At 38.8% G+C, this 144,179-nt stretch overlaps 3 protein-coding genes across 3 annotated transcripts; all 3 read right to left on the bottom strand.

Moving 5' to 3' along the window:
- Nucleotides 1–28,588: 28,588 nt before the first annotated feature.
- On the bottom strand, nucleotides 28,589–64,041 carry LOC141470802 (macrophage mannose receptor 1-like). Its single transcript, XM_074157053.1, has 30 exons — nucleotides 63,972–64,041; nucleotides 60,546–60,944; nucleotides 59,543–59,716; nucleotides 56,738–56,896; nucleotides 55,858–55,971; nucleotides 53,422–53,568; nucleotides 52,718–52,900; nucleotides 52,018–52,175; nucleotides 51,513–51,623; nucleotides 50,230–50,345; nucleotides 49,643–49,791; nucleotides 48,410–48,609; nucleotides 47,977–48,104; nucleotides 47,278–47,365; nucleotides 46,636–46,771; nucleotides 44,160–44,195; nucleotides 43,890–44,053; nucleotides 42,678–42,745; nucleotides 42,137–42,237; nucleotides 41,337–41,479; nucleotides 40,065–40,170; nucleotides 39,068–39,264; nucleotides 37,106–37,208; nucleotides 36,206–36,438; nucleotides 34,113–34,278; nucleotides 32,395–32,547; nucleotides 30,785–30,901; nucleotides 30,356–30,523; nucleotides 29,148–29,183; nucleotides 28,589–28,788 (listed from the first exon to the last, which is right to left on the bottom strand). Exons 1-30 carry the CDS (start codon nucleotides 64,039–64,041, stop codon nucleotides 28,589–28,591), a joined length of 4,323 nt encoding a protein of 1,440 aa, XP_074013154.1.
- A 2,531-nt stretch (nucleotides 64,042–66,572) lies between these two features.
- Nucleotides 66,573–104,717, bottom strand: LOC141470803 (macrophage mannose receptor 1-like). The gene is made up of 28 exons (XM_074157054.1): nucleotides 104,657–104,717; nucleotides 100,153–100,314; nucleotides 99,108–99,221; nucleotides 97,859–98,005; nucleotides 96,427–96,609; nucleotides 93,476–93,630; nucleotides 92,129–92,242; nucleotides 91,477–91,592; nucleotides 90,448–90,596; nucleotides 88,584–88,783; nucleotides 87,181–87,308; nucleotides 85,820–85,907; nucleotides 85,100–85,244; nucleotides 82,917–82,952; nucleotides 82,652–82,815; nucleotides 82,070–82,137; nucleotides 81,069–81,169; nucleotides 80,581–80,720; nucleotides 78,892–79,006; nucleotides 78,070–78,251; nucleotides 77,329–77,431; nucleotides 75,571–75,800; nucleotides 73,453–73,618; nucleotides 71,904–72,050; nucleotides 70,705–70,821; nucleotides 69,200–69,367; nucleotides 67,368–67,397; nucleotides 66,573–66,817 (listed from the first exon to the last, which is right to left on the bottom strand). The coding sequence occupies exons 1-28, from the start codon at nucleotides 104,715–104,717 to the stop codon at nucleotides 66,573–66,575; spliced, it is 3,774 nt and encodes a 1,257-aa protein (XP_074013155.1).
- Nucleotides 104,718–107,046: 2,329 nt separating this feature from the next.
- LOC141471264 (macrophage mannose receptor 1-like) lies at nucleotides 107,047–141,502 on the bottom strand. The gene is made up of 30 exons (XM_074157698.1): nucleotides 141,442–141,502; nucleotides 138,895–139,296; nucleotides 137,578–137,751; nucleotides 136,078–136,236; nucleotides 135,047–135,160; nucleotides 134,388–134,522; nucleotides 133,332–133,514; nucleotides 130,329–130,486; nucleotides 129,568–129,681; nucleotides 129,122–129,237; nucleotides 128,674–128,822; nucleotides 127,312–127,511; nucleotides 125,803–125,930; nucleotides 125,069–125,156; nucleotides 123,838–123,982; nucleotides 122,283–122,318; nucleotides 121,988–122,163; nucleotides 121,405–121,472; nucleotides 119,669–119,769; nucleotides 117,518–117,654; nucleotides 116,376–116,490; nucleotides 115,596–115,792; nucleotides 114,468–114,558; nucleotides 113,071–113,303; nucleotides 112,096–112,261; nucleotides 110,775–110,927; nucleotides 110,218–110,334; nucleotides 109,844–110,005; nucleotides 108,255–108,287; nucleotides 107,047–107,560 (listed from the first exon to the last, which is right to left on the bottom strand). The coding sequence occupies exons 1-30, from the start codon at nucleotides 141,500–141,502 to the stop codon at nucleotides 107,391–107,393; spliced, it is 4,281 nt and encodes a 1,426-aa protein (XP_074013799.1). The 3' UTR covers nucleotides 107,047–107,390.
- Nucleotides 141,503–144,179: the final 2,677 nt, after the last annotated feature.

Below are 144,179 nucleotides of genomic sequence, written 5' to 3'. Positions count from 1 at the left end.
TGAGAGGGGAGTTTGTTATCATAAAAAATGCTCATACTTTATGAAAGGAAGTTTTTTACTTTTAAAAGTTGTTTATCTACAATAACCACAGATAACCTAAATGCCAGTATTCACAATGAATGCAAATACGTAACACTTGAATTATAAAATAAATGCTTGCTTTTTCCTAGCCTATGAGAATACATACAGAAAATAAAAAAATCAACTACTATTTAAACTTTGCAAATATAGTTTTAGTTAATACACCATACATTCTTGTAGCATTGTTCTACCCAAATTAGGAACAGTTCTTATTTTCTCATCAAGAAGACACACTGCTCATTCTGCTCAGTGTTGGCCACAGAATTTTTTGTATCACTAGTTCCTGGAACAGAACTGCTGTATTTTAATAATACTTCAGTGAATTCAGCATCTGTTTGCCATTGGTTATGTGGTTTGTGTTGTTTAGTTGTAGAAGAAAGAAAGTTTGCACCAGAATAACTCACTGTACTGAGGTGAGAAATTGGCTCTTCCTTGGTTCACTCTCCTGTAAATGAAGATTCAAAGCATTTTATAAAGTGTATAGGAGATTTTCTCATGATGGGCAACAGCATCGCTCATCTATATAAGTAGCTTATTATTCATGTTCTCTGTACACCAGGAGCATGAAACAAATCCAAAGAACATGAAAGAACAACAAAATAGGTCTAATTCAATATGATTATTCTGTTTCTTATGTCAACACAGCAGGTTTTTCTCCGCTTACTGAATTCACTCGATGGGTACATGCGATTATAACCATAAACATTGTTCCCAATAAAATATCTTTACAGTAATATTAGAATTTTCACATCTTTTCTCAAAATATCTGGCTACATATAGCAACCTCATGCCAGGTCAATCAATCCCTTTTCAAAACAACCTACAGCCTTCTAGATTTTTACCCGCTCTCAATTTTTCCATCTGCTTGTCTGAATTTCCTACTTGGTACCGCAACAAATAGTTATACACAATCGTTATAGTGAAATTCTGACAGATCTATCTACTGTATCTGCTTTATGCAGAAGATCAGTGTCATGGTTTCAGTTGGGATAGAGTTAACTTTCTTACTAGCAGCTGGCATAGTGCTACATTTTGGATTTGGGATGGGAATAGTGTGAGAGCACACTGGGGTTTTTGATTGTTGCTAAGCTCTCAAGGCCTTTTCTGCTCTTCACAACTCCCTGCCAGTGTTTGTCTTCCCAATTAACCATTACGCGGGATGGAGGCCTGCCTTCCCGGAGATGGCTGAACACCTGCCTGCAGTGAATGACCTTCTGGTTTTTCTTTGCTTGCGTGCATGGCTTTTGCTCTACCAATTTAACTGTCTTTATCTCAACCCATGAGCTTTCTCACTTTTACTCTTCCAACTCTCCCCTGCATCCAGGGGGGACAGTGAGAAAGTGGCTGCGTGGTCCTAGCTGCTGGCTGGGGTTAAACCATAACAATCAGTCATTTAAAAACAAACAAACAAAAAATGTACCTTCCTAGTAGTTTAATAATTAGTTCCTCTTTACCCGCTTTTGAATGGAAACAATGGCTTATTTTTATCTATAAACATTTATTTTTCATAGAAGTAGAAATACAGAATTACTCCTCTCTAGGTGTATAGATGCATTGAATAAATTACAATATTGAAAATATTTAAATACTGAATGTTGAAAATATTGAACATACTGAAAATAAAACCAATATAGATGTAGACTATAAGAAAAGTGTTTTGTTTGATGCAATGATACTGCATCAAAACACTTGGCAGTAGAAACACTTTCTCAGATTTTTTTGATCATCTTTTATTGTACTCAGACTGTTTCTAGGTAGGTAAATATTTGTATTTGCTCTGGCAAAATCAGCTGGAAGTTACTAAAAATATATACATAATCAGCCAAGTCAGAAATTCACGTTTGCTCCAATCCAAAACAAAAGCATTGAGTAGATAGGCTAATTATAAAGACGGTTTTACTCCTAATTGCTACTAGACTGCTCTTTCTTAAGAACTAAAAATCTGTTAATCTTGTGTCCTTCAGCTTTTGATGTTAACAGCACTGGCATAACTAGGGTTCCATCCCATTCCCAAGTGTCTTTTATGGTTTCTACTTGTTTTATCTAAGTTATATTCAATGCTCATTCTCCATACTTACATAGATGGTTTCAGTTAATATCAATGCGAACACCATGGAGGACTGTGAGTTGGAAAGCAGACTTCAAGCATGGACCTTGGACTCCTCCTTTGTTATCATCTCAAAACCTCAGCTTATTGCCTGAACACTTTCGGATATCTCCAGAAAATGAATGAAGCTACAGTACAGGTTTTTTTACATACAGGCTATTCTTATATCACAAACAATAACGGACGGCTCCCTTCACCTACTAGTGAAGACACATGTAGGGATCCTAGCCACGATGACAATAAGTAGGACTAAACAAAATAAATAGTGATAATACATTTTGGAACTAATACAAAGTGCTAGGTTTCAGGGCTGAAGCTTGTCTCTCTCAGGTACCAGAAGAGAACTTCCTCCAAAGCAGCTGGTAGTGGGATAGGTATCACACCAGTGGGCCCTGAATTTCATCAAGCATCAAAAGCCTTCTAATAGTCAGCTGCAAATGATCAAGCCCAAGTCTTTGTAACAACATCACTCATTGTGATGTTGGTTGGTATTTTAAGCTTTAATTACTGATTTTGAACTGTTACCACCCAGACAATCTACGACTAATCAGTACCTGTAGCCTCCCACACACTGTTCCAAGAACCGCCTGCTTGAATTTTCTATTTAGTTCTAATTATAACCTCCTATACAGGAAACAGTAACAGTCTGTGTTAAAGTTGCCTTTTCATCAAGACAGCAATTGAAGATTTAAAGTAAACAACTCTTCCAATTTTTGAACATTTGTGCCCACAAAATACTGGTTTATCTTCAAGATGCTCCATACTGTACGACTTCCACTCTTCACTTACTGAAAACTGCTCTTTGAAAACATGATTTACTGAAAATAATATGTCTTTTAGGAAACTCAAGATAAACTAGAAGTTTCCTTCAGAGAGTTCCAATAAGAAATTAATTCCTTCTTTGCACATATATAACTTTTATTCTGTTAGATAGAAGGATTTCAAAATAAGTTTCCAGTTCAGTTTTTAAGGACAGAAAGGATCATTTAGGATCATTACACAGTTTTGCATTAAAGCAGGACAAAAAGCTATACCCAGGAATTTATGAAATAAGCCCAATGTGTGTTTGCATTCTAAGATACGTTTATGTACAAAATTCAGGTCCTATCAAAAGCTTCATTGAGATCTAACTCATCACTCAGCAAAGTTGTTTCAGAGCTTCATTAATCCTCAGCTTTGACATTATGTGTCTTATTCCTAGTGTGGATTTCTTTAGCTTCAGGTATTACGTTTTTTCACTTTAACTTCAGCATGACTAAACATCCAATACAGTAGAAGAACTGTTACCAACATAAGCATATGCTGACCGTTATCATGTCAACTTGTAACCGTAAGCTGACCATTATATGTCAACATTTTTTTAGATTAAGGAAGGAGATTAATTTTAAATCTCATCATAAGACATATTTCTAAGGTGCTAAGTGACTTTCATAGCCTTTTCTGAATATTATCACAATTTCTCCATACATCTTATTGGAACTTCGAGTTTTTATACATTATTCCAGTGATGGTTTACACTGAGATTATTTATAAAGAAAATAGAATTTCCTACTTAGTACATCTCAGCCTTTTTATGTAAAATTGTGTTCACCATCTCACCCACAGTACTACTCTGGGCACTAACTTTCAGCCAAATATCCACTATGTTATCAGATCCGTGTTCCAGGCCACCGTCCCTCATCTTGTCAGTGTGACCCCAACATTTTTTTTTTGAGTTTGGGAGCCTCCCTTAGATTGCTAAAATTCTCACTGGTCAAGTCATACCTCTCATGTTTCCACCATTTTTTCTGGCAGAATTTCTACCTTCTCAATAAATTTTGGACTTAGTAGTTTCTTATTTTTTTTTTGTGCTGAGAGAAATGTTGAATGGTATTTGATCCAAAAACCCCTCCTGAAAGCCTATTCTCCTAATTTAAGGTGACAAGTCATTTTCAAGTCCTTATATCTTTACTAACTTGCCATTCATGATTCATTTAATCGAATCAACATGGTTTTATGGGATCCCACAAAGTAATTTTTTTTTTTTAAATTGCAGAGTCATTCAGGAATCAGGTGAAAGCTTCATGGAACCCTAGGCTTCTGCACTGCTACCTCTCCTGGACAAGTTTATAGTCTCATGAAAAACCTGTCACAGTTGGTTTGTTCAGATCTGTTTCCCATATAATCATAATGATTAGTATTAACTATGCTACTGTCTTTTAACTCTTCACTGACTGCATTCTACAGTGCCTCTCCCTGCTGCTGGCTAGGATTAATGTCTGGTGAAATGCCATGCTAACTCTCTGCCGAGCAAGTGCTTGTACTTTGATTTAGCAGCTGAGCAAGCTCTCATGTGCGCTGGGGATTTATCCTGAAGTGCTCAGCCTGAGTAGCCTGTGAGCACCAGAGGCAGAAACTTTCCTGGAACTGAGGGTCTGCTACAAGCAAATTATCTGCTTAGTATGATGCTAATCAAGCCTACTGCAGCTCTGCTCTTGCTGTGGTTCTTGCTCTTGCTCTGCCTTCTACATACTTGGAAATGGACTTTGAGATATGCAAGAAGAACGTTTATCCTAATCCCCCTTTTCCCCACTGCCCTTTTTAAAAACACACACCTACACATACAGAGAGGAATTTGGAAAATCATAAATGTAAAGTGTAATCTTAGTTTTCACAATTTACTTAGCTGAACTTAAAGTGAGTATTTATTAACAATTAGACACGCTTGCTTACAATTAACAACATACAATTTGCAGCCCAGTGTAAGGCACAAAGTAGCCAAGTAGAACCAGTCAATGGCTGGCATTCATAAATTTGAAAAAGAAAGCCTAAGTGGATTAGTATGCAGAGCATTAGTGCACTGAGGTATTTTTTTTAATTAACTCTCTACAAGGAATTGTATGGGTTTTTTAACTAAAATTTTATTTCAAAATTCTTTTTTGCAGAAATCGTGAGAAGAACTAAAGAGGAGGCTGAGACAAATTTATATAAGAGGAAGAAAACAAGGATTCTTCATAAACCGGTGGCAAAGTGAAAAAAAGGGAAGTGTGAGTCTGTCTGGAGAATAGTACATTGAACGTATTGGATTTCCTCCCCATTTTCTGATGGATGACTCTCATTGCATTGTTTCTATGCCTCCTTTTGAGTGACACGGAACTCTTCTAGAAGCAAATCTTGTCAATTAAAGGATATATACAACACAGGCATATTGACTGTCTGCACACTATGCTCACTGGGCATGTATTAACTCCAGTTTTCTCTCACTGCATAAAAAAATCTGAGAGACACCTGCCAAAGACTACCTTTCCTGTCATTTTCAAAGAGGGAAGTATATACACGAGAGAGGGAAAAATACACCCTGCTCCCTTTTGGCATGTTGCTTTATATTATCTATTCTTTAACACATATATAAAGCTGAATTACATCTTTCAGAATGCAAATGTGTAGCTCTATGTTGATAAATTATTTAAAAAACTACAAACTTTACAGTAAAGCTGACACCCTTGACCTGCCTACAACTCTTTGGTCTTTGATCTGAATATTTGCCATAAAAGCTAATACATAGTTCCACAGCGGCTTTTTAACATATGCATGAAGCCCACTAATTCTCTTTCACTTACCTTTTTTTCTAAAAAACCCCAACTTTCATACCTTTATTATACATATATGAGCATAGTCTCAATTATTTACCTTTTCTTTTTATTTTTCCCCTCATTTAGAGAGGGTTTGTTTTGCTTTTTTTCAGTGTGTTCTCCTGAGGAAGTGAAGATTAAACAGTCAAGTTCTGTGTGTAGTCAGAATTGATCTTACCTAAATTTGGTGTATGTGGAAGTCTACATCTGGGCGAGTCATCCCGGGCTCCCTGTATAGTCACTGGAGAGAAAGGCATTTTAAGAGGCAGTTGTCTGGCCTGTTCTAGAATAAACTTTTGGATGAGAGGACTTGCCCTCCAGCCTCTTTGATTACACTTATGAATATATTTATTCCTTGACAGTTAAGACAGCCTGGAGAGATCGTTTTTGTTGTAGACATCCGTACTATCAACTACATTTTGCCAATTAAATCCGCCCCCTGTCTCTGTGTGAACTCCCCCATTCCTTTCCATTCCAGTAAGTCTTTAACAATTTTGCCACTTTCAAATATATTTGACAGAGGACCAAAAATCTCAAAGATATTTAATTCCGGCAAGTTCTGTGCAAAACAAAGGCTCGAAGGAGCATTCTGGTAGTATCTACATGCAGGAAAGCTGCAGACATAAGACTCTGCTACACACACGAAAGAAACTCTAAGAGAAACATTATCAATGCCATAAACCATCTTATTCAAAATGAAGAATCCAAAGAAAAGATGCAAAGCCATTGGACACAATCAGTTTTCATTACATCTGCTACTTGTTTAATTTATAAAGGCTTTCCAACAGTTTTTATACTCATGAAAAAGAATTCACTGATGGAGAGGCAGTATTACAGGATATTGACTGCTAGAATGTAATGAAGCAATCCCTAATAAAATGAATCTGTGGGACTAGCAATTTATGATCTCAGGAAAAAATATGTCCATTTGCTAGTCCAGAACCAGATTTTATCTCATTTGTTCAAAGAAAAAAACAAAGTTAATAGGGTAGGAGGTTCAGTGACTTTTCTATGAAGTGGAAACCACAGTAATTCTAGCCCTGAATTTAGAAACTACGTATGAGAATAATTTTCTCTCATTAATGAAAGTAAATGCTGACATGGTCATCAAGAAAACTGAAATAAAAGATTAACCCTGGGTTTATTTAATAGTTTTTATTTTTACTGTTTGAGGTACATTACATTAAAGATGATAAAAGCAGACATACCGTAATCACCTACTTAATAGGCCATTTTACCACTGCTGCCCTCTGCTGTATGGAACAGTTCCCAAGTATTAGTATTTCATACTAAGCTGGTGAAAGATAAGTTTTAGAGAGATATTCAAGTGCATATGCCAGATTGCTTTTGTTTATCCCTTTAACTTTCAGTGAAGTTCATTTGGGAACGGAGGAATGTGACTTTTCAGTATGACTGAAAATTAACAAAGTAAATAAATGATTATCAAAGATGATATATGACATATGATATAGAGAAGAAATGTACTCCCAAATTTGTTTTGTAAAGTAGAATGAACTACTTCAAGAGACATTTTGACTCAGTTAAACATGCTGCAATATCCCTGGTGTTAATGTTAATGTCTTGTTAAATGTCATCTCTCAATGAACATTATAAATGAGGAGGCAGTAAGAACAGAAGAAAATCCAACATGAGCAGTCTATGAATTCATATCCTTCTTTCAGTACAGTTTGTCTCCGATATTTCTCACGTTCTCTCATTTTTTAAAATCCATCCATCCATCCATCTGTCCATCTCTCCATCTCAGGAGAAAGTCTAATCTTAGGTGCTGTACTCCCAACAATAATAAACCTGCAGTGCAGGGTAGCCTAGTTATATTACCATGAGGGAATATGCCTTTGCAGGTACACCCGCAAATGGGTACACATAAAACTACCCATGTATTTAGCTAATGAAAGGCATAGGCAACTATGTAGAGCTTGTCACAGAATCTTAATAGGACCCAAAAACCTCAGTTTAGGCTTATCAGAAATTTAGCCATAATTCACAAACATGAGGCACTTTTTGAGGAAATTCTCTTTCTTCCCATGGATTTTCTGATGACTAATGGTTTTGTTGAAAACCCTGCAAGAGCCCGTGGCTTTACTTAGTTAATTTTATTCTGTTTAATAAAGCTCAGTATTTGTCATTACTTTTTGACTGAACTGAGCATCAAACTGCAAGGCAAACCTTATGAAGAGAAGGATGGGAAATGAAACGAATAATCAAAAAGATACCAAGAGCAGAGGACCATAAGGGCTCAGAAATACCCCACTGGCTCTGAGCAATGTTTTACTTAGCTCAGCATTCTGTTGCAACAACAGAAAACGCTATTTAAACAGTGCACAAAAGCCTGCCGCTGTCTGTGGTCTGTTCTCCTCGCATTCCCAGCATGTGTAGTCATTAGAATCAGCTGTTTGAAAGTACACCCATGACTGTTGCCTTTACTATATGCTTATAAACCACAAATTTGCCTAAACTCTTTTGGCACTGCCAGCCACAGAAGACCCTGTGCTAAAAATTTTCAGAAATTCACTACCCACTGTATAAAAGAACATTTTCTTCCCCCACTTTTAAGCCATTCTCCTATTAGTTTCAGTTAGTGCACTGTAAAATTTGATCAATAACAGTTATGTATCCATTTTATCCACAACCTTCATGATTTTGTAACCATCACAAACATCTCTCATCAGCTTTCCCCAGTCCAGATTTAAGCATTTTCCTTCTAGTTTCTCTCTCATAAAGCAGTTGTTCTATCCCTAAATCATTTTACTTGCCTTTGTACCTGTTCTAACCCTATGTCCTTCCCAAGATGTGGACACCCCAACTTCAAACAATACTCAAGATGTGGGTAGTACTCCACACTCTTGCATAGCTGAAACCGAATGTACCTTTTCTGTTTATTTTAGCAGAACTAGCAGAACCCTTTCCTCATGTATTTCTGAGCAAGTACTGGTAGCAGGCATTTGATTTAGTTAGCCACCTTAATATAACACTGCTTCTGGAATCATTACACTGTTTTGTAGGTCATCTTAACTTTGGTGTGATGCATACAGACAGTAATCTGCAATGTTTTTTGCCCTTCTCCCACATGCTGTGTAAGGTGCTTGTCTCCAAAAATCAACAAAAGGAAAATGTGTGCTGAGTTGGTGGGTGGTAGATAAATAGAGCATGCCATACAGTAAAGTTTGTAACTCCTGAAGCCTAGGTCAGGAAAAAACGTACCGTTATTTCTGAGAGTCCTGTCCTACAGCATGTTCATTGCAACCAGAAGTTAAAAGGAGATGCCTCTTGTGGCTGACATGACAGTAAGCTCTAAATACTGTTTCACCCAGTGACTAGTTAAGCATTTTAAAGGCATTTACTCAAACTACAAATAAATGTTGCTTGGATTTACCACAGTTGCAGACGAACAATGCATCCTGTGTTCTTGTTGAAAATCTTGTTTCTTACCATTTTCTTGGTGTCTCGAGGAACATTCTCTGTGAGCCATCATTAATTTCATGCAGCACTGAGCTCAGAAAAGTCAGAGTTGCTATTGCTTCTTGTTGAGCGCACCTTAAGAAAATTACCAGAAGGCTTTTGTAAAAATAATTATTTATAATCCAGGTATTTTCCACTTTTCCGCAGAACTTCACGATTTTTAACAAACCAAAATATGACCTGGGGCTGAGTATGAACAGAATTAGTTCGAAAGAATAAAGTTTAGAGTTGATGACTGACAAGTTTTACTTAGCAGCACTCTCTCCAGTTTTCCTGAAGAAATGATGCTTGTTCAAATTACTTTCTCTCTCTCTCCCCCCGCCCCCTTCCTGAAACTCCTGTTTTTCCAAATGCTCCTTCTCAATATGTATCTAACCCACTAAATGCAATCCTTGGTGCACTTAAGAAAATATCATGTCCCTAAACTGGAATTGTTAAATTAAATTGCTTACTTTCAAGCTGTTTACAGAGAAGCAATTTTCCTTTTAAGTTGTCTTTCAGGTTTCAGCTAGCTCTATATAAACACTGAATACAGTCTGCTTTTGTTTTCTTCTGGCTTGTTCAGCAATATAGCACATTTTCAACATACAAGTCACTTGGAATAGTGATACCAAGAGGTAGTATTACCCAAAACTACAAATCTCAAACTGATGCATAAAGCATCTTCAGAAGCAGCTAGTTTAATAAAGAATCCATTTAATTTGGTAAGAATAGAGCTCTTACATCATGTTTCATAGAGGAAAATACAGAAAACATTAAGGATGACAACAGCATAATTAAAAAATATTATCAAGACAAAGAATTCATTTAGAGTTTGATTACATACTATTGTACAAATATGGAAGACAGCTGCAACACTATCACTAAAACCTACCAAGCTTTCATTTTAATTTTCATTTTAAGCCAACGAATATTCATGATATCAAACTTGTAGCAATTCTGCAGTTAATTTCTCTGCTATTTGATTTGCAACATTGCCATAAAAATCCAGATTAGTAGAAAATGTCAAAGAAAACTAGCAGACTGTGCAAATTTTCCTTTTTCACACATTGCTTCTTACTCCCTATGCAATAATATAACACTATAGTGAAGACCCTGCTCACACTTAAATTCATGTTCTTTTGAACAGGGAAGCAACTGACCACAAAAGATGTTTATTATTTAGAGGTCTATAGTAATTGTATCTTTCTCTGTTTCACCACAGTTGAGAGAGCTGGCTTTATATTTTTTCCTTAAGAAGATGGCACTGGCAGTTGCCCACTATTTTTCTACTAGAAACATGAACCAAAGATAAAATACTAAAACTACTAAACACACCAAGTACTGTACTGTGTAATAATTGCTTAAGGTTGGCAATAATTCTAGTTTACTTTCTTAATGGTTTGGATTAATGTTTAGTATAAAAAAACCCCTTGTAATAAAAATAAAGATGCATAACTAAATAATGATTGCTTCAAACTGTGTAATTTCAAAAGATTTCTTTGTCCATATGTTATTTATCTGACAAATTAAACATTATACTTATTTGATACAAAAGCTTTTTAACCATGTTTGTTTTGTTTAATAATACATTGTGGGACGCACCCAAAAGATGGAATTACTGAAACCTCTGTGAATTTGTAAAACTGTGATGAATTTCACTGACAAAACCAATTTAAATAGAGAAAATAACCCACTGGTTGGGACCGACATTTGCTGTGCAAAATTCATCACAACAGATGTCTCAATTCCCTGAGACATTTTCTGAAGGAAAGACAGATGAAGTACATCAGCTATATACTTACAAATTATTAGACTTGAATTCATCAATACACTTCATCTATTGTATTTTTATAAGGCTCCAGTCCTGCCAGTCACTGCAGGGTGTGCAGCACAGAGCACTTGACTAGAGTGAGCAGAGTCTACACAAGAGCACAAATAAACCCAGCTTACATTAAGTAAACCTCCATTTTAACAGCAGTGAATTTCAAATAAATTTCTCAGGGAGTGGCTGTTACAGGCTTGTTTACATGTAGCCTTCCTATTTCACTTTTGAATGTGATATTTAAACTGTTTTTGCCAAACTGGAAAAAAAGAATGGTTAAAGTGTCGTTTATTGTGACATGAAGAAACTTTGCATTTTTCATTTTAAACTAAAAGTCAAGTACATTTCAATGAATATGAGGACATCAATGCAGTAGATCAAATCAAGGTAATGACCGGTTCCATTTTGTGTACAAACAAGGGTAAAACCTGAATCCAATTATGACTAGAAATTGTCATTGTTCCTTGACTTTTTTAGTTTCCAGGCAGAAAAAAATATAGCAACCAAAGAGCAAGAGATGATACCACTACATTTTTGTTTGGTCCAAAGTTATTCTTTCTTTTGCATTTACAGACACAAAAGCAAAACAAAACAAAACAAACCTTCCACCCTCCCAAAAAAACCCCACAAACCAACCCACAAAAAAATGTCAATGGCTAGAAAGCTCTTAAAAATATAAAAAAATATACACCCATAAAAATATATTCACATCAAACAGAATCCTAAAATCTTGCCCTGTGGGTTACTAGTATATTAACGTACAAACAACATTTTCTTCAGCAATTTAACAACTGGACTCAACTGTCTTTTAAGTTGCATCATGACTTGGGTTTCACAGCCATACAGTTAATAGCACATCAGGAAACCAGCAATTATGGAAGCTGCCTTACAGCTCTCTCCAACACTCCTGTTATTCTTAAACTTCTCTCTCTTCCTGCAAAATCCTTCCTCCAGCTACTGTAATTACCTCCACAAGTCCAGCTGCCAATTTCTTCTCCGTCTCCTAAAGTTTATCTACTTCACATCTAACGGCTGTCACAGATCAAACTGTTGTGCAATACAGCCAGTATTAAACATTTTGGACAATTTAACTACCTGACAATGAGAAATCCTGTAGTGCTGCCCCTGTGACATGCATAGTCCCACTGACACATCAAATCCCTGATTCTGTCTTTCCTCCCCGCAACCCTTTCCGCTAACTGCTTTACTATTCCTATTTTCCTTAGATACAACTCTTATTTCTTTTGATGGCCACCACCCAAGATACTCCAAGATAATCCAAGATACTTTTGGATTGCTCAGTCCTTTGTAGCTTCCTTTTACTTGCCCTTTACTTACGGCACAGTATATAGATTCAAAGTGGATACGCAAAAATATAGGAACAGGTTACAAATAAGAAAATAGCCCAGGGGTGGTGGCGGTTTAGTTTTCATAAAGACAAACATATCTGTCAGCAAGCTGTAACTTTAGTTCTGACTGCCTCAACACAGGCAATCTTTTGGGATAACGCCCAGCTGAGAATTTTTTAGGTCCTGATTATTTCAGAAAAAAAGACACTCGATCTTGGACAAGATTCGACAAGATGAAATTTTCAGCAGATTTATTGTTTCTCTGAAATAGAAGGATTAGAAGACCTTTGAAGGGGAAAAAAATTACCTTATGAAGTCAGTTTCTTCTCTCTGAAGATTTTTTCCTGTTATTGTTAAAATGGATGCTCTGGGGGGATTGTCTTGATTGAAGAGCTATTGCATAATACTGGGAGACCTGGACTCAGATCAGAAGGTCCTGCATTCTTAGGATACAAGCAACACTGGAAATCATTCTTCTCTACTTCTTTCCATTTGAAATAACTTTCCCTGTGTAAACTACTTATCTCATATTTTCCTTTTAAAACACGTTTTAATTTCACACAAAAGAGAAAAAATGTTCTTTAGAAAATTCAAAATATCGTGAAATGATGGAGAATTTGCAACAGATGTATAAGAAAGCTTGATTCTGATTCTAAAAAAGGAACTTAGCTATAGTGTGTTTCCCCTGCAAAATCTCCCTGAAAGCAAGTATGCTAGACTTTCTATTATGCAATTGAAAAGAAAATGGTTATTTCTTTACATAATCTTTTGATTACTCAACATGAAACACATATGACCTGATCCTTCTTTGTAGTTTGGACAAAAGTAACATGAAAACACTACATTAATTTAAAAGTTCCTATTATTACAATAAAATAGTCTTTAGTAAGAATTGTAGTGTTTCCCATTCATTTGCAATTATTTGAATTGAGTAACAAATAAACATGTAAAGCACTAATGAGATGAGAGAAAATTATAGTCTACCTTTAATAGATGATTTGCCTCAAAATTCCTATTTTTGTCTTGAACGTTTTGTCTGTGATAAAGCCAGTTTTGCTAATATTTATTCAAACCTGTTCAGTAAACATGTTTCAGTCAAATGAAGGAATAGAATCTTCAGTAGAATTTGTTTAAACAGTCTTAGCTGCTCACAAAACCCAATCATTTCAGTATGACTCAGGAGTGCCCAGTAATTTCTTCAATGTAGTTATTTCATCTACTTTCATGAGCCTCTTTTTATTCATTTTCCTTTTTTTTTTTTGTCTCCTATAGTATACACATGTTGAAGCATGCAGAAGCCTTTTCAGAGGAGTTGAATTCTACAGTGGTTTTATTTGCCTGTCAGTTCTGAGATGTCAAGAACCTTGACAGGCTTGAGATCAGTACAAGCTTCAGCTGCATGAAGGAGATGTATAAACTATATAAATTCAGGTATATTTCATTCGTTTATTTTACTACAGCACGCAGGTGGTTTAAAGTATTGGTTCTAGAGGCAAAGCTTCACTTAACGAAAAGGCCTCTCAGCTGTTTGAACTGATTTTCAGTATAGGTGCATGTACGTGCACACACTTCCACAGTGGTGCTGCCAAGCCTTTTAAGATAGATTCCTCAGCGTTCAGTTTGGCTCGGAATCATTTCCAGCCACCTGTTCTTCATTCCTATATTGGTACAATTCAGTATCTGAGATTTTTTGAATGTAGAGGTGTGATCATATAGATACCAGCTGAGCAGATGAGCATTTTTCAGACTAGCATTTTTCAAACCAAGTCTTTCTTAGGATAGTTAAAAACATACTGAACTCCAGGAACATTTGTCAGTGGTGGTGACTGGCAAGGTGTACCCAAATTGCTTGGAAAGCTGTTCTGATAGCACATTATGTACCCAGTGAAATAACTGTATAGTCACATTAGTAACTATAAAATGCATTTCCTAATGTATGCTTTAGAGGATAAAACCCACAAACATTTCTGGGAGGAATGAGAAGAAAAAATACTGTGTGAAATAATGGGTTTGTTCCAATTCCACGAGAACCTTTAGATGCAATATTGTACTTTCCACTTTGTATTATTCAGTAAGAGTAGCGAATTATTTCTTCAGCTGCCCACTGCCCTGTCACTGCAGTTATGGGGAAAAACCAGAAGTGCTGACAGAGAAATCAATGTTTCTGATGATACAAACAGCTCTCTCATTTCCACAACAGCTGAAGGACAGCATTTGTAGTCACAAAACTAGAGAGTATATTGTTTATTTCAGGAGGCTGTAAGTTTATCAGTTAAAAGAAAGCTGAGGTTGACTTCCTTCTGAAAAGGCTGTTAATTTAGGAGGACAGCTGGCTTCCTTCTGCAAAGTCTGAATATAACAAAGATGACAGAACAGCAGAAAACCAGGGGGGGTGTGTGTGTGTGTGGTGTGGTGGTGTTGAAATGAGCACATCACCTAATCAGAAGACGCGCATGTCTGAATAAATCATAAGGTGGTTTAATGGATGGTGGTTAGAAGGTTGCTACGCTGAAAAGCATCATTGGTTGCCCTATCCTTAACCCTATAGGTTAAGCAATCAGCATTCTAAGCATCCTTAGATTTGAAGGACAAATTAGCCTGTTCTGTATTTCCAGCATGGTGCACAAGTAAAGACAGGGCTGAAGGTTCATGACTTAGTCCCAAAGAAAAAGATTAAAGGATGCTTTAAGGTAAGTGAGAAGGGATAAAAGGCCCAGAAAGGAAATCTTGCATATTTCTGAAACAAAGCTGATGCTACAAAAACAAAGCTGGAAGATTAATGTTTATTTCTGCTATTGATGGTACTGGGAAAATAGCAATCCCTTTATAAAATAATCAAGAGATATTGTAGAAGAATAGTTTGACAAGACTTGATTCAGGTAAGTCTTACAATCTCTGGTCTCTGATTAAGGAGGTAATTACCATGCTGTTTTCTGGCCTTATAATCTATGAATCACTTGTGCTATATACATATTTATTTGAATGCAAGCAATTCCACATGTCCCTACATACTTGCTAAGCACCTGAATCAATGGGAAAGCAGTATCTTAAAGTATAATGAAGCATTTTTCAAAACAGTGAACATGGTTTCTACTCGTGTTCTGAGCTCCTATTAAAGCACTAGTATGGAAGTCCTCAAGATAATCTCACAGTAAACAGAGCTAGAGTCCACTCCTGATGAAGTATATTTGTGCCTTTTAGTGTTACAGAAAGCGTCTTCTGGTTAGTCAGTAAAATCTGTCTCCATGAATAATTCCATACAAATAAACAGATCATATTTCAAGTTTGTGCTTCAAATGCTGGAAAACCATTACGTAAGCAAGCATGGAACCTGAGCGCACATTTTCTTCATGGCAATGAATATTTTCTTCACATGGCAACGTCTTATGAAAAGCTACATTTTCTTTTCTAAGATAAAATTAAACATTTCTATAAACTGTCAGAATTCCTGAGTGGCAGACAAAGGAAAATGGGCTGAGTATTTTAGACAGTAAAAGAAACACATTGAAGGAATCACACCAGTGACACGTGCGAGAGAAGTACATTTTATAGCCCTCTGAGATACTCAGTGTAAGGTGTTTATTCTTTTCATTTGTCTGAAAGGACACTGCCTTTGTGAAAGCAGTGAGGAAGACGACAGTCTGTTACACAGACATCAATGTTTCCAAAAACAACAGGGTACATATGCAATAGCTGAGAGTCATGTACCTTTTGGAAGTATTTCAGGCACCCCACGTTTTTATTTAAAAGATATGTCATAGAGCCATATTCAAGATACTGAAGAATTTGAAGCTTATTCTTTAGCTGAGCGAAGCTCATTTCTGTTCAACTTTGTCACTAATAACAACAAGAATTAGTAGAACAAGTAGTACTGCAGTGGCTCAGACCAGAAGTCCATCTAATGAATTGTCTTCTGTCTTACAGAGTCTAACAATGGACACTTAAAGAAGTGTACAAATAAGCATATACTGAAAAAATTCTTCCTTGCTACATCATCCTGTTTTCTTTGAATTAAAGGTTTAGGAACCTCCTGAGCCAGAGGACACATTTGGATTACAGTATGCAACAGCCCCTGTGGACCTATCCTCCAGAAATGTGGTAAATCCATTTTTGACAATACGCCATCCTATGGCAATTAAAAATCTCATTATTTTATAGGCTTCCATTAATATTTAACCTTAATCACCTTATTATTGAAAGCTCTTAGTGCACTTAACCTCGTTGGGTCTAGTAACCCCGTAAGAACATTGATCATTTTGTTAACTGTCACTGCACATGTATTTTTAGGGTTAATTTTGCCAAGTACGTTACTTTGACTTTCATAACACTAAATTTAGTTTCCATTTCATTATCTCTTAGCTCAGCAGTGGACAAATCTTCTGTAGATGTCCACAGTAAAGCTCTAATTTTGATAACCATGAATAATTATGAATAATCAGTAAACGCCATCATTAGCTCTTTCTTCCAGGTGACTCAGGAGTTTTTGAATAGCACATGACCTGTATTTTCCACGTTTATTGAGTCCTTCTAGTAGAGTTGTTAGGCCTGATTTTGCAATACAAAACCCACATTTACCCTTCTATAAACTACCACAGACATTTCTTAAGTCTTTCCCTATTACTGTTTTTACCGGTTTACCTTGGAGAAAATTAGATTATCTGTCTTGCAGTGTTCAGGAAACACAGAGATTGTTTTACAGACAGATGTGGTATTTGCGACTTGCTATTCCTTTGGCACTGGAGCTGTTTTCAAGAACAGGTTATGTACTAGAGCAAATAGCAATTTTGAGCTCTTTTAGAACAACTTCAAAGTACGTAGAATTTGAGGAGAATGCTATCAGTATTACAGTGACTTTCACCCAGAATATCACAAACAAGGCCTTGCGTTCTTGGGATGGATTAACCTTCTGAGTTTTTGCTCCAAAAATCAGTGATGTATGTGTACATGTACACGTGCTGTCTGCGTGACAGCCCACGTGACAAATACAAGCCTATGTGCAAGTAACTGAACTTCTCCATTATTACTGCTTTCTCTATTTGAAGTTTCTCAATCTGTTGTAGTCAATAGCATCTTAGTGAGCAGTTAAAAATACAACAAAAACCAGAGGAAAGAAGTACTGTTAGCAATTACAGCGATGTCCTCTGATGTGTCATATTGCTTCTGAGTGCAATTCCATTTCACTGCTTGAAAAATCTGTAAAGAAATAAATGTACCTCATTACAGTCCAGAAAAACGTAAAATCAACCAAAAGGGTATTTGCTGAAAGATGGTAAATGAGCATTTACAAAAAGACTAGTGATGCTGAGAGATATCTTCATCCTGACAGTAAGAAAAAAAAGTTGGAAATAAAAGTGGCTGCATTTGTATCCCCAAGAGGGGCAAGTCTGGTGTGTAAACAAGTTTCTGTAATTGAGCCAGGAGAATTCCTGTCAGTTCTGTGTCACTAATGATAAGCTAATGTTCTTTGCATTTCTGTAGACTTTTCAGTTTTGAGATTTAAAAGCAATTAAGTGATCTTGAGAGTGCCTCTGCGAGATAAACACACATTATTATCTCTTTATTAGTGAGGGAGGTGCCGAGGCACACAGTTTTTGATTTTTCACATAATAAACTGATTACCAGAACCAACAGTGAATCACCCACACATCCTCTGTTGCTAATATCGTACAAACTGACCCTAACAGCGTATATGGTGACAAATGCCTACCTGGAACATTAAAGTGATGGTCCCACAAGACTTGTGAGAAGAAAAAAAAAAAGAAACAAAAGAGAAACAGAAGGAAATTATCAGCATTTTACTAGTTCTGCTTCACTTACAAATCAAACATAAGAATGGTGAGAAAAATATTGTACACACCACAACAGACTAGAAAAAACAGACAATTCTAGCCAGAGAGAGAAAACCAGGTCATTATCTCATTCATCATCTAAATAATTAATCATGAAATCTGAATCACTTCCCTCTCATGTCCACTGTAATTCGTTTACTTCCAGATTCTGCCTCTCAGGGTCTTACATACTTCACCTGGAGCAAACCCTGCGCCTGGCGGGTTGGCAGTCTCTCACAGGAGAGCACAACCCGCCTTTCTCCGGACAACCCCCGCTGAGGTAATTCACATGGCGCTTCGTTGCCCTGCCGAGAAACTAGTTTCCTGTCATGCCACAGATCTCATCTTTGGCTCCAGAGCTTCTCCCAGCGTCTACTACGTCTAAAACCAAACCAAACCAAACCAAACCAAACCAAACCAAAGGAGGGGAGCCCGCCCCGAGCTCGCTGCCCGCCCGCAGCCTGCCGCTGCCTCGCTAGATGGCGCCGCTGCCCTCCGCGAAAGATGGCGCCTCTCACTCCGGCCGCTATCTCGGGGGCGAAGGCGCATGCGGTCCCGCGCAGCAGTCGTAAACCCACGGCGGCGGCTCCCCTGCTCGGCCGTTTTACCAGCACTTGCTGTAATCGCCCTCATCTGCCCCCCAACCCCGGCCCATGAAAGAAAAGAGACCCGCAGCCCCACTGAGCCTGACTGGCCCCGTCAGCTCCCATGGAGGCGGCAGGGGAGGCTTCCCCGTTCCCCTCTCCCTGCCAGTGTGCGTAGGGCAGCCCGGCCGCGGTACCCGTGCTGGCGATGCGAGTGGGGGGGGAAGCGAGAGAGAGCGACGGGCGGGAGGAGTGCGGGCCGTGGAGCCCCCGGGCTGGGGCCCAGGGCGCTGTTCTTCCCGGCAGTGGGGAAGACTGTGTATCTCAGCTCAGGGCTGCCATTAACAAGGTGCAGGGCGACAGGCAGCTGTGGGCAATGGAGGGGCGTGCAGGGCAGAAGAGGGGTTTGTGAAGTCTCCCTTCACTTTGGGGCACACTCGCTTTGTGAGGCTTGGCTCGCCATATCGGGCACCAGTGCGGCTGCCCGTGCAGCAGGGACGATGGCCAAGTCGTGGAGTCACTGCAGTGTTGAGGTTGGGAGGGAAATCACTGGGTTGAGGCCCTGGCACTCAGCTGGGCTGTGTCTTCAAGCCTAGAGGCTCCACAAACTCTCTGGGCAGCCTGTGCCAGTCTTCGAGGCGCACACCAAATTTGGGCTCTTTTTCTGTGCAGAAGATAGAATCATAGAATGGTTAGAGTTAGAAGGGACCTTAAAGATCATCGAGTTCCAACCCCCCTGACACAGGCAGGGACACCTCCACCAGAGCAGGTTGCTCAAAACCCCATCCAGCCTGGCCTTGAACACTTCCAGGGATGGGGCATCCACAACTTCCCTGGGCAACCTGTTCCAGTGCTTCACCACCCTCACAGTAAAGAATTTCCTCCTAATATCTAATCTAAATCTCCCCTCTTCCAATTTAAAACCATTACCCCTTGTCCTGTCACTACATTTCCTGACAAAGAGTCCCTCTCCGGCTCTCCTGTAGGCTCCCTTCAGAGCTCCCTTCAGATACATTCTCCGACGGTCATTTCTCAGGCCAGTGGCCATCTAGAAGGCGGCCCAGGGTAGAGAGAACCCTTCCCCAAGGCACCCAGTTGCTTTGCGGTTCCAGGAGGTAGAAATAAAAGTGTAATTGTCAGCTGTGGCTGGTTGGATGAAGCCCTGTCTACAGTCCCTGGCTCATGGCATGCAGGGATGCCACAGCAGACCTGTCAGCTCAATGTCTGTGTGATCTTGCAAGAAAAACACTTCTCCGTTTTGCAGCTTCTGCAAAAATGCCCAGAACCTGACTCGGCCAAAGTTCAGAATAATGTAAACCATGCAAGTTCTGTTTCTACTAAAGAAGGAATCAAATCAGGAAGTTGAACAGTTTCCTCTAGATGTATAGCAGCCTTATGAACAAGGAATTATGAAGTTAGGAACAGCTGGGAACTGCTGAAACCAGCTGAATTAGAGAAAACTAATGCTCAGTTAGGGAAAAAACCATTTTTTTTCATTGTGCTTGTGAGCAAATGAACATAAAACTGTATCATTTGTTTTAGTTCAAATAATCTTTCTCGACGTAATAATTTGCAAAAGAATTTTAAGTATTTTAGAAAAGTACCGAGATTATTACATCAAGAACTTACATTTAAGTAGCTCTCCATATGTCTCTTCCAAAACTGTATATGGTAGGTAGTCTTGGGAAATGGATTGAGTTTTCTCTAGAGAATCCTACAAATATATAACCATTTAGGTAACTGTAGTAACCATTTAGGTAACTGTAGTAACTCTTTAGGTAGCTGTAGATTATGTCTCATTGACAAAATCTCTTGATAGAGCATTCAGTGCAAAACTGTGATGTAATACTTTGATCATCTTCTAACATTTAAATTTGGAACTTAATACTAAAATCACAACAGAGAAAGAAAATGAGGAAGAGTGCTTCTTAAGAGAATAGCTCAAAGTTGTGCCGGGGGACGTTTAGACTGGACATTAGGAAGCATTCCTTTACCGAGAGGGGGGTCAAACACTGGAACTGGCTTCCTAGAGAGGTGGTCAATGCCCTGAGCCTGTCAGTGTTTAAGAGGCATTTGGACAATCCCCTAAATAACATCCTTTAACTTTTGGTCAGCCCTGAATTGGTCAGGCAATTGGACTAGTTGATCACTGTAGGTCCCTTCCAACTGAAATCCTATTCTATTCTATTCTATTCTATTCTATTCTATCCTTGAGAGAGGAAATAACCTATATATTGGTGGTTCTCACCTCTGCCAATAACTGGAAGCAGTTAGCTTCTAAAAGTTAATTTGTGCATGAGGACGGTGAGAAGTGAATGGCCATCGTTCCTATTACAATGTTTGACAAAAATAATTGTTGAGACAGAGTTTATAAAAATGGCACTGATTTTCCTTAATTAGGGAAAGTAGATGATTCTCCAGTTTACTGAATTGAGCTGAAGACTTACTGTTTTGTTCTCTTTTCTCACTTTCCTTGTTCAGCTGAACTGACATGGACAGTATCTCCCTCAGACTGCAACTGAGTGGCTTTGTGGCTTCCACATAAGACTTTTTAGAAGTATCTGGAAGAAGAGGAGAGAAAGATGACAATTTTTTTGTTGTTGTTGGGATCAGTGACATGAGAAAATGATACTGCCCAAGTGTTGGTAAGCCAGGTTATCAGTCATTTGGGAGTCTCTGAATAGCTGGTGCCAATTGCACAGCAAGAACCTGACTTACTCAGTGAGCAGTCAGAGGGCACCCTGTTGTGTTAGGAGGCACATTTGTGAAGCATACTGCCTTCAAAAGTCTCCGCCAAACTCTTGCAACAATCTCATGTATAGGGCATGCATAAAAGGCAAAATGAAAACCAAAGATTCAGGGGAGCGAAGCCATAGAGCAGGGGAAAAAGGAGGATGATGTAACGATGCAAAATCAGTTCATTTGGAAATAATTTATTAATCCAGTTCAAGTAATGAGCCATTTCTAATCACTTTTTGACCAGTGGAACAGGACATTATTTGAAACAATTAGGAGAATAATGCCACATCATTCAGGAGTGTTTCATACATTGTATGAGGACAGTGTTGGGTGGAGTGGCTGAGATATGCAAGATCTTAATGTGTAATGATGATTAAGTGATATTTAAGATTTATCTGTGATATTTAAGATTTATCTATGACTAAAGCTATGATGCTGTAAACATAAATTGGGCCTACAGAAATAAAAAATAATTTCAGTCCAGATTTAGCTGAACTAAAAATTGAAAAAGTCTTAGTAAACAGAGACTATCAGCCTGATAACCAAAAATACTAGTCTTCTATTCTACTTTAGCATTAAGATCATGAAGAACGTAGAAAATAGATGGGAGAAATGTAAAGAGAATGCAACCAGCGTGGGTGCAGTGGTTTCATGGCAGTCTACACAGCAGAGGAGAGGGAACTTTTAGCAGCAGCGGTTGGTATGAGACTGAACAGGACTTTTATGCTCAGTTTTTCTTCCTCAACTATATGCATCAGTGATGGAGGTCGAAGCAGCCGGGCCCTCATTTCTGATGCTTGGAACAACTTTACCTTCTCAAGGGTTCAGTGGTGCACTGAACACATCAGCTGCTGCTCAGGGAAACAGAATTGGGCACACTTTAAGTACAGAGATTGTATCAGAAGTATAAGCAGACACACGTCACTGATTTCTCGCCCATCCTGGCACTGGGATAGGAAGTGTTCATGAGAGTACAAAGGCAGATGGTTGCCTTGAGAGTTTATTTCAGATGTAGTTCCTTTGTAGTTAGGGTCAATGATTTGTGCTTTCATAGGAACTGTCATTGATCTTAACGCTTTCTGAAGAAATGCTACATGCTCCGTTTCCATTCTGAATTAGTGCGAAAAATAAAATCAACAGAATTTAACAAGCTTTGTTTCCAAAAGTAGTGTTTTTCAAGCAGGGGAAAAAAAATCTATTGGAACTGGTTTTGCTAGCTGTTTTCTGAAATAGCCTGGAGCTATTGATGATAAATGTAATCAACAAAAAACAGTGCGTGCTGTGCCACATTGCATAAGATATCAATTAAGAATTGGATTCTGCAGAACTCAGTTACTGGGGGATAATTGGTTTGCGCTTTCTCTGTGTCAGTGAGAGTCCAGAGGTTCTCATCAGTCACCAGGTGAAGTCTGGTCTCGGATGTATCCATTTTTCTCTGCTGTCCACAATGAAGACCTTTGGGTGAGTAGTTTAGCTAGATTTGTCTGCAATTTAGATACCTACATTATGTGAGATGAATTCCATCCCCTTCAGGTGTCTTAGATAGCTGAACCTATAGAGCTAGCTGAACATAAAGAGATTACGTTGTCATTGCAAATTATTAGGGTAAAAAATAAGGAAACGAGTATGTGAAAATGTGTCCAGAATTTTTCTTCCTGTGACTGTTGAAACTAGCCCGAAACCATTTCCACAAATCTTGTTTGTCTTCTTAAGATACAGTACGGTTATTTGTAGAAATGTGAAGTTTACAAGTTTATTGTAGTAAGCAATTTAGCATCTGGATTCAGCCTTTATGCTTTGTCCAAGTGTCAAGCTTTAAAATATGTAAGTAATGAAAAAACCCTTAGAGGTTTTCAGGGTACACTTAACTTCTGTTTCCCTAAATGTTTAAAGTGTCTAAAATACTCAAAAGGCTGAAAATTATTTTTATAATTGTAAAGAATTCATTTGCATGTTACAAATTTCCTGTAATTCATAAAGGGAACGTGTAAACCACATGGCCCAGATCTGGTCCGGCCTGTTACATACAGCAGTTTATAAAGGTCAACACAGAGAAAAATAGGCCTGATTCCTTCTAAAGGTAGCAGAATGAATCAAAATTAGTGCATACATAATTAATGGACAGCAGCAACAAGATGAATTGTTTCATGACTCCTTTTGGGATCCATTGTTTGACAGATACCAGAAGGCTTGAGAGAGAGGACTAAGTTTTATCATGCTGGGTACTGTATTTACTGTCTCATGATTCCCTGCAACACTACTGCAGGTCTTTCTCTTGCAACGTCAATGCAACAAGGAAAGTTTACAGGTAAAACCAGCCCTGGCCAGCAGTGCTAGTCCTGTTGCCAATACTAAAATTTTACATTCTGTCGGCAGTTCAGTACATTGTGCAGCAGGAGTATCAGATACAAAATGTTCTAACAGATGCAAAAGCAAAACTAAGCACAGAAAGCTGAAAAGATTAATTCTCGGAGAGTTGACTTCATAATTTTAAGACAAGTTAGTTGCAATTCCATAGATTCCCATGTTTTAACTCTGATATTTCAAATGCGGTATCATACCAACTCCTCTGTGGCCACAGTTGAAAAATGAAACTTTTCCTTTGGCTGCAAGGTGACTAAGGGTTCTCTATTTCTATAACTGAATTATGTTTTTCTGTCACAAAATGATCACAGTCTAGTTACAGAGGAGTTTATGTGTCCTTCAGAAACTGGTAATGAAAATCAGGCAGAATTCATTTATGAAAATGAGAGGAAGAATCCTACACAAATACACATGCACACATCAGTATAAACACATTTGACAACAGTGCTGACATGTCTTCTTCACTCTGAAGCTAATTTAAACAGAGACATTCATAATAAGCGGTGGTTTTCTTATCCCAAGCACTGAACTGACAGAGGTTTTAAGTGTACAGGACTTTTGAAGAGAAAAAAGAAACATTCAGACTTGTGCACAAACACTGGGATTTGGAATTAAGCATTGAAAGGGGTAAGGGTCTCCTCTGCTCTGGGTAGTTTAACCAAGTGCAAGTCTCCTGTGTCTGAGCAGCGCTTGAGGTGTGTGGCCAATGGCGTAGTCATATCCCGTATCAAGTCAAAAAAGACAAACACAGAGGAGTCAGAGTGTTCAGACGCATTGATCTCCGCCACGTGGCTGTTCAGTTGTTTGAGACTCAGTGGACTGAATGACCCATCCTTGCTATGGCCATGCTGTTCCACACTGCAAGCAGCGGGTGACAATGGCAGTGCCTGCCTGACACCAGCAGGTCACAGAATCACAGAATCACAGAATCTTCTAGGTTGGAAGGGACCTTCAAGATCATTTTGTCCAACCATCAACCTAACTGACAAAAATAAACACCCACAAAACAACAAAATGCAACACCATCACTAAACCATGTCTCCCAGCACCACGTCAACCTGTCTTTTGAACACTTCCAGGGATGGTGCCTCAGCCACCTCCCTGGGCAGCCCATTCCAATGTCTGATAACCCTTTCGGTGAAAAATTTTTTCCTAATATCCAGCCTGAACCTCCCCTGGCGCAACTTGAGGCCGTTTCCTCTAGTCCTGTTGCCCATGACTTGGGAGAAGAGATGACCCCCACCTCTCTACACCCTCCTTTCAGGTAGTTGTAGAGAGCGAGAAGGTCTCCCCTCAGCTTCCTTTTCTCCAGGCTGAATAACCCTAGTTCCCTCAGCCTCTCCTCATAAGACTTGTGTTCCAGACCCCTCACCAGCCTTGTTGCTCTTCTCTGGACCCGCTCCAGCCCCTCAATGCCTTTTTTGTGGTAGGGGGCCCAAAACTGGTCACAGTACTCGAGGTGGGGCCTCACCAGTGCCGAGTACAGGGGGACAGTCACCTCCCGAGTCCTACTCGCCACACTGTTCCTGATACAGGCCAGGATGCTGTTGGCCTTCTTGGCCACCTGGGCACACTGCTGGCTCATGTTCAGCTGGCTGTCCACCAACACCCCCAGGTCCTTTTCTGCCAGGCAGGTCTCCAGCCACTCTGCCCCAAGCCTGTAGTGCTGCAGGGGGTTGGTGTGACCCAAGTGGAGGACCCAGCACTTCGCCTTGTTGAACCTCATCCCGTTGGTCTCAGCCCATGGATCCAGCCTGTCCAGATCCCTCTGCAAAGCCTTTCTACCCTCCAGCAGATCAACACAACCAACCAACTTGGTGTCCTCTGCGAACTTACTGAGGGTGCACTCAATCCCCTCGTCCAGATCATTGATAAAGATGTTAAAGAGAACGGGTCCCAGTACCAAGCCCTGGGGGACACCACTCGTGACCGGATGCCAACTGGGTTTAACTCCATTCACCACCACTCTCTGGGCCTGGCCCTCCAGCCAGTTTTTAACCCAGCGGAGGGTACTCCCATCCAAGCCATGGGCAGCCAGTTTCTCCAGGAGGATACTGTAGGAGACTCTATCAAAGGCTTTACTAAAGTCCACGTAAACAACAGCCACAGCCTTTCCCTCATCCACCAAGCGGGTCACTTTGTCTGAGGTCTGGCCAGGACTGTGGCTCTCCTCTCAGCCCTTTCCCCAGCTACGAGCACCACTGCACTGGCTCACTCTGCCCTCACATATTTTCACTGCTGTTGTCACCACAGTGCTCTCTGTCTTTCCTGTTCCTGTAAGAGGCGCTTTAGATCAGCCTTTGCAGTGTCTCAGTCTCTTGCAGCCTTGTATGACACTTACATGCCTCATGTAACGCATAAGGTATGCTGCTCTGGCATGGTGTTCAGTCAACTGTAAAATAGCTGTACATAAAAATATATGTATAAAAGTGTATACCCTTATATGTCCTTATATATGCCTTTCTTTATTTTCTTACTGCAGGAGGAGCAGCGTACCTTATGCCCAGCCTGGGATCCGGTCCGTTTCTTGTTCAGGCATGATGTGCAGTCTAACTACAAAATAGCTGTACATAAAAAAGTATGTCAAAAGATTTTCATATGGTATCACAGATAGCTGGCAGGCAGAGCAGGCTGGTGGGAGCACCACCGTACTCCCCACATGGTGATACCAGCCAGGCTCCTCCTCTGGAGGTCTTAGGCTGTGCTGAATTTGTTCACCAGAATACCTCTGTCATGAGCTCCCAGTTTTTACAGTTGGCTTACAAGTAACTTTTCTATCATATTTTTCCTTTTTTTCTTTTGGGAAAGGTAATTTTAATTTATCAGATTCACTAAGATGGGCATAGATGTGGCAGGATCCAGCAGCCTGTACTCTTTGTAAGTATAGAACAGGAACAGCACTTCCACTATTTACTCATCCAAAAGGCAAGCATAACGATGTATTCCCAGATTTCTGTAGCACATACCAGGAAACAACTTTATCTCTAGTCATCTCCATGGGAAGCAGGTGGTGTTTTTCTCATTTGCACGGTTTTGTGCAAAGTTCTCTCAGCTATTTCCTATTTCCTCCTGAAAATAGCGGTGACTTTGTTTATCACAGGAGTTGGTATTACAGGACTTACTATAGAAACTTAAGGAATTTCTTTTTATCTAAGGGCTGTTATCTCTGGGGTTTACAAAGTGTTCAAAGGACATTAATTGTAAAATTTACTTTTGGTTTACTTAAATTTTAACTCTATTTTAAAGAACATACAGGGTTTTTTTGTTGGTTTTTATTTTTTTTACCAGGTCTCTTGGTTAAGTAATAACGTCACACAGATGTACCAGAAAGGGAAAAGCCATACAATCTTTAGGCATCTTTCTATATCTGTGACTGGTGAAACTTCTTAGCCAAAGCTATAGAATGATGTGTGTCCATCCAGCAAAGGAGTGCAGGGGAAAAAAATTGGAAGCTTGGGAGGAAACATGTTAGCAGTGGTGCCCCATGTTTTAAGATAGCCTTTGATAAACCAACTGAAGTAGGTGTTCCTAAAGGAAGGGGGTACTTCCATTCTAGTGCCAGGCTTATTCACTGGGGCCTGGCAGTGCCAGGTGCCCTCCTGTGATTTGGAGAAAGGTGTTTTCATAATGCAGGAGGGATGATGTGTGTCTCAAAATACACAGAATGGTAAACTGCCTGTCTGAGGCAAACTCTGCTGTTGTGTACAATTGAAGAAAAGCTGAAAGGGAATCTAAGGCAGTACATTATCAAATGAAATTATAACAAAAAAATTGAAGGATTTATTTTCAAAAAGTACATTGGTGATTTTATTTCTCTAAACCGAAGAGTTATATAAAGCAATATAAAATAGCCATTTATTATACATGCTTGGACTTAAAAAGGGGCATCTCTGCATACTGAAAGCATCATTACTGAAATAAAACCCAATGGAAGGATCACGTACTGTTTTATTTTTATTATTAATTTGAACCTGGCAGAAAAATGTTGGTATTTGCAGAATAATAAAAAAGTGCAAGGCTGTAGGAAATTACGTAATTATTCTCCAAATTCAGACTAGAAGTAGAAATAAAGGAGTCTCTTCAATTTTTTTCCATCTTTCCATCTATTTTCTGGTAAGGAAATAATATTTAATTTGCAGATACAGGTATTATAACAGGTTTTACAGGAAAAAAAGATAGCATCATAAACTGTGAAGCTGAAAATCTGAAATGACCAGTGTTTCCCGTCATAGTCTAGGTAACACTGAAGTAATACAGCGGGAAAAAATAATATAAAGATATGAGTAATGATTTCCCTTGTGTGCAAAAAGGAGAATTTCAACATTGAGTTTAATAGAATAGTTTCACATAGTAAATATCTGTGAGAGTTTTCCCATAACAACTCTGGACCCAGCTTTTCAGCCATGCTCATTTATGTGAAAAATGTACGTGTACTCCCCAAACTAAATAAAAGAAACTGTAACAGTTTGTAGGGAATTTTGAAGGGAGCATATATGTGTGTTTATTTATATAAATCTATGAACTTTATTTTTGTGACAGGAGGAGACTATTATCTGGGTAGGAAAATGTGAAGCTGGTGTAAGATTTCACTGATTCATAGGCTGGTTTTTGTTAGTTGGAATATACAGGCATTTTGTCAGACTACATGTCAGTATGTGCATCTTTTTCTTGGATGTCCACAGTTGCTTCTGATCCAGTCATTCTGGCTGAAATATGTAGCAGGTTTTGTCTTTTCCTCCTCAAGTAGGAATAAATTATAATTCCGGCTCCAACTATAGAAAGGGCTAGAAGAACAAGCAGCCAAATGATGCCGGCGGAAAGTACTTTTTCCATTTTCCCTTCTGTAAGTGAATGAAATGGAATCAACAGTTTTGCTCTTAGGAGATTTGAGAATCTAATGATTAATGGAATTTCTTTAACCAGAAGGCAGACGAATGCAACACGCACGTAGATTTTTAGTGCAACAAGTGGTTTTGTTATTTTTTTTACTAACAAAACCAAACAAAATATAATTAAATCTGATTAAAAACCAATTTACTTCCTATATCTAGATACAGATATATTCCTATACCTAGAAACAGACGAAGTTTATGGACTTTTTATTTTTAAACACTCTCAAAATTAATACCTAGAAACTATGTAATTATATTCTTGTACTTGAGCATCTCCTTATAATTCTACTTAAAAGGAATACGCTTACCTGTATTTTCTGTTGACATCTCTGTGTTTTCAGGCACTTTTGAAAGGAAAAGAAAATGTTTACTCTGAATGCTTTAAAAACAACTGAGGCATTTTAAACTTCCGAAGTACAGATGCTCCTGACAATTCCCCCTAAATCCAACTTGTTGGTGGCAATTGTTCTTCCAGAGGGATGGAGCTAAGCATATGTAAACCTCTAGTAGGATGATTAGCTCTTTCATTTCAAGAGCATCTGACCTCCTCAGTAGATATACCCAACAAGACATGAACTTAAAGTCAGATTTCTGTTATTTCTAAAGGTGTTTTCGACTATATTAGTTTCTGAGAAACAGCCCACAGGAGCCTTAATCATTTTAAGCTGTTTTCTGAAACACACAAAAAAGTTCCTGAATGGAGGTCTCAAGTGATAGAGATGTATTGTGAGCATTTTATTTGTGCTGAAAAGGATTTTCTGTGAGTTTAGCCCCTTCTGTCAGAGGCAACCATTCCATGTGGATGTGGTTCCTATGGTAATTGCACTTCCTAAATTTAGGAGATAAGGGAAAGGTGAACAGAAATATGAAGTTTAACCAAACAAAATGTCCATATTCTGGATCAGTTTCATTTAATGTCAGTTGGTAATTGAACTCATGCATTTTCGTGCAGATGATAATTTTGCTATGAGGATAGTACCAGCATTTTATTAAACATCATTCTATCATACTGCAGATAAGGAGTACCACAAGAATGTATGTTATCATATTCCTCTAATCCATCAGCTCATTGCTAGGAGAATAATGAAAGAAATCACCAATTTCAGCCTTTCTACAGGACAGAATTTTCATTGCACTCATCAGAACGAGTGTTTTTTGAGAATATATTCAGGTGAAATTAAATGGAATGTTGCTTTTGAGCTTATATTATGTGATATTTGAGGGGAAATTCTACTGAAGATGGGCTTTTTATTAAAAGTGAATGGTCTTTGACCATTCTTTTGCTTAAACATCTGAAGCATTCATGATGGTTGCATGGGGGTGATGGTAATTTTACAGAACTTCTGTAACCTCCTGAGGAGGCAGTTGGAAGCTGCCATTATTTAGTTAGCCGAATCCTGCTATTAGGGTCTATTGGTTTTGTACATAAACCTGTCGTGTTTTGCATTTTTGCGTTATACAATGAAAATACATTATCAGGCATTGTTAACCTTAATGTATTAGAAATATTACTTACTTTTTGGTTTTTTACAGATATATCCTTTTTTGAAAGAGCAGACGTTGGTGTTCCAGTAGCCAGACAATGCAAATACTTCTCCACAGTCTTTATGCCTTGTGTTTGAAGGTTCTCCCATTTCCCAGTAGACAAAATCCATTGCAGATTTGTCTGTCCATACCCACTGTCCTAATATTTAAAATGAGCATATATGTATAAAATCCATAGGGTTAGACAAATAAATAAGTTGTGATGGGGAAAACAAACAATGATACACATAGGTAGTTAAAAGTTTCAGTTACATTTGTAAGCATATGCAAGCATGCTTTAAAATAACTTTGCCTTTTTTTATATATATGGTACTTTCAAGTATACAAAGTTGCTTTCTTTTTAATATACATATCATTTTGTATGATTTGATATTGTATGATTAAATATTGAAGATATTACCTCTGTCATTTCTCTTTAGCCCTATCCAAAAGTTTGGTGATTTTCCGTGGAGTATCTTAATGGTGTCTGACAGAAAGTGTGTTTCGGTATAGTCTCCTACTGATACCAAATCAGCAGCTGAAAAAATAGTAATGAACACATCACAATGTCTCATTTTCTTACAGCTTAGGTCAATAACCACATAAAAGATATGCAAAAAGATATAAGACAATGATTCTTGCACATAATATTCACTAGTCTCATATGGTTATTATAGCGCTATGTTGTGTTTTGAGCATGACTGTGAGCTGTAAAGGTGCAAATCAGCAGGAATACTTGGATTTTTGTTTAGTCTTTGGTATTTCCGAGAAGAAAAATTGCTCTCGTGCAATACTTGTTGGACAGGTCCAACCACACCCCAGAATGTGGTGCAAGTAGGCTGCAAGTGGTACATATGATGTAGTCAGCACCATGCCTCTTGGCACTACAGCTCTGTCACCCACCAGTGGCTGGGCAGCATTTTTGGCAGTGCCTGATGCTAGGTACTGCAAGGGTAGATAGGGTGTGTAAGCAGCTAGACATTGCGGTCCAGAAGACATCCAGAAGTTGACTGTATGCCTTGGCATTACAAATGCACAAAGCTGTGTCATCAGGAAATGACCACCTTCCTGGCCTGGCATGTAGGCAAAAGTGTAGGAATTTAGAATATGGACCAATGTCCAAATACGAACTTTTATTCTGGTTATTATTGTAGTGTTTACTTTTTCTAGTAATTATGTGATTTGACTTTCTACAAAACCATTTCAGGAATTCTGTTGTCACACAGCTGTAAAGTAAAATGCCTTTGCAAAGCTACTTTTTCTGTTTACTTGGTCATATTTCAATGTTTTCATACATACAAGGAAGCGCTGCTAGAAATTCTTGTATTCTCTTGTAATTAGAAGGCTATCAATCACTGAGGCATATAGTGCTAATATATAAGGTGTCACACTGAAATACATGCTGCATCACAGCAATTCCCCGTGAACAGTCAGGAGAAATCAGAAATGTAGAGTGATGTGTCTTTTCCTCTCCCTTGATCCACATATGGGTCTTCTCTCCAGATCATAGTCAGCAGTGGGGGCTGTTCCAGAGCAGGAGCTGGGTGTGTTTTGCTGGTTCATGAAAGCTAAATGACTCCTCCATCTCATTTCTTGTCCAGGCAGTGAGATCCAATTAATAAACTGTGCCCTAGAACTAACAAAGACAACTTTCCCATGAGTTTGTGTCTCCTAGTTTACAACGTGTGTGGATTCCTTCTTGTTTGGGGAAGGGAAGGCTAACCCTGCAGTCTCTGCCTTTTATAGTGGGACTATAAAAGTGTTTATCTCCCTACCCAATTACTGACTTCCATAAAACTAGTAGGAATTTCATATTTTTGAGACATTTGTATTTCATCTGGTATTTGAGATATCAGGTGCGTTTGTCTCTTAACAACATTTACTTTTATTGTGAAAAAGCATGCTTAGAAAAGCAGGCTAAAAAGCATTAAGTTTGAAGATTTAAAGTAATTTAAGATTTGCTTAACAGTATCAGACATTATTTTATGTGTTTAATTACATCCTCAATCTTTCTAAAACAAAAACACTCACCTAGTCGGGCACATTCCTGATGAGCTTGAGACCAGCTTCTTTTCCTTGAGGCATCAAAGTAATAGCAGTGGCCGTGGAAAGGTATCCAAGATTTGTGTCCTCTTGATTCAGGGCATTTCCCAGGAAGTTGTGGGGGCTCAGTAGGAGCCAGTACTGATAAGAGATCAGGTAGCTGGATTTGTTTTTTATACAATTTGGTTTTCCTGTCATACTAGTCAAACAAAACTAAACAGACTATATTGTCTGTCACCATAGAAGAAATGAAGCATGTTCTAAAAAGAGCTTGAATATGGGGTTGATTTTATGTTTGAGAGCATATTTTGCTTCATATTCATTTATCGAGGTGATTAGGAAGATGCATTAGTCTTATTAGAAGTATAGATTCTATCTAATGGTTATTTTTGTAATTACTGTAGTCAATAAAATATCCAGCTGGTTTTCTGGCATACACGTCTGCCTAATTAGTTAAAACTGCTATTTTTAAAATATACTCTGACACTTCAGCCCCATTTTTTGACAGGATCAAAACGTTATAGAAGAAACTGTGATTGTGAATGAAAGTGTTGGTATAACTAAACGTGGCTTGCAGGAGTTTTTATTAAACTACATCCTGATTCCATAGTGATTGATATAATAGGAAGATTTTGGATGATAAGATAAATGCAGATGGAATGAAAATTAAATGTTCTGCCAAATTACATTTTCTTCCTGTGAGTCTTCCACAGTCTATTTCTTTCCCTATTAAGGAACATTCAGATCTCAAATTAGATGCCAGAGTATTAAAGTGGAAAAGGCATTATATATCAAATGTGAAGACTTTTGTCAAATTACAGCATCTTTGAATGTAATTTGGTATGCAATTTAAAATTTTATAACTATTCAAAATCTTCCATAATGTTGACAAAAAAGAGAATATAGCTAAATTGTGAATTATATTTATATAAATATAATTTCCACAGAAATTATAGAAGCTTGTGCTTGGGAGGCTCCTCAAGGGGTTATTTACTTCAACCTTGTGCTCACAGGTGACATGAAGTTGATACGTAATTATATAATTTCTAACAGATATTTGTCCTGTCTGTTCTTAGCAAGCTGTAGTGGTGGAGATACCCTGACTTGTCCAAAGTATTTAGTAAAGGCTTCTGTACTGATAAAACTAGAAGGTTTTCCTTGCCATATTTAGTTCTATTACTCTTTTCCAACTCATGTCAGACATTAGGGAAGAATTTAATTTCATTCCTTAGGGCTTGTTTTTAATATTTAAAATTTATAATCTGGTTTCTCTTAGTCTTTTGTTTCTTAGCCTTTTTTCCAACTCCAATTATAATTTTTCTTTTTAATTCTTGCTTCCTGGCCATCTGAAAACCCTAGATGACTGAGAACCTTTTCAAACTTTGGTTCCCCAAACTGGGTACAGAATTTCATCTGATGCCTAATCAAAACAGATCTCACAGCAAGTTAATGACTTTTCCTATTAGAATGAATAGTTAAGAAATTAATGAGTATTTAATCCTTTGTTTCTTAGGCTTTTGGTAATTATTATTATGAAGTAATTTACTTCTGGGAAGAATTCATGTCAGTATTTAGAGCTAGTTAGTTAGCCAGTCGTGTCTTCCTGTATACTAGTGTATAATCATTTTTCTAGTGGTTTATTATATTTAGCCCAGTTGATAAATCTACATACCCTCCAATTAAAACACTCATATTCAATTGCTTACCATTTGATTTTTTACAGACAGAAAAGAGTTTTTCCTTGCAAGAAGCTGTCTTCCAGGTGCCATCAGTGTCTAGGTAGACGCATGCTAGTGTCTGGCTTGGTTCCCCGCTGGACCACTTGCTGTAAACTAATCTCCATCTGTCAATCCATTGATACTTGCCATTGGTCTGGAAGCAAAATCGATATGGTCATTTCAAGGTTGCTGAGAGTGACATAGCTACTACACAGGATCCTCAAGAGGACTGTCACGTAACCAGTATGGAATCCTATGCTTACTATTGCCCCCTTTTTGTACTTGTAAATACTAAATGAGCCAGCAATGTGTCCTTGTCGCCAAGAGGGCCGATGGAACCCTGGGCTCCATAGGGAAGAGTGTGACCAGTAGGTCAAGGGAGGTCATTCTCCCCCTCTACTCTGCACTGGTGAGGCCACAACTGGAATTTTGTGTCTAGTTCTGGGCTCCCCAGTTCAAGAGAGACAAGGAACTACTGGAAAGAGTCCAGCGTAGGGCAACTAAGATGATTGAGGGATTGGAGCATCTCCCTGATGAGGAAAGGCTGAGAGACCTGGGACTCTAGCCTGGAGAAGAGAAGGCTGAGGGGAGACCTTATTAATGCTTATAAGTATCTAAAGGGTGGGTTGAGGGAGGATGGAGCCGGACTCTTTTCAGTGGTTCCCAGTGACAGGACGAGGGGCAACAGGCACAAGCTGGAACATGGGAAGTTCCATTCAAATATGAGGAAGAACTTCTTTCCGGTGAGGGTGCCAGAGCCCTGGAACAGGCTGCCCAGGGAGGTCGTGGAGTCCCCTTCTCTGGAGACCTTCAAGACCCGCCTGGATGCAGTCCTGAGTGATGTGCTCTGGGCAACCCTGTTTTGGCAGGGGAGTTGGACTAGATGATCCCTAGAGGTCCCTTCCAACTCCAGCAATTCTGTGATTCTGTGATAACTGCAACAAGATGTACGGTGTCTGTTATCCACAAATGTGAATACAGAATGATTTTTTTTCTGCCCTCCAAAAGGTATCTAACATCAATTCAGAGCATTTTTCAAGCACTGGGAAATGGAAGGGAAAAAAGGAAGGGGGCATGAGAGAAGGCATAAAACTGGGAGTCAGATAAGACATCATGTTGGTACGACCACCCAAAGGTCTGCATGGAAAATGGGAGTGTGGATGGGAGTGTTCTTGAAAAGCAGCACTGATTGCCATCGCTTTTGTTGTAGTTATGACTGTGAATCATGGGGAAAAGTGTAGCATGTCAAAACACACCTACCATCCAAATGTTAGCTCTCCCCTGTCATACCACTGATGTAGACATCTCAAATATATTCTGAGTTCTGATGGGAGTACCATTAAGAATTGCATTTTCAAATGAAAAAAATATATCCTTTGGTCAATATGTACCATATCATATAGCGTCCAGCTTCCTGTAACCAATTTATACCTTTTTTTCTGTTCACAACTCTATTTTGCTACTGTGACCATAAATAAGACTATGCTAGTAGAATGTGTGAGCATAAATACACACGTAAAAACCATTTCTTTGCAGGTCTCAGATGTGCAACTCGAGATATAATGTCACTGATCACTGCGGTACATAAGCACATGGCAGGATGGACATTACTCCTGGAATATCTTTTGTACTAAAATAAACTCAAAATGTGGGAGATTTTACAATTTATATTCAAGACCCTTTAAATGACTCCAAATAATACACAGCATTGCTGTATACTGGTATGCAGGAGCCTTTCCTTGTGCACGTAATAGTCCTTCATTCATTCAAGTCTCCTCTATATGAGTCTTATTTGAAGAATTCCAGCATCAATGGGTCCTGGAATGATGTAGCATGCTGTTTTCAGCACTACACTGGGAGTAATTCCTATAGGTTACGAGATGAGAGCATAAGGTAAGATCAGGTCCAGTGTCAGCTTGACCACCTGTATGGAATTGATGTGTTCTTTCACTGAATTGAATTTTTAGAGTTGGAAGGGCCCATAGAGATCATCTAGTCCGACTCCCCTGCTGAAGCAGGATTGCCTAGAGCATGTTAGAGCATGTTACTCAGGACTGCAACTGTTTCTCAAGACTTCTTACCGCATTGCTGTTAAGACCAATCCACAGAGGCTCTCCAGATTCCTGTGCAAGTAAGAACAACAGTGCCTGGCTGTATGGCTCTAGAATGCTGGCAAGTTCTGAGGCATTGTTCTTGCAGTTTTTCTGTGCTTCTTCCCAATTCATTTTCAAATGGGTGACAGAGTAGCTCATGCCACCGGAATGGTCAAAAGCGAAGTCCAGCGCTGTTGCTGATGACTTAAAGAGTTCAGGATCTGTAGCAATAAGGCAAAAAAAACCCCAACCACCCAAGAACAGTAAAATGTGGAGGCCACATTTGACTTAAGCAACTGAATAACATCTTCATTATTTACAAACCAAGTACAAAATGGAATGGAACACCTTCTTATTAGCTGTTTAAAAGTAACAGATAACTTTAAAACAACAGTGAACTTTCTGGATGAAATAAGTACGTTTTCAGCCACTGAGAATTTTGAATCAGCAAATTCACAGTATCTTATATTGCGAAAGTAAATTTACCCCATCAGTCAAAAATAACACACCTACTCTGCACGTTTTCAAAATACTCTTTGTGGCATACCAGCTTTGTGACTGTCAGGTTTATTTGGATAAATGTAAAGCCAGTTATGATAATCTATAGATCATAATGAACTTTTGTAATTAAAATGTTTGTGGTTTTTAGCTATTTAATTACACTTTTTAAAATAAAATAATTTTGCTTTCCTAAATTCTGGTGTTTTATTTATTGTTCCCTTCTCCAAAGCATTGCTAAGTAACACTGGGATGCAAGATGGGCCCTTAGATTTTACTGATCCTTTACCTAAAAAATAAAAAAAGGTAACTGATCTAAAGCATGTTAAACAAGGAAATCGATTTTAATCCTTGTGTTACAAATTTCAAGGTTAGTGGTACAGAACTCACCACTGTTCTTCTGGCATATAAACCCTTTGTACTTATTACACTCCTCATTGTTCCATTTTCCTGTGTCATCAGAATGACCTTTCTTCAGAGAAACACAATCAAACTGTTGGAGTAAGGGAAAGAATACGAGCATATTGATATTAGAAGTTATAAACCAGAGTACTGTGACGCCCTGGGTAGTGTTATGGTTCGAGAAAACCCATAACAATTTATTGTCTTTTAGACAATTATTCTATGCCTGGTGACCCCTCCCCACCTGGGAAGGGGAACCAGAGAAAACAAGGGAACATGAGGGTTGAAATATAAATAGATTTAATAGCGTAAGACCCAATAATTAACAATAATAATAAAAAGACAGTACTGGTCCCAATACTAATATAAGAAATACAAGGATTATACTCAGCCAGTTCTATCAGCAGGAAGCTCTGCGCTCCCAGCAGGGGACAGCAAATGTCGGACACTGTGAGTGCTACAGCTTCAGGAGGAAGCTCAGGGCTCAGGGGTCTGGCACTGGGGCAAGAGGTTCTCTGGACCGACACCGTCAGGGGAGAGAGAGAACTACGCAGAAAACTTTCTAAGTTATATTGAATGTGCCATACATGGTATGAAGTAATCCTGTTGGCCAGCTGGGGTCAAGTGCCCAGGCCTTGTTCCTCTTCATTCCTGCACCTGGCAAGGCTCAAAAATACCAAGACCTTGAATCCCACAGAGCCTGGCTGGCTATAAAGTCAATATTTTCATGAATTCAAACACTACAGTCTTCCAAAAGTGGAGTTCTCCCAAGCATTAGAAGAGAAGTTAGTCCTGTGTCACTCAAACCAGGACAGGTAGTTTCACTCCTTTTTTTTCTCTGAATTCTGGTATTGTAGGGTTTGTACTAAAAATCTAGAGAGACCTTCTTTTTATCCTTTCCCATCCTTTCTGGCTTCCTCTGTGGTGTCCAGCTCCACCTTGGTACTGTCTTGTAAATCTTTGTAATCTTTGGTTCAACCTGCTTGTTCATTTGGTTGTTTTCAGGAGAGGTACTCGAAAGGCACTATTATTTTCAAAACATTCTGTCACACCTCCTGTCTCGACTAACGAGTGACTATCAGTAAGTTTGTTGAATAAGAATGAAATAAAAATAAATGGAGGTCATGCTTTGTATTTGGCTTGCAAAGCCAACATTAAATAGTAGTTATTCATGACAGAATCATCTAAATGATGGTCCTTGACAGAGTCATCATCAGCTCTAGTTCTCAGGATTTCTCTTTCAGCTACCCCAGATCAGATGCTGAGTGCTTAAGAAGTTGGAACTTCAAGTTTATTACAACCTGAACAGCCTTATTATGGAAGTAAATGGAAGAAAGGCAGTGTGGGTGTGCAAAGCAGTCTGTATTGGTCTGAATATGTAGAACGCTATTTTATTTACAGCATTCTGAGGTTTAATTTCAGTCCTAGCAGGAGAGAGGGTTTGATTGGTTTAGAAAGTAGTTGACATCTATTGGCCTTTAGCAATCCAACTACAATTTTAAGTAGGGAAGAAGTAGAAAAAAATTGAACTCTTTCCTCTTGCATCCTCTCCTCCTTCCTTTCCAAACATGAGTTAACTTGTCAAATGTGGAAATATTTCCAACGTGTATTAACTTCTAAAATTCTAATGTTCCATTTACATTTTATGCAAAACAAATAGCAAATTACTATGAAAAATAAAACTTTATTCAATCTATCCATTCTTTATTCAATCTGTCCATTGCTGCCATTTTGCCAAACTCTTTGGCAAAATGGCAGCAATGCCATTTTTTGCTCTGAGATAGCTGGGATACTCAAACATTGAAACTTTTTATCGCTAATCCCAGTGTAAAGGTAGATGAACAATTTGGGGAGAAGGCTGAGGCAGTGTCTCTAGCAAAGAGAGCTTTTTCCTTGAAGTGATATTGCTCCTCAGATTTAACTTGATGGTAATCGCTAAGTGGTATTTACCTGTTGCAGATTGTGGCCATCTTCTGGACGTAAAGTGTCAAACAAAACAGGTTCTACAAGTTTTGGGGAATCTGGAGCCCAGTTTGTATAGGAGACAGCACTTCCATCAGTCCAAACAAAGTTGAGTTCTCTGAGTTGGTCATTCAAGCCAATCCAGGGATCACTTGAAACATCCTTCAAATGGTAAGTGAGAAAAGCTGGGAAAAAGCCAATAGAAAAGATGAACACGTCATGTCATCAGTCAAGACATCAGCTCATAAACAAGTCCTTAAGTATTTTGTTTGAAGTCTTGTAAATACATTTTAATTAGCATTTGATCAGAAATTTACCCAAGTTTTCAAGGTTATGCCAAGTCTTTGCCTGTGAAAATTCTCAAAGAGTGAAAGTATTTGGAACCATGGAGCAAGATTGGAAAGAGGAAAGATAAAAAAAAAAATAAATGCCTGACCACCATGTTATCTGATGAGTTCACTTATTTCAACACTCAGGATGAGCTGATTGACTGACGGAAATGTATAGCTGTATACAGCTGCAAATGGAAGCCCGGGAACATAGGCGAGGTGAAAATGTACCTTTCTCTGACATTTTACTGCTGAATTAAGTTACAGATTTTAGGCGGTCTTTTCAGAAATATAGTAATATATCCCTTTCTATTTCTGGCAGAAACAGACTATGGATTCCTTTTCTTTCTCTATGTCTAAAACTACAAATGCCAGGTCTGGATTTGTTATTTTATGCTAATTCATACCCTATAAATAATGTAAAGCAGTTTGCATGGAACAGGAGAAGGCAACCCTTAGCATCACTAGCATGACAGATGGTTCCAGTTCTTCCAAAAATGTTTCACGCCATGGCCATATCACCCACGTTGAACGTACATATTACAAAATGCACACATTTACATACTGTCTCTTTTTGCCAAGTTCTTCTTTGCAGGAAATGACCACTGCATACAGAGCAGATGCTAGCTATTACCTAAAGAGCTGTTTCACTGTACCTTGTACTTGTTCATTATGTATGCTCGCTAGGTTTCCTCCAAGCTTTATACAAGCTCTTCTTGCACTATTCCAGTTTTCATAGATAGAGCCAAAAACTTTGTAACACTAGGGAAAAATGAGTATGGATTGTTAGTGAGTGACAGCAAAAGAAATTTATGATGGAATTACACTAGTTTAAGCAGAAATTAGCCCAACTCAGACCCACAAAATAATTTTCCAAAATTAACAGGGACTTAGCTCTTGAACCAAGTTAAAACCATTCACAAATTTTAAAGTTACTCTGTGCCTTTCTGTGAAGGATTGAGAAAGTCACAGAAAAACTCAACCAACCATTGAGAAATCACAGCAGGAGTCTGAAGAGAATCTAATGTGTTAACTAACTCTGAGATTTTGAGAAGTCATACTCCATCTTTAGTAAAAGACAAAGAAATGCTGACTCTATAAGAAAAGACCAGTCCAGGGTGTCATGTGGAATTACCTGAACTTTCTGAAAATGTTTTTGACCTAAAGTCTATGGTAAGTGTGCTCTCTTGCGTGTATTCAGCCTTTTTCATTTTACAACTCTTTTATCAATGGAATATATGACTCATGATTTCTTAAAAAGTGCATTGTCATCCCATTACAAATATGCATTCACCCTGAAATGGTTTTGGTAATTTTAGGTGTGCCTAGTGTGCCCATGTTTACAGCTCGGTCTGCTCTGGGGCACACCAGTAGCACTGTCAAAGAATTATCTTGCACAGTTTGTGGAAAATAACAACTCTGCCGACTGTAACAAAAAATGCGAAGAAAGTGTTCTGGCATAAACTCCATGGATGTGAGTATCCATGGGTGCTTTCATAACAATATTGCATATATTAGAAAATGGAACCCTTGCTTAATAAGCACATAAAGTTTGCCCCTTTGGGGAAGAAGCAAGCAGTACATTGAAGTTTGTTTGGAAAAATTTGGCCTTCTCTCAGATACTTTCCAGCTCAAATGACTGGTTTTACACTATAGTTGGCACTTTCAGTTGAATTCAGTTCAATTTTTTTTTAAAGTATATACAATGTAGCAATTTTTTCAATGTGTCTCAGATGATCACTTCTCAGGAAAACAATTAAAAACCTGTAAAACCACCATTTTGCAAGAATTAGGCAACTAGTTCAATTTTTAATGCAACTTTGGATAATCAATGTCAAAAGATACCTGAGAGACAAAAGGTGTCTTGTAAATCTTTAAGTACCTTCCCAAGGATTAGTATCGTTGTCCCTAGATGGATGATACCATACCTGATTTTTAAATAAAAGCCAGTCTTTAGGACATCCTCCAGGAGGTGAAGGTACCGCTGAAGGAAGTGTTGAATTTTTAAAACTTCTGTGCCTCTCACAGATATAGCCATTTGAAAAACCACAGCTGACATCATTCCACAAGCCTGAAATCAATTTAAGTATAGATAATAAGACACTGAATACGATTGAAATTTATGGGGAAGTGAACTGACTTCCATGCTGGTAGGTTCAAAAATCTGCCTGGGAATGTGAGATAACGTGTTTCAGCCCAACTCTATCTCCATCATCCATCATCAGTGCTTACAGGAGGACTTTGGTCCTGCTGTGACTGTGGGAGTGGTGGCCATATGGGATGGCTGATACGGCAACTCCATCACCTCCGAGTAGAACCCACCCAAACAGTTTTGTTGCACTGAAACATGCAAGTGTAAAGTAATACTTGATCAGTGAAAACACTATAAATTGTGAAACTCCATACACGTTCTATTCCTTTGCAAATTGTTCTCTAATTATTTTTTGAAAGACCAATTTGCTGTTGATTTGTATAGAACATATTGTTTGTGCATCTGAAAAATCAGTGATAAATTGTCCTTGCATTCCTCATTAAAATCAATTTCTTTTATTCTGCATTTATGGCTAATATTGCGGCTGAAGAAACCTCAGATATAATGACTATGCTTTATTATGTACATTTTCTCAAATTGCTGGGAAAGCATGGGTTAAAGCTGGAAAGATATTTTTAACACAAGGGAGGAGCAGTACCCATAAAAAACATTTTTTCAAGAAGTTTCGTAACTCACCATCCACTTTATATAAGACCACGCAATTTTCTTCGGAATATTTGAAGTTGGGCTCGTCCTGGGCCCAGGCTGTATAGTGCACCGGTCTTCCATCCATCCAACTGAAAAAAACCCAACAACAAACCAGTAACAGTTGCTCAGGTAACATGCATGAAACAGTTCAGAAAAATCTACCTTAACATGCTAAAATATTTTTTTAAAAAAATACAGTTGAGGCTGTCTGTAAATTGAGTTTCCATTAGAATTAAAAGATCTTAGATAATGAAATCCCTGCATGTCAATTCAAAGAACAAAAATACCTTTACTTTTTTTCAGACATTAACTGTGTATTCATAGCATGTGTATTACCTATAAAAATGCCATTTAAACCAGTGCTTTTACAATGTAGTTAAACCAAGAGGGATCACACATTTCGAGATGGAGTATAACTCTCTGAATCTGCATTTAATTCACTTGCAGTGGTCTCTTCTAGAAGGAACTCTGGCAGTACAAGACTTCTACAACTGCTTTTTATGAATCTTGATGTAGCTTGTTTACCTACCTAAACTGTTGATCGGCATCCTGAAATAATCCTATGAGATATGACTCCAATTTGCCATTTTTTAAGATCTAAACATGAAAATATACTTTTAGTTAGTGCTTTCTAACATTTAGTAGTTATCTAATACGAAAAAGTGTAATTTTTGTGCTATGGAAGCAAATAGATGAATACACGTTGTAGAACTGATCACATGTAATCACCAGAGAGGACCTCTGTTGAAGTAAATACCGTACAACACATACTCTTGCTTTGTTGTCTTTATTGCTGCTTTCCCACTTTTGGCTGCATTACTGGTAAGATCAAAGCTTGTATTCTCAAATTCTCAGTCAAAGTTGTATTCTCATTTTAAAAAGAAACAAAGAAGACTTGAGGAAAAATTTAGTATACAATTTTTTGGTACTTTCCTGTTCTTAAGCAGCCATGTAATTCCTGTGTCTCAAGCTGTCTGTCCTCTCCTCCTTTCATATCCTTTCCCACATATTAAAAGCAAGTATCTAATAGTGTGAAACAGAAAGGAGGTTGTGTGGCTGCTTCGGTATTAATAAAACGAACAGGATTATGGCAGATGTTTGAGGCGACACACATGCTGTTAAATTTTTAGCATGCCCCTGCCATGGCTTTGGCATATGCCCATCAGAACCGTCTCAGGCAACACATAGGCAATGCCCTTGAAATACATGAACAGTTTTGGTACATGTAACAGGGAAACTTATTAGTGAAGTTCTTATTTCGCCTGTCCTGGACCTGGACCAGGCTAAGCCTTTCTTTGAAAAGTTGTTTTGTTCAGCAACATGATGTGGTATGCGACCATCAGAGCTACACTGGCAGTAGCCTCACATCTGCATATTGTATTCTAGAATATGATATTCAGAAGAGAGATAACTTCCCTGTCAAAAGGACAGTTTTCTCAGTATACACCTAATCTGCCTTTTCAGTGCTCCTTATATATACATTTGGTCATGGGCAGAACTCTGTTTAGATTAAAATATACAAAAATATACCCACCCTAGTAAATGGTAAATTCTTTTGTATTTTTTTTTCCTAAAGAGAAGCTCTATTCTGTAGAATAAATATTTTTTCATTGAACATTTAAATCTACTGCTAAAAAATGTAGTAATAATATGCAATAAGCACATTCTCCTGTTCTTCACAAGCATATGGAGCAAAGTGTATAGGCCATATACTGTATAACATAGCCAAATTTCCTCTTACATATTTCCACAAAAATTTTCTTTCACTATTATCTCCAATAGTAGCAAGATCTCCATGATTGTTTTTGCAGAATGTCCTGGCTTTCTCCATAGAGGTCCTTTCTGTGCTGAAAAAATATTGTTTGTCTCCTTTTATAATCCAGCCGTCTTCTGTGACTTCATACGCTGCAATACAGAAGAGGAATATCTGTATTATTCAGAGTTCTTACACAAAGCTGGTGTTGTTACATGATACCACACTTTAGATAAGAGAAAATAAACAGAAGCTTACTGGCAGAAGGGCCTGGTTCTGGTTTCAAGGGTGTCCCTGTAATGAAATAGGAAAAAAGTTAAGACGCAAAATGTTCACAAGTGTTGATCCAGTATAAATGTTCAATTAGTGGAAGTTATCTTAACGTCTATCGATTTTTCATATTTTAAATATTCAGTGCAGAATGTATTTCTATGGTGTCCTTAGCCTAGAGAAAAGGAGGCTGAGGGGAGACCTTATCGCTCTCTACAACTCCCTGAAAGGAGGGTGTAGAGAGCTGGAGGTTGGTCTCTGCTCCAAAGTAACAGGTGACAGGACAAGAGGAAATGACTTCAAGTTGCACCAGGGGAGGTTTAGACTGGATATTAGGAAAAATTTTTACACTGAAAGGGTTATTAAGCATTGGAATAGGCTGCCCAGGGAAGTGGTTGAGTCACCATCACTGGCAGTCTTTAAAAGACAGATAGATGTAGTGCTTAGAGACATGGTTTAGTGATGGTTTTTTTCAGTGTTAGGGTTGATGGTTGGACTAGATGATCTGACTTCCAACCTAGGCAATTCTATGATTCTATGGTGCAGAAAAAAAATGGATGTTTTACAGATCCATTACAGGCCTACATCTCTTTCTTTGTAGATTTTTGGTAAGTTTGTCTTGTACATCCTGAATGTTACCTTTATGAGGTGACTACTTGTTTATGAAAGAAAATTAAATAGTGAAAATACATTACTTTAATGTTGAATGTTGGCATACTTCGCACAATAATAAGAGATTCCTTATGGACATTGTCTTGTATCTGAACAAGAAATTCAAATCCTAAACAAATTTTTGCTTCAAAATATTTTAAATTTTATTAGTATTCATTTGTTTGTGAAACTTTCTTTTTCTGTGAAACTACTTCGTGAAGAATCACATTTGTAAAAAGCTTTTGAGAAATAATTTAAATGAAAAATTTCCACATCACATGGAGTGGGATATTGGAGCAATGTTTCTCTAAACATGCAAGGCCAAGAGCTATAAAAACATAAACCAAACATCATCTTTATATTTTTTTTTCCACAGGAATTCATCATGTATGTGTTGCTGTATGTGTAATTACATTAAGTGAAGTGTGTGACACACATGGATAATAAAAAAAGAGTCATGTCGTCTTTTAAAAATTATCTTTTGTATGATTGGTGTAAAGATTTAAAAGAAAAAGATACATGTCGATTCTGTAAATACAAAGTATTATGACTATTTCAGCATATTTCAGTATGACATTATGCACTGCTGACTAAAGACCATAATTTCTTTAGGCTATAATTTCTGCCATTCATATGCTAATAACAATTAACAGTATGCAACTACCAGTGACACTTTTGCTAATGATTTTCAGTTGTGCTGGTCATGAAGGGGAGGACTTACAAAGGAAGTTACCAGGAAAGATATCTTCAAAACTTCTCTTTGAGATAGATGTCTATGACTATTACTCTTTAAGTATGAGAAGCTGAGAATAATGTGCCTTGGTTAGAATCAGATTATTTTGAATAATTCACCAGCACAGAAATTATCTTATTTAGAAAAGTATCACTTTAAACATTACCCCTTACTGCTTGTAGGAAGGAGCCTAGGGAGCCACCAAAGCAACACCTCTGTTAGTCTTGGAAACAAAATGTCTAACTCAATGCAAAGCTATAATTGATTCCTCTCTTATTTTGCTGAACATCTTTCTCAACAGTAGTTACATTTAGGAAAAAAACAAAACCAGAAACAACCCAGAAGTATAAATGTAGAAGAATTTGCTACTAGTATGAGAGGAAGATGTGAGCCTATTGTCTTAAAGTATGTAAATTTTGAAGCTTGGATTACCATCTTTTGATTACAGCAAGCCTGTTGTTACAGAGCGTCTTTACATGTGGTCTTACAAAAGAATGGTTCTGATATGCCTGTAGTCTTGTTTAAATTATAGGTGAGGAATGTGTCCTTTTGTAGCATTCTAACTACACCCCAGCAGGAGTCAAGTTTCACTTCACAAAGGATACAGGAATTTAAAGTAATCCTTTTCTTTCAAATTGTAATCCTCTCTTTCTCCCTGTCTTCCCCCTTAGCCTCCAACTTGGAAATTCCCTATGAGCAAAAGTTCCAAGAAACATTCAGTTTCATGTCAGTCAAAGCTTCTGTTTTGACAAAAATCTGCTTTTGCGCAGAGCAGTGGATTTTGCCAGGTAATCCCTTGAGTTTGCTTTCACCTTATTTTCTATGATTCTATAATTACATAAACAAGTATATTTTCAGTAAATCTTACATATTTTTTTAATAAAAAAAAAAAAAGTTCATCATTAACAGTTGAAACATTGTATTCTGAAAGTGTCTTGAACTATTTTTCCTTATGCAAAATTCCTGTGAAATCAACCAAATTTTCTACCAGCATGTAACTTGCAGAACTTCCTGTTTTGATAGAATGGGATTACGCTTAAATTTCTTCCTAATCTGAATTTAGAGTAAAAATTAACCTACCTTTCTTTATTTCACAAATCCAGTTATGACTGGATTCACAGGGCACCTTAATCCATGATTTGGAAGACTCTTCACTGATTGCTCCACAATATTCAAACTCAGTATTGTAAAAATATTGGTTTGCCTTATAATTCACCTACAGAAGAAACACAGCTTTAGTTTTTATTCTTATCATACAGGGGAAAAAGTTGTACTCTGGAAGGAAAGAGAAGTAGCACTGAAGTTTCAAACCACTCCTTACTTTCCTCTTACGGCTGTGTATGTCGGCTATTATGTATGTGTATGTGTCCACTGTATGTGGACAATACATTTTTACAACACATATTATGTATGTGTATGTGTCCACTGTATGTGGGCAATACAAATCAGGAGAGACCTTTCTTACATATTTGCCACTTAGGAGAATCGTCTCTGTAGCTGTAGCTTGTACTCTGTGTTACCACTGCTGTGATGGTGTAACTTCAGAGTTTATTGGCCTTTTTCTTTTCAAAACCAGTATGAAGAATAATGATTTACAGTTACCCAATGGCAAGGTGAATGTTTTGGGGAATTCTTGTAGAACTTTATTCACACCAGTTACAGAAACAGCTCCAAAAGCGAAAAAGTCAGAACAGGAAGAAACCGGCAAGGTCAAATACTCACCGGCGATCCATCACCCCAGGAAAGCCCACCATCAGGATCCAAACACTGCAAACCTATCCAGAAAGGCTGAGATGACAGGGATTTTTTTCTAGAGTGTGAAAAAATGTATCATGAAAGAAGAGGATATTTGTAGTTAGCTCTCCTAAATTTTGCAAGTTACATGGGACAGTAACTCTCACACTTATTCAAGACTTCAGATTTTTAAAATAACAAAATTCTGTTGGTCAGCAAACTCCCATTAGCAAGTCAGTGAAGTTTCCGCCTTAAAATTTTCTACTTTGCAAATGGTTGTGTCGAAAACAGCGCATTGTTTTTCTTCATTGATGTTGTCATTATAGTGTTCTTTGAGAAATAAAATGTTCGGTTTTCCTGAAGCCACAATTTAGTTTCAAAATGGTTCAGTGAATGAACTTAAAAATGAGTCTGAAAGAGAAGCATTTGACCAATTTGGTTGTTGTGTTGGTTTTTTTCAATTTAAAAATGTGCAGATTATGACAAATTTTAGGAACTCCAAAAATGTCTTTGAAAATGGTACCCATATTAAACATTTTCTCAGTTCTTTTTCTTATGATTATGATGATAAACAGATATAGATCTTCAACTAATTATCTCAGGAGCAATTAAAGAATATTAAAATTTATTCCTATATAACATATTGTTACACCAAAATATCAACGATTAGATATTTTGTTTACTTACATTATTATGTTTGCTATCACTGTTTGCTCTTCTTCACTTCTTATGGCAGCCAGTTCTCCTCCAATTTCTCTGCAGAAATCTCGGGCTTCAAACCATGTTCTCTTTTGGTTTTCTTCTCTCACAAAACCCTGTGGATATAGGTAGAACACTATGTTTACAGCATGTCAAAAATAAATCTGCTGACTGCCTTGTATAAGGAAAACAGAAAAACATTCCATTACATATGTCATATATAATATGGATTAAAGAGCATGCTAATCAGATAACCTTATGTGTCACTGATAGACTGATAACTGCAGTGATTTCCATGAATAGTTGTGTAAAAGCTTGCTACATTTGTGAAATAATGTGCCATTCTCTGAAGTTTAGATGCCGTATCTATTTAGTGCTCTTCTGTCTCATGAGTAGGATTACTGGAAAAAATAATACTTACTCTGAAGCATGAATTGGTGCTATTGCTTGTATCCCAACCCAAGGGACATTTGGAATCAGAAATGTTGTCAGGAGCAAGAGGAAGAGTGATTTTTTCAGCTAGTTTTTTGCAGAGAAATTTTGCCTTTACTTCACAGTTCTGAACATCCCATAGTCCAGCTTCATTTCCAGTCCTTAGGGCAACACAACCGGCTTCATTCCCTTTGTAAGATATAAAAGAAAATTGAAATGTGTTTTAAAGTATTTCCCTTGGCATTTTTACAGCTCATGTGGTTCATTTGCAAAAGACTTTGAAGTATTAAGTGTAGTGTCTGCTCAAAGAAAGAGCATTGTAAAAAGAGGAAACCAGCAAGAGGAGTCCTTCATCCTCTTCCCTCCCCTTTGAAGAGCTTTACAAGTGCACAAACAATCCGTTGCCTACCTCTTTCCTGTGCCACTCACTGAAAAGGTTTGGCAGCCCATCGCCCAGACTGGAAGGGATTTCACCCATTGCACTCAGTTTGATTTTGCCCTTGTAAGGAATGAGAAGCCACAAAAGAAATTTTCCTGGCATCATAGAAAATCATAGAATCACTAAAGTTTGAGAAGACCTTTAAGATCATCAGGTCCAACCATTAACCTAGTATTGCCAAGTCCACCACTAAACCATGTCCCTATGTGCCACATGCACGTCTTTTAAATACCTCCACGGATGGTGACTCAACCACTTCCCTGGGAAGCCTGTTCCAACGCTTGACAACCCTTTCAGTGAGGAAATTTTTACTAATATCCAATCTAAACCTTCCCTGGTGCAACTTGAGGCCACTTGCTCTTGTCCTATCACTTTTTACTTGGGAGAGGAGTCCAACACCCACCTCACTACAACCTCCTTTCAGGTAGTTGTAGAGAGCAATAAAGTCTCCCCTGAGCTTCCTTTTCTCCAGACTAAACAATCCCAGATCCCTCAGCTGCTCCTCATAATACTTGTGCTCTAGACCCTTCACCAGCTTTGTTACTTTTCTCTGGACACACTCCAGCACCTCGATGTCTTTCTTGTGAGGGGTCCAAAAGTGAACACAGTATTTGATGTGCGACCTCACCAGTGCCAAGTACATGTATGAAAGACTCTCCTGTTTCAAAGGCAGAATGTTCCTATGTGTCTTCATGGATGTGTTTTAGCAAAGTTGGGAAACATTTTAGAACTACAACACAGAAAGTTCCTCAGTAGCATAAATTTACTCCAAAGGAAGAGTACCAGGCATTGCTGCGTTCCAGTTTGTATAGAAAACAGCTTCACCAGTCACCCACTTGAACATCCCTTGCTCTTCTGTGTCTGAGAGACCAATCCAAAAGTACTTCTCAGGGCTCAGACCAATGAGGCTGGTCAGGTAGGCTTCCTCATATCTAAAATGACAGGAGTCAGATGGGGATTAAGCCTAGGTTTCCCTTAGTCTGCTATTTCTTAGCATCCTAAATTACACAAGAATGGAATGAATGGAGTCTCCATTAGGTTTCCTTTTGCGTGGAAATATGTTGCTTAACTGGGTACCAGATGGACTGGCTTTAACAGTAGGTGAAGCCATGCTATACTGAAAAACTGCTTCTTACAGAACAGAAGCATCTGTGGTCTGTTCTTTCAGGGTAAAGTACTGGAAAACATGAATGTGTAGAATATATTTACTTAGAAAACACATACTGTATTTATTGATTTTAATGTTTTTTTTCTCCAGAAGAAGGATATCCTGTTTTTACAGTTTCACATTTTTTTCCAAAAAGTTCTTGCCTGTTTTATAAAACTCCAATATTACTGCATCAGATATAGTTTTCAAACTCTTCTCATACCTGTCTCCTATACTTGTTAAATAACCACTGCTCCTTTCACAGGTTTTCTTTGCTTCTGAAAATGTTACAGAGGTATGTCCAACCAAGTAGCAGTAAAGACCATGTCTTTCCCAGCCCTGTCAAGAACATGTGAAATGTACTTCAGTAAAAAGAGCATATGTTATAGTGCTTGAACTTCAGTCCATCAACATATTTCGATATTTCAGTCAATCAACATATAACAAACTCTTCAATCAATGTTTTTCATATAACCTAATGCAATAATAATTTGAATTCCAGTGAACTAAGGGAAATAAAGCTTAATAAACATCCAGAAAGAAGAGATTTAATGTATATGAGACCCCCTTTTTTGACAATTAGTAACTGATAAATTTTTACTGATAAAAAAATCAGAGGCACACAGAATGGAGAGTGTGTTCAGAAGCAGGTGAATAAAATGCTTCCTTGCTCAGAACCAAAGAGAGTAGTCTGTTATAGTGAGATGCTGACTCAGGTTTCCTTATGTTTCTAGCTAAAAGAACAGTAACTAAACTAATTAATTGCTTTAACTCATCCACTCACCTCAAGTCTGAGTGAAGAGGTAGCATAAAAACTATTGAAAAGCAAAAGCCTCAAAATCACAGCAGAATTCCAAGTCACTTTTCCCTTCTATACCAGCTCAAGACTCGCTTACTGCACCCAAGAAAGGTAATAGACTCTGTGTTCAGTATTTGGCTGCTGCCTAGTTCCAGGCCTCAGCTCTGTTCCCGATATGGGGTTGTGGGAAATGTTACTAAATATAGAACAGTAGTAAATAGGAAAGTGAAAAGAGAGAAAAAGAGAAGAAAAAAAAAAAAAAAGAAGCAGCAGTAGTATACAATAACTTGTTAAAAAGAAAATTAACTCATAAAAGCAATTTGATTGGTTTGATTTGGCTTCAGTAGTGAGATTTCTCATCATCTTGCATCATGTCACATAGTCCAGAAATGGTTCTCAGTCTCTACTACATCTCAGGTAACCGCAGATGGTTATAGAACAATATAATAAATATGCAGAAAACCGCAGGAATGGCTTTAGCCTCTTTCACAGACAGTTCTGAGAGATAATGAGGCTGGCTCATATTGGCCAAAAAAAGTTCAAAATTAACTTTATTTTAAAAATAGGGGAATATAGTGAAAATTGTCTCCCTGAATTTGATGTACAACCACACTTGTTAAGGAAAAAAAAAAGTTTCAGTGTCAAGTGGAGATTGTGAAAACAATGGATTTTTGATAACCAGATTCTTGACTGCACTTTCTTCTTACCTTCAGGCAGGCAGAGTCAGTCTTTGCTGTCCCAGAAACTCCTTCTACCGCGTCTCTTCTGCAGATGTAACCTAACTTTTTATCACAGGCACTGTCTGCCCAGTATCCATCCTAGGTGCAGTTTGGGAAGAGGTGAAAAATAGTGAGGCAAAACCTGTTTCCTCTGGAAAAGTGACTGATTTTTTTATATGGCTTCAATGAGACAGTAAAGGTCTATACTTTTCAGTGAATTCAAAGAACTTGTGCTCAATTTTGAGGTTACATTAAGCTAAGTGTCACAGACAGACTGTTAAGCTTTGCTTGGCATATAATTTACACTCACAGTCAGATATGAACATTTATCTACCTCGTTATCTCTGATTTAATTTTTTATTTAATTTAGAATAACCATCTTTCTGAGTGAATAAAGATACTGTTCCCTGATTTGTTTCTAAATTGAATTCATAAAAAAAATAGAAACAGAAATCACATAGAGTAGTGCTACACAAATATGGAATGATTCTACCTCTCCTGCCATAACGACACAATCTTCTTGCCCATTGATTGTGTGGGTTGGTTCTCCAGGCAACCATTTGGTGTATGTCACAGGAGTCCCATCACTCCACTCAAAGTACATTTGAGTGTGGAGATCATTCAGACCAATCCACAGCTCATCCACAGCTTCTAAGAACAGAAGTTCACTTGTGTTAGTATCCAAGTTGAAAGTCTATAAGAGCAAGATTTTATAGACGTGAGCTGAAATTGCCATGTTACAATACAAATTCATCTAGATTAAATGACAGTGGAGTTTATTTTAAGATCCAATTCACATTCTTCTTTCAAGAAGTTAAAAAATGAGACACCAGCAGGAAATGAGATTTCTCAGCTTTATCAGTAAAAGTTCATTACTGTGTCTACAGCTCGAAGGTGTCTGAGGCAGATAATGCTCTCATACACTGCAGTAACTAGAGCTGTTCTTTCCTTCAAGTGATTTCATGCAGTGAAAAACAAATGAAAAACAAAATGAAAAGAATGAAAAAGAAAATGAAGAGAGCGCTAATGATTCCTCTTGTGGCTTTTTGGTGTTTGGTTTTTTTAACCTAGATTCCTGTGGGCTTCCCTATAAATATTCATCTCAAGCAAGTATTTTTTTCTTTAAATCCTGTAAGATTTCTAATAATATAATTCTCCATTTGTACCAAACACTGCCCTGTAGAAATACTCACTGTAGCCAAGCTGAGACAGTATGAAGCCATGTTCCTCGGGGTTGTGGATACTGGCCAGATTGCCATTGCTCTCATTGCAGGAAATCAGGGCTTCTCTCCATCCTCTGGGGTCTCTGTGAATGCTGTAACAGTGATCTCCATAGAGCAACCATCCTTCTGGGCATTTAAGAGCCTCTGCATCTCCTCAAAATCAAAAGATATTTCAAGTTTTTAAACACTGCAAACAGAAGTCTAGAATAAGTGCAATTACATCTGAAATAAATTAATTAACTAACTAGAATGAAAATGGAGTGATTACAAATAAGCAGTACTATTCATTCCTTATACATGTTAAACATTGTAGTGTGTTTGCTGTTGCACACTGGACTTTTACAGAAAACATACTGCATTTAAACAAAATAATGGAGCCAACTGTAACTGGATTCATTAGTGTGAAATACTCACTTCTGGACAGAGGAATATTTCGGAATTCCATGTATAGTGTTTTCAACATGAAATAAAAATTGCTTGTGTGGTTACTGGGTTCTAGGAACATTTCCAGATTTAGATATATTTGGTTAAAGAAATAACAGTCAGAACAATCAAAGCAGAAGAACAAATGACAATGCTTTGTTTTTTTTTTTTTAATTTTAAATAGCTGTGAAATTTCATTTTAGTGACACAAATTCTGTCTTTATCAAAGGGTATTTATTTGCTTGACATACCTGATGGAAAAATGAAAGTATCTGGACTGGAGTTTTCCTTTTTACAGATATAGCCAGCTTTTATCTCACATGGCTGGTTTTCCCATTTCGCATCTTGTCTGGGATTTAGTACTGCACAGAGTTTCTCAGGCTCAGGCTCAGGTCTTCCTTCATAGAATAAACACCAAATTATTTTTATGTAGCACAGTTTTTATGTCAGCAGCTGAAAGAACAATTTTCTTCCATCCTTTTCAAGTGTCAATTATGAACTGATGACTTCATTGCTACAGTTACTTTTCTACTGGAGATAAGGAAATGTAATTTAAAAGTACTCATCAAAAGATTTCTTTCCGTGCTTGTTGCATAATTCACACTTTCTGCCATATTTGATTGCAGAATAGTGGTCTCAAAAATAAATTTTGTGAAAATTGTTGGCTGGCACAGAAGAGAGACTAAACTTTGAGCCCTTACTGATGGAAAGGCTGTGGCAAGTCCTTTCCTAATCAGCCGGTGCATAGGGGTCAGCCACACATCTGCTGAGGACTATGTAGCTCACAACCAGTTGCAGAATAAATTATGTTGTTGCCCAGTCAGTAGGTGCTAGACTGAAGAGTCCAGACATCGCAGGGGTACCTGGTGCTGCTACAGGTGCAACACCATACACAGACTGTAGGAAATCAAAGTTCTTAGTTTCACAGCTCATAAAACATCTAGTTTAATACACATTTTGAGGTCAGGACCCAGTTATGTTAATAGGACTGAGTAGTGAACTTAAAACACTCCATTACATTCATTAAATCAGAGGACACAGTTTTGAGCTAATATCTTTGGGCAGGAACACAGTAAAGCAGCATCTTAACACAGTTCATATTCAGACAAGGAATTTTACAGATGTGAAGAGAGAAGAGGGTTCTTCAGAGTAAGAACCATCAGCTGCTAACAGTATGAAGAAATTTCAAAACCCAAAAATTGGAGCTCTAGCTCTGCACTGTAGAGGTAAACAAAGCTCAGCGAATGAATATTATTTGTTGAAAATATGAGACAAAACCAAAATGCCACCGATCTGTGGGATATGTTGTCTGGCAGTTGAGTATGGAGCAGTGGGAACCTAGACTGGACAAAGCCTGAGAGGGTAGGCTTCTTCTTCATGGGGGCATGTTATATGGCTTCTCATTTCTAGAGCTGTGTTTAGCAGAGCACAAAAATAATCATATGGAATTCCTAAAATAAAATATAAGGCACATCTTTTAGATGAAGCATACCAAATCACATGTGACTTCAAATTTCCTCATTTTCTCAATGCCCTTGCAGGGTAGTCTTTCCTTTCTGTGTGAAGTTCTGGTCCAGCAGCTTTCAGTGGTGTGCTGGAACAAAAAAGTTCCACTCAGAGCCTTTGGAAAGGTCCTTTCTGCTTGTCCCTTCAGCAACTTGGCTTCAGATTTGCTCTTTGCTGCAAGCAGAACTTCCTCACATGCCCTCACACTTGCTGTATGTCACTCCTTTGCCTGTCTCTGCAACTGGCCCGCTGGGAGATTCTCCAGGACTACTGTCCTTGGGGAATGGTCAGTGTTTTCCTCTTTTCAGAGAGGTCCACGGTGTGATAACTTACTTTTTTTTTTCCTCCCCCCAAAAAGTTCAACTTAGAATAATTTTGCAGTAAACTGGAAATGTGTAGGTTAACTCATCATAATAGCCATCACGTGGGGATACAGGAACTCCCAACAGTGTGGGCTGCTTGACGTGAGAGCCAGCTGCTCTCCTTCTCTGCAAGGCTTAAGGAGTTTGACCAGCTCAGCAGAAGGTAGAAAACCCTCTACCAGACTCAGCAACTCTGGGCTTTCCCTTCCATCCTCTGTGCCAGATAAAAACAGGTGGCACCTCTGAGGCTTAGGGAAGGCCAAAAGATGGAGTATGTGTGCATTTATTCAGCAAGCAAACATTCAGCGTTTGCTGCAACCAGCTGTTGCCATGACAATCATTAAGCGCCTTTCAAAGATAAACCGCCAATGCTGTGAACTCTGTTTACAGTCTCTCTTGAATGTTAAAGAGGAGACAAGAAACGGGGAAAAGCATAAAATTGAAGGGGAAGGCTTTGCAAGACTGATGCTCACTGACAGCTGAGTCCTTGCAGGATGCGGGATCTGATAACCCTTGTGAGAGTTGAAAAGACACAGAGTGACTTGAAGGCATTCCTAACATGCTACAGCTCAACTATTGCTTTTCACTTTATCTGTTTCTGATAGGAGATGAGTTTATTTGACTCTTCTGCTTGAAATCCTTGTGGTATATCCAGTGAAGAAAAGCATTATTTTCAGCTTTTTAATCTCACATATCTCATAAACCTTTCAACTCTTATTTCCTTGTGTTCATGGGGAATACAACAGGACAGTAATTAATATGCATTCAGCATTCTGGCGGGAAAGATTCATCCCAAAAACTTAAAAAAACAGTTACTACCTTGTGCCCAGTTAAAGTATCTGAAGGGAATGCCACCGCTCCACTGCCAGCCACTGTTGAGATTCAAGCTGTTAAGCCCAATCCAGAGAGAGGATCTCTTGCTGTCAATCAAATCTAGGTAGCAGAAAGAGTTGAATTCTAATGAGATTTGTTAGGAAAAGCTCTGCATTTTCAAAGTTTGGAGGAAAATAATAAATGTCTGCTTGGTGATTTCTGTGTTCAGTACAGAATCCACATTTGCTGGTAATAAACTCAGAGAATGGTAAAAGACTATTTTGCATATTAGTTTATCTGAATTTAAGGTTATTCTATAGTTGTCTATAAACAATAAGCTTTGAAAATGGAAACACTGAATATTTATGTTACAAGTTTGATTGTGATGCAATTGATACAGGCCTTAGTTCTACACTTTATGCACAAGTCCAGAAATTCATTAGATTTTTAATAGTGTTTTGTATAAAACTTGTATGGTATTTCCAAAAATCTAATTCATTAGATGACTGTGAAGAGTACTGATTTCTTAACACAAAAGTCATATAATGACTGCCTTCCATAATGCCTTTCCTTCTTGTAAGGTCCATTTCTGGGACCTTTCTGGTGTTTTCTGAGCGTGAGCCAACTTTTGCTTAGTCAGCTGGAAATTCTTAATTTTCTTTGAAAAAAAAATAATAATAGAAATAATTTCAAGTGGCAATTCCACAACTTACAAATGTGCCACCTGTAAAAAGCTTAATTTACAGTAATTGTGCTATTTCTCTAGCAGTACATATACTATTATTACCTTGGCTATTCATTGTGATGTGATTAAATCACTGAAACATTTGTAATCAGTCAAAAAAACTATTAGACACTTTTTACAGACTACTGCTTATTAGTTCACCTCTTAGATATATTTCTTCATGTATCTCTGTGACACTTAATAATTCTGCGTTCTGTTGCTGGCAGCTCTTCCTTGCTTGGTGCCACGTGAGAGCTGACTGGTAGTTTATCTGGTAGTAGGTTCCTGTCAAAGGATCTGTACTCCAAAATCTGTCATTGTCTGTGTAAGAGAAAGGAGATTTGGTATTGAAGTTTATTATAAACATCTTACACAAAATGTTATGAGGTAATTAACTGCAAGCTTACTGGTGAAATGAGATTCTGGAGCAAATAAGGCTCAGAACTCCCAAACTCATAGTCTTCTGTTAACTTGTTCTATGTTAAGTAAAAGAGACTCTGCCATTGACATTAGGAGAGATGGGCCTTTCATCCTCTATTTTCAGTTTCTCCTGTCAAATCTAATAATCTCCAGGTGAAAATGTGTAAAGAGATCAATAAAGCAAAACTGGACCTTAGTCATTGTCCGCTCTGAAAACCTTTTCAGCATCGCATGGGCCATGCTCAAATTAATTCTTGGCTGAAATGGAACTGAAATGCAAATATTCCCAATGATGGAAAGTTTGCTTTTCAAACTATGCCATCATTAGTTACATTTGCCACACTACAGGCTTGGGGAAGAGTGGCTGGAAAGCAGCCTTGTGGAAAAGGACCTGGGAGTGTTGGTCGACAGCTGGCTGAATATGAGCTAGCAGTGTGCCCAGGTGGCCAAGACCAATATCAGGCCAAGACCTGGCCTGTATCAGGAATGGTACTGGGTCACCATCCCTGGAGGTATTTAAAGGAGGTGTAGATGTAGTGCTGAGGGACATGATTTAGTGGTGGACTTGGCAGTGTTAGGTTAACAGTTGGACTTGATGATCTTAAAGGCCTTTTCCAACTTAAATGATTCTATGATTTTTTTAAACTGTATTCATTATTTCTAGTCTGCATGTGCTTTAGGTAATTGGAATTTAGGGCAAGTGCTAGTAGGCTGTGATTACAAGTTCCCCTAACTTTCTGGTTTTTGAGGAAAAGATGTTTAATTTCTTGAATTATTCATTAGAAGAAATGTTTCCTATTTTTATTGTATTACTTTATTGCTGATTGACTTCAGATTTTTAACATTCTCCTTTAATTGTAGATTCAGGTGTTAGTGAGAGTGTCCCAAGAATTTTATAATGCCAAATACTTCATGTATGCCAGTCTATAAAGTGAGGATGTTCTGGGATTTTTCAAGCTCAGCATGCAATCTTGCACCAGGAAATAATTTGCAGTAACATCAGTGAAAGCGGTGGTGGTGGCTGGTGGTTGGTAATGAGTTGAACCTGGTTTCCCAGAGCAACACTCCTATCAAAATGACAAATAGTGATATAGCACTTAAAAATTAAGTCTGAGGCAGCATTTTTAATGTCTTCATTAACACCGTATTTTGGTGTCCTTCATCCTGAACTCAGATACATGTACGTTTATCGGTTCAGATAACGCTATCTTGTAGTGTTATCTTAAACATTACAAGGGAAAGGCTCATGATGTTGCTATTTCAGTAAGGCCTTTGAGCCAAACATCTGATTTTATGCCTTTCAGAAAACAAACTACATCCTCCTGTGCCTGCCAACCAAACTTGTGATACAGAACAAGGATTTGCATGCATAGAAAAGGTTATACTACTGTTATCACAAATAGCAATGAAACAAGGAGAATTAGGCTGTGAGTAGCATCTCAATTTTCAGATGATTTTATGCTGAACACTGTCATATTTAAAGCATACTGGTCTTCTCCTGGGTGGTAGCTACTGATGGACACACCCAGACACTTTTCAGTCTGACTGTAGACTCATAGGAATCTCAGAATCTTCATGGTTGGAAGGGACCTTTGAGATCATCGAGTCCAACCACAAAAGCAACCCAAACCCCCCCCCCCCCCCCCCCCAAAAAAAAAAACCAAAAAAAAACCCCACCAAACAAACAGACACAACCCAACAATCTCGGGCACTAGAGCATGCCCTGAAGTGCCACATCTACACGTTTCTTAAATACCTCCAGGGGTGGCGACTCCACCACCTCCCTGGGCAGGCTGTTCCAGTGCCTGACCACCCTCTCAGTAAAGTCATTCTTCCTAATATCTACTCTAATCCTCCCCTGCCGCAACTGCAGACCATTTCCTCTGCTCCTGTCATTATTCGTTTGGGAGAAGAGGCCAACACCCACCTCTCTACAACCTCCTTTCAGGGAGTTGTAGAGGACGATGAGGTCCCCCCTCAGCCTCCTCTTCTCCAAACTAAACCTGCCCAGTTCCCTCAGTCTCTCCTCGTATGACTTGTTCTCTAGACCCCTCACCAGCTTGGTGGCTCTCCTCTGGACACGCTCCAGCAGCTCAATGTCCTTCCTGTAGTGAGGGGCCCAGAACTGAACACAGCCCTCGAGGTGAGGCCTCACCAGTGCCCAGTACAGAGGCACCATCACTGCCCTACTCCTGCTGGCCACGCTGTTCCTGATACAGGCCAGGATGCTGTTGGCCTTCTTGGCCACCTGGGCACACTGCTGGCTCATGTTAAGCCGGCTGTCCACCAAGACCCCCAGGTCCTTTTCTGCTGGGCAGCTTCCCAGCCACTCTTCCCCCAGCCTGTAGCTTTGCCTGGGGTTGTTGTGATCGAAATGCATGACCCGGCACTTGGCCTTCTGTAGGGGAATGGTATGGCATGGCAGAGACATTTTTGAGTAAAATAACATCATGACAAGGTTTTTCCCTTCTACATTAGTAACAGTGTCTCAGCATTGATACCTAACAGTGTTGGGTTCTAGCATCTATGTCAGCGTTTCAGACTTACTGCTGGTTGGACAGAACCCATACAAGTGGTCCGTGTCGAAGTTGGGGGTGGTGGCACACCAGAGCAAGCCATCTGACCTGCCAGCAGCCGTGCACCCGGCGTGCCATTTACCGCTCAGCCGGAAGGGGAAGACACATGGAGCTCCGTTGGCATTTCCCAACAGTGTAAACAGATCTGAGGAGGCAAAAGAGAAACGATAATATAGGTGCAGGAACCTGGGGGGACCCAATTCTCTATGTGTCTGTTCACTCCGTACAAGTAAGTGGAGAAAGAGTTGCAAGCGTTACACCAGTGTAACTGGGGACATACTGTCACCATAAGAGTTCTTCCAAGGAAGTTCTAGGTAGGTCTTGCAATTTACCATTTACTTATGATTGTGCCAGCTGTAATGGCTGGAAATAGAGCCGTTTCATGCTGTAGTCAAGAACTATGAAAAAACTGTAGTGATCTTTGTCTCATATATTTAAGATAATTTTCTAAAAATAACATTAGTTTGCTTTTCATGTAGCTTAACTTCCCATCATTCATTTAACTGTTAAATGTCGTGGGGTGTTTTATCATCTGAAATCTTGTAAAGGAACTGAATGGTAGTGTGCATGGAATTATTTCCTTATATTCACTATAGGAGTGTTAGACTTAAAGATTTTTGCCTTTAATCCAAGAACGCTAACACAATTTCACTAGTACTAGTGTGCAGTTAAATAAAGCACTTTGATTAAAGCTAGCAATTAAAAATAGCCTAGATCCACCTTTTGCTTTAAAAGTAAAGGGAAAAAAAAATGCGTATTTTGCACATACTATATTCTCTCTGAAGCTAAGCACCCGTACATCTCCAGGATGGAGGAACACAGGCCTGAGTATGTGAAAGAATCATCCTCCAGTCCAGCATTGCCAAAGGTGGAACAGTTGATGTTAGACTAAGGGGAGCAGAAGTCAAAGGACCCTATCTATGAGGCAAACAAGTGGGTTCAAGACACTGTCAGGATTAACCTTTAAACTTTACCTTCATGGCCTTTAGAACACAAATCATCCATGGTGCCATAGATCTTCCATTTATTCATCATCACTGATCCTGTGTTCACCGTGATATTGCCTTCTTTTCCTTTGCCAGCACTGAGAAATAAATCTTCCCCTTGGATTGCCAAGGTTGCATTTCTGCACTCCCATTTCTGGAATTCACTTTTCTTGTTGCAGGGGTACAAAGAAATTTTAGCCTGGTTTTGCTTGTAGGGCACTCCCAAACATTGTGCAAATGCCATGCTCATCACCTGGTGGTCAGACACCCACCTGAATTTTTGCAGCTCAGTGTTTTTGTTGCAAGCAGCTGTTGTGACTGCATGAGAACTCTGAGCAATTAAACAGAGCTTAGTATCCTCATTGCGTATTAAAAATATTTCATTGTCTGTAAAACAAAATAATCTGAATTAATGTATTTATGGTGAGCACATGATGAGGGGAGCTTGTGAGGAAGGAGCTGTGCTGTTGATTCTATGCTGATCTGACTCATCAGGAGACTATAAATGAGTCACTTTTGCAAAGATCAAACAGCGTTTTCAAGACTATTATTTTCTTCTGGGAATGAAAAATAACTGCAATTCATGTAAATACAATACAGAGGAATAAGAGCACATAAAAAACGTTATGACAACTTCAAAAATGTCATCACTATAATGGAATTTTCATGAGTATAGTGGATTTTATTTTTCTAAATCCCCTCTGAAATAGACATTTCCTTCAACATTTCCAAAAGAGACCTTACTGAGGATTTGGAAGTTTACCATCACTCCATGCACTATAGATTTAACTCGCTCACATCACATACGTAACGTAATCTGCACAGGGTTGCATTTGTGCTTAATACAGTTAGTGAGTGAGCCTTCTGTGACTCTTGCTCTTTCTATAATTGGCATGTTCTGTTATGATTTGGGGTTTTTGGAGGTGAAAAACTGTGGAACAGTGACTTGATATCTTGCCTTAGAATCATAGAATGATAGCATCATTCAGGTTGGAAGAGACCCTTGGGATCATCGAGTCCAACCATCAACCCCACTCTACAAAGTTCTCCCCTACACCATATCCCCCAACACCACATCTAAAGGACTCTTAAACACATTCAGGGATGGTGACTCAACCACCTCCCTGGGCAGCCTATTCCAGTGTCTGACCGCTCTTTCTGTGAAGAACTGTTTCCTAATGTCCAGTCTAAACCAACCCTGTTGGAGCTTGAAGCCATTCCCTCTCGTTCTGTCATTAATTACCTGTGAGAAGAGATCAGCACCAACCTCTCTACAATGTCCTTTCAAGTAGTTGTAGAGCATGATGAGGTCTCCCCTCAGCCTCCTCTTCCTCAAACTAACCAGCCCCAGCTCCCTCAATCGTTCTTCATAAGATTTATTCTCCAGGCCCTTCACCAGCTTCGTTGCCCTCCTCTGCACCTCCTCCAGCACCTCAATATCTCTCTTGTATTGAGGTGCCCAAAACTGGACACAATACTCCAGGTGTGGCCTCACCAGTGCTGAGTACAGGGGGACAGTCACCTCCCTACTTCTGCTGGTCACGCTATTTCTAATACAAGCCAGGATGCCATTGGCTTTCTTGGCCACCTGGGCACACTGCTGGCTCACATTCAGCCGCTTGTCAACTAGAACCCCCAGGTCCTTTTCTGCCAGGCAGCTTTCCAGCTACACTTCCCCAAGCCTTGTTCCAATATCCTCTCATTAGTACATCTATCATAAGAAATCAACATCATTCACACAATCAAATCACGAACATTCTCACAAGAACCAACAGCAGGCACTATATAGAGGTAAAGATGCTATAGGTGTCTGTCTGTGCATCGTTATGGAAAGACAAGCTAGCTAACACTCCTGAAGGGTTATAGGCAGCCTAATTTAGTAATCCATCAAGGTAAGTAGGTCCTGCTGGGAGGGGCAGCCCAGGACCGCAGTTGTACGGCCAACATGTAAAGCAGATCATTCAGTGCTGGGCATTGGCCTGTGAATACAGCTGCCTGCTTTTCAAAACATCAAGTAGTATACAGCTCCCACTGGCTTTGGGCCATGAGAGGGTTAAATTTGGACTGCGGGGAATATTCTGTGGGACAGTTCTCTGTGCCTTAAATCCCCACCTGGGAACAGAGATATAGTATCACCCCCTATCCATCTGAGAGCATAACCACATAAGGGACAGTGAGATACCCTTCCAAACACTAAAGTAAATTTGTAGGACAAAGGTAGAGGATGTTAGGGCACAGCCAATGTTGAGTAGTGAACAGAGCAGAAAGTGTCCGGGAAATTCTGGGAATCTATGACAGGAAGAATAGTTCTTATTAGGATATCTGTATTTAATGCTTGAGCTCTCCCAGGAGGGGCCTGTATTACTTTGACCAGCTTAGTAATCTACAGAAGTTTCACTTCTTCAGATCTAAATTTGGCGCTAAGACCTAGTTTCTTCTTTCTTTGTCCATTTAGACAGAAAGTCTGAAACCTTATTAAATCTTTAATTTCTTACTTCTAACTAAGTGCTTCATGTAGTGCCCCAAGTTTCAGCTATTCTCCCACGTAGTATTTTTGGGTCTAATAATAGTTCTCACTGGAAACTGTGAGGTTCTTGCTTGGGCTATCACATGGGTTTGGATCCCAACTTGCAGAGGAGAGGGGAGACCCCCTTTTTCCACAGGCTAGTGCTGGCACAGCTCACACTGCTTTTGGAAGCTGTCATTTGTATCCCACTCCTCCAAAAATTTAATGAATTGAAAGATAAAGGGAAAATGTCCTTGAACCTTATCACCATCCATACACCAAAGTGGAACTGTGATCTGTCCTTGGCCAACTTCAGAACCTTAACTACACCTCTCATCCTTACTCTGAAAGCTGTAGTGGTGGTTCCAGGGCTGTTCTCGACTCTGATCTTTTTAATATGTTTTTCACTGGCATCTGCTCGGCCACAGTATTGCATCACATCAGTCCACAAGCTCCATTTCATCCCACACAACCTCATCCTAAGGCTAGGAGATACACATTCAGCACCCTATTTAATTCCTTTCTCTTTTTCTTTTTTCATAACTCAGTCACATATACAGACAAGGACTATGGAGCACACTGTGAAGTCCGTTTACTTCACAGAGAAGACATAACCAAAAATTAAGTTGTATCCAAAGGGACATCTTTATCCACATACATGACCCTGTCCTGACTTCCGATTCCCAGCTTTACCGCATCTTGACTCTTCCCTTCTCTTTAAAAGTAAACAAATATCTCTATATCTGCATCTTTTTTAAACTTCTGCGCACCACTCCAGTTAGGATGAATGTGCAATGCAGGACAGCCAAGCTGCATGAAAATCTTAAACAGCCTGAGAAACAAGCAAGACAACAAAAATGCCCCACTTTCACATCCACTTTTGCTGTGGGTAAAAAACAAAGACTCACCGAGTGTCTGAAAAGTGGTGTGAACGAAAGAGAGGAAAACTAAAACTGTAGAAAAATTCAGGTGTTTCATTTCTTTCTTCTTATTCACAAAGAGATGAGCTGAAATTAATTGCTGCAGTAGAAGTCCTTAAGGAACCAGTTGGTGCGAGCTCCTCCTCAGTTTTGGAGAGTTTTAGTTAAAAGAGAAAACTCTACGTTCTAAATAAGGAAATATCCTGTCACATGTGGTATTTTGAAATCTATAAATAATTACAAAATTCAAACATTGCCTCTGAAAGTGAAGTTTCCTTTCATTCGAATGCTAGTGGCAAAGTTCGAGCAGCTCAACATCATTCCGCTAAATTATTAACTTTCTTTGTTCTGCTCTGGGATTGTAAAGTCCTGACCGTCAAAAACAAAGCAGCAGGGAGTGCACTTTAGATGGATGCACTTTAAATCTCATACATACATACCTGGGAAACTCAGAAAAAAAAATACGCAAATTTCTTGGCCAGATAGGCCTTCGCTGCTACAAAAGACGTATTCATTTAATCTAGTGCACAGAGCAACGTTGACTATTTCAGTATGAAAAATTAACCCAGACAGGAAAATTTTATTTTGCTTGGTAACTTGGCAAACTGGGCACTATGTATACTCCTGCCTTTTATCTGCTGTGTTTTAACAACTGGTAAAACTACTGTGCTGTTACTTCATGTGAATTTATCTCAGGAGAAGAAATACAAATCAGCCAAATCTTTAAAAACCAGTGATTTTGACAACAAAACTGTCTTTCAAAATTATTTAATTCATAAAGTACAGATAAATTTTAATCCTTAATAATTCTTTCTTTGTACCAAATGTAAATGAGACAAGAAAAAATGAATATTCTCAAACATACAAATGAGCTGCAGCCCTTTATTAAGTGGAAATCAACTTCAGCTGTGATGCAAAACCCCTCAATTATTTTGAAGGAAAAGGAGGAAAGATATTCAGCAGAAATTGCCCTTAGAATTTTCTCTCATTTTTCACAATATATTCTGCAAAGGCAGAATATACGTCACAGGCAGAATAAACGTCACTTAATGTGAGAGAAGAAACCCATTTGGAGAGCTAGGGTCTTCAGAGGTGTGTTACCAATATCAACTATCAAAATATCAAAATTATAAATAATGATATTATTTCGGGTTTGGGTTTTTTTTCATCTGTTTACTCTTTTCATTTGGCTTGCCTTTATTGTTAGCCATCAAAAGCACTGAATCCAATTCAGTGTCAGTATTTACAAAAAAAAAGGGAAATATGGGTATGTGTTGTAACTTACACGAAGGAAAAATAATGGGTGTAAGATCAAGGGAACTGTCAGTAAAAATAATTTGAGTACATAATACCCTTCATTCCCAGTCCTCTGCAAAATGTTTTGTTTGACTGCAACATCTACAAACCAGCAATCCCATGTCCTGTGAATTTCTCCTTCCCAATGACTTCTCCTATACAGTCCTTACGCAATTTCTAAGGGTCTGTTTTTCCCAGATATCCTTTTCTTTTTTTTTTTTTTCTTCAGTCTGTTATAGACAGCATAGATTTCATAGAAAACTTGAAAAGCGCAGTCAGCCTCTAAAGCATTTCACTACCATGACGCCGTGGTGTGCCCCACCACCTTACTGGCTTGTAGCGTGGATACCGAGCCCAGGCGTCAGTCCGTTTATCAGAGTTGGAGTGTAGTAAGAGAAGGCACCCTAAAATGGGCAATCAAGTGAAATAAGAACAGGAGTGGATTATTCCAGCTTTATTTGGCATCCACTTTATTTTATAGTTTATTTATGTTTCTTTTCAGTCATACGCCTTGCTCAAGTTTCTGTGTTACCTCCTGGTAGTTTCTTTCTTAAGGTAAATGACACATTAGGTCATGAAACCATATAACATCTCTGCATGCTAATTAAACTTCATTGAAGTATTAATATGCAAGATATAGATCCTTTATTGATACATTCTCATATTCATAACTGATACAAAACATTCAAAGTCATAGAATATGACTGAGTTTTTTTCCAAGTTTTGTTTTCCAAAATCTAAGCTGAAGCCATAAATGAAGGACAAATATTTGCATTTCACTTATAATACTATGTCAAGGAAGATGCTTTGGTAAAGAGTGTAAAACAGGGGCAATAATGCAAATCTCTATTTATTCCAGACATCATTTTACTTGAGTAACAGTACGCAGTCTTCAGTACGACGTGGTGAGATATGTTCTCAAAGTGCAGGCTTTGGGCTGAGCGCTCTGCAGATAGAGTGCTCGCTATATGGCTGCACTTGACTCACTAAGTGATGGTGCCACAAATCTCTAGTAAGAGAGAATGCCGGGGTATTCATCCATAAGTTTTAAATCTAATTTCACACTAGTTCTGCTATTTGTCATGCTTGTTTAATTAGCCACTTTATACAGTACTGAGGCTTAGTCCTGGGAGTATGTATCGAAGAGCATAGAGCTATAGCTCTTAATCCTTACTGAAGGAATAATTACTGATTTTAGTTCATAGTGTCTATAAGGTGAACAAAGATTTCCTTTGTTCCAGCTAAATTTTTAATTTTTTAAGCTTAACCGTATAGTGTGACTGTGTTATCCCATTAGACGACGCTATGTTCATTTTTTTCTTTGTTGTTGGTAGAATCATTTTCATTGTCCTTTCCAGCTAGGACACGGCTGTATTCTACCAGTGTGCTGCGCTGTCTGGCCTCTCTTTCGGTCGCACTTTGAGTGTTGATCTTGAATAAGAAATAAATCATGAAGCCCATCCCTAACAAAATGATGAGGACCAGAGTAAGTAGTATCCACATATTCATGTGACCATGTGCTTTGCTCTTTTTAGCATCTGCAAATAAACACAAAGCAAATAGAAATGGGTGTACTATAGCCATCAATAAATATGAAGAGGACTGAAAACTATTGGTCTAATTTCCCCCTTGATTACCAGGTTGTTAATTAGCAACGCACATTTATGAAGGAAACGGAATATAACCTAAACCTCTCTTGGCTTTCTGCCACTGTTCTCTTGGGGCAAGGATAGGAGGGAGGGAAAGAAGCTATGCTAATTAAGGTGTAGATATTATCATATGGGCTTTTTTAGAATAAGAGTCTTATTAAAAAATCTATCATAATGTCTCTGTGTCACTGCCCCTCATAGACCTTAGCATGCAAAAGAAGGAGCAAAGAGGGGATGGTGAGTGTACCAAAGTATTTAGTTATCCTGGGATGCCCTAAGTGTCTCATAGGTACTGCTAAATTATGCTGGGATGACAACTAAGTAAACTATAAACATATAAATATGTAACAGACAAATAATAAATAGAAATTCATAAAAAACCCCAAGTATTTCTTTTCATGTTTCTCTGAAACTCTTGAGAAGGAAAAATAAATCCTACCTTCCACGTTTGCTGGTGCTTTAAGAATAGCTGTGAAAGATAAAGATAAATGTTTAGTCAAAATCTAAGAAGGTCACATTTTCATCCTGACAGTTTCATATTAGCAAAAGGTCTGGTAACCTGCACATCAAAGTTACTTCATTGCTTCTCGTGACAACACATTTGTTACCTTAATTGAGATGAAAAGGTGTGATTGATTTTTAAGCTGATATTCACTGTAATAATACTGCAGTGTTTTGCATGTTAAAGCAGCTTTCTTGCTTCTTTTTTAGTAACCAAAGAATCTCCAAACACAGGTAGTTTCTAACTGGTTTAGATGGACTGCCTCTTCTCCCATGGTTAATAAATCTTACCCTTTTCACCAAGTCTGCATGCCAGCAGAGACTGGGAACAACTTGATCAAACACTGAGGGTATTTGACTGTTTTGCTGTACTGCACACAATTCCTTTGAGACTCAGCAGTTTTTAATTGGCTATAATTCATTTGCATCTATAATTACATTCTTAAGCTCGAGCTTTCATGTGCAGTTTTCCCTGGCTGTGCAAAGGGGGTGCCATCTGCAAGATTTTTCTCGGCGCACTGGGTGCAAGCTGGGTGATGGCCAGTCCAAGAGCAGATCTGCCCCATGGGCAGTGGGAGCCATGGGGAGAGCTGGATGGACCGCATGTCCCAGCATGGGAAGCACCTGGAGCTGGGCTGCTGCAGCAGAAGCACAGCAACACATTAAGCTCCAGACTGTTTGCAAGCACGAAGCAAATGCAACTGTTAGATTGTCCCTTGGAAGGATGCAGAGCTCCTTGCAATGTAAGATTTGCTTGTGCTGAAACCCCGTTCTGCTGGAGAAGCTGGTACCAGGGAATATTCTCTGTACTTTGGCGCTGCACTCACAGTTGAACCCAACAAATAAAGTATGTGTTGACACCAAGTTTCTGCTTTCCGATGTATGTAGTAACAAAAAATTAACTTTCTGTAGGGTCTATTGTGCTGGCTACCCAAAGAAAATCAGGAGTTGCCCTAAAAGCAGAATTTTGCTTTTCAGAAAATGCTCTGACACTGCTGTGAACGTGTACAGCTGCTTTCCCCACCAGCTGCAGCTTTGCTCGGGGAGGGGAAAAGGACAGAACCTCAGAAACATCCCGAACCTCAGGGTTGTGAAACAGAGCAGGAAATCCCACTTTTTGCAGAATTATCAGTTAAAATCCAAAATAACACATGGCTGCTTGGCTCACAATATTCTGATATTTCTACTTCCTGACCAAAGCAGATGGTGCTCAGTTACACAGAAACACAATATTAAAAAAAAAAAAAAAAAAAAAAAGTTAACCAAAACAGTTGTACTATTTTCAAAGGTCACTGCATGTGCTCTGAATCATGCTTCCGTTCTGTTATTATTTAAATGGTATTGCTTCATCCATCTCTTACTGGAACAGCATGTATTGTAGTACAGCAAGAGGAAGAAAAGCAAATTATTGATGCACCCCTTCTTCCATAGAAGGTGAACGCAAATGTTAGCAGGAAAATATATGTGTATGTTGGAGGTGAGCAAAACAACAAAGGAGGTTAAAATTTTTCAGAAAATATTGATCACCTTTAGTTATTAATTGAATATTCATCACAGAATGCAAGAAAATCTGAAGTTATGAAGCAAGAAAACATGAAAAGTGCAGACAGAAAAAAGAATAACTCTATTTATTCATGTTATTTTTGTCTGGTGATAAGGAAGACTGTAAATGCAGCATTTTACATTGGTCTATTGTAATGAGCAGATCGCACTATTACTACTAATACAAAACCATTGAAATCAAGAGCAGATATTAAAGAAGTCACTTACTTTTTGGTTTCTTACAAATAAAACCCTTTTGGGAAGAGCAAGGAAGGGTACTCCAGTAGCCGGAGAATGCAGACAACTCCACGCAGTAATCAAGCTGATCCTCCGAGGGCTGTCCTTCACCCCAGTTGACAAAGCCTAAGGCACTGTTGTCTTGCCAAAGCAGCTGCCCTAATGTTGCAAATGTTAGTAGCAATACTATTAGTTCCACATCAAAGATCTTCACTAATATTAGTGAATATTAATATTATTACTTTACTCAGGCTAATAAAGCAATACTGCTTTCTTAAAAATTTGCATCTGAGGTTATTTTCTAATGCATTTTATTTCCTTTGATTATCTTCTTTAAAAGAATATAATTGCTTTTCCAAATTATGATTTGCAGATTTGCCAATCATAACTTAGTTTTAGTTTACATATCCCCATATTTTTGTCAAGGGTACTAAAGTTTCAAACTGAAAAAACAATATAGCTAACCTTTTTTATTTTTTTTTAATTTCTAAATTATTATTTCAGCAGCACTCTGAAAATCAAGCAACTTTTACTGTAATGTTTAAAGATATGCTTAGTTAAGATTAAAACTTTTTTTTTGCATGGTTTCAGAAACAAATATTTTGAAGTATCAGTCAGTTAAAATGACTCTAAAATAAAAAATAATCCTTTCTGACTGTGGATTGACACTAGTGTTGTTTTCTTCCAGGTGCATGTTTTCCACTGCACTATTTTTCTGGTTGCCAGCAGCCTAATTTTCTCCATATGAAGACACAGAGAAGCTTGATGCTGTGGGTTCCAACTGGACACCCGCAACTCCCACGTGGGTTCTCCGCAGCCATGAGAAGATGAGAGCCAGCTGGGACATGTTCCCCACCAGCTCACAGAGCAAAAAGGGTGGGAAAGGCTTTCTCATGGACCAGAAATAGGAGATGTCCTCAGGGAGGGCAGAGGTCAGAGGGACAGATACGTGTCATTGGCTGGGATCCTCTGTGAAAGTCCTTGGTGACACTGCAACCATAAGCAACTGTGCAAAATTATCACTGATTACAGCAATTCCTGGATAGTTTGAATTTAGAAATGAGGCTCCATGATTACCCCAGGTATGGAGAGATGAAATTACTTGTTATATCTCACTTTCATGAAGAACAGTATCTTCTGTGTTGTGCCTCTCAAGAGATATTTCTATCAGCTCTCCACATCTTTGCTGCTGAACCAGATATAGACAAGATATTTGAATTGAAGGAGTCCCCATGCTGGCATCGCTTTGGTGGACCCATGCAACATCCAAGACCCATAACTGAAGCCAAACAAATTTCTTTTCTACAGCTTTCACACCTACTGGATAAAACCATCAACTTCGAATAATTTTTAGATTATATGCTATCAATCTATCTTTTTAACTAGCTTCTGTTGTAATTCAATTAATTCCTTAAAAAAACCAATATATCTTACTTATATTTCTGTTCATCTAATGAAGTCTATTTATGATTATTTACACAAGTTAAAATAGTTACCATTTACATTTCTGTATATTCCTATCCAAAAGCCACTTGTCTTGCTTGTGTATAAGTCTGCATGCTCCACTAAAAAGTTTGATTCAGCCACATCTTCTACAGAAGCCAACACACCACCTATAAGAAAACCAACACAATGATTGGAGGTGTCTCCTGCCATAGAAGTCAGTGGTAGTTACAGCCTTTGATATAGGATAAGGTTAATAATAAAGCCTCTCCTGCTGGTAGGGAGTAAGCAGGGATTTAAACAGAGACCAGAAAGTAGTGTTCGGTGTCAGGGAACAGCACAGACTGTGAGTGATGTCATCAGAAACGGAAGACATGAAAGCGCAGTGAAGATGATTTTTGAACGCCAGGTATAGTGCATGTTATTTTTCAAGTGATTGGATAATTTTTTTTATAGGTATTACACATGATTCTTCATTGGTTCTTCATGGTTTGACAGGATATTATGGAGCATGTCATATTGCACAGCAAACAGGCTTGCAATTCAAACTGAAATACTAATTTTTCTGATAATGGTGGTGGAGAAAGAGGGCTAAGAGGATCTAAAAAGATAGGAAACAAAAGGACCCATTTCTTTTGGGCAGCATAGTGCTTCCCTTTCTCTTTCACATCCTCCTGAAGCATGGATGAGGTAGCTGATGATTCAGCAGCATAGGTGGAAGAAGGCCAAGGAGCAGCTCATGGTCTTGGCCAGGACCAGATGCCTCTCAGATGGCAGAGGGAAGCGTTTGCCCTCCCCTGGCTCTATAGGCTGCCAGGGACCCCTGCCGATGGAGCAAGGACTTTCGGGCAGAGCATGTAGCCCCTTTCGGATCACACACCCCATGTTAAAAATAAGGGATGCTTATTATGATATTTACTTCTGCTCTTGTGTAGGAAGAGATATAGAAGGGAAGGGATAAGGCTGGAAAGACGTTAATCCATTTTAAAATCTCACTAAGAAAGAGAAATTTTGTGAATGAAGAAACAAAACAAGAAACAAGCACAGGTGGGGAAAAAAAAAAAAGAGAAAAATTGATGACCTTAATTTCAAAATAAATGAAAAGTAAATAACATCAATGGTGAAAAGTGAGACATTGGTTTCCTATTTTTTAATATCTGTAGAATTTTCAGCATTAGTTTTCAAGGCTTTTTTATAGTGATTTTTTCATGTCAAGATTGAAATTCTGTCTTTGGGTAAAAATAATAATTACCTGATTGAATGCACTGAGTCACAGACTGAGCCCAGCTCATTTCATTGGCATTGAAGTTATAGCAGTGGCTTTGGAAAGGAATCCAAGAGATGTGATCAGATTCAGGACATTTTCCAATATCCTGTGGGGGATCAGAAGGAAGTACATCTAAAAGAAATGAGATAAATGGATGTTTTCATTCAATAGGGATTTCTGTTCTTCAGATACAAAATCAAGTTTAAAAGTAAAAAAAAAAAAACACCTTTCTTAAAAGTACTTAAAATATTCTTCAGCACACAGTGCTAGAATTATCAGTGACTGTGTCAAGAGTGACAACGAGGAGCAGAACTGCTTAGTCACAGCTGAATGACTCAGTGTGAACCTGCGCTCTTCTGTCTTACCAACTAAATCAAACTTTGACTGTCTCAAGGATATTTGAGTGTTCAGGAGTTTCTGATTCTAGATTTTTGATTCTTTTTTTTTTGTTATAACCAAAAAATTTGTATAAATAAAACACATAACTAAAACTAAAAAGCAGAAAAAGAAACGCCAAAAAACTCCCAAACCCTCATGAGGTTCAAAACACAATTTGATTTTAAATGGAATATCATCTAAATCATAGTTTACTGTGGAAATGTCTCATTTAATATCTCAAGATAATAATCCTTACATAGAATATCTGAACAGCTTTAACTCCGACAATGCATGGAAACCTGAAGCTCATTGAATATTTAGGGTAGTAGCCCTTCAATTTCCTGCAAGCAGTGACATTATGGAATAAAACAGTAACACTCTCAGTTGGTACAAGTGCTTTTAAAATGAAGTTGCAAATGAATAGATAAGAAGTTCAGATCATGGCCTGGAAAAGACATTAATGAAAAACTACACAAAAACAGATCAAAAGAAACTCAGAATTTCCATTAAGTCTGTGTCACTGGAGCTAACAGAGGTTGCTCTAATACAAATGAGAAAGCAAGAAAGTTCAGTTCCATGCTAAGGTTTTCCTCTAGCTTTTAATTTGTAGTATTCCTCAGTGACAGCCATAGAATCACTATGAAGTATGAACTTTTGTTTGGGCCAATTAACAGACTTTTTTTTTTTTTTTTTTCCCCAGCTACAACTCTTCCTCCTTTCCCCGGTTTTCAGAATCTAATAACAGTGAAGCTGTAACCAGTGTGTGAATGCTGCTTATGTTGAAGAAACAAAGCTTATTTTATACTGAGTGGACTTTATTGATTACAGTCCTTCCCAGAAAGTCCCTGTCAGCTGAAAGTTTCACATTCTAGACTCAAAGTGAAATGTTTAGTGTTCCCACAGTTTCTGGTTCTGTCTGCTTGCGACGTAGGATAACTCCTACAGCAGTTACCACCCCAGTCCAGTAAAATGACGCTATCTTGGCTGGTGAATGGCAACTCCATCAAAATGGAACATTATTTATGCAAAATAAAGGTATCAACATCACATACTCGGGCTTAATACTCCTTAATATATAGATAGAAATTCATATTTCAGTCAAAGCAGACTGAGCAAGGCTTCTGCCATAAAACCGAAAGTGATCACCATAGCTTACCCTCAGATTTTTTGCAGACAGGAAAATGTTTTTCATTACAAGGTGCTGTTTTCCAGGTCCCATGGGGCTCTAGATAGACACAGGCTATTCGTTCTTTTGGTTCTCCATAAAACCAGTTAGAAAAAATTATTTTCCTTTTATCAGTCCATCTGTAATAGCCATAACCCTAAAATTGAAAAAGACATTTGAAATAATTTTTCTACACTCCCATCTGCTGTTTCAGGTGAGTGGATTTATACAAATGCACACTTTCACAGTGATATATACAGGTCATTTGTGTATCTGTGCTAGTACTGTTAAAATATTAATTGAATCAGGATTCAGCAACATAAAAGTCAGAAACAGCAGTAAGCCTCCTGTGCCGAAACAGCTTATGAAGGTGTTTCGAAGGCTAAATGTTGCTTCCTTGGTACTGCTGGTGCTCAGTCCCTTGTTGGGCAACTCTGTGAAGTGGAATCACTGTCCCAGAAGTGTCAGGTCACCATGAAGAGCAACGTGAACATGAAACCTGTGGAAAGCTCAGGTGGAACTGGGTCTCAGAGTCGAGAATCACTGTCAGACAAGGACTCTAAGCTCAAGTGCAGTTTTGAGGAGAAACATTTAGAAGCAAAATGCAGCTATCACTTCAAAAAAATCTGAGAAAATTATTTTGTAAGGAGCAAAAGAAAAATATGCAGAAGCAGGAAGTGTTGAGTCTTTGTTTAGTCTTCTCCCCCCTCCTTTTTTTTTTGTTCCAGGAAGAATCAGGATTACAAGGAAAAGGGAACAGACTCAGACAGTATATAGCTGACATTAAGAACTGGGGGATAAAATGTGATCTCACTTTCGTGTCTGGATGTGTCAAGCAGCCAGGTACACAACCTCTTCCTGAGCTTGGCACCATCAGGGCAAGATTGTTGCCTGGGGAACAGGAGGAATCACAAAGCTTCACTTTACAACAGCAGTGCTGGCTCATTTATAAGGACCAGGAGAACAAGTCTGGTGATCCAAGCTTCATCATAATAGAATTTAAACTGCTTTCTAAACCATGTTTCTGTGACTGTAAAAAACCAACTTTGATATCAAGTGGATTTAAACACTATTATTTTGCTTTGGATAAAGATGTCCTGTGGACTTGTGCAAGTGGGAGGATTCATGTCAAGGTTGGTGACTACCAGTCTCATATATATTCTAAGACCAAGTATTTTGTCTGGTAGGGAGAGGCACTGTTAGAATTATGGAAATACGTATTGTTCAGCAACAAGTTAATTGTCTCAGACTATGCAGCCTTCTAAGAGGCTTTATCAGTGCTGCTGCATCATATAATCAGAAATGCTATTTTTACACAATGTTTATTGTAAGTTCTCCCTAGGTATACTGAATTTCAGATTTGTTTTGCTATGTTATATGTCAGTGTGGAGTCCCAATTAGTAAAAACAATCACTAGTTAAGAAAATTATTACTGATGAAAGAGCTCTTTTTTATTTCCAAGGTAGTTTAGCCAGCTCAAATGAATGCAAATGCAATAGAAACATGAGAGCTAAGTGCATTGAGCAACTGCATATTCACTAGGTAAGCTGAAGCTCATTCTGGCACTCAGTCACAGACCTAGTAAGACTGATGCTCACTCGAGTGTTCCCTTTCACACTCGCGGACCTGGATCTCCATATTTTCTTCTTCTGGTATGGTATGGCTTTTATTGCTTTTAATTTTTGGGACTCAGCAGGCATAATAAGGTGAGTGTTCAGAGGCACATGGTATGTTCTCTGAACCCTTCTGAACCAAAAAGTAATGAAAAAGCTACAGTTTCAATGATTGCAAAGCATTAGCCTTAATGACCCTGTTGGTCTCTCTGAGTAGAGTTCACCTCTCCTAAAAATGGCCATCTAACCATGTAGTTTGACTTAAGTGCCTAAGATTCCCACAGAGTTAGTAAGGGGAAGCCCACACTGTCAGAGGTTTCCATGCTTCTCCATTGTCTATGGTGGAGTTTCATGATTTAAGACAGATGAAGTGAAATGAAGTGAGTGCTATCCTCCAGTCCTAGGTTCCTAAATCCGTTCATGCTACAATTCTCCCTGCTGGTAGTAATCCAATCATAGCATTTAACTGGACCACCTATCAGTTTATTAATCTTACCACTTTGCTGTTGAGCCCAATCCATAAGGGCTCTCCATATTTCACTGCCTGCAGCAGCAGGAATATGTTACTGTAATAATCAAAAATGCTGGCAAGCTCTGAAGATTTCTCCTTGCAGGCTTTTCTTGCTTCTTCCCAATACATCTTAGAAGGAATGATTAAATAGCTGCTGTTACCATAGTGGATGAAATCAGAATCTGGAGCAGTTGTGGAATGAAACAGTTCAGGCTCTGTAAAAAAAAAGAGGTACAAATTTGAGAGGAAGGGGAGAAAACAGTGAAAATTACTAGCTACCTGAGTAGCAGTATTACTTTTGAGGTACAGATTAATGCAGTGCAGCAGCACAAGCAGCAAGTAAAAGCATTTCTTAAAACACAGAAGACATATTTCAATGCTGACTTGGAGTTATTTGTAACTACGGTGTAAACAGTGTATTCACTGTAAGCAGGGATTACGGAGAGGCAGAGGATGAGTCGTGCGTGTCTATAGAGGTACAGTGCACCAGATGAAATGACGTGAACACCGGTCACACAGGGATCCTCCCTCCAGAGCTCTTGAGGTTCCCCTCCCACAGTGCAGGTGAAATTCCTCCCAAACACAAGCATGGGGTAGGATCTCCACACCACTGCAGTCTCAAACTAGGGGTGAATTTCATCCTAAGCAAAGTTTGTGGCTCTGCCGCTGCTTCTTTCCCGGGTAGGATGAAGTGAAGAAGAAAACTGTAGTTGTACCTTAAATGATACGTGTGAAAGTAGAAGACAAAGACCTAGAGCTAGTGATGGGGACAGAAAAAAGGACAAAAACTGCCTTCATGTTCAGTGTCAAGAATGCCCTGGCAACTGTTTTTGCTAGTGATGCCCTCGTGCAGATTTCTGCAGTTGCACAGGACCGAGCCATGAAGCATCTGGCCCAGCTGTGGCTTCTTCCTCTATTTTTACTTGCTGCTCAGCAGTTCCCTGTTTCTATTCCTGTAGACTCCTCAGTGTAGCTGTGCTCTGGATGTGTCTCCCACCCTGAGGGTACACAAAGAAAACTAGAAATTTTGCCCTTCTGATTATTGCTGGTCTTGTGATATAAAAGCATTGCTAGAGGCTGATGAGCAAAATAACCAGTCTAACTGACCTTAGTGAACCCCCCAGTGGGGTATGTATGAGAGTTTTTGGGCCGGGGGGTGGTGTGTGTGTTAGGTCTGGGGGTGGGGTTGGGAAAGCTGCTTTTGGTGCAATTGTTTAGCTAGTGAAGATACCTATGGTGGAGGTCATTGATGGATTTGTCTTTATGCTTTGTATTTGCATTTGCAAAATAACCTGATTTGGGTACCTGTATCTGTGCTAGTTGGCTAAAACACAGATAGCTAAACTTTTCTGTCAATAGAGGGGAAAAAAAGGCATTTTGAAGGCATAACTCTTCTAACCCGTTTTGGGCATTTGCCTCAGGATGAGGCGGGTGAATCCTGCCTTCAAAGTGTCTATTTGCCATGTTCAGACAACTGATTTAAGTGTAGATGTCTGCAGGGTAGGTGAAGTCCCTCTGGGGGTGGTGGTGGGTATGCTGGTAAGAGAGAGGCTGTAAAGCCAAAACTATTTTATAATACTTATCGCAGAGCGGGCTTGGTGTCTGGAATTCCCGAGCTGGGAAAGTAGCCCTGCTTCTTCCCTCACCCCAGCCGGCACATCTAGGCAGTTACAGCTGATGATTCATACGGTTGGATTTTTCAGTAAATGCCTTCCAACAAAGAAGGTGAAAAGTAAAACTTACTGCTGTCCATCTGGCAAATATAGCTTTTGTTGTGCTGGCAGTCAGTATTTTCCCAGTACCCTGCTTCATCTGCAGATCTTTTCATCATTGCAATACAGTCAGTCTAGGGCAAAATTAAAGAAGAAAATTATAGCTGGTGAAGTGCAAAATGTCTGGCAAAATAATAAAAATAGGTTTGAGGAGACAAAGTTAACGGTTTTCTAATTTTGTGGCTCTTATTTTCATTTATTGTTTCTTGGAAAATAAACTTATTTTGTTATATATCTTAAGCAAATGTACTATCCTTGGCAGATTATTCCAAGGACTTTTGTCAGTTTATTAAAATTCCTTGGAGTACACCAAGGCTATTTTTACTATATATTTTATGGTAACCTGTACTGAATTTGTTTAACTTTCATTTGGATTCATGCTGTACAAGGACAAACAATAAAACAAAGTAAAAATCCCAGCTAGTAATAATGAATGTTTTCAGAAAAATCTAATAATTCTAATCGTAATTATAATACATCATCCCTTTTCTGCAGTTCTAGATTTCTGCAAAGGAATGACAATAAATATAGACTAAACAGGTCTATTAAAATCTACGTACAGGTTTAAAAACTTGATCTCCAACTTATTATTCAGTAGCCCTCTACTTAAAGCCATTGAAATATATGATCCTAGCTGAGAGAGAAGTCAGGCTGGTTACTCTATCCTTGACTGCTATCTAACTTGAGCATTTTCTGATTTTTTTCTGTTTACCTGTATTGTAATATACTTGTGGTCAACTTCTATGTATTTATCTCTAAATGGGAAATGTCTTGCCCACTTTGAATAGTCAAAAATGCTTCCATCTGTCCAAATATATGTATGTTCATGGTTAATATCATTCAGTCCAATCCATGTTTCATTGGCAACATCCTTTAGGTAGAAGGTGAAAAAGGCTATTAAAAAAGAGAAAGATCAGAGAAAGAGAGTAGGTGAGTTTGCCTTTCTTCAAATTCAGTATAAACCAAATTCCAAATAAAACAACCAAAAACTTGTAAAAATATTGCAAATATCAGGTTCAGTATTTTTACTCTATGAGTTAATGGTGAGAGAGAAAAATTATAATGGGTAATTTAGCTGAAGCAGTTTGATTTTATATAAATTTAAAAAAAGGAAAAGTTTTTTAGATAACAATGATAGAGATTTCTTGGAAATACAGAATTTAGGTCTAGAACAGACTTCAAAAGGATTAATGAGTCTTCCCCAAGGTAGCATCAACTGCACATATATAATTTCTGATGGATGTTTGTTCAATTTCTGACTTGAAAATCTGCGGACATTTCATTACTATGATCTATAACTATCCCATCTTCCAAGGTCATGGGGATCAGATTATTCCATTCCCTCCACATGATGCTTTTTCCAAGAGATGGGAAGTGTCATAATATCTCATTTCACTCTTCTCTCTGGGTCAAGCAGCTCCAGGTCTTCCTTCATAGGTTACGCTATTTACATTTGGAGACTGGTTTGGCCTTGTCATTAGATGGTGAAACGTCCTGGCTTCATACTTAACACCAAAAGGTTCAGATGTCATACCTTGCACTTGCTCATCATGTATAGAGGCCAAATTTCCCCCTAATCCTATACAAGCACTTCTTGCAGCGTGCCAAGTCAGTCTCTCTTCTTCTTTGGATCCAAAGATTTTATAACACTGCAGGGAGAGTAAAGGATTAGACAAAATTGCTGTTATCAAAGTATTAAAACCATTGGTTGTGGTTGATTCAGTTCTATTCCCTGCATGTAACAAGCAGCAGATGGGGCATCTGCTGAAATGCAAATACCAGCAAGAAGGAGACCCAGCTGATCACAGCGATGCACCTGCAGCACTTACAAACCTGTGGGCTGTCCAAGGTTAGTGCTGGGCAAGGGCAGGCAACCTCCAAAAGCTTTTGAGGAATTATTTTGAGGAATATCAGTTCCTTTTCAAGAATTAATCCAAGGTTCACGGGTAGAGATTTTAGGTTGTGTTACTGAAAAGTAGGCTTTTTAAGGGACTGAAACTATTTCCTGCCTGGGAACATAATTTGGGGCAGGCACATCTCGGATCAAGTTCTTTCAACTATATACCACAGACTTGGTGTTAAAGGACGAGCTTGTGTGAGCACTCAGCATGAGCAGAACGGCATCAGGAAGCGCTCTTTTGTATCATGTATTAGTATCCCATGAGGATTTTTCCTGAATACCAGTGTAAAAAATTGGTTTTGTGGTTGTGTATGTTCCAAGGGACAGAAAACACGGTTTTAACTGGCATATGCTGCTTCTCCCTTTTTATGCCCTTTGAATGCATAAAAGCTTTTCCTATTGATTGCACTGTGGGATTGATTTGTGGTTTTCATTTTCTGTGGTTTTCTAAGTTCATATGGCCACGTGTACTTTTGTTTAACTTAGCAAAAAACAATGCTTGCTTGTTTTCTACCTTTGATTGACATTTATTGCTGTTTGTGTGACTCAAGATGAGTTATTGTGATAGGCGTTTACATACAAAAAGAGTGATATTTCATTTTTTCATCCCAGTGTTACTCAGAAAAAGGGTCTTACGCTTCCAGATAAGGATAATGGAACAGTATATCTGTGCAGTAAGTATGTCTAAAATAAACAGAAAATTCTAAAAACTGGAAAAGTAACTATGGCTAACTATAGCTAGACTGAGGGGGGATCTGATCAATGCTTATAAATACTTAAAGGGAGGGTGTCAAGAGGATGGGGCCAGTCTTTTTTCAGTGGTGCCCAGTGACAGGACAAGAGGAAATGGGCACAAACTTGAACGTAAGAAGTTCCACCTAAACATAAGGAGGAACTTCTTTCCTGTGAGGGCGGCAGAGCCCTGGAAGAGGCTGCCCAGGAAGGTGGTGGAGTCTCCTGGAATGTCTCTGGAGACGTTCAAAACCCACCTGGACACGTTCCTGTGCAACCTGCTCTAGGTAGACCTGCTTTGGCAGGGGGGTTGGACTAGATGATCTCCGGAGGTCCCTTCCAACCCCATGAGATTCTGTAAACGCACATGGACGTTTACAGAAATTATAAGCTAAAACATGCAAAGTCACCCTTTTTGAGTTTTAGATATGGACTTGACAACATTTTTGACTAATTGACTACACTGCTAATTAGAATACCACCAATAGACTGGTGTATAAAGTGAGAGAATTTATATAGTGAGACAAAATGGATAGTTATTTCTCTACCTATAGCACATCTGCTAAATATGGCTGAGATTTCTTACTGCACCTTATTTTTAAACAAAAGCCAAGTTTCAGGACATCCTCCCAGAGGTGGAAGTACAGCAGGAGCAAATCCTGAGTAATTTGAATTGCGCCTTTCACAGATGAACCTGTTTCTCACAGCACAGCTTATATCTTTCCAAAACCCTGTAAATAAATGAAATGCAGAGAATCACTGCCTGAAACTCTCATACTACCATTGCAGCAGTCAGCCACAGAGGGTATTCATAAAGCATGAATGAAACCTTCTGGAGATAAGGTGAAACAGTTGCCACATACACTATTTCCCTAATACACTCCTCCTTCCTCTGGGGTATGTTTGTCTTGCAATAGTAACGGTGTGGTTTTAAACCTCAGCATACTTGCTATGAAAAACTATTCAGTATTGTTCAACTGCCTAGTTATGGGCTAGCCTCAAATTTAAATACATAGCAAACGTTTTAGCTTTTGATGCTAAATTTTCAACCAAGTGTTTCTTGTTGCTGTTTTACTCACCAAAATCTTGAGACATTATCACACAGTTTTCATCATTATTTGCAAAATTGGGTTCATTTGGAGCCCAGGCAACATAGTTCACTGGGGTCTTATCCAGCCAGCTGAAAGAAACAAGGGGACAGTGGCTGCCGGACAGGCATCTCCAGTGATCATTTAGTTAAAAGGTCTGTTTAGAGGGTCAAGCAAAGTATCAACAGCAGCCAGAGGGAAAAGGCTCTACAAATACTGGAGAGGACTTATCCACAGCATTACTGCTGCTTCACATCTGTTTAGTACTACGACATTCAAGTCTCATCAGTGTCCCATTTTGCCAGAGGTTGGGTAAACAATGTCATATTCGAAGGGAAGGCTCTTACAGTTTGGAAGAGACTGAAACCCCAAGATTTCACCAGTGCATGGACTTGCCTTTCATCTGAGAAAAGTGTCCTCCTGGAAGCCTTCTATAAACAGATTTCTAAAATAGCTTCCCTACGAACAATTTCAGAAAGCTATTGGGTAAGACGTTGCTCACACTACTTGCTTCTAGCTCACAGAACTTGAACCACTGGGATTAGTCTAATTAAACCCTTACATCCACATTTTATCAAAACCTCCTGGGCTTTCTCTGTAGCCATTTGAGATCTGGTCAGAGTTAATTTCATCTTAAGGTTGATGTCTAAAGTGGATCAGGAGACTAACATCCTAAATTAGTTGCCTCTCTTCACTCCCTATGAAGGGTTTCTTGGGTGTTTAACTCCGTTCTCTCAGGGTAAGACTTTTAAGTGAAATTAATCTTAGCCATGAACTTCTATTGGTTTTACTCTCTCAGATTTGGAAAGAACACACCTTGCTCTGCTTAAATATAGAAGAACTTAACACTTCTGATCCGAAACTTCACCTGAAAACTATCCAGAGGTCAGTTGCACAATTAACTTGTAAAATGAAAGCACAGATAAATGCTCCCATAGAGCAAGATGAAATTACCATCATTTGTTGTCCATTACCAGTTTTCCTTTACTCACCTGAATTTTTGATCAAAGCTGACAACTAGTCCAATTAAATATGATTCCCCTCTGAATTTTGTGTAAACCTAAAACAAAAGTGATTAACCATTAAGCCCTGAACAGTTCCTCAACATCAAGCAAAAATCTGGAAGCCCATTAACCAGGCCTGTCATTTTTTGGTTTTTTTTTCTATTCCTTTTTCATTTTTTCAGGCTTTAGACCTCAGCAAGAACATTGTAGGTTCAGAACCAGGTTTCAAGCAGGCAACAGGGATATGGGGAACATCCTGGAGTGAGGAAAACACTGGAAAGAAAAGCAATAATCACCGTGCTGAACACTACATATCTTCAAAGAGATAAGCAACCTGAACCTGAACTGTCCTTTGCTGCACCTTTAACACTTGCATGCCTTTTTCCTCTACCTACTAAAAGCAATAGTAATTTCTTTACAGGTCCTGAACAAATATATTGGTTAATATATAGAAGTAATGTAGGACAACAGCTCAGGACTATAGCCTAACTAAATAGCTAGACTGTTCTCTTTATTTTGTCAGTTGTTCTACTTCAGAATTCAATTACAATTGGTAGACTCTGTGCTTACATATTTCCATAGAAATTGTCTTTTGCTTTCATTCTCAATGACAACAAGATCTGCAAAGTTCTTCTGACAAATTCTCCGCGCTTGTTCCATATGGACACGTTCTTCGCTGAAATAGTACTGCTTATCTTCATATATAATCCATCCATCATCAGTGGCTTGATATTCTAAATGATAAAGAACCGTATATATTACATTCATATCTGGTCTGTACAAAGCCTGAAAACTATACAGTAAATGTTTGCTTGAAAGAGGAAAAATATCCTACCTAGTTTGTACTGCGGTTCAGGTTTTAGCAGTGTACCTGTAAAACAAAAGATCATCATGAGCAACATTCCAAATAAAAAAAAAAAAAAAAAAAAAAAAAATATATATATATATATATATATCCAGAGAGATTTTCTTTATGTACTTTCAAATACTTTGTATAATAGAGGGGAAAAAAAATGCAACTATGAATTATCTAATGCATTTTCAAGATTTTAGAGCACATACTATTGGATTAAATTAAAAAATATGTATAATTTGGAAACATTTATCTCGTGAAAAAAAAATATTTTTAAAGCATACATACATATCTCCCAAAGCACTGTATTAAACAATCCAGGATGTGCAGGAAACACTTTGTAGATGAAACTTAAATCAGTTTGAAAATGTATTTAGTGTTTTTACTTGGCATGCTATTATTACTTTTTATGACATTCATAGGACTAGAGCCAAACAACATTATCCAGCCAATATATCCAGTTCTCAACCTTATCTACGTAATAGTAAACTATTCACAAGTACTGAAAGCTTAATGCTGGTATTTTGTTAATACTACACATCATTTCTGGTGTCTAGATGCATTCCTTCTATCCTGATGTCTTGGCTTTCACTAGGAAAGTCTGTTTTTAAGAGAATCCTGGAGAGAGCCAAGAAATACCTGGAGAGCCAGTAAATACCAAACCCCAGTTTCTTATTAGAGGATGGACCAGGAGGAAGCAATTAACCTGTTGCTATTCCCAGAGCCAGCTAACACCCCTCAAAAGTAGCTCTGCTTTCTCTTGGATGCCTGTTATTTTATTCTTCACAACAACCACTAATTCTGTTATTAGCTTTCTCCATTTCTTCTATGGTTTGATGGAGACAAACACATTATTAAAAAAATTACAGGAACAGTTTAGATGAGAGATAAGCAAACAAATGAAAAAGCAATTTAAATTTTTCTGTTGGGATCTTTTAAATATTTTCTTCTTAAGCAGTTAGTGCAGAATAGAACTAAAATTATTCTAAGATCTTCATGTTGACTTTACATACTTCACCTCCTTTTGATTTTATTTTTTAATCCTAACACAACTATAATATTCCTTGCTTTTTCAGAAAATGGTATGTCTTAAGTAAATATATGTCTTAAATGAATACGAGGGAATTAACAATACACCAGAAAGGGCTGCACAGGATGTACTGCTTTGAGCTGGTATACGGAAGTCAGTGTTTTGATGGTGCATTTGTATGACTAATCTACCCACAAGGGAACAATGATTCTCACTTTTTGGTTAAGCAATATTTCAATTGTAGCATGGTGTGTTACTGCTTAAGGGTAACAGTTCATTGGCGGAATCATCAAATATTAGATATACTCAGTGCTTTTTATATAACTGCTTCTCCCTTCCCCTTCCTGTTGTGCCTTCTACTAGTTCCTGGTGTGCATCGTATTTCTTTTCATTTCAAGAAGCTTCTAAGAAGCTCCTGCTCCATGGAGATGCACACAAATACTCAGTTTACAACCAGCAAGTAGGGATGTAAAAATAGGACCAAGAAAGCAAAACAAGTTCTTTCATTATCTGTTGTCACTTGGGGTCCTCAGCCCACGAAGACCCAGTTTCCCACTGGCAGGCACCCCAATGCACATCCGTCAGGTCCATGTCATGCCCTGGCACCAGGTGCAGGAGGCCTGGCATTAGGGCCCTGCGTCCCACGCAAAGCTGGTGGATGCAGGAGTCCTTCAAGGCTACACCAGACTCTTGATCTCTTTTTCAGAGTTGCTAGTTTCTATAGCAACTGTTCCCCCTGGTTCCCATTTTTCCTTTCACAGTGGGAAGCTTTTGTCTCTTTTGTACAGGAAACTCTAGTGTCCTGCATCTCCTGGGTATGCCTGAAGCAGACAGAAATACAAGGAGGAAATAAAAGGAGAGGGGATAAGTACCTTTGCCTTGCAAATTTATTCAGCCCATGGCAGAAAGAGATAAAGCCAGAGATAAAGTAATAGGGACATCTTTAACTTCCTGCATCTGAGTACAGTTGAAATGTTTCGATTCATTCCTCTTGCTTTATGTGTTGCCTTTGCTGCAAGTGATTTTAAAACGAACAGTTCCTGGTGTCTTTCTTCTTTTAAATTTGTTTAAAATCCACACAATTTATATTGGAACTTGGTTTTATTGCTCCAATTAAATGGGGAAGCAATCTTACCTTTTTTTGCTTCACAAATCCAATTAAGTAAATGTTCGCAGCGCAAGTCGTTCCAGCGCATTTGGGGTGATCCATTAAACATAACACAATGTTCAAGTTCTCCACTGTTGTTGGGTTCATATTCATCCCAGTGCTCATAAATTACCTGTGTTGGAAATACATCTCAATTACTGTGTGATTCGAGCAGGGTGGAAGTAATTGAGATTGCCATCGGGTCTCATCATCTCAAGTACCTTGTTTATGGGATCAATAGTTCAGATAGGTCTGAGGGGGCAATGAAAGTCATGTTGATCAGCTCATTTTCCCTGTTGCTCCCTGGAGAAGGTGTAAAGATTGCATGGCATAGAAAAACTGATGGGCGGAAAAACTGATAGGCAGAGAGAGTCGTGTTTATCTTGCTTTGTGAAAGATGGCAACTTGACTTCTCTGTAGTGATATGCAGCAGTGCCCAGTCTGGGATGCTGTGAAGATCTAAGAGCACAGACTGTGGAAGAAGGGATATAACATAGTACCAGGGATGAACCAGAGGCAATTTTGTACTTGCATTAGTGTGTTAAGACAGAGCCACCACTGAGAGCTGCAGCCACTCAGCTGGTGGATAAAGGGCTGCCATGCACCTGCTGAAGGTTTAAAGAGATTGGAAAAAAGGCATAGAAAGATGACCACCTATATATTTCAAAGGGCAGAAAGTCAATTGATATCCAGCAAATAAGTACTCACAGGGGAACCATCAATCCAGGCAAATCCTTCATCAGGATTTAAGAGAAACAAGCCAATCCAGAAAGCCTGATTGCGCAGTCCTTTATCCCTAAAATAAATCATACAATATAGATCCATGAGAGTAGAAAAAGGGGCCATGATATAAATGCTGGAAAGCACAGAAACATGCTGCTTTCTGCCACATGTGAATTAGGAGCTACTCTTTCACCGTTGGCCCATAGCCAGGCTCACTGCCTGCACTCTTTGTCAAGGCGTTTGATAGCATTCTGTGTTGGGACAAGACTCGTCACATTTGAACGTCAGTTAAAAGCCAAGGGCTGTGGCACAGAGCTAGCTCAGGCTCCCATCCTTGTGGCTGCCATACAGCTCTTGGCTGTAGCAGGAATTCATGGAGAGAAGTTTTAGCAAAATTAAGCCATAAATTGAAAGCTAGCATACGATTTAACTAATGAAAATAAATGAGATTTGTTTTTCAGCTGCCTTGATTTGCTTCTTGGCACTTCCAATGTAGTTTACTTAATAGTTCATGCTATTTATCTTCTCATACCTATGGATCAGATAAAATAGAGTCCTGTTTCATTCCCTACATACATCAAAGATTTCCCTCTGCAAAGATTTCGTAGTCTAAAGCAAAGGGACTTAACAAAGAAGCAAGAAAACATTCAGTCTCACAAGACTTGTCTATATGACAGTTTTAAATCTATTTGAGAAATTAAACCTAGATTCACCACTATGAGAAACAGGTTTTGTTAAATAGTTATATATTATGTACCATGGACATTACGGAATACAATCAGAATGTAGTGGTCTAAATTCTGTGGAAAATAACAATTTCTACATTGCAGGCAAGACATGACACCTACAGTGCTAGCAAAAATTAATTAAAATGGATTTCTGTTTGATTTCAGGGGTCTTCAGTTTATAGTCAGAAAATTCCCACATTAAGTCATTGCATTTTGGTTTACCTTACACATTAACTCAAGGGGTTTTTTTTAATATGTTCATTAAAATAACATATCTTTAAGGTCCCTTCCAACTCTAACCATTCTATGATTCTATGATCTTATTGTCTCCCTTTTGGGAGAGGGTCTAACGTGTACAAAGTTGATCAGATCTGGAAAACAGCCTTGATAACCTGTGATGAAAATTTAAAAAATATCAAAGCCACTTTGAAATATTCAAGATTTATTTTTTTTTTTAAAGCAATGTTTCAGGATTCTATTTCCAAATGAAAATTTTAAATTTTAATTTAAAATTTTATTGGTTTTATTCACTCAGTTGCCCAGCTCCAGATATATTTTGAAGTAATTTTGATTTAACATGGCATGAACGTGAAAAAGAATCATTGTGTAAGTACTCACGATGCTAATTGCCAAATTAAAGTTTGATCCTCTCTTGTATTGATTGTGACCAGATTTCCTCCTATTTCTCTACAGAATTCTTCAGCCTCAAACCAAGACTTCTTTTGGTTTCCCTCTCTCACAAAAAACTATTGGAAAAAAAGGCAAAAATAAATTGATAGATGTGCAAAGTTTGACATATAAGAATATATACTTGCCTAAGTGACTAAAATCAGTATCACTTTAGCACCCCTTTCCTCTTCAGTGAGACAACATAACATTTGTCAAGATCTATTATATTAAACATTAGTAACGTAAAGTGTAAGTTTGAATTTTTTCTTAGCATCCTCTATTTTAAAATAAGGCAAGAGTAGCACAAAACTCTGAGGAGAACAAAAAGTATCACAAAGTACAGAGAAGCAAAAAATAATTTATAACAATTGGAACTTTGACCACTGAAAGGCTCAAAGAAAGATGGAATAGCTCATTTGTAGTATTTTGAAGTAGAAAGCAGGAGATTTTTGGGAAATGGAAGGTGGAGGAAAAATCAATGGGTTGGAATAGAAAAGATAGTGTGGCTGGAGAAACTTTTTGCAAGGTGCTGACCTTCCTTGCTAGCCAAGGAAGGGATTTTTGTATGGTGGTGCAAGCATACAAGTAGCGCTACTATGAAGTGGATTCATGCTTAAAGTAAGCAACTGGATACTTTATATGTTGGGGAAAGAGTAATCAACAATTTGGTAACTGGCAGAACCAATAATGATAGTAACGATAATTGAGAGTGACATAGAAATTGAGACCCTTATAAATACAGGGCTAAAATCTTCTTTGGCCTCCCAACAGGTAGAGAGTCTCAATGGAGAAAGTGAGTGGATACTTAAATAAAGACCTGGAAGAGCAAAGTTCTTTATGTTTTTTTTTTTTTCTTTTCAGAATTGAGGCTTTTAAAGGCATTTTTAGTTAAATGAAGAGAACTCAAAAAACCTTTGCTTGCTGAAGTGTCACCAATATGAAACTGAACCTTGATCTGAAAGTGTCACATGCTGTGTGAGAAAAGGTTAGCAGACGGCCAGGTTTCCCTAACTTTTCTCTTAGAAACATTATCTTTTGCAAGTGACACTGACAGCTCTTGAGATGCAATACTATGTTTTTCTGAAGTCCCGAATTCCTGGAAGTAAATAGATTAGGTGAGATTCTCACCTGACAAATAAAAGAAAGCATATTTCTAGCACACTATTTTTCAAGTTTTTCATTGTTTGCTTTCATGACATTTGATGGATTTGTCTCATGGATTTTTGCACTCAAATACCATGGAGAAGATGACTCCTAAAAAAGGATCAGCACTTGGATCCTTGAGTACTACTGTGACCAGGGCACCAACTACTCCATGCTCAGGCTCACAGGGAACGTAGACACATACTTACTTTGAAGCACGAGTCTGCCCAGGAGGCTTCATCCCATCCTTTGGCACAGGCAGCTGCAGGGACCTGTACTGGAGGAGCGGAAGGCGACGCTCCCACTGCCCGCCGTTTGCAGAGGAAATTTGCTGTCTTTTCACAACCAACAACATCCCATAATCCAGCTGCAATTCCAGTTGCCATGGCAACACAGCCTTGCTCTTTTCCTTTGTGATATGGGATATAAATTAATAAAACTGAAGACTTAATTACTCTCTAAGAAAGGAGACCTTGGCTTGTATTCATAGAAAATGATGAAAAGGAAGGTTCAGATTGTGCAGATTCAAAACATCCTGGATGTAAAATTATTTTGAACACCTCCTGCCATAGCCTACATAGGGGCCAATGAGTCTTACAAACACACCTTTGCCAAAATTGGAGGTCTGCAGCTTTAGAATACAAATCTTCCTTATCATGGAAACATAGAGTCATTTAAGTTAGAATGGACCTTTAAGATCATCAAGTACAACTGTTAACCTAACACTGCTAAGTCCACCACTAACTCACGTCCCTAAGTGCCACATCTACACATCTCTTAAGTACCTCCAGGAAGGGGGACTCAACCACTTCCCTTTGTCTGTTTCAATGCTTGATAACCCTCTAGGTGAAGAAATTTTTCCTAATATCCAGTCTAAACCTCCCCTGGCACAACTTGATGCCATTTCCTCTTGTCCTATCACTCTCCTTCCAGGTAGTTACAGAGAGTAATAAGGTCTCCCCTCAGCCTCCTTTTCTCCAGGCTAAACAATCCCAGCTCCCTCAGCCTCTTCTCAGAAGACTTGTGCTCTAGACCATTCACCAGATTCGTTGCCCTTCTCTGGACGCGCTCCAGCACCTCAATGTCTTTCTTGTAGTGAGAGGCCCAAAACTGAACACAGTATTTGAGGTGAGGCCTCACCAGTGGCTAGTCCAGTGAGGCAATCCCTTCCCTAGTCCTGCTGGCCACACTATTTCTGATACAAGCCAGGATGCTGTTGGCCTTCTTGGCCACCTGGGTAACCTGCTGGCTCACATTCAGCTGGCTGTTGACCAACACCCCTGGGTTCTTTTCCACCAGGCAGCTTTCCAGCCACACTTGCCAAAGCCTGTAAGCGTTTCATGGGGGACCTGGCACTTGGCCTTGTTGAACTTCATACCAGCCCCATAGACCTGTGTGTGTCTAAGTGGTGTAGCAGGTCGCTAACCATTCCCCCTTATCTTGCCATCTCAGGGAAATCACAGGGAGAATCACACTTGATTTTTTTTACATATGTAGCAGACGGTCTGACAACTACTTTGTGGTTCTCAATATCCAGATAATTCATTTTCAGGAAGGCTGATATCAAGTGCAACAAATTTGTTTTAAGGCATAACTAGCTAATGCGTGTGAAGGTGTGAAGGTAAAGGGTAGCTCCTGATCTGTTTTGTTGAAATGTGAAACAGCTGGACATTTGCTGCTCATTTCTCACATATGCATGTTGTGAATCAAAAAACTGGGTCCATAATTCTTCTCAATCTGATCAGTTGTTGTTAACTGGTGTTAAAAAGTTGAAAAAATGAGACAACAGATCTTGTTAACTCCTGCACGGTATTCCTTTCAGTCTAGCCCATAAAAAAATCTGTTTTTGTACAACTTCCCATGAGATTGACATACACAACACCTGACATTCAGCTGTGACTGTGTTTGTTACACTAGTGCCAAACACAAGGTCTGATGGTGTTGGCCACCTACAGCTACAAGCACAAAAGAAAGTGCCTGCTGTAATTTCTAATACCAGGGGATGGAAAGCAGGAACCCGCAGGGATTCCAGCTGCACTCTGATCACAAGGGTTGAGCCCGTGCAGAGCTTACCTGGCATTGCTGTGTTCCAGTTTGTGAAGAGACGAGTTTCACCACTGGTCCACCTGAAACTCTCTCGTTCTTCTGTGTTGGAGAGACCGATCCAGAAGTATTTGTCAGATCTCAGCCCCGTCAGACTAATCAGAAAGGCTTGCTCATTTCTGAAGTGGAAAACAGCGTTCATTCATAACCTATTACCTTGCAATATTAATCTAAGTGGTCCAAATAGAGGTATCACTGTCCTGCCAGCATGATCCCACAGCAATAGCTCCTCAGTGAAGTTCAGGCAGAACCTGAGCAAGCTTTTAAGTGTGGTCAAAACAACTTGGTGAGGGACAACTTTCTCTTTTCAGCTGAAGGCATCTTCTCTCCTTTCCACCTAGTTCTGTGAAATGTTACAAGTCACTTCTCACTTCTGTTTCTAGTTGTATTTTACTATTTTCCTCTCTTTCCAAATCTCTGAGGTGCCTCAAACAGCCACCAAGTCAGGACCAAACTGCCAGCTTTGCTACCCATCACCTCTGGAGGCAGTCATATTCCTCATAGGCCACGAAGCTTGTGAAGCCTGACTGAGATAGGGGTAGGTTGGAGATGATACATTCTGGCTGTGGCGGGGCATGCCCTGGGGAAGATTTCCTACATGTGTTCAGAATTTGTCTTAGAAAGTAGTTCAGGAAAATATTTTTTTGTTAAGACTTTCCTATCATAATGAGGTAACACCCATCAGTAAGTAGATGAAAATTGTAGCAACTACTTTCCAACAGAAAAGAACCCAAAAATAACTTAGGAATTGATACAAAAATACTTAGGAATTGAAAGGTAATAGAAAACTTACCTGAATTTGAAAACTGTTTTAATAGATTAAGTAGAAGGCCCTAAAACATCGAGTCTTTTTTTTTCCTGCAGGGATAATTTTATTTGACTATTACACAATTTTTGAAAAGCGCTGATAAAACACTTTGAAGAGTTCAAAAAAATGGACAATTTTTGCAAATTTCTGAAGCACTGATTCTGGAGTATAAAAAGAAGATATTTTCCTACCTGCTTTCCACTGTAGCTAGATAAGCTTTGCTCTGTTCACAAGTCTTATTTGCTTCTGAAAATGTCAAAAGCGCGGAGCCCACCAAATAACAGTGAAAACCGTACCTTTTCCAACCCTGTGACAAACATAAGTTTCTTCATGTGACATTGAAAAAGAACTTAATGTATAAATTAGCTCTGTTCTTTTGTGTATAAATATTCGATGTTAAATTTGTTGCAACTAAGCTTAAAAACAAGATGATACTGGGCCAATCTGCTAATAAACAAAAGCTTTTGCTGCTGTTTGCTCCTACAGAAGGCCTTTTTATTAAAGTATGACATTAAGATCTTAGTTTTTGCCTTAACAAAAGCAGAGAATAGTCATGAAATTATGATTTAAAAGATACATGAAATTTTTTCACAGGGTGGCTCATCTGGGAAAGGAGGGAAAGGCAGTATTCATGTACATGTAAATGAATTGACTTTCTTGAGTATTTCAGAGAAAAAAGAAAAATGCACATATATTAGTAAAATGCTAGTAGGGAAAGATTAGGCTTCTTCAAAAGTAGATTTTCTAGTAGATACAAACAGAAAGGTTCTAAAAGAAGCAAGAACCAGTAATTAATTCCTGTTCTTTTTTCCCAACATAATTAATTTATGAGAGAGAATTTACTTTCTGGCAGCCCGGGTCCTTGATTGTCTCTTTTTCAGAGGATTGTGATGAAGGCTTCTTTTTACAGATGTAACCAAGTTGCTTATCACAAACATCAGTTGCCCAGTATCCATCCTACAACAGCAGGGAGAAGAAACAAATGTTTAAAAAAAGGGCATTCATAAGCATAAGCAAGCTAGTGTTTTCTTCTTTCTTCACTACAAGGCCCACTGAAATATGTTACCTAGGAAGGCTATAGGGTCACTGCTGGAGATTTACTTCTTAAGAAAAAATACACACGTCTGTCAGAATTGTTTTAAGATCCGTTTGATGCTGTTTTGAGATGAAAAAAAGAAATATATGACATCTTGAAGTCTCAGTATTACTTGCTATCAAAACTGTATTTCATGAGAGGTTTTGTAAAGATACACCTCACCTATGGCTAATGGGTCTGCACTTAGAGCAGTATTATTTCACTACACTTCTGGGGAAAAGATCAATGAAACTGAAATAATACACACCTGAGTGTGTTGCAGTAAATCTAACTATTTTATCCATCAAGGAGAAGACTAGGAAAATGACTGATTTCTTTTAAAAAAGAAATTATGTAAAAAATAAAATTTAAATAGGAGCACCTTTTTCCTGTAAAATTTGGTTTAGAATCAATTCTATCGATGCTTAGTACCGGCAAACATCAATATTGTGCTACGATATAACAGTTCCTTCATTAATTTATTTAAAATTCATGACACTTTTTGTGTGTACGTGTGTGCATGCACATGCATATAAGTATGTCTAAAACCCAAACAACCACGTATTGCAATAAAATAAAGTACATGAGTCAAGCAGTCAGAAATACTACAGGATTTTAGGTATTTGACAGGTAGGTGTAAGTACTTTTTTTATGTCACAGCTGAAGACATGCCCTGGTGCCGGGTCTCCATGCCTCAATGCCATGTCTCAATGAAGTGACATTGAGGGATGTAACGGTCTATGGGATTAGAAATTGAGTGATGGAAATGACATCTATGATAACCACAGAATGTGTTTACTAGTTCATCCCCATTTCTGTCCCAGAGCTATAAGTTTTTCCATTGTTGCAGCATTAGAATGAATCTAATGGAAAAATTCTGGATCAGACTTTTTACCAGATAAGAAATTTCAAAACGCAGCACTAACAAATGCCACCTCTCTATTTCTGATCTCTCCTGTCCTCTGAATATCTCTTCTGGTTGATGCCAAATTTATGGGGAAAACTATTCTAAGTTAATATGGAAAATTCCTCCTGAATACGTATATAATGGCAAGTGATTTTAGACTGACATAGTTATTAGTTTGCATTACTATAAAATGATTGCATGGTTATACCTGCCCCTTCATAACAACACAGTCCTCCAGACCATTTGTGTAGGTGGGATGATTGCGCTTCCATTTGGTGAACGTCACGGGAGTCCCATCACTCCACTCGAAATAGAAGTGAGTCTTCAGGTCATTCAGACCCAGCCAAAGCTCTTCTGTTGGCTCTGAAGAGTGGAAAGAAACTTGTTTGCTTACAGTCCGCTATGCAATACAGTGAACGTTTTCACACCCAGAACAAACAGGTGACTGATAACAGGTCCTGCAGTTGGGCCACAACAACCCCATGCATCGGTACAGGCTTGGGGAAGTGTGGCTGGAAAGCTGCCTGGTGGAAAAGGACCTGGGGGTTCTAATTGACAAGCGGCTGAATATGAGCCAGCAGTGTGCCCAGGTGGCCAAGAAAGCCAATGGCACCCTGGCTTGTATTAGAAATAGTGTGACCAGCAGAACTAGGGAGGTGATTGTCTCCCTCTACTCAGCACTGGTGAGGCCACACCTGGAGTATTGTGTCCAGTTTTGGGCACCTCAATACAAGAGAGATATCGAGGTGCTGGAGCGGGTGCAGAGGAAGGCAACAAAGCTGGTGAAGGGCCTGGAGCATAAATCATACGAAGAACGATTGAGGGAGCTGGGACTATTTAGTTTGAGGAAGAGGAGGCTGAGGGGTGACCTCATCACTCCCTATAACTACTTGAAAGGACATTGTAGAGAGGTTGGTGCTGGTCTCTTCTCACAAGCAAATAGCGACAGAACAAGAGGGAATGGCTTCAAGCTGCAACAGGGTAGTCTTAGACTGGACATTAGGAAGAAATTCTTCACGGTAAGAGTGATCACAGAATCACAGAATCACAGAATCTTAGTGGTTGGAAGGGACCTTTGAGATCATCGAGTCCAACCACATTAAAAAAAAAAAAAAAACAAAAACAAAAACAAACACAAAAACACACAAACAAACAAAAAAACACAACACAAACCAAACAAACAACAACACCCCCCCCCAAAAAAAAAAAAAGCAAGCAGCATCCATCAACTAAACCCCACACACAACACCCCACCACAAACCAACAATCCTGGGCACTAGAGCATGCCCTGAAGAGCCACGTCTACACGTTTCTTAAATACCTCCAGGGATGGTGACTCCACCACCTCCCTGGGCAGGCTGTTCCAGTGCTTGACCACTCTCTCAGTAAAGTAATTCTTCCTAATATCTAATCTAAACCTCCCCTGCCGCAACTTCAGACCATTTCCTCTGGTCCTGTCGTTATTCCCTTGGGAGAAGAGGCCAACCCCCGCCTCTCTACAGTTTCCTTTCAGGTAGTTGTAGAGGGCAATGAGGTCTCCCCTCAGCCTCCTCTTCTCCAAACTAAACATGCCCAGTTCCCTCAGCCTCTCCTCATAGGACTTGTTCTCCAGACCCCTCACCAGCTTGGTGGCTCTCCTCTGGACACGCTCCAGCGCTTCAATGTCTTTCCTGTAGTGAGGGGCCCAAAACTGAACACAGTACTCTAGGTGAGGCCTCACCAGTGCCGAGTACAGAGGCACGATGACTTCCCTGCTCCTGCTGGCCACGCTATTCCTGATACAGGCCAGGATGCCGTTGGCCTTCTTGGCTGCCTGGGCACACTGCTGGCTCATGTTAAGCCGGCTGTCCACTAACACTCCCAGGTCCTTTTCTGCCAGGCAGCTTTCCAGCCACTCTTCCCCAAGCCTGTAGCATTGCCTGGGGTTGTTGTGGCCGAAATGCAGAACCCGGCACTTGGCCTTATTAAACCTCATCCCATTGGCCTTGGCCCATTGGTCCAACCTGTCCAGGTCCCTCTGTAGAGCCTGCCGACCCTCAAGCAGATCAACACTCCCACCTAGTTTGGTGTCATCCGCAAACTTACTGAGGGTGCACTCAATCCCCTTATCTAGATCATCAATGAAGATATTGAACAAGACTGGCCCCAAAACTGAGCCCTGAGTGATCAGACACTGGAATAGGCTGCCCAGGGAGGTGGTTGAGTCACCATCCTTGGATGAGTTTAAGAGTCATTTAGATGTGGTGTTGGGGGATATGGTGTAGGGGAGAACTTTATAGAGTGGGGTTGATGGTTGGACTCGATGATCCCAAGGGTCTTTTCCAACCTGAATGATTCTATGATTCTATGATAAAGCTGGGATGTGGTACATGAGAGATGGTCTTCATGCTTTAACAAAAGATGCTGGCTTTCTCTCAGATCTGCAGTACGAGATGCTTTGGTCTGTACTGAAAATGCCTCAGAGTCCATTCAGAAGTACTGAGTTAATAAACATAAGGCTCTTTTTGACTAGCAGAAGATTTTTACAGACTTTCTGAGTATCTGTGATTCGGAACAACAAAATGACCCCTCACATGGAGGGTAGGACAGTGAGTGTCCCACCTGTCAGGAGATCATACTGAGCCCAAGCCATGAAGACATCTGACAATACATGTCCTTAATGGGGAAGCATTAGAGGGCTTGTAATGGCCCATCGGGGTGTTCAAGAAGTCCAGCATGTGCAGCGTCAGGAATGATTACTACGGATCCAAGGAAAATCAGAAGCAAAAAGATATTTTCTTAGAAGGATATTAAGCAAGAGGTTAACCTCAGTGGGAGATTTTAATCTCAGCAAGAAGTTAAATTTCTTATAGGTTTGGAGCTCAGTTCTGAAGATATTAAACACAGAATAAAGGTGCCAAAAGTGAGATTTTGAGACATCTTTATGTCTTTTTTTTTTCCTTTTCCTGCTGTATAAGGTTTTACAATGTAGATTATTTCTTGATAAATATAAATATACTCATATGTTTATGCAACAGCAACAACGTAAAAGAATACCATAAGTTAGATTTAGCCTTCCACTTGTGATATTTCAGAAAAAAAACATTAATATTTTATATGAAGCCCAGCTTTTATGTCATAGATGGGGCAAACAAAATACAAGTCTACACATATACTCACTGTAACCAAGCTGTGACACTAGAAAGCTGTGCTCAACAATGTTGTGGACACTTGCCAAATCTCCGTCTTGCTTCTTACACGAAGTCAGAGCATCTTTCCATATTTTGCGTTCTCGTTGAATGCTGTAGCAGTGGCCTGCATATGGCCACCAACCATCTGTGCACTTACTAGGTCTCAACTCCTCTAAAATTAAAGCACAGTTTTTCAGAGCAATTTTGTAATAGGAAAATAAAGGGCACTAGAATAAGGTCTCTTGAGCACTCGTTACAAAAGTGGGACTATATGAATAGATATAAAGCTGTAGTTAGAAATGCAAATACATTCAGATGAAAAGCAAATATCATTAAGGCACAGTATGCTAAATATGCAAATAGAATGATGTCTCCTTAAGCAGAGAATAATTGAAAAATGCCCACATTGTGTCAGAGATGCAATTTGAAATAATGCTCAGGGAGGAAAGAGAGACCATAGCAGACGACAGCCTCTCCCCGCTTTGCCCCCAGAGCAGCTGGGTGATGGTGTTGTGGTCTCCCGTGCTGCCTGCGGTGGCTGACATGAGGCTCTGCCTCCTGTTCTGTGTCTTGTTGCAAACATACATATAATTTTCAGATACGAAAACCATGAAGTAATTCTTTGGTCGATGCAGGTCAGTAAACAGTGCAAATCAGTGCAGAGCTGGTAGTTTTCTCTTTATATTAATTCAGTGGCTTTTTTATTACTTAGATTCCTAAATGTATTTAAAAGCTTACTGTGAGTTTGCTTTAAAAATAGTCCTGCATTTCTTTTTAAGGTTACTGCTGGCATAAAGATTCTCTGAAATTATTTCTATACTTTCTTTAACTTAACTACTTCTTTAAAGTAGCTTTTTTTACACTCCCAGATGACAGCCTCCAGCAGATTCCTTCTATATGTGGCACGTTCCTAGCCATGGTGTGTCATTGAAGCCGTGGGTCGAGGTGGCCCATGGATGGCATGTAGCCTATGGGAATACTGCTGCTCCTCCTGCTCTGCTCATATGAACCCAATGCATTGTGTACTGTTGTCATCAGAGGAACATTTTTTGCAATAATATTAAATTAACTGCAATTACTCATTTGAAGCAGATGAGAAGCATAAAATTTCTACTGTATTTATGCAAATCTGATTGCTGGCACTGGTTACCATGAAAAAGCAGCTTCTATCTGTCTTGCAAGAATGAATGATGAAGTGATGGAAGAAAATAATAATATTCTTCTATGAATGGTTAATATACAAAGGGAGGACAAAGACAATACATAAAAGTCTGTGTGTGCATGCATAGCTGTGTTTTTCAAAGGTTTCTAACATCTTGGTTGAAAAATAATGTTGCACACCTTTTATCATTTGCAGATCTTGACAGATTACTCTTTCTAGAAGTCAAAGAAAAATCCTTCTTTTTACTTGACTAACCTACCTTTGGGTATGATGTCAGAATTTGAAGTGAGCTTTCTCTTTTTACAAATGTATCCGAGTCTCTGGTTACATGCTTGGTTTTCCCATTTAGCATTCTTTCTGGGATTCATCACTCCACAGATTTTCCCAGGGAGCGGGAAAGGACTTCCTTTGAGTAAGATAGAAAATAGAATCTCACAGCAAAAATAAATAAGAAAAGTAACAAAAACATCATATTATCAGTAAAAATATTAACTTATTCTGATTTCTTCAATACTTAATATGAAGAAGGCTTCCCCCATGGGAGAAGTGCTGTGGCACTTTATAGGATGCTGCTTTTGGTCTGTGCTTTGAGAGTGAAGTAGTGACCCTCCACTGACTTTGTGTCAGGATAGTACTGGGAAGTTTCTGGTTCTTTTCCTGATATCCTGATGATCCCAGACAGAACAGCCGAAGCTAGACCTTTATCCTGTGTCAAAAACTTCCAAACTTTAAAAATATTCAGTTTTAAATTATATCATTCCTCCAGTATATCTCAAGAATTTCACAATCCTACTTTCCTTTAAAATAGCTTTTGTCTTTTCTGTTGCAGTGTCTAAAAAGTTCTGTAAGCAGAAAAAGACATTGCGTCAGACAGAATTTTTTAAAACTTACATGAGAGTTTAGTTATTCCATCTTGCAACTTTTCCAAAACAGGAGATGGTTTGAAATACTCATGGCACAAACTAAACATGGGACCAGAAGAACAACAAGCAAACAGAAGAAGTCCCCACGTGTGAGGAGCACCCCAAATCCACCTCTGTCTCCCTTCCTTGAGGTTGCACAGTGCAATTTTTCATACACTGTTGAGGAATTATGAGCTGGCTCTGTAAGCCTCTCCACAATACTTAGAATTTCTCCAGACAACATAGTGCCATTATTTTCTAAATATTTTACTGCTTTTGAAAGATTTGATTTATATTTATACTCTTGGACAACATGTTATGGAAAAATTCTGGTCTCTGATCTATAGTGTTTTATATCACTACAAATGACACTCTGCTTTCATAAACAAGATCTTTGCTTAGATAAGAAAATAAAAGAACCTGCTATAGCTGATCTCTACCGTGAACTTTGTAATTTGGAAGTGTGCTTCTAAAATAAAGGTCTAGATCTTCAGCTATTGTAAACCAACATGGGCTTTCCTGAAACAAAAGTAGCTAGGGCAGTTTTTATTAGCTGGTGTTTTATCAGAATCCATTCAAAGATTACCAAATAGGTACAGTTCTTACCTGGAGCCCAGTTTAAATATCTGAAAGGGCTGCCTCCAGCCCATTGCCATCCACTGTTGAAATTCAAAGTGTTCAATCCAATCCAGAATGCAAAACTGAATTTTTTAGTTAACTCTAAATTAGGAAAAAAAAAAACAACTGGTTTTTCCTATCCTCATTCTTAGCAAGTTCATCTAAAAGAAATAAAGTCAAAAGTAAGAAATTTAAATTGCTCAGTTTAAACCAGCCCAAAACCTGTCTCCACATTACTGAGATGCACAGATTAAAAAAGTAAAATATGTAAATGAATAAATATTGGTTTAGCAGAGATATCAGTAGTTAAGAGAGCAAACGAATGACTTATTTCGATATTTAAATAATATTATACTCCTCTCAATTTGTTTCAATCCAATATAAGAGATGTAAAAAATATCTTATTTTCATTAGGGAGCTATGCTAAAATGTTTCTGCAACAGATTTCATTGAGTAAACACGTCAGATTACAGAGAAAGTGCACCAATCAGTTTCTTCAAGATTTTTTTCTGTGTGAGTGGTTTCACAACCTCCTTCATACCATTTAGAACCAAACCAATACTGTGATACTTGTATCTGAAACCCACTGGGGTTATATGGAGTTTGTGTATGCAAATGTACCCATATTAGGGCCAATCTAGCCATCATGATATATTCTCCTTGAAAGATTAGTAATCCTTGAAACACAGATAAAAAAAAGGTAAATTTGAGGACCAGAGCATACTCCTGCTCAGGAATGAGCGCACCAGCAGGAAGGCAAGTGAGGGAAACCCTCCCCCTGGGACAGGCTGCAGAAGGTGCAGTAGCTCCTACCTGGAGCACAAAGGTGGGATGGGGCCATTTCCCTCCCTGTAGAGATTTGGGACCAATCCGTCATTACAAAACAGCAGCTAATGGAAGGGCAGTTTAAACCATCTCCCTCATGAACCACCCCGACAGCCTGTCTTCTTTCGTGAGACAGAGACAAGGCAGGCTAAAGCTCTGGGGCAGCACAACATCCTAACATATTTTAAAGTCGTCTTTGCCATTTTACCTCCTATATATGCCTGCTCATGTATCTCGGTGATGCTTAATAGTTCTGCATTTTGCTGCTGACAGCTTTTTCTTGCTTGGTGCCATGTTAGAGATGATTCTGAGTTTATCTGATAGTGAATACCAGTTGAAACATCTTCTGTCCAAAATTGTTCTGTGTCATCTGGAAGAAGAAGTGTAATAGGGGCTTGACGCTGCACCAACTTAAAGCAAATGAAGCATGTAATGATGCAAAATCTCTAAAAATACACAGTATTAATTGTATGCTTTCATCAATTTTAAAGCAGCAGAAAAATTAAAATCAGATTAGGCATCAAAAAAAAATCAAGTGTAATTTTTTTGAAATTATAAACATTATTTTAAATTTCTAAGTTTTTAGAAGGGAGTGAGTGGATTTCCAATATTTGCTTTTAAATTTACTTTTACACAAAATGTAGTACTAGCTAAACCAGGCATATCTGTGACGCGCGGAAACAAACCTTACAACTCGCAGAGAGTTATAAAGCAGGTATGTTTATTGCAGCGCTGGGTGCAAGGGGGATCTCTCCACCAAACTTGCACACCGGTTTGTGAAGCAAGCGTCCATTTATGGTGAAAAACATACATATTCATTAAGGTGGGCAGGTTATTATAATTAAAGGCGTTACTATTCTAATTATTTCTAAGAACTCATTATCAAAAATCTCCTCCCCTGTCCTGACCAGATGGACACCTTTCCCAGACAGTTAGGTTCCTCCTCAGCACTTCCTTAGCATGCAGCTGCTCCCGCTATCTTATACACAAGGCCATTTCTTTATCTTGGAATGCTGGGGCCCCGAGCTTTTGCTCTTTCCCAGACTGTAATACATCCGCACTAACAACCTGTAACCGTTCGTTTTCTGAATCAAGTCCCCCCTTTTCTTTCAACTTTGTAAATTCTTTTACAATCACCTATAACACATTCCCCCTCTCCATCTGATTTCTAAAATACTTCCCAGATTCCACTCGTTCACGGAGCTGATGCTTCTTCCATTGAATGTATTCGTCTTTGGCCCCCCCGGTACAACACATAAGACATCTAGTTAATGCACACACTAAAATTCCTAACACAAGTATTGCTACTAGAAACATAAACAGTTGTTTAAGCCAAGCCAAGTTAGGTAACCACGAGGTTCCCAGGTACAATTGTTACTGCTAATTAATACAACAAGTTCTTCTTTCAACACTTGTAAATCAAATCTGGGTCCTAAGGGGTAAATATTATCATCATACTCACAATACCCATTCGACTCATCCCCCCCTTTTGCCCAAAATTTAGGCCAGGTTCCGTTGGCATTGTTCCAATTGCTTGCTGCCACCCCATATAGAGGTAATTTCATTTCCCCTTTAGGTAGGGTAGTACATACCCAACAATCTGACAGATTAGTAGCATTTACCAATGTTTCCAGACTTCGTATATACGTATTCACATCCCATGTCCCTCCCCCCGAAAATGCCAGGCCAAATTAGCTTCCTGGCCTAGTTTCACAATTTGCGTTTTGATCAAGTGATTCATCTTTTCTACTTGACCACTCGATCGTGGGTTGTATGGGGTGTGAAGTTGCCAGTCTATACCCAATAATCTGCTTACTTTCGAAACAACCCTTGCAGTGAAATGAGATCCTCGGTCCGAGGAAATTACTGCGGGAACCCCGAACCTTGGTATAATTTCATGCAATAATGCTTTGACTACTTCTCTTGTTTTGTTGGTTCGACGGGGAAATGCCTCTGGCCATCCTGAAAAGGTATCAGTTAACACCAATAGGTATCGAAACCCCCCTTTTCTTGGAAGTTCTGAAAAATCAATTTGCCATTGTTGTCCCGGATAGTTTCCCTTCCCTATCTGGCCAAATTGGACTCTGGGGCCTGTCTTAGGGTTGTTCTGTAAACATACTTCACACTGCTGAGTGACTTGTTTGACAGTGGCATATAGATTTCGAGCACATATTAGCCTATTCAAGTATCTGTAAAGTGCCTCTGTTTCCCAATGGGATTTTCTATGTTCTGCCATGACCACTGCCCATAATAACGAAAAAGGCACTATTATTTTTCCCTGTGGGGTTTTGGCCCATTTCCCTTCAATTTTCCCATTTAAGTCTTTGATCAATTTGTGATCATCCCTAGAATATTTAGGTTCGTCGTCAATTTGTATCTTACCATCTGGGACAACCTGTAACCGTTCGTTTTCTGAATCATCTGTTTATTGAAAAAAGAGATGCCAGGGCAAAGTCAGAGGAGGAAAGCAAGTGTGTAGGTGGACTATGACCCTGGAGGCTCTTCCTCCTCATGGAGCAGGAACTCCCTCTTAGTCAAAGAGGGAGGAACTCCCTCATCATCAAAAGAAGCAGCTTTTTAAAAAATGGCAGAACCTGGTCCTTGAAAGCCCAAGGAGCTATAAAAACAGACTGTGTAGCACCAATGTGCAGATCAGCTGAAGTCTTTGTTTGCAGAAGAACTCACAAAACCTTGTGAAACTGTTGTGTTATTGGGAGAGCAGTTGGTGAGAAAAATGAAGCAGTCTGTGTCTTAGTTGGAGGAGTCCAAACACAGGTTCAGTGCAGAAGATAGTACAAAGATGGGAGAGGAGGGTAATTTTAGCAGCACCATTTTTGTGTAGGCTGGCAATAGGAGACAAGAACAAGAATGGAAATGGATGTTAAGGGGTAAAAACCAGTATATAGCAGGAAGAAATGGCCTACAGGCCATGCCTGTGGAATAAAGAGCAATGGGGATTTTTTTAAAGGAAGACATCGGTCTAAATTCATGCTGGTCATGCCATGCACTGAAGTCACATAAAATGAGATATCAAGGAACATATTCGCCTCTCTGGTCCATAAAGAGAAACAGCCACTTCCAGCAGGTGAGTCAGAATTTAGCTGGGCTGAACCATGCTCTGGAAGTACCTCTTACTCTCCACTCGCTATAGAGGGAACATGCTGCTACTAAGGTTAATGCTCAATCAGATGATTTTCACTGGGGCTAATCTGACAAGGTTTGCCATGAGGGTGTGCATCCGGTAGCTGGTAATGAACCCAGTAGCTCAACAGACGGTTTTCTCAAAAACGTTTCATGGCAAGTTAATTAATAAAATGCAGGACTTCTTATTAGTGGGCAAAATCCATAGAGTTTATCAACATCAAAATCTGCAGTTGTTGCACACCAGAGCCAGCCATCTGACCTGCCAGCATCAGTGCAATCATTGTACTGTTTGCCTTCATATTTGAAGGGGAATACACATGGCTGTCCATTGCCATTGCCCTGTAATGTAAAAGTATGTAGGGGAAAGAAAGGGTTAAGAGGACATATGAAAATAATCATAAAATCATAAATCTGACTTCCTAGTAATGGATCTATGTATCCCTATATCTGTCTATCATCTAAATTGAAGGTCACACTATCTTATTTTAATTAATTTTTATCATTCCCCCCCCCGCCTTGTATAGATAGAGATTTTAAATAAAATGTTGTTTTAGTAAAATTTGGGTTTTAAATACTGTGTTTAGAGTTTGATATATATACCTTGTCGGAAAGTCAAATTCTGTGATGATAAGTTGCTGAAAAGTTGTGGTTCTTGAAGACAGAAAAACCACAAGTAGATCTCAGACAATGAGTTCACTGCATTGTTCTATTCTGTATGACTCAAAAGGTTCACTTTGTTAGTCCATCTTTTCATTAATTGTTTAAAGAAAAAGGGTAGCTGACCAGAGAGAATACAGGTCAGGTTGTCATGAATATATTTAGATAGTAAAAATTTTAGATTTCAATTGCACATTTCTGTGCTTGGAGAGGTTTTGCTCATTCGTCCTCAGCACAGATTCTTTAAGTTCATCAATTCTTCGTCTTCTTAAACTATCACAGTATTACAGCAGTGTTCTTTTATCCTGAAATTTCTAATATACGCTCTCAATCTCACATTCATGCAAACACATTCATCTGCTCAGTTCTACATACATTACTGCTTTTCTGTTTCTCTCTGTAGCTATACTCAGTGAGGGATATACATCTTCAGGCTGGAACTATTCTTCTAATTTGGTCAGACTGGAGGGGAGGAGCCAGTTCTTCCTTCTCATATCTCATGTTTTGGAGCAGAGCGAGAAACTTGCACAACTGTCATGAAAACATGGCTCTGAACCCCTTTGATCACTGCACCATGGGTGCGATGGGGAGAGTAAACAGAAAGAGCTCCATGCTTCCTCATCTCTCATCGCCCTCCCATTCAGTGCCATCTGATTTAATATTTCCATAGAAAGAAATTCCAACTTAAATATCCTGCTTTAATTACCTCCTTTTCCCCCAACGTCCCCATATCTCCCCTCTTTTATTCTGTCACTCAGGAACTTCCAGGACAATAACTGACATCCACCTTAGATCATGTATCAACTCTCATTACAAGTACAAAATAATCAGTCTATGCATTAAAACTGTAAAACTGCCCAAGGAAAAGCATTTTCATATCTAGTTTAACACAAAACCAACAGGAAACTTACCCAGTGACTGTAATGAACCATGCACGAATGAGAGAAAAAGTAGGAACCTGGAGAAACTCATTGCAAATGTAACTTGTTCTTCAATCCTCTACCAAAAGTTGGACTATAAGATTAGCAGTGTATAAATCCTTCTGAGTGAGGATAGCGACAGCGTCAAAGGGTTGATGGATAAAGCTCTATACTCTAAATTAGGAAATATCCTGTCATGTGGTATTTTGAAATAACTAGAGTGCCCATTGCAAACACTGCTCGCTGCAGAATGAGTCGCTCTGCATATCTAGAAGAAGAGCAAATTTTACAAGATCTGCAGTATTCAGTGCATTATGAATTATTGCTCACTTTGAGAGTGAAAACTGCTTTTTTTCTGCACTGTAACACTGCTTGCTTTGATCACAGTTTGAGGCTGGGCTGCTTACTTCTTGTTGAAGCTCTGCAAGTAAAGAAGTTCAATGCTATAGGCTAGTGATAAGTTTCCCTGTAACAGGAGGGAAACTTTTGCCTGGAATGCTTTTTTCAGGCAAAAAGTTCATCCATCTGAGAAACTCCTAGTGAGGGTGGTCCAAGACAAAGCCAAATGTAAGCTAAATTGGAAAAGCTCGTTTTAATCTGGAAGCAAAGTGCTCACGTGAAGACTTCTATTGGCATGGCAATTCTTGTATAACTACTCTGCAAAGCTGTGCTGGCAAATATTCACATGCAAAAAAGTCCTACTGTTCCTCTGTTGATTTACATCAGTGAAATTAAAAGAAGTTGTGGTAACGAAATTGAAAAAAAGCAAGAAGTGAAATAGTCAGTAGTGAAACGCAGAAACTGAACAGAAGATGTCGTATGAGAAGCAACTGTCTTTGCTTTTATTTATAAGGTGTGAGGGAAAATTGTTGCAAGAACTGGCTAAACTTGTTGACTGTTATAAAGTACTGAGAGAGAAAAACATTTTCAGTAAAAGTGGCTGGATTTCAGTAAAAGTACAAATTTAATAAATGGTTTAATAATAACTATTTTATTTGCAGGTGACATTCAAGGGGGACATAGTGTAAGCAAGTCTTGCAAGAGTAGCCCAAACTCATAAAGCTGAGTGGCACCACAGACAATGATGGGGTGGGAGAGAAATAGAAGCTGAGTTTACTGAGTGAAACCATATTTCGGATATATCTGAAATCATAAAATGAAATGGCTCCGACAGATGGGATCCCAAAGGAAAATACCTGGAGAACACATTCCTACCCAGTTCCCTCTACTGCCTCATGAAGTGCCAGCCGCTCTCTAGTCCAAACTGGGCTTTGGTACCCTTCTTGTGTAAATGAATGCTTGTGAGGATTCAGCTCCCCGACTGCAGAGTGATAGGGGGGAATTAGTGCAGACACTGAGGCAGGCTGGAAGAAGAATTAAGCACTTCAGAGCTGCCCCTTGCACATGACCAACCAGCTTGATGCTGGTTACAAACTTTTTGGGGTCAGCATCCTGCATGCTGCATTTCACTTCTGCAATAACCTGTTCTCACCAGTGTGCTAAATTCTTGATTGTATTTATGCCAAAAAAACCAGGAGTCCAGTGCTTAGAAAAAAGAAATTAATTACTTTTTATTATTATTTCTTTAAACTTTCCAGCTTGCTCAGTAGACCCTGTGAAGTCTGGGGAAGGCAGGTTTTTTCCTGGGGCTATCTGCTAAGCACTCTTCCCCATAAAGTGTTTAGTGTCTAAATTGTATTTGCAGCTCACCTAAATGCTGTTTTGTACTGCTTTCCACTGTTTTTCTAACACCTTAAATTTAGTCTTCTTGCAGATTCCTAGTACAGTATTCCTTAGTTTTCTGTTCCTTTTTCTTGTGGTTAAAAATGGCAAGTTGGTGCTTATTCAAACTGAATTCAAAGTGGTGGCGGGAGAAGCTCTCCTTGCTGTTGGAAAGAGAGTTACAGTGCAGAAAAGAGCAGCTCCTTTCCCCTTGATTCACAGGGAAGTCTGAAGCTCAAAATTATACTAATAAAAACTTTATTTATTTCAATGCTTTAACAAAAAAGAAGGAAGAATGCAAGGGTGAGAATATTTTAACTCATGTTGTAAACATACTACAATTAAAAATCATATTATCACATAGAAAAAAGACCAAAACCTACACCTGAGGTTAATATCCTTTTCTGGTATGAACTGTATTTTCCGTAGCAGAAAATGAAAATGGCAAGGTTTTCTACCCCAAAATTATATGAGGTAAGTATATGAAGCACCATTTCATAAGTAAGTGTAATAGCATGCCCTTATAAGGAACAATAAAAGTGCTGGTCTGATGAAGTGAAGTTTGTGGGGCAAAAAGCGATCAAGATTGCAACAGAGTTGGGCAGATTTTATTTTTTTAGTTCAATGCAGTGTCCACAAAGTCATGGGAAGACAGTTCTAAAGAGTAATCACATTTTATTGAACATTCATTCTCACTAGTAGACTTCTATAGACCTTTTTCACTATGTTTATTTGTTCTTGACAAGTTATTTACACTAATGTACGCTGCAGAACATCTTAATTTTTCCAAATCTATAGCATCAATCTGTAATTCCGATTTTGGAAAATATACATGATACAAAAGAGGCTGCTAGTGCAAAAAGAGAAAAGGGATTTACTTTATGATTACAGATATTTAGAGACTTTTAGCAGATATATCCTTTAATTTCAGCAAGTAACTTTCTCCTCTGAATTGGTACATGCCACAGGACCCGTTCTCGCCAATTCTTCAGTCACCGACACATCATTTCAGAGGTGTTTCATTGCCAGAATCTGTCAATAGTTGGTTTTGTCTTCTTCTCTTATAGAAATAGACTGACACACCGGCTCCAAGAAGAGTGAGAACAGCCAAAAAAAGGAGTGGCCAAACAGAGTGATGAACAGGTGGATAAGCCTCTTTATTCTTTTCCTTGCCTGAAATGAATGCATATAAGTGTGAGAAACCTTAGCAATTTTTTTAACCCCCATAAAACATGAAAAACAAGGAGGAGATGTTCTTTCCTACCGAACTTGGAGTATGTTCAGTATGAACCTGAGCTCTGATCAGTAGCCAGGTCTCTTTTGCTAAAGCTAACACGGTTTTAGTGGATCTGGATTACAAGAATGTACAATGCATGCAGTGGATGCTTGTAAGAATTTAGTGAAAATGCATGCTTTAGATATGGGTAGGAGATGCTAATTATGAATATGAGATGCTATGTAAATTAGTTTTACAATATTTTTATTGTAACATTGTTATGTTACAATTAATATTATAATTAATATTGTAATGTATTATTACATTATTTACAATAATACCTATGGAAGAAATCTGCATATCCATCTACATGGGTTTTAACAGCCTAGTTAAAATTGTCTGTGCCTGTTCTCGAAGTTTGTGACAAGTTGGGTCACTGCTGAGCTTGGCAACTCAGGGTTAGCCCAGCCAACCAAGAACATGGGAGTGCTTGCGTGCACCATAAAGGCACTGTAGGATTACCCTGAGTGATTTATAATCATGCATAACTCTCAGCAGGACTTGTTCTCTAAAAAGGGGTGATTTGGGAAAACTCATTTTAAGTTCTCCTTGTATTTAGGTTTTTATTAATTTTCTTATGAAAATTCTTACCTTCTTGCTGTAGAGGACTCTCACTTGGCTCAACTTCAAGGAATATCAGAGACAAATAATAAGACATTTTGTTAGAATTCATAAATTTGACTGTTTTGCTAAAATTATACAGGAACAACCCCCCTGAAGTATTACCATTGCATTAATAATGTGTCCATTATAAAAGGCAACATAAGTGAGGCAAAAAATGTTACTAAGGTTTTACCTACCTACTTAATGTTACCAAACTGTAATTTTCATTTTCAACCCAGAATTTATAAAGGCAAAAAGTAAAATGAAATTAAAGCAGAGTAGAACGTAAAATGAACAGGTACAAAGCAACAGTACCCCCTACTAAGGCAGGAAATAGTTACATATCAGGGCATCTTACAATTCAGTGGACGGATTTTAGTGCTTCATTATTATTTTAGTACTATATGGGATGGAATACAATTTGGATGTTTTTAGTAAATCTTTAATGGGGATTAACTGATTTACTGCCATGGGCATGTGCCGATTTAAGCATGAAAATTAACAGTGCATGGGAAATGACTGTTTCTTGTTTACATTTCAGTTTGGTTTTTAAATTAAAAACTACATTTGCAAAACGATTAAAAGCTAACCCAAAATTTTCAATTATTTTTCTGAGAACTACAGTATCTTGTGATGTCTTCAGTATTGAAATCATATCCTTTCAAATTTTCATCCAAATAGAGGAATCTTAAAAATTGTTTTACATAGGAAATGAGGCTTTCAGCATAGGACAGAGATGTTCCCCATGATCTACTGGAGACAATACGCAAAAGCTGCAAAAGCTGGAAAATTAAACCTGCTCTAACAGCTACTACAGAAGAAAGTGCAAAGGTTTAAAGATGGCAACCTATCAGTTTTTAGGTAAGATTTAGGTAACTTAAGAGAAGGGAATGATAGTGCTTCCTTTCAGACAATTGTTATCTTTTGTATCTCCACTTCAGAATGATGTATGTGCTTTTTTACCTCTTAAACATTAGTCTAGTATAACAATATTGCATGAAAATTTCCAGAAATCCTAATAAGACAGCTTCTGTAATGAAGGGAGTATTTAATAGGGAGTCACTCCTTATATTATTATTGCCACACAAACAGCTGGCCTTTTAGTATTTCTGAGGAATTACTGACTTAAAGGTTGTTGAATCAGGCCGAATATGAAGCCAGTTTTTGACGCTGGGCGGTAATATAGTTTTTGAGTATTACAAGGTTGGAGAAGAAGCCTAATTATTCACATTAATTCCTCCTTGCAAGGGTAAAATACCTGTTGCAATACTTAGTTCCTACTAATGGCGTAAGTTTGCACCAGTGTTTGACAGATGCCATACCAATGCCTGTGTTAGGTATTCAAAAATTTTCTGAGACTCTCATTCTCCACCCAAGGTGCACACAGCACGTTACCTTATTCCCATGCGACTGCAGACAGTGCTGCAAAGAGCTCAGAGTCTGCAAAAAGAGGCAGCTCCAAATGTCTAGAAAAGTGGGGTATGCCAAACAAAACTGTCAGAAATTACTTCCAGACATGTGGTGGAGGGCTATAACAGTTACTAGTAAACAGATCTACTCTGTCACTAAGGACTTACCTTTGGGTTTTTTGCAGATAAATCCTTTTTCAGAAGAGCAATCAGTGTTGTCCCAGTAACCGGATGGTGCAATCATTTTGACACAGTTATGCTCCACACTGGACTCTTTCTCCTCCCAGTTGACAAAGTCCAGTGCAGCATTATCTAGCCATAACCACTGGCCTAAAGAGCAACATACAGAGTAAAAAAAAAAAAAATTAAAAATGCATCTCAAAGATATTTTAACTCCTTAGCTCAACAAATGACTTAAAAAATCTAGTAGTAACCCATTTTTCAGCAGAAGACTGTGTCATTTTTTGTAAAAATACAGTTAGCCTTGATTTTCTGATATTAGCAAAGCATTTCTAAATTAAATATTGAAAGTAAGACATTACCATCCACATTTCGGTAAAGTCCTATCCAGAAGCCTCCTACTTTATTTCCAAGTGGTTGTATTGTATGGATCAGAAAGTCAGATTCATCCATGTCTTCTACTGAAACCAAGGTAGCACCTGAAAGGCATTAGCAAGCAAATAACCATAACCTACTTGAACAACTACTCGAATGACCTCCTCTTTCAGGTCTGTACAAACAATAACTTTTGAAAGTATTATATATGCTGCTCTGTTGGTTTCCCCATTGCTTCTTGAGGAGGACAGGGCCCTGGAGGTGTTTAGTGGCCATGGCCCCCCACCACTTCCCCCAGAATGGTGCCCCAGAAGCAGGAGGTGATGTGGAGCTCTGCACCTGAGGAGGCTACAGCCTCTGGGAGGATAGAAGGCTGCACAGTCACTTGTGTTAGTTTATTTTCATTGTGCCAGATTTAGAGTGGGTTGGTAGGTAAATAAAATAATTATAATTTTTTTTTTTTAAATGAATGTTTTTACATTTTTATGTGAGTTTTGTATAAACTTTTGTACAAATCTCGTCAGTTGATAATGAAACCTCTCACCTAACCGAGCACACTCGAGGGAGGCCAGTGCCCAGCTTGTCCCAGCTGATGCTTCGAGGTAGTAGCAGTGGCCACGGTAAGGGATCCAAGCTCGGAGATCGGCTGCTTCAGGGCAGTCTCCAGGCAGCTGAGCAGGGTCAGTAGGAACTACAGCTAAAGAAGCCATATGATATGAAATTGGTATTGCATTATGAGTAACCCATGAGGTGGGATATGTGTATAAATACAGTGAGATTTCTCTCACCCAGCTTTAACTATCTGGACCTCTGCTCCTGACTATTCCTACAGGTCCCAAGGTCAGACAACGGGGAGAGCCAGGCAGTCAAGAATGTGAAACATCTTATTTCTCCAATCACATTTCTTAGACACGGAAACAAATCACATCCTGCATCATCTAACTGCCTACCTTGGCAGTACTGTGAGGAAAACAAACTCTGAGGGATGATAGAGATCTTGAATTTGCATTCTCACAACACCGAAGGCTGTTGTAGGCTAATGAATCATTGATACCACAGTCCCATATTGAATGGCTGCCTGGTCTCTGTACATTGTCACTTCACACAAAGGAGCCATCAGTGGAGCATGCCTTTGCCAAATTAGCCTCTGTTTCGGATCACCTGTGCAACCCAATTCACTTCTATCTGTCTGCACTGCATATGCAGACCAAATGTACGGCTCGAAGGTTTAACTTGGAAGTCACCTTCAAGTGGCAAAATCTATTTTGAATCTCACATCAGGAACAGACTATATTATATAGCCTTAAAACTTCAAGGAGTGAAAATGGCACAATTTACAAAATCTACAAGCAAACATGCCTCTGCATACCTCTACAAAGAGTTTAAGTATCATTCACATTCCTGAGGCTCTTACACCTAGATCAGAACTGCTTTAGCTTTAGAAATAGCAAATGGAAGTGAAACTCTTGCCAGTGTTTTGGCTCAGTGACACCTGTGTGTGAGTTTAGCCACTTGCTGTAGTCCACACAGTCAGTGCGCAATCCCAGCACTTGCTTATATTACACACAATCTCAAGTGTGATTTATGCTCACATCTCAGAAAGAACAAAATATCTTGAAGACAGAGCTTCATCTCAAATGAAAGCATGAAAGCAGTGCAGCCATATCTGTTTGCGCAAGAGGCTTTCATGTGCCTGAGTTCATATATCATCCAATAGCAAATCTCAAATTCTGCAGGGAGGTAGACAGTATCCTGAAGCACACTCCTCTGAGGGTTTTAGCCCAAGACAGAGCAAAATCTCTAGGATTAGGAAGACTAATGCAATTAGGAATGTGTCTTTAAAATTATTACATTCATTTGCTTACCATCTGACGTCTTACAGACTGAAAAGTAGCTTTCATTGCAGGATGCTGTTTTCCAAGTACCATCAAGATCTAGGTAGACACAAGCATTTTTCTTCTTTGGTTCCCCTGCTGCCCATTTCGTGTACCTGGTTTTCCAGTTATCAGTCCATTTGTAATAGCTGCCAGTCTGAAAACAAAGAAGTTCTGATGACAGCGATTTTACATAAAAAGCCCCGACACATAAATGTAGTGTCCTATCTCTACTTGAGTTTTTCAGCAAAAAAATCCCTGTGCCGCTCTGTATTTTAAACACCATTCACTGTTCTAAGCAATACCACTGGGTGCTCTGAGTTACACGAGAACTCATTGCTTTCGGGGCGGCTTTTCTGAAGTAACACAAACTCCTACAACAAGGCAAGAAACTCAGGTGAGTCCATCATAGGTCATTTAGTAAATCCCATATCAAGAGAAGCAATTACAGAGAATTTGTCCCCTCTGCTCTGCTTTATTTAAATTAAAGCTGGGAGCTATTTGGTGAGTAAAGATTACTTGACATTAAACAGGCAAAATAATCTTAAAATATCCCTCTAATACTCATAATAACTTTTATTAAAATTATAATAGTTATAATTAGACCTCCGTATGGCAGGGAGTTAGACTTTCAGACCGCCTGACAGTTGCTGTGTGATAGCTGCTCATCCTGGCTTGTGACCCTCACTCTGCACCTTTATTTCTTTTACCACTCCTAGAACTTTCTACTTTCATCTGTTGCTTCCTGCTTAACCTTTTCTGTGACTCTTCACTCCACGTGGTGCGTGAAAGTCTTTGAGTAACTCTAATGACCCCTAGAAATCTATGCATATACACACAAAGTGTAAGTATAAAGTAACGCCATTCAGAGTACAGTTGTTTCAGCACTGTTACAAATAGGGCATCCATCATGTCTGTAAAGAGCAGGAGAGCTCACCAAGCACCTCCCATCTGTCCAGTAATTACCATATTGCTGTTAAGACCTATCCACACAGGTTTTCCATATTTCAGCATCTGGATCCACAGGAATGAGTGGACGTAGCCATCTGAAATGCTAGCAAGTTCTGCCGATTTGTCTTGACAATTTTTTCTGGCCTCCTCCCATTGCATTTCAGATGAGATGATTGAATAGCTGCTGTCACCGTAATGGGCAAAGCCAGAGGATGGATTTGTTGTTGGTACTTCAGACTGCGTGGTAACTATGGAGAAAAAACTGAATGCAGGAATTTACAACGTTCCACTTACCTATAGCATAGAAGCTATTAAAAAATAGGTCAAAACATTCAGTACTAACCGTAAGTCAAAATCTTTATTTAAGCTCATGAAAAATTTTCCACCCTTGGGATCCTAAAGGTATAAACACCTGTAGCTGGGATTAAACAAGCTAAAAATGCCTCCCTAAAACTATATGTTTGCTGCAGGGAGAGAGGGTCCTTACAAGCAAGTTAGCTATGCTGAGAGTGAACAGGCTGCAGGAGCTGACTGAAGGGGGAGCAGGGAGAAGAGTTTTTAATAATGCTGTAATAAAGATGAGGCAAAACTCTTTTGTTATCTGTGCTTTTCCTTCTCTACTCCCGTTATATGGCTGGGCACCAGGGATTTGCATAATTACAGTTCTACAGCAGGAGAATCAACATTTGTTACTCATTTTGGTGTAAAAAAAAAAAAACATCAAGACTCTTCAACAATAAAGACATAGCCAAGGGGTTGTACATTTTAATAGACATCATACGGCATTCAGTAGAAATCATAGAATCATAGAATCATTCAGGTTGGAAGAGACCCTTGGGATCATCGAGTCCAACCATCAACCCTACTCTACAAAGTTCTCCCCTATACCATATCCCCCAACACCACATCTAAATGACACTTAAGCACAGCCAGGGATGGTGACTCAACCACCTCCCTGGGCAGCCTATTCCAATGCCCGACCACTCTTTCTGTGAAAAATTCTTTCCTAATGTTCAGTCTAAACCTACCCTGTTAAAAGAGGATTAAATGCTCTCCTCAGAGACAGCCAGGAGTATGGGGAGGTTACTGTAAGAGCATGGTTTTATACTACACTTAAAGAGGATGCCTAAAAGCTTCATATTTCACTAAGAAGAAATCCCTTTCCATTTATTATTCTCTGTTATTATTCATTATTTAACTACAAAACCCCAATTAAGGTAGTGGTTCCTCTCCAGCAACTTCTGTGGAACAAATTGTACTTTAAAAATAGTGCAGCCTTATGACTGGTGGAGCTCTGAAAGCCTAAGAGACTCAGAATGAGATTCAAAGCTGAGAGAAATCATATTGGTTTATATATTCAGATTATCTGGGATACTTATTCTATTTAGGAGACTGGATTAAACAGAACTCACTTGAATTCATCTGGCATATATAGCCTCTCTCGTTGTCACAGCTATCATCTCTCCATCTCCCATCTGACTTCACAATCAAGACGCAATCTGTCTGAAGGAGAGGGGAAGATACACAACGATTACAAAAGGCAATCAGGAGGTGATGAGCTGAAGACCCTGTACTCCTAGTGCAAGCCTGATGGCAGAGAAAAGGAAGAAAAAAGGGAGAGGAGCTCATTGAGCATTAGTTCAAATTTCCTAGGTTTCTGCCAAATGGCTTGACCTGGTATTTATTAGTGACCCCTTAAATTGGAACCAGGCTTCCACTGGTGCCAGTCAAGGTCTGAAAGAAAGGTGTATAAAAAGTAATCTTACCAGTTTTATTAAGAATTCTTTAATGACTACAGAAATGACTACCTAAAATATGTCTTGTTGTTTGTAGTCATTATCAAGTTATCTCTATCAGATGTCTTTACTAACAACCAAATTTTCCCTTCCTTATCTCTAATCCCTTCAATAATTCCTTCATGACTCCTCTGATTTCAGGACTGGCCATGACCATCTTTCAGTATTTCAGTCGAGTATCTCTCTTATGCCGATTTAAAGAAGTTTTAGTCATAAACAGGTAGACTGATGGTAGATGTTAAAAAATCTCAAGTGACCTATCTTTTCTTCTATGTGTTTCCCTCCTTGGAAAAAGAGATTGAATTTCAGCAGAGCAATAGCCCTTTTATTGGAGATATCCTTTTGTACCACCATAAACTAGTAAAACAATGTGGGAGAACATTAGCCAGGAATGGGACATAGACACAGACAAATTAAAGTTGCACCAACAACCTTAATTTTGGCTTATCATAACTTTTCTATGTTTCACATTGCAACTTTAATGTTTGTGGTAATGCACTTTGTGGGAGAACTGATGTAATATATGCCTCTCCGGGCTTGATTATAGAATTGGTATTTTGCAGTAGGTCGGATGGAAAGCACAAAGTCCCTCCCCTTCAGAGCCTCTGCCAAATATGTTTTGTGTATTGGAATGGTTATCCAGTGATTTGCTAAACCTTGTTTAGCATGTTGCTATTGCTGCTGTAACTCCCCTTTTAGCAAAATCATCTAGCTGCCTAAGATATTAACTTAAATTTCCTGTACCTCCACAGTGATGTCGGTCAATGTTTCTAAGTAATAATAGTCAAAGTATCTTTGTTTCTTTTCTGGTGCACCATTAGCCCAGTTGGTGTAGGAAACGGTGCTTCCATCTGTCCAAAGAAATGTGGACTCTGCGCCGATATCATTCATCCCAATCCAAACATTAGTCATGGCATCCTTTAAATTATAGAAGAGGAAAGCTGGAGGGAAGCAAAGATTTCTCGTTAAGGAAAGCTTATCTAGACTTACCCAAAACAGGAAAAATGTGCAAAAGCCCAGAACTGGGGCCATATTAAAAGGATAACATTTCCCACAACAGAGCCCATCTGCCTTTAACTAAATGTTTAGAGAAGCATCTGTAGAAACATATGTTACACAAGCATCAGGGTTGAAAAAAATAGCCAAAACGAAAGCTCTGGAGAAAATTAGAAAAAGTCCTCTTCCCCACTGTGCATGCACAAATAGGATTCCAGCAAATCATACTGCCAGTGAGAGAGAGGGAAAATACAGATGCCTGTTAGTTTGAGGGATCTGTGCAATTGTACTCAATGAAGACTGGAAGTTTCATGAAAACTGAGCACTGAAAGAACTAGAAACACACACTTTATTTCTTCTGTACAATAATTTAGCTATTATTTCACACTTTGGAGTTTAAACCAAGCATAAATTGACCTGGCTAATAAGCAACTTTCAACAGATAGTCCTGTAATCTACTTTAGAGAACACAGCAGTTTCTTTAGTGGGAGATTAATATTTTTCTTTCAGTAGAGCCCACATATGTACCTTGCACTTGTTCATTTGGTATGGTAGCCAGGTTTCCTCCCAAATCAATACAAGTGTCTCGTGCAGCATGCCACATTAGCTTTCTTGTTATATTTGAAGCAAATATTTTGAAACACTGGAAAAAAACCAAGCACTTAATTCAAACTAGCAAAGATGGGAACTGTTGTATGTGACTAATATCAACTATCAAATGTACATTTCTCCAGAAAAAGAAATCAGAGCTAGATTAAGTGACAGAGTTCAAGAGTAGAAAGTATGTATGTCTACCCAGGTAGATACTTAGCCCCTCTCACTGCACAAGGTGTAATCCAGGACTCTAGTATCATCTGAACTGATTGTAATGATGCCAAGTACATAATCTCTTCCCACATCTTCATCTGCCTGCTTCCTGCAGTAACTACGGGATAACTTAAAACCAAGAAAATGTGGCTTTGGATGACACAGCTGCAGTGAATGATCTCTACTGTGCCTTGTTCTGCTTCCCATGACTGTGGTTATAACTGTTATCTCTCCAAAGTGTATGAAATATCCTTTGATACGTTGACCTAACCTCCAGAGAATGCGGTAGTAGCACAGTGTATATAAAGTAGACAAAACAAACTTTGGCAAATGGAGCTTCAACTCAAATTGTTACAAATTCTGTTGCAGCAACGAGAACTTCTAGACCATGTCTGAAAATAAAACTGTAATGAAAACGATTGTAGTTTGGCATCCTCTTTCTGAACTGAAAGCTTTGAGAACCCTGTACAAGCCGAAGAGTTTGTTCAAATGCATTCTCATTAAATCATTCCACCTGAAGGACTTCTTTTTCAAGACTGACTGTTACAAATTTAAATTCCTAACATAAATACATAAAACGGGCGGAGGAGGAAGGGTTTTCTTAAAGAGTAACAGTGTATTTTAAGCCTATGCAAACTATATTCTCTAAAATTTATTCCCACGTTTACTTTTACTGTGTTTCTCTGCAAAGTTAAACATCTATAGCTACCTGCAAAAAGCCCAGCCATCCAGCCAGTATGTTCTGACCGGATAATTGCTCTCCACATTTATTTTATAATCATAAAAAAATCACATTTTTTTTCGCAGTTCTTTTCTTCATTTCCAGTGCTGTACAAAATTACTGAAAATACTTGTTGACATACCTTGTTGTTAAAGAAAAGCCAACTTTCTGGACATCCTCCAGGAGGCAATGGAGAAGCAAACGTTGAATTAATAGAACTGTTATGTTTTTCACATACAAATTTATTGGATGAACCACAGTTTACATCATTCCACAAGCCTAAAAATAGTAAGATTGAATAAGCAAGTCAAGATGTTATGCTATTTGTAACAATAATCCATCACTTCTAATTTAGAGATTAGCCTCTTACCAACTCAACTTTTCACACCGTTAAAGCCTGTAGAAGAGCTACGCACCACATTTATGCACTCAGCTATTTTTTTACAAACTGATGTTTATGGACCTTGCTGTTCAGCACTGTTAGTTACTGGACTACTGCCAAGCGATTGAAAAAAAGAATAAAAGACTAGGAAAAAAGGGCAAGTGAAATGCTCTGGTCATCAAGTAACTTCATTCTACTTTCTACCCACACACCCCTCTCCCACCTGCCCTCCCCCCCACAAAGATTCTGAGTAGAGAATTACAGGAGAAAGAGGAAAAAATGAACTTTTTTTTTTAGCAGAACACAAAGTTCTGAATTTTATATTTCAGGCTGCAGTTTGATCTAATATCAAAGTAACCACGGCAGCTTTGAATGAGCCAGTTGAAGCTCTAATAGTAGCAGCTGTAGCCCCTTGTGCTTAATTTGAACTGCCTGACCCTTCTGCTCCTCATCAAGGGCTTTCCACAGCCTGTGTACCTGTTTGTGATTTGTTCAACCTATGGCATCATCACACTGGAGGCAGCAGGGGAAATATACCAGCAAGCAAATTTGAAAAGAAAATGGATGAGATAGGAAATACGGGATCAATCTAAGAGCGCAATATAGCGTCCAAACATGTGTTATGAAATATCTGCCATCTCTCAGGGGCCAATATCTGAAGTTAATATAAATTATCTAAGGATTCTGTTTCCAGATTAAAATACCTCATTTCAGTTGTCAAGATACACACTAGCTTTCTAAGCTACTGTTAGTCAACAGAGAGCTAGGGCAGGATTCATTTGTCTAAACAGAGGCCCTAAGCACTGTTTGAGAGGCTATGCAAGGCACCTGCAGGGAGCTGAAAGTTATGGCACTGTTCCTGTGAGAAGCTTACAGTCAGGTGGGCTAACTCTAGGACACTGTTGGTGGCTACAGTCATCTACAGATAGGCAACTAAATACTCCACTACAGTAAACTGAATTGCTCTTCAGGCAACGCTGGCTGTGCAGGTGAGATCTCCATTTGACTATAGTGAGAATTCAGAGCTCATATTAGCCACATTTTCGCATCAGCTCAAGCTTAATGCTTCCCTTATGGTCCAATTCAGTTGCCCACATGTAAACTTCTAGCATCATCTGAGACAAGTTCAGGACCACTGAGCAACCTCTGCAGAGCGGGTAGATATGGCATGGACCAGTGGGGTGGCTTCCTCTTTCTGGATCAACAGCTAAAGAAGGAGGGATGCATCTCAATCAGACCAGATGCCTACGTTTAGAAAAGTGAATCTTGTTCTTGGTGTCTTCAATAAATGTAGAATTTCAGGCTGGATTGCTGAGTGATTTCTTTATAAAACATAAATTGAGAGATTGATTTCCTTATACATATATTACTGAATTCCCATTAGCCTCAGCTAACTTATAGAAATGCAACCAAGAGGAAAAATTAGCTCTAGGATTTGCAAGATATTTACATTTAAGAGTACTTTTAAGCACATAAGAGAGTCCTAGGTCATTAGATGTAGTTGTTTCTTTCCTTTCCTCATTTGCTTGTACCTTCAACCCCCTCTATTTCCTGTAGCTGTCATACATGTTTTCTTAAGTTCATAGGGGTGAAGAGAGGCCCCACTCGACTTGTTACCAAGAGAAGTAGTGAAAAACCCTGTAAAAAGGTGCAATGTCAATCTTACAAATCCAGACACAGACATCTGCATTAAATTACACATGGTACTGAAATCTCCCCATTCTAAGGACATAAACTCTTCCATGACTGATGGTTAGACCAGTAACTGCATCTTGTTGGCTTGCCACTGGAACGGAATTGCAGAAAACAGCCATGAAAGATTGTGTGGCAACTGACAGCAGACGTTTGACAGCATCAGTTGTAATCCAAGCAGAGACAAATAAAATCTAATAGTTTAGCCTTCTTACTTACCTTGATCTGCCAACATTACCACACAATTTTCCTCATTATTTACAAAATTGGGTTCATTAGGGGCCCAGGCCACGTAGGTTACTGGACTTCCATCTATCCAGCTTAAAGAAAAAAATATACAATTAGTTATTAAATAATACACTTCAATTGTGACATAAGAATCCTAATTAAAATTTCACAATTAAGAAGACCCATTAATGGGAACTGGCTAAAACTGGAAGGACTGTTACAGATTTTCCTCTCCTTACCTGATTATTCTAATTTGAAGAAATTTATGTAAAATATTAGTGGTTGCAAATAGAAAAAGAATACAGCAAGCATATTTTCCATTGAAAAGCAGGACTGACCAGACATCATTTAATATTAGAAACTATTTTCAATTAGACATAATATATAATACAGAGAAGAATATTAAAAGTTTTATTATCTTAACTGATTTCATTGTATCATCTAGTTAATATTATGCTCCTCAGTCTGAGCATTCCTGATGTTTTCATAGGTAAAAGCAAGGACAAAAATACTTCTCTGTGGATTTTACTCTGAAGAGAAATATCTCCATAGGTTATTTCTTTTAAGTCTTGTGTCTGGAAACTAATGGATATTCTGTCAGCTTTAAAAGCACCCTTTCTGAAGTATCAAAATTGACAATTTTTCTTTACACTTACATGCTTTTTACTTTCATACACTGCTATTGAAGGTAGAAGAGGTTGGCACTGCATTTTAATATTTCAGAACTTACATCACTCATCCTGAAGTGGGAAACAAGTTCAGCTCCCTCATCTATCTCTTGCTGATTATGTTATACTTGATCGAAATAAAGGAGGTGCTCACAGGACCCATAAATAAATGAGATGCTCACAGGACCCAAGCAATGCTCTGTCTCCCAAATTTGTGTCCCAAATCCGGAGGTTGGAATCATGCACTGACTCAGTCACTACCAACTTGTCTCCCCACTCCTCTTCTGCCCTTTTCAATGTTAGTGATTTACAGACGCTCAGCAGTGGCATTAAAATAGAAATGTTAAATTAAAATCTCGTCTAAACATGTATAAGGTAAAGGTTAGAAGCCTATTCTTTCACCTCCCAGATATGTTCTAACTAGCAGATAGGAAGGCAGTCAGTGTCAGTATCATGCTCTTTAGTATCTTTTACTTTAGTTTTCTCTTTACTTGTATGTTGGGTTTGTTTGCAATACTTGTTAATTTTACTGCACTATAGACTTCTGCTGACTTTTCTCCTGGAACAGGAGTTTGCAGAGGCTACCATAAAAATCTCTGTCAGAAGCAGCTTTTGTACTTATCGTCCACATCTTCCTAGTTCTGGAGTACCTCTGTGAAGCTATGATATATAGAGAAAAAGCATAAGAAAGCTAGGCTCTATAGTATGGAGCATATTTTAAACATGTGTGTTTATAGGTATAAAATTCAGCATAGCAAAGTGTCACTCCAATTCATGGGGCAAATCTTTAAAAGAAACTTGAGAAAGTGTGTATGGAAGGTACAGCTGCCAAGCTTTTCTTTGGGTAAGTGTTTACTGAAGAAAAAACGTTCTTTTCCCATTTCTTTTTGGGGAAAACTTTTGGACTTTAAAATATTCTAGGACTATTCTGTTCTGCTTTGTACTTGTTATGTACAATGGCCTTCAGTCCTTGGAAACAACACATTTAGAACCTCCAGCTACAAAAAATACTGTATTTGTTTCTATGTGTTAAGAGCTGCAGTGATCATCATAACTTACCTAAACTTTTTATCAAGACTCACTTTTAGACCGATGAAGTATCCTTCTGACCAATACCAGGATTGTTCCTAAAACAGAAAGATACTATTTTCATTGAAAAAAAACCCAACAACCATAAACAAACCAACTTTGAAGTAAAACAAGCAGAAATGGATGTGCTGTTGATTAGCTTTCATCTGGAGCATCAGAGCTGTGTTCTTAAGAAGGGGTAGAAGCGAAGCAGATCTTGAGTCAAAAACTGGTACCCATTTTTAATTCTCCCTCCAGGACTGCAGCACCATCTCATGCCAACCTCAAGTCTCCACCTCACACCAACTACTTCCCAAGCCAGCACAGCTGGCACCTTCCCACATCACTCTTCCCACTGGCCTGCCTCACCACCTCAGCACAGCTGGTGCAGAGCAGGAGAGACCAAATCCCATGGGACAAAAGGGTGCTTTTAGGGGGAATTTCACAGATCTCATCTCATGAAGATTTCGTTAGTGCAAAGGCTGATGGCTCTACTGCTGAAGCAATTCAAGTTTTGTGAGTAGACTGTCAAAAGCATTTCTACTTTAGGTGGTTTGTTTGTATTGATTCTTACATTTTCTTTTAGTGCTCTCTGTAGGAACCTCCTCTCACTATTACTATTAACAACAACCAAGTTTGCAGAATTCATGCTGCAAAACTCTTGGGCTTTTTCCATGGAGACATGTTCTTTGCTGATGAAATACAGCTTATCTTCATATATGACCCATCCATCCGCAGTGGTTTTATATGCTGGAAGATAAATAAGGCAGCCTTAAATTCTGTATCTGTAGAACACAGAAGCTCATTTTAGAATAACAATTTTGATAAAAAATAATGAACGGGATAAGTAAATGTACACAAAACCCTACCATAAGTGTCAGTTGGTTCAGATTTTAATGGCACTCCTGCAAAACAAGAGAAAAGAAGGCATAACACATCTCTCTGTAGCATGTTTTATGGTGTAGCTTGTGACTTACTGCAAGGAGCAGAGTAAGGAACAGAGGAGGATTCTGCAGTCTTTTGCCATTGACTAGAAAGCAGGTTTAAGCACACATTTCAGCACCACATTATTCAACATGCATGGTCATCTACTTATAAGGCTGTATCATAAGGTGTGCTTCGTACCAGCAAAGTCATAGCTTTGGCTGGATCACATTCTTGTGCAGAGCAACATGAGGGAAAATTGGTCTTCCAGTCTGTAAGCCACAGTAGATTTGTCTGAAACACTTTAACCTTTGGTTTTACAGGCCCTTTACTGATCCATAAGTAGACATACCATAATCTTCCAGAGCGGTCTTCTTATCAAGCAGGAGAAAATTTCCACTAGATTTACTTTAGCTCTATAAAAAAAATTCTCTCAGTACCAAATATTCATAAGCAAAAGGAAATGTGACTATATATACTGACTGTAAGTTATTTCTGATTCCGACAGAAGAAGAAATGCCACTGCTTTGAACCATTGCTTTTCCAATAGCAGATGAATCCTTAACAATATTAAAGGAGAACTTGGAGCACTGCTCCAGGACGGTTTCATCCATTGTCCTTAACCATATTGCTATAGCTATGACCAGCCTTGACATCAGCTGCCAAACGTACCAATAGAACTATGAGCCTGAGGTCTTTTCTTGTGTGAAATGGCTTCATACAATTTCTACAGGCAGCAGAATTTTTTCTACAGGAACATTTCTTCCTTGGGGAAAAAAATGTCTGATCCGGCAGAATTAAAATCTCACTTACAAATGTTTCAATACTCTCCAAAACTTTGGTGGGTGCCAGGCAGGAAAGCTGGCATCCCCAGAGCTGTGCAGCTCTCTGTGCCTTCCTGGCAAGTGATGTGCCGAGGCTGCTACCCACGCCATGGGGAACGGCAGTGGGTTGGCCAGCTCTGGAAGGCTCAGCATCGCTGTGGGGCTGGAGGGCTGCAGAAAGGCAAAAGAAAACCTTCTGATTCCATCCATCTCCCATCACTTCCTCCAGCCCCTTTTAACTGCCCATAGTTTGCCATAAATCCAGTGAAATCTCAAGGCAAGAATATGTTTGGTGTACAAACATATTGTATTTAGTTTTTAGGTTTATCTCTTAGTGTATAAACCGGTATTGTAAGGAATTCACAACTCCTTACCCCCTACATTGCAAACATACAAACAAAAACTTCTTAATATTCAAAAAGTTTGCAATCTATGAAACCCTTGCAAACACATGACTTATTTATATATCCTAATTTACATGAAAAAATACATGTAAATTATTCTCATCATCTGTCATTGAAAAATCCTGACTGATATAATGTTACCAAATGCTCTTGACCTCCATTTGGAAAAAATAATTTTCAAAATTTTGTGTCTTTCTCCAGCAACTTATATTAAGAAGCAACCACTTGTAAAATTATTTAAACTTCTTGCTTAAAGAGAAGACTATATCTACCTTTTTTTATTTGACAAGCCCAGTCAAGCTGTACTTCACAGACTGAAAGAATCCATGTTTTAGAGAAAGTCCCACCATTGAGTACGCCACAGAACTTGCGTCCTCCTGGATTTCTTGAGCTGGCATCCCAGTTTGTGTACCTAACCTACAGAAGAAATCATCCTTGTTACTCTTTTCATCTCTTTCAGCAGTTTTACTCTCCATTGGCAAACAGAAACAAACTGGATTTGTCTGAAAGATTGTCTCTCACTTAAAAAACAGGCAAATGGACTGTTTCTGATGAACTCCACCTAGCTAAGAACTTCCCCCCGCCATCCCACTTCTGCTAATCACCTGCAGACAAGGTGAGCAGTTCATCAGCTGTGACCTCGTTCAAAATTACATTGTCCAACAGTTGTCCGGTGGCAGTGACCATATCGTGCATCAGTTCAGCACTCACAGCTTCCCTTCCCTGAGGTTAATCAGGATGGGAGCGTGGCTTTTGGGAGGGAACACATCTAGTGGAGTTACCTCTGAAAAAACTGGCATCCATATGGGAAGGGAGAGCCATTTGATGTAATTTACTTGAGATTTCAAAAAGTTCCTGACAAGATCTTTTCCCAAAACTTTTAAGGAAACTAATATGCAACAAGATAAGAGGAAAGGTCCTTGCTTGGATTAGAAAATAGGAAATAGAAAGTAGGAGTAAAGGGAAGGTAACAAGCAATGGAATCATGCAGGAACCTTTCATATATTTGTGGATATTTACATGGGCTTGAGAGATGACTGGATCAATTAATGGAAATAAATAAAATAAGATTACAGATGTGAGATCTGGTTCTGAAAGACCCCGTACCGTCACTTAGTGGGGGATGTAGGAGTGTACTGGGAAATATGCTTGCTGCTTTATTAACTCTTAAGATACTTCTGGCTACTGCCAGAGGTAGGATACCAGTCTGATGTGACCAATTTTTATATTCTGACATTATGTGTTCATATTATATTCTTGGACAAGAAAATATGTTGGAGTGTCATGCACAACACTACAGATCATAATAAGATACAGATGAATTCCATGTACTCAAATGTGTTGCTGTGATTTTATTCATGATAATAAAGGTTAATAGCCATGTAAATGTTCACAGGATTAGTGTTCTCTTTGGAAAAGATAACAGTAAAAGACCAAAAAGCTCATCTACAAACCCCAAAACATCTTAAGCAAACAAATTTAATAAAAGATTAAAATACTCACTGGAGAGCCATCACTCCAGGCAAATCCTTCATCTGGATTCAAGGAAAATATACCCAGCCAAACTCTTTGAAAGCTGCAGCCAGTGCCACTAACAGAAATTACAAGGCAGAGCAGTGTGTAAACATTAGCACAAAAACCAACCAGAAACATATCATTAATCTTTCTAGAACAAATTGTAAAGTGCAGTGAGGTTGTCATAATTGCCATATCTTTGGCATATCTTTGGTGAAGGGTATACAGATGCATATGTTCCTCACAGAAATATCTAATATTTCTATGGCTCAGTGGCAATGGCTTATTTATCAGACTTTAGTATTGATATTGTATTTCTTCTATGTTCTGTTTTCTTAGGAAAGGCCTTAACAGATTCTGAAAATGGTCTCAGCATTGACTACTACAAGGTGAGACAAAAGTAAAAATATTGTTCACATTTTCTACCCTACTAAAAATACCACTCCCCACAATTTCACGTATTTCTAAATTATATCTAGTAATTGTGGTACTAGTACTGCTAGGTACCTACTGCTTGTTTTTTTTTCATTTCCTGGATAGAAACAACTCTTTGATTCATGAAACAGTTAAAAACATTCATGAATAGATAAAATTTGAAACTATGACAGGTTTTTTGGCTTTTGAGGAATCCATATGTTTCAGAAATCTTCTAAGAGCGTTCATAATAGTTCATATGAAACATCTCTTAAATCTGGTAAGATAAACATACAGCAGATACTCACTACATTGCACTTCTTAGTAACTGTATCTCCTCTTTACTGTTAATGGTGACCAGATCCCCTCCTATTTGTCTACAAAAATCTCGAGCTTCAAGCCATGATTTCTTTTTAGTATTTGATCTGCCAAAACACTATGGAAAGACTACTTTAAAACATATTATCTATGTTATAATAAAGTAAAGAAACAACCAAGTAAAAGTCCATAAGAGAAATAGCATTAACTACTGTTCATAAAATTTTTGCACTAGAATTGTCTAGCTAGTTAGTGTAGTGGTGACAAACAAAGGAAAGGAATTGCTAGAAAGGAATACGATTCCCTTTAACCTGGAGGAGGGCCCAAGTCACCTTCCAAAGGAAGGGAAAGGAGAGTGGTTGTGGCAGTGAGGCAAGATGGCCTGGTAGGAGTCTGAAGATACAGGCAAAAGAAAGACCTCATGGTGGTTTACATCTCCCACTTTAAATTTGCAATATGGTGTCTAACATTTTGGTAGTTTCATACAGAAGAAGCAAAAGTTTGACCAAAACTAAAAATCATGATTTGGAGATAAAGGAGTCCAAGGAAATACCATTCCAGCTGACCTTGAAAGAAATAATAAAAAACCCAAACACAATAAAAAGGCAAGGACTTGTTAATTCAAATAATGCAGTAATAAATATTGACATATCACACTTAACACATTTCTATTCTGCATGATCCCAAATCAGTGCTTGCACGCTATCCTCATTTCTTGTTCAAAGTCCTTTTGTACGCCTGCTCAGGCATAACTGGTTGCACTTCAAACACAAGTTATCTGTAGCTTTGCATCTGAAATTCTCTGATAAATGTCCTTCATAAACACTGGTTTAATTAACTTTTCGTGTGACATCTTATGCTTTATTTTTGGGGTAATATGCTTATCTTAGCAAGGTCCAGCCTTTGGCATTGTGCTGCCTGTGGATAGACTTCACTGTTTCTCTACTTTGCTCCCTAAGTCTCACACACCCCAGATAAATATGGGATCTTTGAACAACCTACTGACCATATCTGAGATAAAAAGCCATGCCAACAGCAAACTTTGCTGCTTCTGCTATTTTAATACAGAATTTCAATTTTGCTCTCCCAATAATCTTGGAAATAGTATATTATTTCCTCTTTTTATTTTTTTCTCTTTTTCTTATGTCTTTCTAGGTGCTTGATATTTACTTTCCTCTTCATCCATTTTCTGCTCCGATTTATACTACCCCCAGGGCAAAAAATTCCTCATTTGCTTTCCTGTGTCCTTCTCCCTACCCTTGTCTCCAGTCCCTTCACCTTGTCTTTCTTCTTTAGTTTATCCTGTTTTATGGATAATTCCTGGAGATGTTTGGTAGGGGTTTTTTTTTGTTTTGGGTTTGGGTTTTTTTTGGCCATATTCCAATCTCAAATATTGCAAAATGAAGATGTCGCTTCCTTTTTCTTGACTGTTTTTTTTTTTTTTTTTTAACCAAGCAGTTCAAAGACTTGCTTCTTCTTTTAACTATTTAAGCACTTACTTTAAAGCAGGAACTACTATGGTGGTTTGATACCCAGCCTTCAGGGCAAGTGGGGACTGCAGCAGTAGTTGGAGTAGGTGGAGATGTTGCACCCTTTGCCCACTGCTTACAGATATATTTTTGCTTTGTCTCACAGTCAATAACATCCCATAATCCAGTTGCAGTCCCAGTTCTCATGGCCACACATCCTGGCTTACTTCCTTTATGAGAAACAAAAACCATGTTAGATATTTTATACAGTTTAATTTTTTTAATTCTTACTTAAAATCTTTGAGCAGCATCCTTTCCCTTCTTGCCATACAACAACACTTGAATAGCAGAGTTATATTTTAGGTGTCACCTCACTATTTCACATTTTCCAAAGCATAGGCTTTCAAACAGACCATTGTGGGACGCTGTTGGTAAACACTCTTCCTCCATAAAAAATAGCCCCTCAAAAATAGCCGCCATTAAAAAACCTCACCTGCTATTCCCTGCATTTTAACTACACTTATTATTCATGTAAGAGCTTTCCTGTGTCAGGTCAGATATTAGCTGAAAGGCTTTTGGTAGTTGAGATAGACAACACTAACTAGATTTCCCTTATTTACATGCTTTTGGTTCCTATGGGGAGCTCCAGGAGATGCGTGAGTATGACCTCCCTTTACACAAGTAATTTTATATATCTTTCCTAGTACATCCTCTTTATCCTATTCCTTATTACAGATTCAGTTAATTTACCGATGACCCTTTTGCATTTTTTTTTCAATTTTTATTTTCCACTTTATAACATCACTGCAGTTTTTTTGAGATATTTTTTAGACAAATGATTGCTAGGAAGGACATAGTATAACTTCAGGAGAGCAGATTCCCTCATGGCATTTTGAAATATTGTTTCCTATGCGTCTGCACTGTTTCAGTATAATCCCATGAATGTAGTTTTCTCAGCACCCCAAGTTAAAAACAAAAAAACAAAAAAAACAACAAAAAAGTTATAATCATTTTTTATATTGTAATTTTATAATTCTAATGTAAAAACCTTATTACAGTTGCTCTGTTTCAAACTCTTCTCCCAGGCTAATATTACCACTAGAGAGATAAGTGTGGGATAGTGTCAGGAGCTGCCTGTAACTCCTGTTTATCAGAAAGAAGGCAATTTTTTAGATTCTGATCTTTCTGAACATTAGCCATACCAGATGTCCTAATAAAAAACTGCAGTTCAAATTGTTCCTTTGAAATTAAATGATGGGTTTAAAAAACTGCCAGTTCTTGTAAAATATACCCAAAGCTTAAAGCATAAAATTCAGAGGACATTGCCAATGCAAACCCAAATAGGGACCACAACTGCAGAGAGCACCCGCCATCCACTGTCACAGCACCTACCAGGCATTGTTGCACCCCAGTGCGTAAAGGAGACGGCTTCACCGTTGGTCCACCTGAAAGTGCCTTGGACCTCCATGTCAGAGAGACCAAGCCAGAAATATTTCTCAGGCCTCAGGCCAACAAGACTGGTCAAATAGGCTTGTTCATACCTGTAAAAGGGATCATAATGATGCAAATGAAATCTAAACCCTACTTGTCTAATTTGTTATGAATCGTTTTCTCCTTTTCCTTGCTTGAGACTCACAGAGAGGATCTTATGATGGGATTCTGACTGTGGATAAGTCATCAAAGAAAAGTACGACTTTTTTTTTGTTCAACTAGAGACCTTGTCTGCAAATTGGATAATTTGCTGATTGAGTTTTTGTTAGAATTGAGCAGTAGTTCCAGGAGTATTTTAAAAGATACAACTTTTATCTATTTAAAAGCAAAGGAAAAGTCATTATCATACCGATTTTCAACTGTGGCTAAGTAACCTTTTTCTTCTTCACAAGTGGTGTTTGCTTCTGAAAATGTTGCTGGAACATATCCAGCAAAATAGCAGTAAGTCCCATATCTTCTCCAGCCCTGTAACATGATATCAGGATTTCCATATAACTTTAAAATAATTGTGATATCATGTAGTGAGTGAGCTATACCATTTAAAAATGAATGAAACACAATAATCATTAACATTATGAATTAGAAAACTTTTTCAGTGAAATTACAGATTCCTTCTAAGCTGTTTCTGTAAACAGATTAATACAATTTAAAGTAACTGAGAGATTGAAACTTCATAATAAATAATAAAAATAATTCTATATGTAAATAATATAAATAATTCAAAAAATTCGAGAAGATTCTGAGAGGAGGTACTCGTTTGATCTCGGAAATTTTGTTCCATTCCTATGTACTTACTTTTTTGCAACCTGCATCAGTAATTTCCTTTTCTCCAGCTGTTTGTGATTTAGGTTTTCTTTTACAAATGTAACCAGCTTTCTTCTCACAGACATAGTCTGCCCAATAGCCATACTGTGAGGCAGGAAAAAGAATGAAATAACAATGAGATTAAGATGAATAATCTAAAGAAAATTAATATATTTCTTCCTTTATAATGAAAACTATTAATCTTCTTTCGCTTTTTATTTTGAAACAAGTGTAACTTTTTTCCTTATCCAGTCACCCTAGTTGATTACAAAAATATATCTGCTCACACTCAGTGAAATGGTAGGCTATGGATAGTACGACTACAGCTGGTAGTGATGAGACAGGGTGCGGGGAGGCAGTCCCCAACCTGTTCTGCGCAGACAGTTGTGCCACGCAGTGATGGGCAAATGAGCAGGCAGGAGGGAGGCAGCAGGGATCACCACATGCCACCATTGCCATCAGAGGAAAAGGAGCAGGAGAATGTACTCAAACTACATTTGGAGACCTGTTTTATTTTACCAAATAATTTCATTGATGACTTTCAGATAAAGAGAAAATTTCATCAGTGATGCAGTAATGCTTTCATTTCATTTTATTTTTTTTTTTAATGAAAGATTATATTTGAGTCTCATCCTTTGTCTCTATATCCCTTTTTCTGGCCTTAGCCAGCTGCTGAAATAATGGGGAGCATCATTCTTTTGTTAAGAAGATAGTTTTGATATTAAAATAAAATATGTATTGAATAAAGTTACCTGGCCCTTGATCAGTACACAATCTTCTGGCCTGTTGTTTGTAGTGGATGGTTCTCCCAGGTGCCATTTTGTGTATGTCACTGGTGTACCATCACTCCATTCAAAATACATTTGAACCTTATGATCATTCAGCCCAATCCATAGCTTGTCTGTTTGCTCTAAAACATGGAAACACAAAACTAGAAAAGACATCTTATGCCCCTGCATCCTTTTCATGGCAACCTCGAGGTCTAGAACATATAATCCTTTTCATAAATTTATAAAACATAAAATTATTTAGTTTGTTGCATCATCATTTTATAAATTAGTATTTTCACATAGAATAAAGACAGTAAGCTTTGGAAAACTGGGCTGCAATGACATCCCTGCACTGGATCAGAAAATTTCGCTTCTCCTCCTCCTCGTAGCAGTGGTAGAAGAGTAAACTACTATCCTAAAGTTAATACACTGTGGTGATATGATAGAACTGTAAATAGTTATTTTTTAGGTTTTGTTGCACTGATCAGAATTCAAAGTACTGTTTTTATGTCACTTGCAGTGTGAATGTTTTAAGCTTCTTTCAAAAACATGAAAAAGCAGAGAACCCCTGTAAGCCCAGCCCCCAAACCCAAGATCAATTGTTCAGGCAATAAGTAAAATCAGAGTTTTGACAATATCCAAAACTCAGCAGGGGAAGGCTGTCAGCAACCGGATCTAACTTTGAGTCTGGCCCTGCTGCAAGCTGAGGCTGGACCAAACGACCTCTAGGGTTCATTCTGGCCTAAACCAGTGTATGATCCTATGGTTTTAGACACTTTTAACAAAACGAAAGCAAAGAAAATGAAAGGTAAATTTAGACAACCTTCACAAAAACAAGAAAGAGAGAAATAAAGATGTGGAAGGATATTCACAATTTCTTCAGTAGTCATTAAACTGGCATATGATACCAGAATCAAAAAGTATAAGAAACCAAAAATATCTCCTTGTATGGTTGGACATTAAGCAGAAAAATGAACACTTTCTGAAGAAAGAAATTTTTCTGTCTTGACTATCTTTCATTTTTCATTCCAGTAGTCAATCAGGGCTTTCACTACCTCTAAGCATAAAAAAAAAAAAAGCAAAACGGCTAACAGGGGCAACACGTCTACAGACTCCTCACATTTCTGCCAGTGATATTAAAAATGCCATGGCAAGACCACACTGACATATTAGATCCAGTGACTTGAGTACAGTTCTTTAGGAAGCCCAGGCAACTCCCCCACTTGCTGCCTGGAAACCACTTGGGCTAACTTTGCCAGTTGTTTCCAACTGGCAGAACTAAACTTTTCTTCAGTAGGTTTCTTCCACCACTTCTGCAGGGACCTGTGAACCTGCTGGTCTGAGTGCTGAGTGACCAACGAAGTGCAGAGAATGACCTACAGCCACACTGTAGGTTCCACAAATGCACAGAAAGCAGTACAAATGTGTTGGTTTTCCATAAAAAAACCCCCCACTCTTTCAAAGTGGAAGTTATATCTTGTAATGCTTTCACGAAGAAAGCTTTTCACAGAATCACAGAATCATAGAATGCTTAGAGTTGGAAGGGACCTTAAAGATCATCGAGTTCCAAACCCCCTGCCATGGGCAGAGACACCTCCCACCAGACCAGGTTGCTCAAAGCCCCATCCAGCCTGGCCTTAAACACTTCCAGGGATGGGGCATCCACAACTTCCCTGGGCAACCTGTTCCAGTGCTTCACCACCTCCACAGGAAAGAATTTCCTCCTAAGATCTAATCTAAATCTCCCCTCTTCCAATTTAAAACCATTACCCCTTGTCCTGTCACTACATTTCCTGACAGAGTTCCTCTCCGGCTCTCCTGTAGGCTCCCTTCAGATATTGGAAGGCTGCTATGAGGTCTCCCCAGAGCCTTCCCTTCTCCAGGCTGAACAATCCCAGCTCTCTCAGCCTGTCTTCATAGTTGGAAGGGACCTTTGAGATCATCGAGTCCAACCACAAAAAAACCCAACCAACCAACCAAACAAAAAAAACCCCAAAAACCCACCCACAACCACACCCCACACCCACCCACAAACAGACACAACCCAACAATCTCGGGCACTGGAGCATGCCCTGAAGTGCCATGTCTACATGTTTCTTAAATACCTCCAGGGATGGCGACTCCACCACCTCCCTGGGCAGGCTGTTCCAGTGCCTGACCACCCTCTCAGGAAAGTCATTCTTCCTCATATCTAACCTAAACCTCCCCTGCCGCAACTGCAGACCATTTCCTCTGCTCCTGTCATTATTCCCTTGGGAGAAGATGCCAACACCCACCTCTCTACACCCTCCTTTCAGGGAGTTGTAGAGGGCAATGAGGTCTCCCCTCAGCCTCCTCTTCTCCAAACTAAACATGCCCAGTTTCCTCAGCCTCTCCTCGTATGACTTCTTCTCTAGACCCCTCACCAGCTTGGTGGCTCTCCTCTGGACATGCTCCAGCAGCTCAATGTCCTTCCTGTAGTGAGGGGCCCAGAACTGAACACAGCCCTCGAGGTGAGGCCTCACCAGTGCCCAGTACAGAGGCACCATCACTGCCCTACTCCTGCTGGCCACGCTGTTCCTGATACAGGCCCGGATGCCGTTGGCCTTCTTGGCCACCTGGGCACACTGCTGGCTCATGTTAAGCCGGCTGTCCACCAACACTCCCAGGTCCTTTTCTGCTGGGCAGCTTTCCAGCTGCTCTTCCCCAAGCCTGTAGCATTACCTGGGGTTCTCACTGGGATGACTGTTGTCCTCTTGCCCTCATGCAAGGCAAAGCCAAGGCAAGGCAGTTGAGTAACCCTCTGCTGAGAGCAAGTTGCAGCACAGAAGAGTGCAACAGTTTTGAAGCAGAAAGCACTGCACCAGCCTAACACCCCTGGACCTCTGGCTTCTTGCATGTCTTTGTCTGCAGTGTTTCATGTTAATTCAATTGTTACATCTCAGTTCAGCTAGCTGGTACTTCTTACGTGCAGAAAAAGGCAAAAGCCCCCTTGGAAACACTCACTGTACCCGAGCTGAGACACTATAAAGCTGTGCTCCTCAAGGCTTTGGATGCTGGCCAGGTGACTCCCTTCCTTCTGACAAGAGGTCAAAGCTTCTTCCCATCCTTTGGTCTCCCTGAAGATCTTGTAACAGTGATTTACATACAGCACCCATCCATCTGGGCAAGTAGCTGGCCCAAAGTCACCTAAGAACAAATGTCAGTGTCTTTGAGGTGTTCAAATGCCATGCAAAGGACATGACACCGAAAATATTTTCACTTACTCTATGCAAAAGTTCTAAACTAAGAATTTTTGTTGGAAATTCTCATTATAAGGAAATGATGGATACAAAACATAGTGAACATAAATACGATTCTAAATCTGACATTTTTAGCTTGGAAAATGAAGGCTTTTTAATACAAGTATTATTTAATACAAATTCTAAGGTTTTTATATAGACAAATGTCTGTAAAAAATACATTACTTTATTAATTTTAGCAGCTTCTGTATTACTGAGTACTTATTTGTCAGTTAAGAGAAATCAGAAATTATCTGCACCTAATATAGAATGCATACGAATTTTAAAAATTATATATATTGATAGAGTGAAAGTCATCTAGACAGGTTTACAACTAGATGTATACACACAGAAACACCAATTGGGAAATCTTTATTCACTTAAAATATGTTTTATGCTTGCAATGTGTCAATCTTTCTTCCTTTAGATTTTTTTTTACTAAAGTCCCTCTTCTGAAAAATAATTTTTGGTTTATTCTCCATTGTCATGCTTAGTAGTGTGTATATTCAAAGAGGAGATATGACTAACAAACCACAGACAGATAGGAGAAGTTGCCTGTTCTTTGCTTTTACCCGTTTCATTCTATGTGTTATGGGACTGGAGATCGGCCTAGTAAGGGTGCAATGATTGCAAAAAATTAAAACTTATAAACAAGAAAAAATATTGTTTATAAGATAAACAAGAAAAGTACTAAAATTTTCCTACTCTTCCTTGTCAATGTGAATGCTGAGCAATTCAGATGACAGCCTCTACTTTTAATTACCAATGTGTAGCAACATACCTGAGGAAACCAAGGTAAAGTCTTTTTTCTTACAAACATAACCAAGTTTCTGATCACATTCCAAATTTTGCCATTTTGCTTTTTTTTCAGGATTCAAAACCACACAGAGTTTTCCAGATTCTGGAGAGGGGCTTCCTTTGGGAAAGGTACAGGGGAAAAAAAAAAAAAAAAAAAGTTAACTTTTCTGAAAGGCAAATACAGCTCTAAGCTCTAAAATCACTCCTGGCTGAAGTGACAGCCCCAAAGATCACATCTGTCCCATCTTTGGCAAGAACTGAGGTAGGGCTCCGGTAGTGGGAATGTCTGTATGAAAATAAGTGGGTATGAACATGTAGCCCACTCACAGTTTTGTGGCCAGACATGAGAAATGGAAGACTGTATATTTTTGGGAAAGATATTATTGCTTTTGGAGCTAAGATATTTTTGCAATAGATAGAAGTTTCTGGCTTATATTGCTATAAAAACAAAACAAAACAAACTTTTTCTAAAGCTAAATCAAGAAAAGCTAAAATACATGTTGTTTTGGTGGCTTAATGCTAAAGTCCTTCTTTTTCTCATGCCCATATCTCATGGTACATCTATCTGATAATATAAATTAAAGCAGTATTTGAGGTGTGTATATTTTTTCTTTGGGAATACAGAATCAAAGTCACGGCTACCTGGAGCCCAGTTTAAGTACCGGAAAGGGCTGTTTCCAATCCATTCCCATCCACTCCTCAAGTCCAGTCTGTTGAGTCCAATCCACAGTGCCGAATCTATACCTTCTGTTAACTCTAAGTAACCAAAAGGAGATAAATGATTTTATAAATCACTTTTTTAATTAGAAATAGTCACTAATAGTGTCTCTAGGAAGACTTACAATTGTTAAATATCTAACTACAGTTATATTTAGATACTGGGGTACCTGATAAATTGAATTATGCCAAAGCTTTGATTACCATAAAAAGCAAAGAAAAAAATCTCTCTCATTCTATCACCTAGTGCAAAGTGAGCAAAGGTGAGATGCAACAGAATAATTTCGGAATGAAAGGATTTCTGTAGAATAGCCTAAATTCTTCTCAAGATTGGAGTTATTTAAGTAGAAATATTGGTAACTGTGTAAGTAGAAACAATAATACTAAGGCTCTTAGAAGTTAAATTCATCCATAAAAATAACAAGAGAGACTTTTTCCATACCATTTCTATAGCAATTCATGGTTAGGTAGAGACATGATTTGGGATCTATGAATAACTGATATCTTTCACTTTGACAAATGAATGAGAAACTTAGATGTCAAACCACATTTGACACAAAACACATATTTATTTTGGCACAAAAGTATTCCTTTTCTGTTATTTTCAAATTTTTTTAAAGGTTGCTTTTGACCAAAAAAATGGAACTTTCATTTAACTTTCACATTTCTTTTCCTCTTTTAAAAAAATACAATAAATCAATGTACTTCTAATGTAAGATAACACTTTTAAATAGAAAGTTTAACTGTTACACTTGCAGAATGCTGGAACACTTTGAATTCTGTCGAAACTTGGCAGTGATTTTGAGCTGAACCTGCAAATTCTAAAAGATTTTTTTACTTGCTGATGCATATTTAGGCCCATAGATATTAGCCAGAACCATATCAAGCAGCCCTTAGGTGAGATGATGGACTGAACAGATCCTGCATGTAAGTCAGGTTTGGCTTTACTTCCTTACCCTTGAGGTATGTTTGTTCATGAATGTCTGTGATGCTCAATAATTTGGCGTTTTGCTGCTGGCAGCTCTTCCTGGCTTCATGCCATGTGAGAGCCGACTCAGAGTTGATTTGGTAGTGGACATTTGTTACCCGATCCGTTGTCCAGGTGGTGTCTTTATCTGTGGAGAAAAATAATTATTTGGGGGTGATAGTAACTCACCCACAGAAAAATGTGTTGCAGGTTCTCGTTATGCATGGCATTCTCATTAAATATCATCTCTGCTGTTCTTTCAAGAACACTGAAAATGTTACAAGTGGGATGGGGAAGGATGAAGTTAAGGCCTGTAAACTGACAGGTAGAGCTGGCAAATACTGCCTCCAGTTCCGCAAAGGTATATAGTTCAGGAATTACTACAAGGGAAGCAATTGCATAGAAAAAAATACTGCATGGAGTTCTGTCCCAGAAAACCTAGATAAAAAAAAAAAAAGATATGCAACATCTCCTCCTTCTCTTTCTGGAAAACAGATCCCAATGAGAGCTGTGAGGACCAGCTCTAGACCTGAATTTGGCATCTTAGATAAATTTTTTGCAAAGAGCTCCTGGATATGCTTGTCACACAGCTGAAAACCCCAGGCACGGCAACGGTGCTGCACTGCACCCTGCTCCTCTTCCAATTATCTTTGCTTCTTTGGTCTGTTGAAAATCTATACATGCTCAGTAAAGCACAATAAAAAATTGAATCAGATATTTGATTATTCACACAAGCCGATATGAAGTTGAATTAAAAGAACTGAGAGCTGGGACTGGCTTTCAAAAGCTTTAAAAATTATTCATTGACCCTGTGTCACATGTCATTTGGGCTCAGTGCCCTAGGTATCTTTGTAGAGACCTGGAAAGCACATTTGACTATGGATTTGAACCACTCCAAAAGCACATTTTTAATCAACTAGAGTAACTAGAAAGTGATTGAAGTTGTAGAGAAGTACCAGGGATGGGAGGCAGTTGTCAGGATGGGTAGAAAGATTGTTTTCCAGGCAATACGAAGACAGCTTAAAAACATCATGGATAAAAGATCACATTCCACTTAAGCAAAAAAAAAAATATTGACATGAGAATCATACGGACTTAAACATTAGCTTCCTCATTAAGCCTCCTACAGCACTCATTTTTGTGCCCACATCCATCGCAACAGGTGTCCTCAGAGACGGGTTGTACAATGGTGACAGCACACATCCTGCCTGGGAAACAGTGATGAGCTCAAAATTATTGTGCTGCTCAGCAACACCACCACAACTAGTTGGAACTGCATGCTGTTTTACTCTTCCAACACACTTTTCTCCACACCTTTATGCAATATGTGTGTTATTTCCTTGAATAGAGTGCTGCAGGATGTGGCAACGCATCATATACTAAAATACATTCTTGTAAACTATGCATTATTATAAAGATATTCATACTCTGCTAGTGCTGGTTTGCCAATATCACACAGAGGGGAACTGTGTGGGAGCTGGTAACTTACCTTTTGATGGGCAAAACCCATATCGCTGGTCTCTGTCGTAGTCTGCAGTGGTTGCACACCAGAGCCAGCCATCCAACCGGCCAGCGTCTGTGCACTCAGCGTACCATTGCTTATTGTACATGAAAGGGAATACACAGGGTGCCCCGAAAGCATTTCCTAGCAGTGTAAAGGTCTCTGAGAAAACAAAGTGATAAAGATAGTATCGAAAATAGTAATGAATGTAAACTGAAAAATGTGAAGCCTATGCTAATGGCTGAATTGCATCTCAAAGTGCTTTCCATGTCACCTTTCCCTTAACCATAACAAAATTAATTTCAATACTTTTTCAGACTTCAGCTTCTGACACATGTTTTAGAGCAGTGCTATTCTGATGTAAAGTAATATTTCATAGATAAGGTCTACATCTATATTTTTCTTCTGACCAAGATACTTTTGCAAACTGTTAATAATTAACTCCAGAGCTCTACCCTAAGATACTACTATTTTAAACAATGTTAAGATTTATATAAAATGCACAAGAGGAGGAACTAATATATAGATGTCCTGCTTCCTGGAAAAAGTAAACATCAGATCAGACAATCCTTCTCCGGTTTTATTCCAGAGACCACTGAAGTATCTCACATAGAGTGGAGCAGCTCCCACACACAAGGCTTAGGGATTAATACTTCAAATATCCTGTAAAGTGGGTTTTAGAACATTCATTCTGGATGTGGGAGAGACATTCAGAACAGTCAGACTTCAGCTAATCATAAAGGGTAACTACACGGGTAATTATAATTATGCCATGAGCATCCTCATCTGCTGAGTCACAAAAGCCACATTTCCTCCGCCTACACTGGTACTTCCAGCCCTTTCTCAGCTCTCCCATACTGTCTTTCTTTCTTGAGAACGTAATTTAATTTCCATGTTCCTGTACAATAAACTTATTAGTGTTTATACTCTCTATTAACAACGTACTGACAGAGTATGGTGAGGTATGGTGACTTTAGAGAATACTTCTATGTAATGTAAGAGTAAATATGTGTGTGCGTATATGCTAATATATAATAAATATTTAAAGAATACTTATTATAATACTTATAATACTAATATAATATAATGCATACACGCTATTTTAGTGTATATTTTATTATATATGTATGTACATAATACTTGATCATAAATATGAAATTAAATTCAAGGGTAACTCACGCAATATACTGATTTTCTAAAACTCTGATGGTCACCAATGGAATCAAAATAGTCAGAGCCGAAGATTCAAAACACTGTAACACTCACAAGGAAAGTGCAAAGGATGAAAGAATCCATTTTCTGTACCTTCATAAGCCTGGGAACATAAAACATCCATGGCTCCGTAGATCTTCCAATTATTCTTTGCACTCAGTCCCTTCTTTAACAAAACATTATCATGTTCTCCATTGCCAGGACTGAAAAACAAATTTTCTGCTTGGATTGCAAGGAGGCTTTCATTTCTGCATTCCCACCACTGGAGCTCACTCATTGGATTACATGGATACAGGGAAATCACAGCCTGATCCTCCTTCGACTGCACCCCCAGGCACAGGTTCAGTCTCACACTCATAAGCTGATGATCAGTGATCCACCTGAATTTTTGTAATTCATTATCTTGATGGCAAGTGGCAGTTCTAACCGACTGCGTGACAGAAGCCTGGAGGCAGACCTTGTTGACTTTATTATATATTAAAAATGTTTCAGTGTCTGTAAAACAAAACAATAGAAAGTAAAGGGTTAATATAGAATATATATATATGGTGGATATGTGACGTAATTCTGCCTCCCATTCACAAGAGCAAGGAGCCATTGCATTCATATCAAACACAAACATGATGTTTTTGAACAGAGTCCAAAGCAACATCAATTTTATTGATTAAAAAGCACTAAGGTAGATAATAGGATATGTATTTCTTTTTTATATGTCACCATAGTGTGGATTAGCAGAATACTGCACAGTCAGCAGCATCAGCAGAGCTGGGCACAGCTTGTTGGATTGATTTACATCCCTCAGTCATACTGCTGTCAACATCACCCTGTCTCCATCTGCACGGCTTTGCAGACCTCCAACCTCTACAAACTTCCCTCACCCTGACAGATCTTACTGGTCTCCTGGTGGGGTCACAGCCATCTTTGCTGAGCTATTTGTCTTTCCCTTCTCAAATCCACACATATAAATGTGGGTGAACACCTCTGGGCCTCACAGGGGGTACTCTGGGCTCATTGGCCTTGCTCACCTACAAGACCTGCAGTGTCTACTGTGAGCCATTGTAGTGTAAAACTGGCAATGACGTTGGGAAACCAATCGCAGTGAGAAAATAGCAAGGACTGGATAGTAGTGACATCTGACCAACACTTGGCAATGTTGAAAGGCTGGTGGAAGTTAGAAAGTCCACCTCTAAGAGAAAATGTGTCCTCAGCTCTCCAGGCAGAATCATAGAATGATAGAATCATTCAGGTTGGAAGAGACCCTTGGGATCATCGAGTCCAACCATCAACCCCACTCTATAAAGTTCTCCCCTACACCATACCCCCAACACCACATCTAAAGGACTCTTAAACACATTCAGGGATGGTGACTCAACCACCTCCCTGGGCAGCCTATTCCAGTGTCTGACCACTCTTTCTGTGAAGAACTGTTTCCTAATGTCCAGTCTAAACCTACCTCGTTGCAGCTTGAAGCCATTCCCTCTTGTTCTAGGGATAGTTTCTCTGATCGCGTCTACAGTGTTGGCTCCAATATGAAGTAGAAGTAGCGGAGCTAATTTCAGTCCTACAGTGAGTTTATCAGTAGCAGCAGTGAATCATGCCTATCAATTTGCTCTGCTGCTTTGTGGTGTACTTTGTCACCCACCCAGTTGAATTTCCTTCCAAAGCTTGTGGGATTCGTAATCAATTTTGGTCCCTGATACGTCTCTTGACCATTGGGTGTCATATATAATCAAAATGTATTTAAAAATCTAAAGAAATTTCATTTTAAAAGCCTGGAAAAAAGTTTAAATCAATTTAGATAATATACAGTACACTGAGAACAGCTATTCTAGTCTACCATGATACCATGAGCAATAAAAAAACCCAAACCCAACCAAAGCACATACTCTGAGACAGTTTTACTGAGGAGTTACAAAGCTAAAAGGATTTAATCTTAAACATTCAGGTCTCTAAAAGCCACCTGTTTAACATCGACAATAGAAGTGCAGCTAAAGGGCTGGTAGTAATAGTGTCACTGCAATTCTACAATAACTTTACTAAACTTAATCCAACTTTATTTCACACAAATTTTACTTTATCTCCTTTATCAATGTCAGTGAATTCAGTGAGTCTGTTCAAAAGAGTGAGTGAAAATAATCTTCTTTGTAAGCACTAAATCTTTCTGGATTACACAGCCATTATCTGAGAACACCTTCATATTCTACAAATAATTCCAGATTTCACCACTCCTTCAGTTTTTCCTGCCTGATTTTGCTAACCATTACCCAGACACCAACAGCTCAAAAATCAGAACACAGAAGTAAAGAACAAAAAAAAAAAAAAAAAGAGAGAGTGAGAAAAAAAAAACCCCACGACATTTAAACATATTTTATGATTTTCTTAGGTCTGGTCCTCTGGCGTTATTGAAATTATATTGCCACTATATATGAATAAAATCATTAAGAATTCAGTCTTTGCTTCCTTCACTGTCCATTTCTTTTTCCAGCTAGATCCCGCCTTTGCCTTTGAAAGGTTCCCCATCTCTCTGTCTATAATGTACATATAGGCACTGCCACAGAACCATAAAGCACATAGAAATGCCAGAGGACATGGAGGCACTTTCACAGACACCTTTACAGGAGGCAAGCGGATGGCACTTACCCACCAGCGGCACAGCACTGTGAACCAGAGAGAGAACAAGCAAGAGCCGGGAGAACATCATTGCCAATGATGTTTTCTCTTCTTCCCTTCACCAAAAGCCATATGATGAGAGTCGCTGGCCATACAGTGCTGAAGAGAGAACACTGACCAGTCCTCCCCAGTTTCGAAGGCCGGATGGCTGGATAGAAAGCTCCGAGTGCTAAATAAGGAAATATTCTGTCACATGCCACATTTCAAAAAAACAAGACCACACAGCACAAATTTTGCCTTTGGAAAAAGAATGAGTTCTCACTGAGGGCAAGCCATGCTGTCTTCAGAAAGCAGGTGATGCACAGAACATTCTGTCTCAATACTTTCCTGCTGTCTCTCCTGAAGAGACACCAGGGGAGCTCATGGGATCAAAACAACTGTGAAATACCAAAGACAGAAATTCAGCCTCAGCTTTTAAATCTTACACATTAATTACACAATAAAAACAATACCATCAAGAAAACATATCAGTCTCATACTTTCATGTGTGAGATGAGACAGGATTGAATTTTAGAGGATTTAAGTGAAATTCACTCTGCAGGACATTATAAAAATTACTTCCCTTCTAAATGAAATTGCCATTGTCCTTCTGACCTTCCTTTCTGCATAAATACAACTAGGACACCAGCACCCAAAGCTACCTGAAAAATGGCTCATTTTAAAAACAGTTCCCATTTTTCTTGTGAAGTAGGTAAATCTTGACAGACAGTTGCCCCAAGAGTGAGTCGCCATTTCAGGAAATGCTGTGTATCTCTTCTTACCCAGGAGCTTACATTTCTAAATGTATAGGTGGAACCCTGAAAGAAACAGCACTCCTCCTGACTGCTATAGACTGTCCCGATAACTACATACAAGCCTGACTTTATCACAGTAGATTTTTATCATGGAAATATTTTGTTTTGTTTAGAAAAAAACTGTTAAATGAAAAAAAAAAAAAAAACAATCTGTGGTGTGAAAATATCATTTGAAGTGCAGTAACAGAGTTGTTCAGCACCTGTAGGAAAAATGTGATAGCAAGAAAAATTGGCATCATCTCATGTTTCTTGTCAAGATGATTGCTTTTCCTAAGTACAGGATTTGTTCCTACTTGGATGCTCAGCAGAAAGACAATGCAAAAAAGAGAGTTAGTTCCCTGAGAAAGTCTACAGGATTAAAATAAAAAGGAGAAACTGAATTGTGAAATATGAAATTACAAGGAAATGCAAGGTACAGATGTTAGGAAGTTAAGAGCAAAGTTAACTGATTTTTTTTTTTTCAGATGATGGCAAAATATACTAACAACAATAAAATCAACAGCTTTTTCTGGAAAAGACATTTTAGAGTTTTTAATCAGCTGCCAAAGATCTTGCCTAGAAAGAGCAACGGCCCTCTTTGGCCTGAACTGATTTGTGTTAGACTGACAGCTTTTCCTTACAGCATGTGGCCTATTTATATAAAAGATACTTTGTCATTTATACTGTCAGGAGCTTTAACAGCCTTGTTTTATTCTGGACCTTGTATGGCATGAAGCCAAGAGGAATTCCACTTTCTTCTCAGTTGGACATTGTGCAATAACAAAGACGCAAAAAGGGAACTGTCCCTTTTCTTCACCCTCCTCTGCTCCTCAAGCCACACCAGAGCCAGCTGCAGCCTGGCAGTAAAACAAACATTGGTTTGTTTTAAAAAAAAAAAAAAAAACAAAAAAACAAAAACCAAAAAAACCCACAAAAGAACACAAGCACTTGATAGGAATCCTTTCAGCCAGATTGTAGACCAGTTTTAAGGCTAAAAATCTGAACAATTTGTAACTGTGCACTTGGTACTCCAAACACACCTTGTGCATTTACACCTTTCCCAGTACAGCCAGTATGGTGAATAACAGGGTGCTGTGTTGGTTCCTGGAAAGCTCAAGGCTGTTGAAGTCCCTGAGGCCAGACTCCAAGTAAGAGCAAAGCCGGAAGAGCAAATCTTTCTGCATCACCTGCACCCGACACCTCCTGATCACCATGAGCCACCAGATGCACACCTCAGGGAGCACCAGGCAGGAGGTGGCACTGCCTTCTTGCTCCTTTGCACTTCAGACACTTGGCAATGTCAGGTACCTCCATCTCACCGTTGCTCACCAGCGTAGCCCCAGCACAAGCTGCATCCAGCCATGAACCGCGGGCTGGCTGATCCCAATCTGGAAGGTCAGAAGCTGAGCTAAAAGGAAAGTTGAACTCCCTGGTATGAATGTAGCGAATTCTCTCTTACTTCAAATTCAATTACTAGATCTACATCCTAGACACTAATCTCATAAAGAGAAAATCCCGAGAGTGTAAAAGTTGACTTGCTAGGAATTCCCTGGAAATCCTGCTGAATTCATGAAACTTCTGCTCACTCAAAGATTAAGAGAAAAAGAGCAACACAATATCAACAGCACCCTATACCTCAGCCAGTTTGATGAGTCTAAATGAAGAACAGGTGGAAGGTAACATGCACCACTTGCTTTGCAGCTGATAATTTGCCAATTGCTGCTGCCAGGTGTTCACAGAGAGCTGCAGTGACATAAAAAGACCCACTAAATGCTTTGTGATCCTTCAACAGTGAAGATCCTTTAGGATCTGCTCTGCTGAAAGAGCAATCTCCACCAGGGTAAGTCTTCCCGTGTGCTTGGCTGCAGTGGCTGAGAGCAACTGATGCACTCCTGCAGACCAGCCCCAACCATCAGGGACTGATGGCTTTCGTGG

This window comes from Numenius arquata, chromosome 12 (genome assembly GCF_964106895.1).
Source record: "Numenius arquata chromosome 12, bNumArq3.hap1.1, whole genome shotgun sequence".
Classification (NCBI taxonomy): domain Eukaryota; kingdom Metazoa; phylum Chordata; class Aves; order Charadriiformes; family Scolopacidae; genus Numenius; species Numenius arquata.
The sequence above is the reverse complement of the archived record's forward strand: the minus strand, read 5'-3'. Positions and strand labels throughout refer to the sequence as shown.

What these genes read in the sequence shown, in the direction of transcription:
- LOC141470802 (XM_074157053.1), bottom strand. Translation starts at nt 64,041, where the DNA reads ATGAAACACCTGAATTTTTCTACAGTTTTAGTTTTCCTCTCTTTCGTT. An exon ending in CACCACTTTTCAGACACTCG is followed by an intron (nt 60,945 to 63,971) that starts GTGAGTCTTTGT and finishes TTTGTTTTACAG; the next exon opens with ACAATGAAATATTTTTAATA. An exon ending in GTGTCGTTATGGCAGGAGAG is followed by an intron (nt 51,624 to 52,017) that starts GTAGAATCATTC and finishes AACTGCACCTAG; the next exon opens with GATGGATACTGGGCAGACAG.
- LOC141470803 (XM_074157054.1), bottom strand. Translation starts at nt 104,717, where the DNA reads ATGAGTTTCTCCAGGTTCCTACTTTTTCTCTCATTCGTGCATGGTTCA. An exon ending in GATAATGTCTCAAGATTTTG is followed by an intron (nt 80,721 to 81,068) that starts GTGAGTAAAACA and finishes ATTTATTTACAG; the next exon opens with GGTTTTGGAAAGATATAAGC. An exon ending in TTGGGCTCAACAGCAAAGTG is followed by an intron (nt 73,619 to 75,570) that starts GTAAGATTAATA and finishes TTTCAATTTTAG; the next exon opens with GGTTATGGCTATTACAGATG.
- LOC141471264 (XM_074157698.1), bottom strand. Translation starts at nt 141,502, where the DNA reads ATGATGTTCTCCCGGCTCTTGCTTGTTCTCTCTCTGGTTCACAGTGCT. An exon ending in ATAGTAGTTCCTGCTTTAAA is followed by an intron (nt 125,931 to 127,311) that starts GTAAGTGCTTAA and finishes GTCTTTCCATAG; the next exon opens with TGTTTTGGCAGATCAAATAC. An exon ending in TTACTAAGAAGTGCAATGTA is followed by an intron (nt 125,157 to 125,802) that starts GTGAGTATCTGC and finishes AATTTCTGTTAG; the next exon opens with TGGCACTGGCTGCAGCTTTC.